The sequence below is a fragment of the Carettochelys insculpta genome, chromosome 30 (assembly GCF_033958435.1).
Source record: "Carettochelys insculpta isolate YL-2023 chromosome 30, ASM3395843v1, whole genome shotgun sequence".
NCBI lineage: Eukaryota > Metazoa > Chordata > Testudines > Carettochelyidae > Carettochelys > Carettochelys insculpta.
In genome coordinates, this window is record NC_134166.1 from 8,489,311 (window position 1) to 8,592,104 (window position 102,794).

The 102,794-nt window shown below is 47.2% G+C and overlaps 2 protein-coding genes and 1 long non-coding RNA gene across 6 annotated transcripts; all 3 read left to right on the top strand.

The window, feature by feature from the left end:
• Window positions 1-18,224: 18,224 nt before the first annotated feature.
• On the top strand, window positions 18,225-50,477 carry SELENBP1 (selenium binding protein 1). Of its 2 annotated transcripts, XM_074980770.1 has the most exons (12): window positions 18,231-18,333; window positions 28,822-28,875; window positions 30,799-30,911; window positions 32,438-32,623; window positions 34,536-34,656; window positions 37,339-37,521; window positions 41,405-41,583; window positions 44,320-44,398; window positions 46,758-46,879; window positions 47,435-47,527; window positions 48,351-48,469; window positions 49,351-50,477. In XM_074980770.1, the coding sequence occupies exons 1-12, from the start codon at window positions 18,318-18,320 to the stop codon at window positions 49,511-49,513; spliced, it is 1,428 nt and encodes a 475-aa protein (XP_074836871.1). In that variant the 5' UTR covers window positions 18,231-18,317; the 3' UTR covers window positions 49,514-50,477. The 2 variants fall into 2 exon arrangements, with proteins under 2 accessions (XP_074836872.1, XP_074836871.1); XM_074980771.1 differs by lacking the exon at window positions 30,799-30,911 and having other exon boundaries at window positions 18,225-18,333.
• Window positions 50,478-65,183: 14,706 nt separating this feature from the next.
• On the top strand, window positions 65,184-86,509 carry RFX5 (regulatory factor X5). Its single transcript, XM_074980818.1, has 10 exons — window positions 65,184-65,458; window positions 67,577-67,711; window positions 71,010-71,043; window positions 71,548-71,630; window positions 73,089-73,211; window positions 74,328-74,444; window positions 76,002-76,083; window positions 76,957-77,155; window positions 84,501-84,598; window positions 85,016-86,509. The coding sequence occupies exons 2-10, from the start codon at window positions 67,593-67,595 to the stop codon at window positions 86,300-86,302; spliced, it is 2,142 nt and encodes a 713-aa protein (XP_074836919.1). The 5' UTR covers window positions 65,184-65,458; window positions 67,577-67,592; the 3' UTR covers window positions 86,303-86,509.
• A 5,533-nt stretch (window positions 86,510-92,042) lies between these two features.
• Window positions 92,043-102,354, top strand: LOC142003899 (uncharacterized). 3 transcript variants are annotated; one of them, XR_012642895.1, is made up of 4 exons: window positions 92,043-92,087; window positions 94,400-94,570; window positions 99,865-100,009; window positions 100,505-100,704. It is a non-coding gene; the product is annotated as an uncharacterized LOC142003899 (long non-coding RNA). The 3 variants fall into 3 exon arrangements; XR_012642894.1 differs by lacking the exons at window positions 92,043-92,087; window positions 100,505-100,704 and adding an exon at window positions 102,326-102,354 and having other exon boundaries at window positions 93,922-94,570; XR_012642893.1 differs by lacking the exon at window positions 92,043-92,087 and having other exon boundaries at window positions 93,922-94,570.
• Window positions 102,355-102,794: the final 440 nt, after the last annotated feature.

The window sequence follows — 102,794 nt, forward strand, 5'->3', positions numbered from 1 at the left end:
ACATTTATCACACAACCAGATTTGATTGGTCTATTGTATTTACAGTATTTCTTGAATAGAAAACAGCAGAATTCATTCTGACCTCTGTCTTTATAAAATGTAAGCAATTAAGATATCAAATTCAAGAAGAGCCTAATAATCTGGACAGAAAGAAATGGGGTATTTAACTGTATTAAATCATCTCAGTACTGGCAAGTTGCTTAAAAGTGTGTGATGGCTATATGTGAAACAAAAGGAAGCCAATGCCACCTTAAACAATACATCAAACCTAGGATTTCCTGTTTGCCACTGTACTGCACATTAGGCTGCTCAGAAACTCACAGTGATAGTAGGGTTAGGATTCAGATCTTCATGCTCCAAAAACTCAGACATCTGTCACTTAGAATGAGGGAAAATTTTTGTTAGCTGTTAGGTGTGTAGGGTTTATGACACACAACTGACAAGTCCTGATTCTACCCAGCAAAGAACAAATTGCACATAAATAACAGTAAGTTAGTTAGGCATAGTGTATACTTTTTGATTTATGACTTACTATTAAATAAAATAAAAAGGCCCTATAGGTTTACTAATAACTGCATCAAACTCTTAAGAAAAATCAACTTCTCTTAGAGCTATTTTTCATGGAAAAATGTGGGGAAGCCAAGTCCAAGTGTGATATAACCTTGACCTAACTGACATTCCTGGCATGGATGCATTGTAATGCCTTTTAATATAATCAAGAAGGTTGAGATGCACACCCCAGCCTAACCTTGGCATATTTGTCTACTTGTACTCAAGCCCTTAAATTATGGGTTAGCAAAAGTATGAGTGACAGACCAAAGATTAATTGATAGATCATACTAGCTGTTCCAAAGATAGTAAATTGGAGCATTGTGTTTAGCTTCTGCAGTCTGCCAGTTTTCTTGGATGCCTGCCATGTAGGGTTTTTGCCACGAATCTAAAATTGGAACCACCTGCAGTTTGGTTGGTGTCGAAGCAAGAACTTAAAAGGTTTCAACATGTGGTTTCCTGACCACTGAGAAAGTCATTGTATGGATGTAGCTGTATAGCTCAGAAATGGAACAACAGAAATCTTTGCTGCATCAATTCACAAAAAGTTTTGAACAACATATAGTCTGGAGCTGACAGGGAGAATCAGCAAAAAGGTCCACAGGGCAGAAATTGCACTTGGGATTATGATTTTGCTGTAGTTTGGATTAAACACATTTATTGAACACATCAGGATTTCCTGGTTTAGAACTTTAAAGAAGCACAAGCAATTTAAACATACTTCTGACTAAAATGTTTTTCCTACTGTGGTCTCTGTTGAGCAAGTACTTAAGTATGTGCGTAACTTTAAGCATCTGAGTCCCACCACCAATCTAAAATGACCAATATTACTAATAATTGACAGATTAGAGGGGAATTTTTCTCTTTTTTATGCATTTGTCAGCACTTTGAATACAGTAAGATTCACTATTTCCTTTTTATTCTTGAGCTGCTACCTCTCTCTTCAGGTAGTTGAAGTTATACTTGGGATCCAGAATACTTTTATTTGTGATAAATTATTATGTATTTGAGATTGAATGTTTCACACTTCTTCATGTTTTAGAACTGCACATAATTTAGAAGGGTTAAACAGAAGAACAGCCATACTGGGTCAGACCAAAGTCCATCTAGTCCAGTATCATGTCTTCTGAGACTGGCCAATGTCAGGAGCCACAGAGGAAATGCACAGAACAGGAAATCATCAAGTGATCCATTCCCTGTCACCCATTCCCAACTGCTGGCAAGCAGAGGCTAAGAACACAATCACTGCCTGTTTTGGGCTAATAATCATTGATGGACCTATCCTCCGTGAATTTAAGTTTAAAAACTTCATCTTTCTTTCCTTCTAAATAAACATTGAAACAAATGCCTTCATCTTTCTAAAATAGAAATCCCTTGGCTCCACAGGGAACATCCAAAAGAGATGAACATCTAACATTCATCTCTTGGGAAAAAAATCAGCTGCATTACTTTAACCCCACAAAATTTAGATTTCCACCTGTCAGAATCTACCTTAATATTTTGCATCATCAGATCCTAATAATACCAAGACATATGAATTTGTTTACCTTAATCCTGAAATAATTAATGATTAATTTAAATTTACAAAGTATAAAAATGGCTGAATTGCTAATTCTTGGTAAGAGTAAAACTTTGATTAAGAATTGTTTAGTTCATATCCCTAGATTCCCTCCCCACCTGATACTGCCCCCAACCCAGACCACCATGATTTTTAAAATTGCAGAATAATACTTGTTGGGTTACTTGCTTATTGCTTAATTATTACTGTTATTTAGTATGTCTGCATAACAATATAATGGTAAGAAAAGAAAAAATACAGTCTGCCACCCATTCTAGCACCACACATACTTTCTGTACGTGACAGTGACCTCAAGAGTTCCAAAGCAGTGGCAAGCAGGTAATCCTATCTTGTATACCTGCAAAGTAAGAAAGGAGCTCTTAAACCACATATTCTGTAATAGGATGTGAATAAATTTAATGAAATGTGAACTTTGACACACTGTAGCTCAGGACATAGTCTAGACACAATTATTCCGCTATCAGTGGCCTAATGTCTAATGATATCATTGCCAGTTGTTTTCAATTATTTTTACACTCCAATACAACACAGAAGCCAATAGTTTGTTAGGATTATCTCTTGCTTCTTTTTGTTGAATAAACCACTCCTGACCTCTTTTCCTATAATTTAAAACTATTAGCCAAGATTTTAGTGGGTAGTTTGTAGCGAATGTTTCACCATAGTGCCCTCCTGTAATTACTGTGTGACTTTTGCTCTTTTTAATGTTTATAAATGATAAAGACTGTAGCTTCTTTCTTGGTTTCTGAGAAAGGTGTTCTTTCATTAAACATATCCACCAGATAATAATTCCAAAAAGTTCTCTATTTGGTGTACAAAAATCCTTTAGTAAGATATCTTCTACAGCAAAGTTCTACATTTTCATCCTCTTGATAATTTCCGGTAACAAATGGCCAAGAAAATTAGCATATTGCAAACTGGGAATATAATTTTAAAGACAACTGGAAATTATATACTACAATGAAAAGTTTGTACTTTATTTTCAAAACAGCAATCAACATTCAGCCAGAATAAATTATATTTTAAGTGTTTTTAATGAAAATTGCAACTAAATACTGGATTGTCGTGAGCCCTATGTGCTGGCTTGTTGCCTTGTCCCAGTTGTCCCTATTGCTGCTCTTAGTGCTTTTAGGCTACCTCTATGCTACGAGATAAAATCAAATTTATTAAAATAAATTTTGTAATGCTGGGTTTTATACATTCAGATTTGAGTTTTATAAATTCAAATCCCCACAGATTCCCCACAAAACTGACTTATTGCTGCCACACTAAATCACCAAACATCAACTGTTGCAGCAAAGCATCCCACAGTTCCCTCAGCCCCACAGCATTCTGGGTATTTTCACTGGTGTAGTATGGGAAAAAATGGCCTGCAAGTGGATGTGGGTATGTGATGTCATCTTCCCCCATTACATTGCCCTCGTTCCCCTCTCATGGAAAGCAAATGGCCATTTTTCCAGAAGGAAAAATGGGGAATCACAATGATACACCCCACATACAGTGCTCTGGGATCACCCAGATGACTATGCCATGTCATCTGGTCCCTCAGCAACTTTTTTCCCTTGAAACCGCAGTATGGTATGACCTGTCTTCAGGAAGCCATTTGATAAGAAATTTGCCAAAAAAAATGAAGATTGGAAAGATTACCAAATTAACTGAAATATATTGTTTTTATAACTGGTTTATCAAATATTTTACAAAGATTAGCAGGTATCTATGTCTTCTCAACTGGCCCTTCATCCAGTGTCCCCCTCCTTTGATTCCAGAACCATCATCCTGAAACTATTGCAGGAACAGCACAACCCTTGAAGAAAGAGAAGGATAGAAAAGGTTGGGAAAAAGATTTTTGGCTTCCCAGTACACTACACAGAGTTGGGGCTCGCCAAATTTCAACATGCAGTGTTGCTCAGGCGGGGGAGGGGTCAGCCCCAATTGACTGTGAGGGGGACAACCACCCTCATCCCATTAGGAGAGTTTCAGGAGATTGATGGTTGAAGGGCCAGTTGAAATGGTTCCTTCAGTGTTGTTCAGGCAGGGGAGCCAGCCCCAACTGACTGTAAGGGGGCCAGCCCCCCTCATCCCATTAGGGAAGTTTCGGGGGATCAGTGGTTGAAGGGCCAGTTGACATGGTCCTTTTAGTGTTGCTCAGGTGAGGCGGGGTAGGCCCCCGAAATCTTTAGTACCAGCGTAGACTTCCCCCCAGTGGCAGCAAGCCCCTGAAAATCTTTCTCAGCTTTGGAGCCCTCACTGCACACAAGCCAGGACGTGATGCAGCCTGGCAGCGTGGTCTGCACTGAACAGCAGGCATGTCCTTTTATTGGGTCAGGGGCTAGCCATGTGATGTGGTTGGGCATGGGAAAAACACTTAACTGCATTGCACCTGTTGGGGAGGGAGGAGGTGCCCCTGTACAAATGTAAACTGCAGAAAAGAAGTTTCTTGGCCTCTCATACAAGCACATCTCCCACAGCATAGCTGCCACATGGTGCAGTAGGGCAGGGGCTGGCACCAACACTGAAAACAAAATCCAAGTGCCTAGTTTACAGAGGTAGAGACAGAACCATGAACTCCGTGTGGGGGCTATTTTTAACAGGTAGATTCACTCACTGCACTGATAGCAAAGAAAGAAGTTTCTCAGCCTCTCATACAAGCATGACCCTAAAGGATAGCCGCCATGGGCTTCCTGGTGCCAGATTCAAATTTGCAGGCTTCCTGTTACCTAATTCCTGCACATCTGGAGAGCAGTGGAAGTGGAGGTGGCCAGAGTGGACAACTGTGGGACATTGTGGGTTATGGGACACCTCTGGAGGTTAATAAAGTCTATTAAAAGGCCTGGCATTTCCACACTAGCCTTTTAAATTTGAACTTGATGCTACATTATGTCACTTCTCACAGTGTTATAATACCAATCTTAGCACTGCCTAAAATCAAGCTAATGGTGTTTACAGTGAAGACAGTAACATTGTAATATTGAGCTAACTGCCTTAAATTCAACTTTATCATGTAATGTAGACATGGCCTAAGGCATGGGTGTCCAACCTTTTGGCTTGCCTGGGCCGCATTGAGTGAAGAATTGTCTTGGGCCGCATATAAAATATATAATATAGTTAATGTATATAAATCACATAATGTTAAAAGTTTACGATCTTGTGGGGCCGCATTACTAGCTGTCCAGGGCCGCATGCGGCCCACAGGCCGCGGGTTGGACACGCCTGGCCTAAGGGAAACAGACTGCTCAGCTGTTCTGTTCCCACCTGTTTCTTTTTTTTCTCTGAGACTTTTTCCACTCAGGGTACATCTACACTTTTGGGAATATTGATGGGCTGGCAGTTGATCTTCTGGGGTTTCATTTAGCATGCCTAGTTCGTACATGCTAAATTGAACTTGCAATTGCAGGGAGCAAGGGACGTTGACAGGAGCTGGATTTGCATATTTAAAATCAGTTTTGCCTCCTCGTGTAGACATGGCTTCAGTTCCCAGGAAATTAGTTCAGATCCAGGTGGTTTTTGATGTTGTTATTGGTATACAGAAGCAACACTATAGTAAGATGATTAAACTGCAATGCAAGGGATGAGGTGTAGGAGTTTATTACAGCCCCAAAAGCTCATAATAATGATGATATACATTGAATAGCACATGCACATTGCATTTTGCCTTGTATCATACATAACCACTGGTGTTATAATTTTTATAACCAATCTTTGCAATTCCTGAAATGTTCTCCAACTACAAAATATGCTAGTAAACAAAGCTGCAGCTGCAAGCTTATTACATATAATTCTCCTTATTATTTTCTTTGTCTTTTTACAGCATGTTATTTGCAAATTCATGCTTTGTCCATTGCTAACTTCTGTTTCCTTTCTTCTATTCTCTTTCACTGTTTATGCAAGGCCTATACCACCTTAATTAAAAGGGTAGACAGGGTTCATCCCCAAGATGGCCGGCATAGGTATACCAATATGTTGGCCAGTGTATGGGGTACCAAGTATAGATCTAGCATAATTTACTTACTCCCTGGAACAGACAGGAAACTGGGAGAGGAGTTGTGACTTCCTCCTGGGCTGTTCCAAATTCAATTCTGCAGCTGTCTACCTATCCATTACTCTGGGCACACTGCTATCTTGCAGTCTAGCCTGAAAGAAATACAGAGGCAGAGTGTAATAGCCAAGCAGTCTTATTGAAATCAGTGAGATTTTTTGTGGAATAAAATACAACCAATCAATGATTCATCAGCATGAACGAGGGTGTCACAATCCATCCCACAATAATTAGCAATTATCATTCAGTGGAAATACTGCTTGAAATGTTGCATTTAGAATTCAGCAATTCCTTGTTGATGGCTTAACACAAGAGCAAGTTGCAAAGACAATAAAGCAAGAACTTGAATATGACTTGCAAAAGGGGAGAAAGAGGCCTTATGCCCTTGTTTGCTTTTTTTTTTTTTTTGATATATGAAAACTGTTTTCCCCCGCTGCTTTTACTTAATATAGAGCATTCAAGTCTTGTCCACCCTGTTTTTCTTGGAAGATTCTATGGATGGCTAAAGAACAAGCGGGCTTAGTACATCCTGGATGCCAAGGAAATTGAACTTCATTAATTGCCAAGGGAAGTGATTTTCTTTTGACTGTTCCTTTGTTTTTATTAACAGCTATTTAACCCTATTTAATCTTTTCTTAAAGATTTCAGACTCTTACACATTAAAGACTCAAAGGCCTTCAGTTTACTCTCAGTGCACATCTCTATGTGTTTCAGGGATGCACCACAGAAAAATTTGACATTCATGAGATTTCAAGAGCTTTTCGGGTCTTTTTTATGCATCATAAACCACCGAATAAGGATGCAAGTTTCATTTTATTTCCTCATTAGGGCATTTAAAATGTTTATTTGTTTTGGGTTGTTTTTATTAGTTAAATGAGATATTTCGGTATGAAGTCCTATGATACTTTATCTGAGCTAGCTGGAGGCATTCGTCAGAAGTTACATAGCAAAACTATTCCCATATGAGCATGCGGACAGGTTGGGTCCATTTATCAAGAAGTTACTTGACAATTTAATCTTGTATGGTTTAATAGAGTAAACAGTTATTTAAATTATTCAACAATCTGGGATGCGTTAACAGGTGTGTTGTGAACTAGACACGAGAAGTAGAGAGGTAGCCGTGTTAGTCTGTAGCTTCGAGAACAAGAGAAAGTCTTGTGGCACCTTATAAACGAACAGCTATTTTGGAGCATAAGCTTTCATGGGCAAAGACCTGCTTCATCAGATGCATCTGATGAAGCGGGTCTTAGACACGAGAAGTTCTCAGACACAAGAAGTCATTCTTCCACTCTACTCTGCGCTGGTTAGGCCTCAGTTGGAGTATTGTGTCCAGTTCTGGGTGCTGCATTTCAAGAAAGATGTGGAGAAATTGGAAAGGGTCCAGAAAAGAGCAACAAGAATGATCAAAGGTCTAGAGAACATGACCTATGAAGAAAGGCTGAAAGAATTGAGCTTGTTTAGTTTGGAAAAAAGAAGATTAAGGGGGGACATGATAGCAGTTTTCAGATATCTAAAAGGGTGTCATAAGGAGGGGGGAGAAAATTTGTTCTTCTTGGCCTCTGAGGATAGAACAAGAAGCAATCAGCTTAAACTGCAGTAAGGGAGGTTTAGGCTGGACATTAGGAAAAAGTTCCTAACTGTCAGGGTGGTCAAACGTGGAATAAATTGCCTAGGGAGGCTGTGGAATCTCCTTCTCTGGAGATATTTAAGAACAGGTTAGATAAATGCCTTTCAGGGATGTTCTAGACAATACTTGGTCCTGCCATGAGGGCAGGGGGATGGACTCGATGACCTCTCAAGGTCCTTTCCAATCCTAGCATTCTATGAATCTATGAAAACTGAATAATCGTGCAGAGCACATATGGAAACTAGAGAATATCAGGTTCCAGATCCTCAGCTGGTGTTATTCGGGAGAAATCCTTACTGGATCCCAGAAATATAAAGAGCTTGACTGCTTTCTGAGAAATCTGCTAATGCATGTGATTAATCTTTTCGTAAATGTTTTCAATTCTGATATTGGACAGTTGACAATATTAAGGACGAGAATGTGAGCTTCTTGCTTGAGCCAGCTTCTTGAGGCTAGACAGCAAAAAAAATTAGTTAAAGTTACATTAAAGATTATAAAGAGTATTTATAACCTAATGATCCAAAGAATCTTAATATTTGGCTTGAACCAGGATATTTCTCTGGAGGAAGCTGTTGTAGCTATGTAAGCTATGTTGTAGCTATGTATTTTTTTAAATCAGCAATTTTGTTTGTTTCCTTAATTCCAGCTGAGATTTCCCGTTGCAATTTCTGTAAACATCCATTTCTTATAATTTCAGCATTACAAACCACAACTATTTAAAAATCATGAATCAGCCTCTCAAACATAATGAAATTTGATTTGGAGTCCTTTTTATTTAGTCAATTTTGATTCCTGCTTTGGACATGTTTTTAAGCAGTTAGGTACAGAGCAAGATGAAACTTAAAATTTCTTATGCTGGGTGCCTGCCTTAGGATGAATCTTTTGAGAAAGTTTTAGGTAGAATTGTTCAGGTATTTCCAAGAATGAATTTAGAGAAAAAATAAGTTAAAAAAGTCTTTTAACGGTTTCATTGAGAAGCTTTATGCCTTCATGGTTTTCAGCATTGGGGATTTGAAATTTGCAGCTTTCCCTAGTGTCAGGGATGTGTCATTTTCTGTCCCTGTAAAAATTTACCCAAATATGGCCAAGTTATGATTGAGCCTCTGGAAATCACAGTTTACACAGCTTCAGCAGATGGATACTTGTTAGAGTTTGGCAGATAAAAAGTTCCAAGAGTCCATAGTCACTGAGCATGCACCATTCTCCATAGCTCCTGCATGCTATCAATCTAGGCATTTACCAACCTCACACATCAACTGAGCATGCTCCCTCCAGGAGCGGCAGGAGCTGAGATTGCTCCTTCTGAGTGGTGGTGCTTGAGCTGCTGTGACACCAGACACAGGAACTGAGAGTAGGCAGACTGTCTCTCCTGTTCTCAGTGCTCCTCCATGCAGCACACAAGGAGGAGGAAGAAGCTGCCTGATCCAAATGAATGGGGCAATGGTGGTGGGGGCTAGAGGAAGAAGAAGCTATTAGAGCCAGAGGCTGCAGAAGAGCAGGGAGGGAGAAAGGCAGAAGCCGAGCATCGGCAGGAGAAGGTAGGAGCAAACCAGGATGAAGACAATTTATGGGGACGAGGATAGGTGCATTCTCTGCAGAACCTGGAATTTAATTCAGTCTTTGTTCCTATTTCACAGCAAATAATTGTGAAACCTACTTGCAAAGGATATAGCTTATTATCTCTCTAAAGATTGATCCACATGAAGGATAACAGCCTACTACTGCTACCAGTTATTCCACTAGTTGAAGTGGTAGAGGTTTGTTTTGTGGATCTTAAGCTCTACTGTGAACCAAATTTTGGAGTTAACATGATTCCATTGCTCTGTTTCCCTGGCCACATTGCTCCACTTCCCTGCCACTGCTGGTGAATGCAGGAGTGATGTGGGCAGGACAGCAGAGTGAGCCAGAGCTGTGTTTCTTTGCTTCCCTGGGGCGGGCTGGGGTAGACCTCTGCTGTGGGCACCAAAGTTCCCTTAGGTGCCTAAAGATTCTGGTCCCTCTGGCTGGTGGTCAGACCCTTGCCTCTCCAGACCATGATGTTTGGAGGCCATCTGTCCCCACATCACCTCACCCATCACCCCTGGTAGAGTAGACTATACCCAAGGAACCTATCCCTGCTTCTGCCACAGGGTTCCTATGTGATGCTGGACAAGTTGCTTAAAACAAAATTTTCACAGCTGGCCATTAACTGGGCATTCCTCATTTTGTGTCTGCTCAGTGTGAGACAGCTGAGGCCAGATTTGTGCAAGTGCTGAGTGCTTACAACTGCAACTGAAGTCAACTGGAGGTGTGCTTTGATCACTATGCAAAACACTAAGTAAGCTGAAAAAATCAGACCATAAGTATCTCAAAAGCTGTGTCTACACGTGCACGCTACTTCGAAGTAGCGGCACTAACTTCGAAATAGCGCCCGTCGCGGCTACACGCGTCGGGCGCTATTTCGAAGTTAACTTCGACGTTAGGCGGCGAGACGTCGAAGTCGCTAACCTCATGAGGGGATCGGAATAGCGCCCTACTTCGACGTTCAACGTTGAAGTAGGGACCGTGTAGACGATCCGCGTCCCACAACGTCGAAATTGCCGGGTCCTCCATGGCGGCCATCAGCTGGGGGGTTGAGAGATGCTCTCTCTCCAGCCCCTGCGGGGCTCTATGGTCACTGTGGGCAGCAGCCCTTAGCCCAGGGCTTCTGGCTGCTGTTGCGGCAGCTGGGGATCCATGCTGCAGGCACAGGGTCTGCAACCAGTTGTCGGCTCTGTGGATCTTGTGGTGTTTAGTGCAACTGTGTCTGGGAGGGGCCCTTTAAGGGAGCGGCTTGCTGTTGAGTCCGCCCTGTGACCCTGTCTGCAGCTGTGCCTGGCACCCTTATTTCGATGTGTGCTACTTTGGCGTGTAGACGTACCCTCGCAGCGCCTATTTCGATGTGGTGCCGCGCAACGTCGAAGTTGAACGTCGACGTTGCCAGCCCTGGAGGATGTGTACACGTTATTCATCGAAATAGCCTATTTTGATGTTGCTACATCGAAATAAGCTATTTCGATGTTGGCTTCACGTGTAGACGTAGCCAAACAGAGCATCCAAAATTAGTGGACACTTTTGGCCTTAATCTATCTGTGCCTCAATTCCCAAATTATAAAATGGGATAATAATGACACTCATCACACAGGGATGATATAAAAATAAATATGTTAATGTATTTGAGGAACCCAGATGGAAAGATACATCTTTGAGAATATTAATAACTATATATTCAGTTAAAGGTGCTGGATTTTATGTAAGGTCTGGGGTCACACATTGACTGTAGAGGGTAAAAAATAACTGTTGAATAACTCCTGATTCTTTGAGCCAGAAGTCCTGTGGAAAATATACTAGGGTGATCTTGTAATTCAAGACTGTCATAATGCACCAATCTGGTATCCTTATTCTTTATGATATCCTTAATTCTGGCATTTCCTAGATTTCAAATGTTAAGCTTGGAAAATCAAGTTATCTTTTCATGTAGATTTGCTAAAGGTAATTCAGTATCAGTTCTTAACCCACCCTGATCTCTGAAGAACTGCATTCCTTCCAGTCCTGCACTGAGCCTGTTGACTAACTTCTGTCACATGGGCTACGTCTACACTAGAGGGTTTTGTTGACAACACTGGTGTTTTGTCAACAAAGCCCACAGAGCATCCAGATTTCCAAGGCTTTCCGTCAACAGTAAAGCAACAGGATGCAGGACTTTTGTTGACAGCATTACCCTACTCTCCATGAGGAAGAATGCCTCTGTCAACAGAGATCCGGTGACAGAAAGCCAGTCTGGACATTCTGGGGGGCCTTCTGTTGATACAAAAAGCCTCCAGGGTGCTGCACAGGTGCCCCACAGGATGCACTGTCCACAGCAATCAGAGCTCTATGGTCCCTGCCTTTGGCCATTTTTAAAGCCGTAGGGACCCCAGGAATCTCTGTCGCAGGAAGCTGAGAGAGTGGAAGCTGCAGGGCTACAGGCTGCAGTCCCGCATGCCCTCAAAGCCACTCCTTGTGATAGAGCTGTCACAGATGGCAGACAGCCAGGTACCCCAAGACACCTCTGAGGCCTCAAGGGCCAGCCAGAGGGGTCCCGTGAGCCACCCTGGGGGACCAAGAGGCAGGCCCCATCCTGGACCGTGGCCAAAGTCCAGGCCCTTCTTGTCCTGTGGAGCGAGGAAGAGACCCTCCTTAACCCCAAGGCAAAGCAGTGTAATGCCCCTGCCTACATCCAGCAGGCCACCCTGGCAGCATGGGGCCACCTACCCCACACCATGGAGCAGGCATGGGCCAAGGCGAAAGAGCTCCAGCAGGGCTGTACCTGGGCCCACAACACTGGCCAGAGATCTGAGGCAGGACCTGTAACCTGCCCGTTTCCAGGAGCCGCACCAGCTCCTGGGGCCTGACAGCATGTCCCCACTGACCTCCCCTGTCTATACGGAACAGGGGGCTCCTTCTCCCCTCAGAAGGAGCCTGAGGAGGAAAAGGAGGAGCAGCACCCAGGGATCCAATCCTCGCTGGAGGCAGACACAGGGTCTGAGGCCCACAGCAGCATGCTGGTCATCACCCTGGAGTTAGTCTCGCCAGCCAGGCCACCTGCAGGTCATCTTCAGATCTGGGCAAGGGTCTCTCCAGTAAGTACCCTGTATGTCACACACCCCGGGCCGTGGGAGGCAGGTGCAGATGGGGTATGCTGTGAGCATTGCCTGGACGGCTTGGGTGGGACCTCGTGCTGCAGTCCTGGCATGTGGAACCATGTGCAAGATAGTGTTGGTGTCGGTTGCTGTACACAATGGGGGGCAGTGCATTAGGGGCTGTATTGTGGGGATGACTCACTGCCTCCTCTCCTTGTCTTCCTTACAGCTGGACCCACACTGAGTGAGGGCTGAACCACCTCCACTCTGGCACTGACATGAGGCAGCCCCAAACCAGCATCAAGGTGAGCTGGCAGCCCCCCACCAGGAGGGTGGGCCCACGGCCAGAGGGCAAGCAAACAAGGACCTCCAAAGGGCCCACACTGCTGCCCTCCGGAGGCTGACAGACCTCTTGGAGCAGTGGCTGCAGGATGACTGGGAGTAGTGGTCGTGGGCCTCGTATCAACTGATGTCCCGCTTTGACGCTGTCACCAGCATCTGGCAGAACCTGTGGATGCAGCGCCACTGCTGGTCTCCAGCCCTGCTCCTGCTGCCATGCCCCAGCAGGCCATCCCACAGGGCTTCCTGGAATTCTGGCAGTGGCTGAGTGCCATGCCTGCCCCCCTGGCATGTTCCCCCACTTCCCAGCTCCCCGACTCAGACCCAACAGCAGTCACACCACCTCCATACCTCCCAAAGGAGACCCTGTACCCGTGGCAGGAGGTGGTCCTGAGGCCGACACCACTCAGGGTCCTGCTCTCCCATGGGGGTCGCAGTCTCCCACCCCCTCCATGGACTGAGGCCCTCCCTATCCCCTGTCTCAAGCCCCCCATCCAAGTTCTGATGCCCCCCACCCTCTGTGCCAGTTCCCTGCCCCCACTGTAGGTAGATAGCTGGTTTTACACATTGTAAATAGTTTTTTATTACAACATTTATGTCCCATGTGTTTATCTTGTTCAATAAACAAGATTTTTGATAACCACCCCCATGTCTGGGGTTATTGGGCAGGGGTCAGGGCATGGGTGAGGCGGCGAAGGGTGGGGTCACGTTGGGAATGGTGTGGGGATGCGGGCCTGTGGAGGGTAGGGGCGAGCCAGGCGCAGATCTCTGGGAAGGTGTCCTTCCTCATTCAGAAGTTCTGGAGCCACTGCTGGTCATCCCAGTGCCCCAGGACCAGTCGGAACTGGTGTGGCACCTCCAGATCCACCTGTGCACAAAGGGCGGATGAGCACAGGTGGACCCGTGCAGCAGCAACAGCATGCTCCTCAAAACTGGTGCCAGGCTTGCCCTCTCAAAGGGAGAGGAGGATGGCCATGATGAGGTGCAGTAGGTACTGTAGTACTTTGGGGTGGGCTCAGTGCAAGCCCAGGGGCTGCTCTGGCACCATGGCTAGCTGGAAAGCGCTGTGTCTTACAGCAAGCATCAAAGCCCTGCTGTAGCAGCTGTGCTGTCCTTGGTGGAGGTAGGCAAACCTCAGCATGGGCAGGGAATGGGGATTGGGGGGGGGCGCCGTTTAAGGGTGCGTCTCGCCACGTCTCCCAGAAGGGATCGCCAGCCAGGCGACCCTGTCTGATGGTGTTCCAGGGGCTCTCCCGTCGAGAGAGCCGCCAGACTGCCCAACTGCTCTCTGTTGACAGAGTGGATCACTTTTTGATACGCTTTGCTGTCTGGTTGCAATATGTCGACAGATGATTTGTAGGAAGATATCTTCTGAGAGTTCTGTCAACAGATCACTCTAGTCTACACATAGCCATGTAGTTCTTTCTCCTCTCTCTCATCCTCACTACAATAAGAGAATTCTGTGGGTGGTATGATGTGTTATTTTGGTAGGGGTTTTACTTTTTCTCCTTTATTTTCGTACTTACTAGACAATCAGAAGAGGAAAAAAATTAACATTACCATGCCTGGTCCTGCTCAGACAAAATTCTCAAAGCCATTATTCCTAAAGACAAAATGATTTATGCTCTTGTTTTGTAGACATCCAGTTAAACATACACAGTGCTTTAGAAACACTGAAAGGACAAGATTCCAGTCCCAAACTGCCTGCAAAGACAAATACGAGATGAAGGATTATTGTTTATAATTGGATGATGATGTTTATTCTTCTTGCATGCTTATCCTGACTTTGCAGGCCAACATATTTTGTTTGGATTAATGATATGTGACAACTATAAAAGCTGAGGAGAAAAAAAGGTCAGCTCCATTTTTCATAAGGAAAGTTTGCAGATGGTGTAATGATGGCACAAGAGATAAAACCAAAGAGTTGCATAATTTTTAGTTTCTTAGTGTGTTAAAGAATTGAGTGCAGGGAGTGGTCAGGGATGAATGGCCAGTTTCAGACTTGTCCAGGGCAGATTTGAGCAAAAGTAATTACCAGCTCAGATTGTAATTGCTGACTTGCAGCATGTGAAATATGTTTCAGTCCAGTTCCTAGCATAACAATTGTTGTTTTTATCATGGTAACATCTAAGGACTTCACTGTACTAGGCTGTCTGCGAACAAATAACAGAGACAGTTGTTTCCTTAGAGAACTCACAATCTAGTACCCACCCTACACATTTAACTGCTGTAAGTGGAGGTGGTTGTAGCACTGAGGCCAAAAATTAAAAGAACCCAGGGCAACTGAATGGATGTGGTGTCAGCATCTGAAGAATTAGAGATCATAACATGCGGACATGCAGATCATCTTGTGTTGTTTGAGAGTGGACTTATAGACTTTTGCAAAGAGCCATAAATAAAAATAATGGTGTGTAAAGTTATTTGCTTAATACATACCTTCATTTCACATTCTGTACAGCGCAATCAAGTTGTCATCTACTATTGCACAAGTGGCTAGGGCAGCCAGTATTGTTAAATACCATGCTTCAAGGCATAAGATGATTGATTCAGGTATGAAACAAAACTCAGTCATTGCACAACTGGCCATGCAGGAGAAGAATTTGCCTTTCTGTGAATATGAGAGATGTGAGACACCAGAAGAAATGGGCTAAATATCTCATTTTCTAGAAAAATTCCAGGGTTCTCATCAGGCATGTGGCATAGCTTACACTGTGGGCTAAATTTGAAGGGCATACAATTTTTATATTGTTAGAAATTTACTGATTTAGAAACTGATATAGTTTATCTAGTACAAAGCCCTGCTGTGGTCATAGGTATGTTAGAAAGATACTTTATAACAATATAGCTTATAAACCCCTAGTTCTATCACTTTAACTAGATCAGTTTCTAAACCATCGTAATTATAACAGTACAAAGACTGTGTTGGGCAGCCCAAAGAGATGTATAAATGATTCTGAGGGTATGGAAGTTGGTCAGCAACACTTAGGCTGCTTCTACACTCTCACTCTCCCGTTGGAGGTGGCATTGTAATGAGGCAATTCAAAGCAGGCGAATGAGGTGCTAACAAGCATATTCAATACCTCATTAGCATAATGGTGGCTGCGTGAATTTTGAAGTGCAGACTTCGAATTGCAGATTGACAGTGAAGATGGGGGCAGCTTCAAAATAAGCCCCCCACTTTGACATTCCCTTACTCCCACAAAACTAGATTGGAGTAAGGGAATGTCAAAGTGGGGGGCTTATTTTGAAGCTGCTCCCATCTGCACTGTCAATCTGCAATTTGAAGTCTGCATTTTGAAATTCATGCAACTGCCATTATGCTAATTAGGTGCTGAATATGCACATTAATGCATCATTAGCCTGCTTCAAATTGCCTCATTACAAAGCCACCTCTGATAGAAGAGTGAGAGTGTAGAAGGAGCCTGAGAGTGTAGAAGCAGCCTTAGATGCAATGGTAATAGGTCCTATACAGAAACCTTGAACAACTGAACAGGTAGAACTTACACTTCAAAGGCCCAAATGAAGTTGTATGTTACTCAAGGGTGCTTTTTCTTTAAAGTTTTTCATCTGCTGTGAGTATTACAGTTTTGACCTCAAGGACTTGATGAATATGCTTACCTGACTTTACCATCTTGCAATGTACCTGAGCATTGGGCCTGCCAGCTCCACTCTCTGGGCTCCCCAGTTCAAGGCAGAGCCCCATTTCTTCTCCGAGACCTCTACGTGTGCAACATAATCAAGGCTTTACTACAGTTCTATGCTCATGATCACAAATGGCAACTCTCTGGGTGCACCAAGGCTGGAGCACACACTAGCTACGTCTACACGTGAAGCCTACATCGAAGTAGCTTATTTCGATGTAGCGACATCGAAATAGGCTATTTTGATGAATAACGTCTACACGTCCTCCAGGGCTGGCAACATCGACGTTCAACATCGACGTTGCGCAGCACCACATCGAAATAGGCGCTGCGAGGGAACGTCTACACGCCAAAGTAGCACACATTGAAATAAGGGTGCCAGGCACAGCTGCAGACAGGGTCACAGGGCGGACTCAACAGCAAGCCGCTCCCTTAAAGGGATGGACACTCCACTACTACTCCCAGCAAATTGTTCCAATGAGTAATTACATTAACATTCACTTTAAAACCAAAATATACTTTGCTACAAAATGAAATTGGAAATTGGATTGACACGATTGACAGAGGGCAGAATATCCAATTAGGAAAAATGAACAATACCATGTGACTTAGATGGCCCATCACATAGCTGGAATAGTTAATTGTAACTATAAACTATGTGGAGGAATCGACAGCACATAATTTTCAAGCAACCATTAATCTGGAATTTGTTTGCACGAAATGTTTGGCAATTGGTTTGAAATGGCAAACAAATTAGTTAAAAAATCCAAACTGCTCGTGTACAATTTGCATACAGGAAAAAGAGCTAAACTCATCAAATAAATTATTAGCTGTAGTTGGTTCATCTGTTTCTACCTTACAGTCCTTTGTCTCTAGGATTTTCAAGAGTGGTCTCAATGGTGGATTTTGAAAAGGGGTTAGGTTTTCAGTTGAGTAATTTGCAGAGTGAGTTTGTGGGGGAAAGGATAGAAGTGGAGATAGACGATACTACATCTTCCCTTGGGAACATTTTTGAAAATGGTCAGGGTAAGTTCACTGCATTCTAGCACAAAAAAAACAAAACAAAACAAAACAAAACCTCTTTAGAATACCAGAGGAAAAATAATTGCATTCATTCCTGAACAGAGATAGTTTAACAGTATCCAAAGTGGAGGATGATTTTTTTCCTGGGAGCAGAGAAATCCTTCCCTTTAAATCAGTTATTGAGCAGGATGGGAGATGGATTTGTGGAAGATGACCCCCTCTGAAAAATATTAAGTCAGAATTTTCATGGGAAAAATGGGTCTAACTGACCAGCAGGAAGAGCTCTTGCAGCTAGCTGTTGTGCCTAGAGGATTGAAATACTATATGAATGAGGAAAAAACAAAACAAAACAAAACAAAAAGAAAAAAACACAGGCTTGCCAAGCAAGAGACAATTGGGAGCTGTAACTAGGTCATGCATTTCACTGCCTTCTGAAGAACTTGAAATAGTGCCCAGAAGCAAGAGTTTTATGAACAGAATGGCTTCCTCTCCCTTTCACTGTTAAAAGCCTGTCATCTCTCTGTGTAAGAAAGCTATTGGCATGCAGCAAACATACACATGTCCCCAGCATATGAGGAAAAGCAAGTGGGAGCTACACCAGAACCAGTTGCATTACCCAGCCTTTGGGGAAGGGAGCAGTAGAGTCCTTCAGAGCCTTAACAGCTTCCCCATATTAGTAGGGAAAGAAGGAGGTGGTGTGCTGCTTTGGCACCTCCCACATGTTTTCCATCCTTAGCCTTTCCCTTGGCAGCTGTTCCAAACCCTCCTCCTGCCCACCCACTAACCTGCTATATAACCCTTTAACACCAGCCTGTGCTCTGTGGAATCTTCTCCTGTCGCACTCCTTTTTCTTCCAGGTCATAAGCAGCTGGGAAGAACTGACCAGATGGCATTCAACATGGGTAAGAAACTATCTCCGCTCTGCACATAGCATTAGGCATGAAGACCCAGAGTTTTGGCTGCAGGTTCCAAACTGCATCTTGCTGTTATTGGTATTTGCAGGCTGCAGCATTTATCCTTTGAAATGTCTTAATCTTTCCCTAAGCAAGGACTAGTGGATTTGCTACTGATTAACAAATGCAGAGTAAATGTAAGGAGCAGTGTGGGGCTAAATTTTCTTTTGGTAAACTATTTAATGGAAAATGTTGCTATGTTTTTAAATCTTTAATTGCATCTCTTGTGAGCAATAGCTATATTTGTTTGTTTCAGAATGTGAAAGCCGTGAAAAGCCTAGTAACAGTCATCTTGCTGAGTGAGTGTAATTTTGACTCTCCACTCCTTAAAGGGAGACTGTCATGTAGCTCAGGACCAGCTTCTAATATTGTATTTACTTGCTTTCTACAAGTCCTATTATTAATATAAATGCTTTTTATAGAAACATTTTTTGGGAAACGTAACAAACATAAGTAGGGGATGTTTTCCTTAGGTGTAAATATTGCACTATATTATTTACAGTCTCATCTAGTGTATTGTTGTGGTACATACAAAGGCGGTTAAAGCCCATGGTAGAAAACACTTAAATAGGCTACGTCTACACATGAAGCCAACATCGAAATAGCTTATTTCGATGTAGCAACATCGAAATAGGCTATTTCGATGAATAACGTCTACACGTCCTCCAGGGCTGGCAACGTCGATGTTCAACTTCGACGTTGCGCGGCACCACATTGAAATAGGCGCTGCGAGGGTACGTCTACACGCCAAAGTAGCACACATCGAAATAAGGGTGCCAGGCACAGCTGCAGACAGGGTCACAGGGCGGACTCAACAGCAAGCCGCTCCCTTAAAGGGCCCCTCCCAGACACAGTTGCACTAAACAACACAAGATACACAGAGCCTACAACTGGTTGCAGACCCTGTGCCTGCAGCATGGATCCCCAGCTGCTGCAGCAGCAGCCAGAAGCCCTGGGCTAAGGGCTGCTGCCCACGGTGACCATAGAGCCCCGCAGGGGCTGGAGAGAGAGCATCTCTCAACCCCCCAGCTGATGGCCGCCATGGAGGACCCGGCAATTTCGACGTTGTGGGACGCGGATCGTCTACACGGTCCCTACTTCGACGTTGAACGTCGAAGTAGGGCGCTATTCCGATCCCCTCATGAGGTTAGCGACTTCGACGTCTCGCCGCCTAATGTCGAAGTTAACTTCGAAATAGCGCCCGACGCGTGTAGCCGCGACGGGCGCTATTTCGAAGTTAGTGCCGCTACTTCGAAGTAGCGTGCACGTGTAGACACAGCTATAGAGACAGATACTGACTAGACTGGTTTAACTATTCAAACTGAGTATTAATTTTTTGCAGTTCTGACAGAGTAAATGATGAAAAGTAAACTAGAATTTGGGATCTGGCTGTTTATTAGTCAGGGTTGATCAGTACCACAGATAAGGCTCCGACCAAAATGACTGCAAAGTACAAGAGTAATGTGAACGCCATACATAGACGCTACGTCTACACTACAGTGATCTTTCAAAAGAAGTCCTTCTGGAAGATCTCTTCTGAAAAACTTCTTTTGCAAGAGCATGTCCTCACACAAAAAAGTGGATTGAAAAAGCAATCTGCTCTTTCAGCAAAGAGCAACCACACAACCCTGGCTCTTTTGAAAGAATGGGCCAGGGATTGAAAAATTTGGTGCCATGAGGACTGCTGCTCTGAAGAAAGTGCCCGTGGAGTGTCTACAAATGCTTTCTTCCTGATCCAGGAGCGGAAGAGGGCTTCCAGAAGAAGAGCAACATTCTTTCAATTTCAGATCTAAAGAAGGTCTTTTTTGTGTAGATGTGCCATGTGTTCTTTCGAAAAAGCGCCAGATTTTCTGAAGAACTTGCTAGTGTAGATGCAGCCATACAGAAAACTGCCTCTGTGCCAATGCAAAGTTGAGATGATTCATGGATTTCTGATGAGCCCTAAAGCAATCATGGGTGGGAATGGGGGTGTAGAGTGAAGCCCTCTTGTTCAGGCTTTCAGAGTTGAGATAGTATCATCTGTGATGGTGTGCAGTCACAGAAGACCCCCTGGGGATGTTCCCTGATGTGCTGATCAGGCCAGTGACACCCATCTTCTTGCTCTCTGGGGCTTCCCACCACCCTGTCCTGCTAAGCCAGGTCCTCTTGTCTTCCCCAAACAAAGCAGAGAGTTGGGGACACTGGGGAACATCCCAAGGGGTCTTCTATGGCCGCATGCTGTCACGTATTCAATCTCCATGTGCTATTTATTGCTTGAGTGAGTTGGGGTCTTGTCTTGCTTTTTCACACAAGTGCTACCCTTGTCCCTCTCATACTGTTAAAATTTACATTGTGACAATTGAACAATGTCAGAATTACTGCTCTTGTCCTCTATGCCTGATGTATAATCTCATCAGTTTAAAATAAACAAAGTTATGTCATAAATCTAATTTATTTGGCTACCTCCTTTTAAATATGTCACTAGATTAATTAAACAAAATCTTGTAGCTTGATAAATACTGCTTGTTTGTTCAAACTTTGTAACAGTGTGGAAAAGTGATTCTGTCCATCTAATGTTTCCTGTATGAAGAAGAAAACTAAATACTTAATCTCATTTGTTCTTCTGTAAATGGGATTCCCTATCTCAAATAGTGTTGCACAGACATGCATACTATAATAACGATGGGTTGTGTTGATCAATGTGAAAAGCCTGTTAGACTTGTTATACACGGGTTGGGTTTTTTTTTAGGGGAGACAGTTGTAACTGTAAGAATTTATTGTTGCTGAATTACAGTAGGCAGAACCTACCTCAAAAATTTCACACTCATATACGTAGAAGGGTAGCTGTTCAGTGGTTCAGTTACAAATACTGGAATCTTTTGTAGTCTTTTAACCTTAAACATACTGCTTGAAACTAAATTATATAGAAAGATATCATTTGATTGTGCAAATGGCTGTCACATTGAACTAATTAGTATGCGATACTCTTTATCCATACGTTAAAACAGTTTTATGATCCTATTGCATGTTGTTGTAAATGTGTAATCTCTTTAGGCAGACTTCCAACAACTTCTATTTTATCTGAACAGTCTGCAACTTTACTGTAGCTGCCTCAATAGACTTTATAACTCCCCTGTAAAATGTAACTGCCAGGTTGCATAAGCATAAAGGGAATGACTTTTTTATTTTTAAAGGATTGTTGTTTTTGGAAAATATTCTGAAAATAAGCTCCCATGTCCCATTTTAAACACTTGCATGGAACCCAGTGTCTGTGAGCTTCTTTATATTTCTGTGGTATCTTTGCCCCAAAGATCTGAATGCACTTTAGTGCTGTTTATTAAAACTCTACAGCCCTCTGGGAATAACATGATCCAGTGGTTGTAAGTGGAAACTAGACAAATTCAAACTAGAAATCAGGCATATTTTTAACTGAGAAAGTAATTAACCTTTGGAACAAAACAAAACAGCAGAAATGTAGCACTTAAAGACTAACAAAATGATTTACTTGCTTATGAGCTTTCATGAGACAGACCCATTTCATCAGATCAGACCTTTGAAACAGTTTACCAAGGGACATGGTGAATTCTACATCACTGACAATTTTTAAGATTTAAGACAGACGATATTTTTCTGAAATATTTGCTTTAGGAGTTGCTTTGGGCGTGTTGCACGTCCTATATATATGGAAGGTCATGCTAGATGATCACAATGGTCCTTTCTGGGCTTAGAAGTTATGCAAGTATTATTACTCTCAAACAAAGGCACAGAAAAATGAAGTGACTTGCCATAAGATCATACAGTACAGTGGGTCAGCAAAAGCCAGGGAGGCTGACAGATTTGCTCGACCTCTGGGCAAGCTGATGGGGTGAGACCTTGGCTGGGAGGAGCATGGCTGGGGACGCTGATGTGCCCCTTCTTCCCCAGGAACTGCTGAGAGCTGCTCAGAGCATGCAGCATGGCATTTTGGTGGTGATTTAAAGGGCCTGGGTCTCTGGCCACCACTACAGCTGTGGTAGTGGCAGCCAGGAATCTTGGGCCCTTTTAAATCGCCAGGCCTTGAGGCAGTTGCCCCCTTTGCACCTTGTTGGTGGGCCTGGCAAGAGCTATAAATAGAACCTAGGTACCTTGATATTAGGCCTGTGTTCTGACCACTAGACCAGAGGAGTGGTTCTCAACCGTTTTCTCTCTAAGGCCCCCCTCAACATGCTATAGTATGTTCTTTCTGAGGCCCACATGCACAGCAACAACTGTATTTTTGCATATCCTCTAGCTCATAAGCCAGGGCTGGAGCTAGGGTAGTAACCAGAACAATTGCCCAGGGCTCCACAAAGCTCAGTTGCTTGGCCTTCAATGTCTACTCTGAGTGGCAATGCTCAGGCTTCAGCCTCAGCCCCTGGTGTATGGGTGTAATGCTGTCCCTGCTCTCTGGTTTACTTTGGCAGACTCCTTGAAACCTGCTTGGAGAACCGCTGGACTAGAGGATACAGGCTTCACTCTCTGACATTGTACAGAATATTATATCATTTTAGCACAACAGCAGAACTTGGTGTGGTTAAAAAACCAGGCTGCAGATAAACCGTCATTCTCAGGGCTGACTTTTGGTGGTATGCCAGTCCTTGGAATCATCCAAAGTACAGCCCTTTACTATGTCCATGAGGGTGTGAAAACTACCTTTCCCAACTTGAAATCCTGTGGGGGCAAGAGGAGGAGCAGTGCAGGCCCCTGAGGAGTGTTCTTTCACCGTTCTGTTGGGAATTCTGACTCATAGCTTTAAAATAATCATAAATGCTGCAGTAGCCCATCTATGCACTCTCTTGTTAACTAGAACAGAGGTTGCTATGTGGTGGCACCAGGAACACCTGCTGGTGGTGGTTTATGAGCTAGCTGCTCTGCTCACATGGAGTGACTCTACTCTGGTTTCACTGAGGGAAATAGGATAGAAGAGTGACAGTGGGACCTCCCCACTTCCCTGCACCTAGCACAGGTATAAATGACTGCAGAAAGAGGATGCAAAATACTACCAGCGTGGCAGCGTCATACACTCAGTTTTCACCAAGACAAATGACTGCACAAGAAACAAAGAATCGGGCCTAGAGTGACCTCTTTGTTGAAAAGGATGAAATATTCTACATTGAAAGTACAGCTTTCCTATGAGAAATTGCTGCAATTGCCACATGGCTGTTATCTTTATGGTGAATGGGAGGGGAAGTAGACTGCATAGCAGAGCAACCTTGTCAATATAGATATCCTGCACATTTTGGAGGGTGAGAACCTCAGCAGCTCCTGATCCAGCAGTAAACTGAACTATCTGCTGTAAAGTAGCAGTAAACCGAACACCCAGTGATATAAATGAGCAGTTTGCAAAGCAAGTTGGCCTTTCACTAGACTTCTGTTATAAATACAGTCCAACTTCAAGGTATTCTAAGCATCCAGTCAGACACAAAGATAGCTGGGAAGCAACAATGCAATGACAACTGGTATGTGTAACTATAACCCACATACCTATGTGTGGTTAACTGTCACCTGTAGTGGTATCTAAACCATGTCACAGAGAAAGCCTGTGTCTTCTACAGCCTAAGCTGAGAGCCAGCTGGCCTTTAACTCATGCTGTTGCAGTGCCTGCCCTGAGGTCCCAGGTGTGAGTCTGCCTGTGGGCAGTTACATAACACCATGTTACTATTTCTAATACCACCATTTTTATCATCATCTGGTACAAAATGGTACAAACAGCAGATTCATGACATGTGTTCGTGAAGAGTCTGACACAAAACACAGTGAGTGTTATATGTCAATTTCAAACAGATGCTTCACTGGTTACAATATTTGAACAAATATGGAAGGAAGCAGTGGGAGGGAAGGAAAAAGAGTAAAATGCCCTTATCTGTAGCATACATTCCAGTTGAAGTGGTCTCTTGTTTTGTTTATCAGCAAAAGAGCAATATACTTGTGCAATACTAATCTAATACATGCTTTGTCCCTGCTAATTTAGGTGATTTGGGAAAACAGGCTGGAGTTGAGTTTGATCAAGTATCTATTGTTAATAAAGTTTAAACTTTGTCTTGGTGCTTAGACGTGCAATGGTGTGGAATACATCATATTCTCCTTCCTTTGCTTATTTTCAGGCAGCCTTATACGGTCTGTTCAGTACTATAGCAACCTCTGTTTCTGAGGAATGCATGCTTTTAAACTAAAACATTTTAGAACAAAGTGAGTGGATTTTCCAAAGTCAAAATTTAGGAATTTGTCTATGTTTAGGAATAGCAATCTGATGAAGTGGGGAAATGCAGCTGTCACATCCTATCAAGTTGAAGGTATCAGATTCTGTAGAGTTTTGGGGGTTTTTTGGAAGAACTTGTTAGTCACAATGTAAGATTATAAGACAGTGGAGAAAACAAGCAAAATGGCAAGTCATTTATCATACACATACTTTAAGCACTGGAGTCAACTGCAAAACGGGCATCACATTCTTTGTTCCTTCTCAGAATATCTCAATTTATCACATAGTAGCTGGCCACTCGTTATTCGTATGATATGGGGGAGGAGGGAGGCAGCAGCTGAGCTCTCCCTCCACGTTGGAATGGTTTCAGCAGGACTGGAGTATTAAGACTGTGTAGCCGTGCAGGGTTTTATACTCTGATAAGGTGTATAAACTTGGAAATGGTGTTTAATGTGCTTTTAAAACAATGTCTCATGATAATGTCTCTTGATCCTAGATAGCTATTTGTTAATGTAAACCTGAAACATGAATCCTGTGACAGTCTGGAATATTAACTGTTACAGTAACAACTACTATATAGTAGGCTTTTATTATTATTTAACTCTCAACCCTAGTGCTCTTAAGTGATTAAAACAAACACTCCTACACTGATACAAGCATGGCTAGTAACTGGTAACTGTCCATCCAGAATCCAAGTTTGCTGAAGAATTCATCTGTGCAGTTGAACCTCTCTAATTTGGCACTCTCTTGTCCAGCATGATTTTACTTAGCTGGACAACCACTTACAATGGGTGTGACCAAGTTTCCCATGGTCCCATAAAATTTGTTTGCCATCATCAGTCCTGGTTTTCAGTGTTCTATGCTGGTGTTTAACAAGAGCTTAGAAAACTTTGGAAGTGTTGGTAATGCTGCTGGACAATATTGACCTCCTGTGGGCTGGCAAATTTTCTTGTTCAGTACCAGTCAGGTCCTGAGGGTGCTGGACTGGAGAGATTCAACCTATATGACTCATATTAGATGTCCCATATGTATGGGATTGTCTCGCTCTTGTTTTGGAAATGATCCATAGCTCCAAACTGTGAGGCTCTGTGCCAAGGGAACATGTGTAGCCCATTGAGTTAGCTTTAGCATTTATTTCATTAATCAGTAAAGTAAGCAAGGAACCCACAGGCCTATGTTTGGTAAGACATTGGTTTCAGTGGTTAGAGTAAATCTTGAGGCTTATGAAATTGGTACAGATAAATGGTCTAGCGGAAGACCAAGAATAGAGTAGTTAAGGAGGAAATTTGTCCATGACACCAGCCAACCACAGGCCCATGAATCAATGCCAGCTTTTGGCTATTTTAGGATGGGAACATCTGCAGATATTGACCACAACACAAGAGTGTCATGGCAATGAATTGACATATATGAGACTCAGTTGTACAGTTAATATACTCACTTACAGGAGAAGAGTACCCTAATACTAATACTAACAGAGAGTAAGCCGTGCTAGTCTATACACTATCAAAACAAAAAGCAGTCAAGTAGCACTTTAAAGACTAGCAAAATAGTTTATTAGGTGAGCTTTCGTGGGACAGACCCACTTCTGGCTATGGTGTGAAGAAGTGGGTCTGTCCCATGAAAGCTCACCTAATAAACTATTTTGCTAGTCTTTAAAGTGCTACTTAACTGCTTTTTGTTCTAATACTAATACGGTGAGGAAATACAAATAAGGAGCAAGGGAGAAACCCCTCCTGTATGTCCACAAGACATAGCGGTGTCAGCGTACCATATAATAAAAGTTGTACCCCAGCTCGTGGGCAGGAGGAGGGAGAGATGGTTCATTGGATGGTGCCAGAATGAGGGCTATTCGGGAAGATGATGAGGAAGATAATGGCAAGGGATGGTGTGAGTACATGGATGTTGCTGAAGCAAAACTGCTGCTTCAATGATTGTAGGAAACTACTGAAGAAAGTTAACAGGTTTTATTTCCCAGCAACGTGCAAAGAAAGAGAAGTCACATGCACAGACAGGCCTAACAGTGGGTTCTGCCAGGTTGTGCAGTGAGTTCTGCCCACCAACAGAATGCATCAGTGCTTATATAGTTCATGCATGAGAGCTACAAAATGACCAATTAGGTGGCTCCACGCTTGTACCCTGCACAGTTACATGCACTTGATAGAGGCAAGCCAACGGGCTACCATATATGGAGTTGTTCTGCACCTTAACACTAATAGACTACGTGCTTTGGTCTTAACACAAAATGGCAGTGACATAAAGTGGTGGTCTCTGCTTCAACAATGTTCAGACAGAGAGAATACAGAATGCACATCTCTCTGACTGGGTTAGAGTGTTTGTGACTTTGCTAAATATATTAATAAATGATTGTAAATACAGCACGATTCCTAAAGCATGCGTGTTGCAACGGTGCACACTGGGGTTCCCATCTAAACAGTCATTTTAGTAGAACCAGTCCTGATTTTGGGACAAGAACTTGCCAAATCTCAGAATGATAACTGGGAATTCTTAAGTGTTCAATATAATCAGTATGGCCATGTCTACACTAGCCCAAAACTTCGAAATGGTCATGCAAATTCTGCTGTTAGGAATAAGGGGATTTTGAAGTTGCCGGGGTCCTTTCGAAAAGGAGCCCTGTCTGGACGAGCTGTGCGACGGCGAGCCGCAGCAATTTCAAAGTGCTGTGGCTGCCGGCACTCTAATGAGGCGCTGAATATGTACTTCAGGGCTTCATTAGTAAACTTTGAAATGGCCATTTGCATGGCCATTTCAAAGTTTTGGGCTAGTGTAGATGTAGCCTATATGATGTATATGTGGGGCTACACATGGAATGCACCTTGAATCCACTAAATTCGTTAGTGTTTTAAGGGTTATATCAGGAACATGGTTTTCTCTTCTTCTGCTACTTGAAAGTACTTTGATCTTAGCCTAATTAAGGAACAAGCCCCAAGACTCCAGCCAGCAGTGGGGCCAACAGGCACTGTGGGTTCTGGGGCAAGGTGGGAGGGGAGCCTAGCTCTGTACCCCCACAGGGGTAGAGCCAAGGGCAAAATGGACAGGATCTCAGTCAGTCACCCTTAGTGGCACCAGGATCATGTCACTGTCCCTACCCCTGAAGTTGTACAAAACTTCAACACTTCAAAGGGGCCTGGAGCTCTGTTGGCCACTGCTGCCAAAACACCAGGCCCTGGGGCAGCTGCTCTCTTTTCCCCCAGTTGGTGGGCTTGCCAGCCAGATAGGTACTTCCCCGGCTGCCTGCCAGATTATCATCCACTGTAACTCACTGGATTCCATTCCAGTCTTCGGGAACATGGACTTGCAGCGGAGCTGCCCTCTTCTGCTGGTTCCTGATTTAGTGGCTAGGTTGCCTTGTTAGTTGGGGAGTACAGATAGAGAACAGTGTTTCCTCTAATATTTTCCCATCCGGGGTGAAATAAATTTTGTTATGTGCACTGAGGCATGTGTAGATATGCACCACCCATAAAAACATAGGCTGTTAGCTGTGGGCACTCAGCTAATCAGCTGGACGGCACCTGAATCTCTCCTAGGCAGATGCCCAAGTACTCGGCTTACAGGGAACACTGCTAGATATCAATGAAGGTTGCAGTCAGCAGGAAGGCAGAATGATGGAGTGCAGGGGAACAGGTGGAACTGAGTTTTCAGCAGTGAGACAATGGTACAGGTGAGGAATCCCACTAGGCAAAAGCTCTGCTAGGAATCCTTTCTAGTCTTCTGCATTACTGGCCCTCAACCAGTTTCTAAATCCTTAGAAATTACCACTCCAAGGGTTAATACACAGAAAATGGTGCAGACCTCTTCTTATAATAATAAAGTGGGCTGGTCAAATTGAGCAATCTTTCTAGCTGAACTCTTTAATGCTGCTTCCCTACTAATCTCTAAAACCTTTCACAAATCAAGTCTTTCTAAAGCCTAGATGTTTATCTGGCTGCTTATGATTCAGTCGTTTGGTGTTACATTGCAGGGTGGGACGTCTTGAAAACTAAGATCCAAACTTCCTTCATATTTGGAATCCCAGCTTGCCATGCTGGGCGAGCCGCCTTTTCAGATGTCTTACGTGTACTTAGCTGTTTATTGATCTGTGGCTGGTTGGCTCTTCTGAAAACTATCTCAATGGTCTCTTTAAGCCTAGCACCCAATGTCAGTAACCCCTTTGAGAAATGCGCAGGTAAATAACTCGGAGGTATGTAACTTTTCTTTTTTTTTACCCCTTCTCTCATCAGCAAAATGTGGAGCGTGTGGACCTGGATACAAGACTCCATTAGATGCCATGAAAGGCAAGTCCTGTCCTCTATGTTCTGAAATGGAAATTATCAAAACAAGAGCTTTATTGAACTCCATTTGGATTCAGTGCAGATTATATGGGTGACTTTTGGACGCAGCTTTTACTACTTCTGTTCTGCAGCTTCTCCAGCAAGAGTGAGGAGATTGTAGCTATTAAAATAACCTAGTTTCATTTTGGCCTATCTCTGGGCAAAGCATCCAGACCAGGCTCTACTGCCTGAATGGCCTCCTGGTACCAAGCCAAATAGTAATGGTGTCCATGTGACTGGTTTGGTGAGTTTGCTGACCTACAGCTTCCTGTGTTGTTTGCCCACTGCCAAGCAGAAGTATGGCTTTGGGGCTGCAACTGAGGCTTTGTCCATACTTTAATATGCTACAGTGGAATAGCGTCAGCTCCACGTCTCTAGTGCTTCATGATAGTCACTCACTTCAAAGACAGGAGGGGTTCTCCCCTCGCTGTAACTAACCCTCCACCTCTCCAACAGGGGATAGCTAGCTCAGTGGAAAAATTCTTCCATCAACCCGGGGGTTAGATTGGCATAGTTACATCTCTAAGGGGTGTGGATGTTCATACCTGAGCTAGAGTTGCCAACTTTCTAATGGCACACAACTAAACACCCCTACTGTCCTATGCCCACCCCCTTTCTGAGATCCTCTCCCCTACTCAATACATCCCTCCTCCCTTTGTCACTTGCTTTTCCCTACCCTCACTTGCTTTCACTGGGCTGGGGTTGGGCTGCAGGGGGAGGTTAGGGCTCCAGCTAGGGGTGCAGCTGGGGATGACTGGTTTGGAGTACAGGAGGGAGCATCAGGCTGAAGCAGGGGCTTGGGGTGCAGGGAGGATGAGGCTCAAGTTGGGGGTGTATGCCATGGAGTAGGGCCAGGGATGAAGGGTTTGAGGTGCAAAAGAGGACTCTGGGCTGAGGTTGAAGGGTTCAGAGTGTGTGTGGTGGGGTGGGCTCTGGCTGGGGTAGGGCCAGGGATGAGAGGTTTGGGGTGCAAGAAGGGGCTTGGAACTAGGACGCAGGGATTCAGAGTACAGGAAGAGGTGTGGTCTTGGGGTGGGGACAGAGATAAGAAGTTTGGGGTGTAGGAGGGAGCTCTAGGCTAAAACAGGGGTTTCTAGATGTGGAGTCCTGGTGGAACTTATTCGGGCTCCAAGGAAGCAGCCACCAGGTCCCTGCATCTTCTAGGTGCATGGTCAGCTAGGTAGGCTCCATGCACTGTCTTAGCATCCACAGGCACTACTCCCCATAACTCCCATTCTTCGTGGTTCCTGACCAATAGGAGCTACAGAGCAGGCACTCAGAGCAGGGCTGACATGCAGAGCCTCCCAGTCCATGGCTGCCCCAGCAGCTAGGGACTGTAGAGACCTGGTGGTTGCTTCCAGAAGCAGTGCGGAGCCAGGGCAGGTAGGAGACCTACCTTTGCCCCAGCACCACCAACCAGAGCCACCAAGGTCCCTTTTTGACCAGTTGTTCCAGTCAAAAACCAGGTTCTTAGCAACCCTGTCCTAAGAAATAGTTGTCACAATGGAAGTTTTCAGTGTACACCACCCTTAAGTCCAATAATGTTGCACCTGTAATGTGGATGAGGTCCTCTGTGGTAAACTAGAGCTACATGAGACAGTATTGCCAATCCCAAATGTTCCAAAGTCCTGAGTCAGGATCAACAAAAATCGTAAGATTGGCTTTAAAATAATGAAATTGTGTACAAATTGCAGATTTTGGGCTCTTTTTATTTGCTGTATGTCAGACTGAGCCCTGTTTTGAATGCTTCCCCTTATAAGGAAGACACTGAGATTCCCAACCTCCAATTGGGCAAATCCAACCCAGTGAGAGATACCTCCAAGGCTTGCTTTGGCGATAGCATTACACTGATTGTTGTTGATCTAAATGAGCTCTCTGCTTTGCAAGGTCCCAGAGAGGAGATTGTGTACCTGCCCTGTATCTACAGGAACACGGGGATAGACAAGCCTGACTATCTGGCCACTGTGGATGTTGACCCCAAATCTCCACACTACTGTCAGGTACCTTCCTGTCAAGATTCTGGTTCTAATCCTCTGCATTTAGCCTGGCTTGAACCCAGGCAGCTTTACTGAGATTTAGTAACACTCTCTAGCTTCAGATCCTTTAACCCCTTCTTCATAGGGAAAATATCTGTCCTTTCCAATGCCCTGGACCTAAATGGGGACCCGATGCACCAAAATTTGGAGGACCCTGAACAGTCTGTGTCTCTCTCCCTCCTCCTGGATGGATTCTTGTCCTGGGCCCTCTCCTACGGCATTGATTTTCCTGCCAAATGTGGCAGGTCAGTCCAATGTTAGTTGTTCCAACTCTGTGTTGCAATCTCTCCTTGTGCTCTACTTCTTGCTATCCTATCTGGGGCCTCTTACAGTTAAACAGTTTGGATCCCAAGGATCCTGCCTCAATAATTCTTTGTCTGCTGTCTCCCTGGTATTTGACTCTGACAGAGGTTTCTTCATCACCACTTTCAAATACACATCTCAGTGTTAACTGTCAATCTAACTTCATGCTACATTTCTTAGGAATGTGCAGCAAGTTCAAAATAAAAACCCCAGACCATGGGTAACTCAACTAGCTTCCTTTTACTTTAGAAACACTAAACTCAGCCCTCCTCAGAAAGGTTTCACTTGGATTTGTCTGGCTTATGAATTCACACAAAAGCTATCTGAAACCCCATGTTTTAGTAGTGTGTCTGCTTTGCATTTTCTAAACTTGAGTTTGGGAATCTTCCAGGGATTGCTGAAAGCTAATATTTACCGGCCGTTCCCAGGTCTCTTCAAAGACTTTCTCTGCTTTGTAAGCATTTGAGTACCTCCCTCTGAAACCGCATTGTCAATGGATATTAAGCAAGATTACTAATCACTGCAAGATCAGATTTGTTTGGGTGTCCAAAAGGTTTGACAGTTACTGTTTTTTTAAGGAAGTCTATGAAACTAATCCATTCTTTCATAAGACAGGAAAGCACAGTGTACCTGGCCAAGAGTATAGCTTCCAGTTATCTGGCAGAACGTATTTTGAGGACCATTTGCTACAAACGTAATCTAAACTGCATTTTAAAACGCTAGATATTTGTATGTCTCAAATTGCTTAATGCATTCTAGCCTCCGCTCTCTCGCATTAAAATGCACCCGAAGGAGAGTATATCAGTGTTGACAAGACATCTTGTCATAGTTTTTCTTTTGCTTAATTATTGCTATGAATTTTACTGGAGGAATGTGGTTTCTTAAAGGGACAATAGACTTATGCACTGATATCTTGTTTCTTAATGCACACAATATGCTACTAAGGGCCAGTAGAAATAGTGTAAAGTACTATGAACTGCAGTCAATTTGCCACAGTTGTAATCAATTAAACTTTGTAAAGTCAGAATGTTGCTGCCTAGACGCAAGTTATTTTTCTCTCTCTATCACTGTTCAGTGTCTCTTGCAAGTGCTGGCGAGTCTTTCTGTGTCACTGGGCAATGGTGAGATCATGATTAGCAGCTGCCTGTTTTATGGACTGAATCTGAACCATGCCTTTGGCTCCATAGGTGATCCATCGTCTGCCCATGCCCAACCTCCGAGATGAGCTCCATCACTCTGGGTGGAACACCTGCAGCAGCAGCTTTGGTGATGTCACAAAAAAACGGAACCGGCTTATTCTTCCTTCTCTGATTTCTTCCCGCATTTATGTGGTGGATGTGGGCACAGACATGCGGGCTCCCAGGATGCACAAAGTAAGTAGGAGATGACTGACTCCAAGATACCTATCCTGCCCAGGAGCTGGGAACCAAAACTTATGAAACCAGATGAACAATCCAGAACAGGTTTGTAGGACTTTTGGGGAACTTTAAGAACTGGTCAGTCTCAAAAGTCTTCACATTTCTAAGAAAATAGCTCATTTTCCACAGACAAAGAGGATTCTGACTTCTCAAATCTGAGTTCTACATATAAGGGAAATACTGCCCTCCCACAACGTGATGTAAATTGGTGCCCTTGGCGTGCAACTTGTAGTTAAGGGTTACAGTGCTTCTCTTCATAGTCTTGGGTAACAAGCCTGACTATACGGTACGTACAAGGGGATGAAAGACAAAACCTTGGTCTAGAGAGCAATGGTGTCTGCTTTGAACTTGCTCACTTGATAAGCCAAAATGCCTCCTTTTTCTAGCTGTCAGTAGTGCCAACTTAAACTGGAACCTGAAAATCAGGCAGTGTTCTCTCTGCCTTTACTACAATCCCCAATAATAAAGATTTTGCAATCACAGTTGAACTGACTGGTATCATCTTATTGATTCATGGCTTGGCTGGATAACATCTAATTCTCCTGTAGATGTATTGAGGGAAGAGACAACACCAGTGTGTCACAGGCAGTAGTTCTGACTTTCAGACTTAGACCTTGTGTCTGCTATGCTGGGGATACACACTGTGGTGATTGATCCATCGGCCATTGATTTATTATGTCTGCTTAGCTGCAATAAATCAGTCTCCCAGTGCTCTCCCATCAATGCCAGTACTTCACCAAAATGAGAAGAGTAGCTGATGTTGATGGTAGAGCAGTTCCCGTTAACCTTATTGCATGCAACATTCAGCTTTAACTACATTGACTTCAGCTATGATAGTTAGGTAACTGAAGTGACATAGATTTGGTCAATGGAGGTGGTTGAAGTAGACTAGGTCTTACTGGGTAACTCTGGGCCATTGTGTTTGCATAAAATGTCTTTTAACTAGAGCCACCCTTGCTTTGAATGTAACACTGGGGACACGTTTTTCAGGAGAATCACTTAGTGATAGTGGAATTGAGTAAATATACACAAACTTGCACCTTTGGTCTATGGTTTTGTTTATTCTCTCTTATACCTGAAGCTGAGCAAACAATAGATTTTTCAGTGCATTTGCGGTTCAGAAAAAGAAGGGAAATCAGTTTTGGCCTGAACAAAACATTTTGTTAAGCCCAAAATGGTACATTTGTGTTTCATTCAAGCATATTTATTTAGTTTTTCGGTTGAAAAGTTTTGCCCAGCTTTGCTCATAGTTTCATTCTCTCTGACTACGTCTATACTACAACGATCTTTCAAAAGAAGTTCTTCCGGAAGATCCCTTCTGGAAAAAACTTCTTTTGAAAGAGCATGACCACACACAAAAAAAGCAGATTGAAGGATCAATCTGCTCTGTCAGTAGAGAGCATCCACATAGCCCCTGATCTTTCGCAAGAACAGGCCAGGGATCAAAAAATCTGGTGCCACAAGGACTCCTCTTTCAAAAGAAGGGCCCGTGGAGCATCTGCACATGCTTTTTTTCAGAAGACTCTTTCTGAAAAAGGCGCTCTTCCTCATCTGGGAGAGGAAGAGGGCCTCCAGAAAAAGTGCTGCATTCTTCTGATTTCAGATCAAAAGAGTGCATTTTGTGTGTAGATGCTCAATGGGTAAATTTTTTTCAGCAGAACTTGCTAGTGTAGATGCAGCCTCTGTCTGGACAAGTGCAGAACACGTAGGGTTGAGTTCTCAAGTGGAAAATGTCCAAAAGCCTATAACTTTAATGAGTTTTTTGGTGGCAGGAAAATTTCCTTGTTGGGGTTTGATTAACACTGTGATTTTGACTGGGGATGGGCTGATCGAGGAAGAATTGACCATGCATATCAATTCTCCTTAGATGATTGAGCCAGTTGATGTATTCTGGAAGTGCAACTTAGCCAACCCCCACACAACTCACTGCTTGGGCAATGGTGAGGTCATGATCAGCAGCATGGGAGACCCATCTGGCAATGGCAAAGGTATTTATCCCTCTTAGTCATTCAAGAGAGAAAAGGTGACAGTAAGGAAGTGTGCCCCAATGTGCCACTCCAGTGAGAAGGAGCCAGCCAACACTGGGGTCCTCTGCTGCAGGTGGAGGAGGTGCAGTGCACATGTATTTCCAGGGAGACTCCAGGGGCTCTCTCTCCAACAGACTGACATTGCTGGAGGTCATGCACACAGCAGCAGGCAGCTAAGAAGGTTAAAGGGGTCAGCTGGAGACAGCTGTAGGAGGCATGTGTGCTCCCTGACAAGCTTCTGGTGGGGTGTCTGCATTGGAACCTGTGCTACGTCCCCTCTCTTGTCACTCTGACTGAATGCTGGGCAGTGCAGGAAGAGGAGCGATGTGGGGCAGGGACTTGTCTGCCAACCCAGTGGCTTGGTCATGACAGGGACTGCTCAAGGCAAGCTCCAAGCTCCCTGCAACAGTCTAGGATTGCCCTAACCCAAGCCCCCACCATGCTCCCCCTACACACACACCAACCCCCTGCCTGAGACCCCACAGCCCTCTGCCCTGACTCCGAAGTTCCTCCACACACACCCCAATTCTCTGCCCTGACCTCCTCCTCATGCCCCCAACCCTGATTCCTGTACCCTCCCACCCTCAGATCCGTGCTTCAAACCCCTCCACTCGTCCAATCCTGCCCTGAAAGCCTGAGCCCTGACCCCCGAACTCCACTGCACACTTAAATTTCTTACAGGTACTGTTGTATTGCAACCCCCAAGTCCCTTCTCTGGCCACCCACTTATCGGAGGCGGGGAGGGTGACAGCATGACAGTTCATGTAAGAAATTTAAGTTACTTTCTCCCTAGAAGAGCGTGAATATTTACTTCAGAACTGGAAGCCTTATTGAGAACTTGCAGTCCATCTGTACTGCTGGTCAGTTAGCAGTCCTGGAGCCCGAAGTTCTCTATTTAACCACAGAACAGGTACTTCAAGAGGAGTGGCAGGGCAGATTTCTCACAGTCCCCATCCATGTCATTCAATCCCAACTGGGAGGAATCCCCTCAGGTGTTACAGGAGAGCTCCTTAACCTGGGCACCTGCTGTCCTTGAGAGCCATGAGCCTAAGACGGTAACAGTTGTGTTTGTGGTATGGGCACAAACACACAACTGTCACCTTCATAGGCTCACAGCTGGGCCCTGAGCCCTGAGGGTTCTAGGCTGAAACTAGTATGGTTTTCATATTGCAGTGCTGCCATCAGTTGTTAACCATAGGGCCAACTCCACAGAAGCACTGGCACTAGAACATAAGAACAGCCATACTGGGTCCAAGCAAAGGTCCTGTCTAGCCCAGTATACTGTCTTCCAACAGTGGCCAAAGCCAGGTGTTTTTCAGAATAAAATGAACTGAAATATTTTGGTTTGGAAGGGAATAATACATGTCAGGAGATCTGTGGCCCTGTCTCCTTTCCCTTCCTCCTCCTGTGCCTCCCATCTAGATCCCTGCTTCCCTCATCACCACTATTGTCCCCCAGTCCTCCTGGGCCCAGCTTCCCAACTGTACCCGTTTGAACCCTCCTTGAAAAGCTCTGATTTTTGCTAGTCCAGTCTATGGACAGCTTCCTCATGGGTCAAGTTAAGCAGCTGCCTCTAATACACACAGACAGAAGAGAAATTCCTCTGCCTGCAGTACCAGACAGTTTGACACCCCAGATTTGCTGCTGAATCAGGCTTTTTTAGTTTTCTGATTTGCACCTGAATCAATAGTCTTGTGCCAATAGATGCCTAGACTGTTCCGTGAAAATTTGGAATTGATCAGATGCTGCATTCTATAGTTATCTCATATAGGCCAACAGCAATGCTATTGAGCTGTGCTGGGCCTTTCTTTGTTTGGCCAGTCAGCATACATGCCTGGTTAGGAGGACATTTGTATTTAGCAAATTCCCTGTTGAATCCTTGGTAGGAAATTCTCTTTGAGTATTTTGATACCTGGTGGAAATACTAATGAAATCCCTTCCAATGGAAAGCCCAGGGGGGAAAAAATCTCTTTTCAGGAGGTTTTCTCCATCCTCCTCAAAGTACAGGTAATAAGCTGGAGGCCAAGGAAGAGTTCACTATTATGAGCCTTAAGCTATGTCTACACTAGGAAAAGCAACAAAGTGTCCTGTGGCACCTTATAGACTAACAGAAAAGTTTTGAGCATGAGCTTTCTTGAGCACAGACTCACTTCATCAGATTCATCAGTGAGTCTGTGCTCACAAAAGCTCATGCTCAAAACTTTTCTGTTAGTCTATAAGGTGCCACAGGACCCTTCGTTGCTATTCCAGATCCAGACTAACACGGCTACCCCTCCGATACTTTACACTAGGAAAAGTAAGTTGGCTGGAGATATGCAATTCAAGCTACGGCAGTTGCATAGCTAAAGTTGACATAGCTGTACTCGGCTTACTTGGCCGTCCCCACTGAAAAAGGTGGATAGGAGGGTTTCTCCCCTCAACCTCCCTTACTCCTGGTGTCTTGCAAGGAGCACAGGGGTCAACTGTGATCCCTGAGAGGTTGATTTCTCATGTCCCTACCAAACATGTGAAATGGAACTCCAGAAGATCAACCCTGAGCGGGTTGATCTTCTGGGCTCATGTGGATTTAGCTTCAACCTGCTTAAGCTCTTATAACTAGGTGGTTGAAATCTAACAAGGTTCACTGTTTTGTTTTGGTATCAGGTGGCTTTATCTTGCTTGATGGAGAGACTTTTGAGGTAAAGGGGAACTGGGAGAAAGGATCCAACATCCCTGCTCTCGGCTATGACTTCTGGTACCAGCCACGGCATAACGTCCTCATGAGCACGGAATGGGGAATCCCTAAAGTCTTGGCATATGGATTAGACCCAGCAGACCTGAAGACTGGTGAGAGCATGTTCATTTAAAATTCTGGTCTGGATGCAATAAAGTGAGAACTGTGTACTGCAACTGTTCTGCACCAGTGAGTGATTTCAGAGTGCATAAGCAAAACTATCATGTAAAGATGTCTGCAGAGCTGCTTTAAAGCAGTTGTTAATGCACAACATATATGGCTCAAAACAAGGCAAGTAAACCTACTCTAAAGCTGCGTCTACACGTGCACGCTACTTCGAAGTAGCGGCACTAACTTCGAAATAGCGCCCGTCACGTCTACACGCGTCGGGCGCTATTTCGAAGTTGAAATCGACGTTAGGTGGCGAGACGTCGAAGTCGCTAACCCCATGAGGGGATGGGAATAGCGCCCTACTTCGACGTTCAACATCGAAGTAGGGACGTGTAGACGATCCGCGTCCCGCAACATCGAAATAGCGGGGTCCTCCATGGCGGCCATCAGCTGGGGGGTTGAGAGATACTCTCTCTCCAGCCCTTGCGGGGCTCTGTGGTCACCGTGGGCAGCAGCCCTTAGCCCAGGGCTTCTGGCTGCTGCTGCTGCAGCTGGGGGTCCGTGCTGCATATACAGGGTCTGCAACTAGTTGTTGGCTCTGTGTATCTTGCACTGTTTAATGAAAGTGTGTCTGGGAGGGGCCCTTTAAGGGAGCGACTTGCTGTTGAGTCCGCCCCGTGACCCTGTCTGCAGCTGTGCCTGGCTCCCTTATTTCGATGTGTGCTACTTTGGCGTGTAGACGTTCCCTCGCTGTGCCTATTTCGATGTTGGGCTGAGCAACGTCGAAGTTGAACATCGACGTTGCCAGCCCTGGAGGACGTGTAGACGTTATTCATCGAAATATCCTATTTCGATGTCGCAACATCGAAATAAGCTATTTCGAAGTTGGGTGCACGTGTAGACGTAGCCTTAGGGTTAGGGTTATTTAACAGTGTTATTTAAATGGATCAAGCTGTTAACATCAGAAGTTCAACAAAACCTGAGACAGTTAAGAGCTAAGGCTGCTATAGTGTCAGAATTCAGCTATGAGGAGGAAGGGGCACATCAGTGTAGTTTGACTTCCTCTCTAAAGGCCATCTTGTTCTTCCCTCTCACCTCTACGGGAGACAGTTGCATACCCAGTTGTGGGGACCACTCATACGGCTTTTGAAAATACCTGCCTATAACTAACCTGCAGTATGCAAGCATGAAAGCTGAGTGGATGGAGCCCCTCTGCTCTCTGGTCTCCCACTGAACATGATCTACCTCTGATTTCTACCAGACACAGGTCACAAAGGGTAGTGGTGTGACAAGAATCCCACAATCTGATGCCTGACCTCTCACCCATGACAATTTTGAAATGGATGAAGATTTTTGGCATACGTATATAGTTAAGAGTAAAGTCCCATGTGCTCTGCTACTAAATACTTGTAACTCTTAATATAATTGTGAGACTGAAAGGAGCTCAAAAGGTCTTTAGTGCAGTACCCTGTGCTCTAGCTAGACCTAAGTATTATTAACTAGATACCTGAGAAGTGTTTGTCTAACCTGCACTTAAAAATCTATGACTACATAGGTATTATAACCTCCCTAGGCAATTTATACCAGTACCTGGGCACCAGATCACACCCCAGCCTTCCCTCAGCATAACGATGCTACAGGCTAATGCATCTGGATAACCATTGCTCAACCAGCCCATCACTCAAGTCTCCTGTGCACCTTGAGATGTTCTAGCAGGCAGAATTAGCAAGGACCCTCCTTAAATAGAACCGCTTAGGACTATTACTTCTTGTAACAATGTTTCATGTAATGTTATCATGTTCCCCTAGTCTTTTCTTTTCCAGAGTAAACAAACCCCTTTTTAAAAATCTTTCCTCACAGATGAAGTTTTCTGGATCTTTAATCATTTTTGTTGCATTTCTCTGAATGTTATCCAATTTATTCACATCTTTCCTGAAATGTGGCACCCAGAACTGGACACAATACTTTAGCTGAGACTTAATCAGCACAGAGTAGAGCAGATGATTACTCCTTGTGTTTTGCTTACAAGCGTCCTGCTAATGCAGCTGAGAATGATGTTTGCTTTTTTGCAACAGTGTTATACTGTTCACTCACACAATATTTATGTTGTGATCCACTATAACACCCAGATCCCTTTCTGCATTATCTTTCCTAGGCAGTCATTGCCTATTTCGTATGTGTGAAAGTGATTGTTTCCCTCCTCAGTGAAATACTTTGCATTTGTCCTTCTTGAATTTCATATTTACTTCAGACCATTTCTCCAGTTTGTTCAGATCATTTTAAATTTTAATCTGATCCTCCAACATACCTGCAACCAGTGTTCCCTCTAATCTTTTCCATCAAAGTGCAGATTTTTTCCATGCATATGTGGAATACATTTTTATGTGCTTGAGGCATTTGCAGATGTGCAGCATCGGTAGAAACAGAAAACCTAACTAGGCACTCTGCTAATCAGCTAGGTGGCATTTTAATCTCCCATGAGTGGCTGCACAAACAAACAATTTACAGTACTGCTTGTAAACTCCTCGCATCTTAGTATATTCTGTGTGCCAACGTCTAAACTGGGGTCAGCAACCTTTCCAAGGCGGAGTGCTGAAGTTTGACCTTTTGGCCTTTATGTATGGTCCAAGTGCCAGTGATACTTTTTAAAGTCACTAACAGTCCTATTACAACAGCTTCATTAATAAATGAATTAAGATGCAGAGCTTTACCCTTAGGTGGTGGTTGGTAGCATTAGCTGGTCTTCTGTTAATCCCCAGGCAGCAAGCCCCTTGCTGCCTGGGGAAGGAGGTGCAGGCTGAGCTCCCACGTCATGTGCTGATGAAAATTGGCTTGTGTGCCATTCTTGGGGACCACTCATACTGCTTTTGAAAAGACTGGGGGTTGCTGACCCCTGATCTAAATAATTGAGGAAGATATGGAACAGAACCACTCTCAGACCTGATTCTTGTGGGACCCCACTTGATATGCCCTCCAATTTTAACTGAAAATTATTTACTGGGAATGGTTTTCCAAACAGTTATGCACTCACTTTACTACCGCTCCATCTAGGTTGTATTCCCTACTTTGTTTAGGAGACAGTCATGCAATACCACATCAAAAGCTTTCCCAAAGTCAAGATACACCATATCTACCACTTCCTCTCCTCATACACCAGGTTTGTTACCCTATCAAAGAAAACTGCTAGGGTGCTTTGTCATGATTTGTTGACAAATCAGTGTTGACTGTTACTTATCGCCTTATTATCATTTAAATGTTTGCAAATTGATTGCTTAGTTATTTGCTCCGCTATCTTTCCAGTACTGAAGTCAAGCTGATTGGGTTGTAACTCTCCAGGTTGTGTTTATTCCCCTTTTTATAAATTAAGACTACATTTGCCCTTTTCCAGTCCTCTGGATCTCTCCCATCTCCCATGACATTTTAAAGATAATTGCTAACAACTCATTTATCTCTTCTCTCAGCTCCTTGAGTATTCTATGATGTATTTCACCAGGCCGTGATGACTTGAAGATATGTAATTCACCTAAGTAATTTTTAACTTGTTCTTTCCCTATTAGAGTCTCTGGTTTTATCTCATTTTCATTAGCATTCAGCATGGTATGTAAGACATCCAATCACTACTAAACTTTTTGGTGAAAATTGAAATAAAAAACGTTATTTCCACATTTTCTGTTATTGAGTCCCCTCATTGAGTAATGGGCCTATCTTGTTCTCAGTCTTCCTCTTGCTTCTAATATATTCTTTTAATATAGGCCAGAGCTGCAATAACTCTCCTTGCCAGAGGTATTTAATTGCTTAACTGTCTGTCTACACTCTTGGAATTGGCTTTTCTCCAAGGCTAAAATCAACTCTCCTGACTTTATTTTGTTTGACTTGGTGTCTCAGGGCGCTATGGTCGTCATATTAACGTGTGGGACTGGACGACTCATGTCCTCACCCAATCAATTGACCTGGGGGAAGACTCCATCCCTCTGGAAATCAGATTCCTCCACAACCCCGATGCAGCAGAGGGTTATGTTGGCTGTGCTCTGAGCAGTGCAATCCATCGCTTTTACAAGACAGGGGTAAGCACTCTAGGAGCATGAGACAGAAGGCAAAGTTTAAACAGCAGCATGTCTCAGAAAACCACAAGGCTACTTAGGCTACAGCTACACTACAGAGTTATTTCAAAATAAAGTTTGTTAGCATCTAGATTATGCACATGCTGTTTTGAAATAAAATCAAAATAGCGAGTGCATTATTTCAAAATTGGTAAACCTCAATGCAGGTGAATAATGCCTATTTCAAAATAGATGCTATTAAGACACGGAATAGCGCTGTTCCTAAGTAAGCCATAATGGGCTCCAATGCCACTATTTCGAAATAGTGCAATGTGTCCAGAAATGCTATTTCAAAATAGCTGGGTACTAGTTCGAAAGACATTTTAGCTGTGTCTACACTAGCAATTTCTTTTGAAAGATTTTTCAAAAAAGGGGCTCTTTTGAAAGATCCCATGGAGCGGCTACACACAAAAAGCGTTCTTTCGAAAGTAAATCAAAAGAATGTGGTACTTTTCTTCAAATCACTCCTCCTTTCCTGTTCCAGGAAGAGTGCTCTTTTTTGAAAGCTTCTTTTGAAAGAAAATGTGCATAGACACTCCACAGGGCCCTTCTTTCGAAAGAGCAGTTCTCATGAGGCCTGATTTTTTGATCCCTGGCCCATTCTTTTGAAAAAATGGGGGCTGTGTGGACACTCTCTTTTGAAAGAGCAGATCACTCTTTTGATGTGCTTTTTTGTGTGTGGACGCACTCTTTCAAAAGAAGTTCTTCCAGAAGAGCTTCTTTTGAAAGATCTCTGTAGTGTAGATGGAGCCCAAGTGCGTGGTTGTTATTAGTTATTGTGAAATAGCTGTTTTTAAATATCTTATTTCAAAATAGGGCTGCAGTGTTGCCATAGCCTTAGACAGTGAAAATTAGTTAGGATAGATTTGGGCAGCATCTGTTTTTGTATTGCACCCAAAGTGACCAAAGCTGTGTGGCTCTATGAAGCAGCACATCTCCCAGACAGGCCATGAAGAGGAGCCAAATCTGTGGGCCAGAAGGCCCAAGAAAATTCTGCTTGTTCCCAGAGGAAATCAACAGATCAGTGCCAATTATTAGATTGGGAACTCTCACAAACTGCAGGAATTCTCAATGTCCACTGAGCCTGGACAATGCCTTTACAAGACAGCCAAGCACTGAGATAGTTAATAAATCCAGTGCAAAGTTCCCTCTTCTTTTTAACATTCCTGGGCAGAATACATTTTGTTATGTGCACCGCCAGTAGAAACTGACTGTTGGCTGTGAGCGCTCTGCCAATCAGCTGGACAGCACCTGAATCTCTCCTGGGTGACCGCCCAAGTGCTCAGCTGACAGGGAACACTGTTGGTAACCCAGGAAAGGATAATATCCCCAATTATGCTCCCAATCTCTAACTACTTTTAAGTGAACTGTTTAGCTCTTGAGAACTGGGTGGCTTGAGAGGTCACACCAAACGCCGTGTTCTTACAATATGGTTCTTGTTCTCACTGGAGAAGATTTCAGAGGAGAAGTTGAGTGAGGTAATATCTAGTACTGAAACAACCTCTGTTGGAAGAGACAAGCTTTCATGCTTACTTACAAGCTCTTCTCCAGGTCTGGGGAAAGTACTGTGCCACAGCTAAATACAAGGTGGAGTTCCTGTAAAGGACATTCATTTTGAATCTTAAGGCGGTCTAGAGAACTGCTTAAGTGGCATTAAATTGGGTTATAATTATCTAGACTCTTTATAGTGAACTAAGTGGCCCAGTTGCTACTGTCTGGCCCTCACATGTTCTTTGTGGTCTGTGCTAAAGGCTTCTGCAGGATGGTTGTGTTGGGAAGATACAGCCTGTAGATAGTTCTAGTACAGTTCCACAGTCTACAGTTATACATACAGTTCTATAGACTGTACCAAGCCTCTGAACCCCCCTCTCCTTGGCCTATACCTAAAAGCAAGGTTGATCCAGGGCAGCTAACAGACATCACCAGACTCTGGGCAAAGTGTGGTGTGGTGGCTGCAGGCACCCAGAATGTGCAGGGACTCTGACAGAAATGGAGGGCCTGGGACATAGCTTCCCTCTGCCAGCCTGTCAGTGTCATCCAGCACACACCACTCAGGGCTCCAGCAGGGATTTAAAGCTCCTGGGGTCTGCCCACCGCTGTTGCCTTGGTAGTGGCAGTGGCAGCCAGGAGCCCTGAGGCCTTTTAAATTGCTGGGCTCCAGGGCAGGTGCCCCTTTGCTTCCTTCCGCCACTCCAGTCAGCAGGTCTGCATTGATTTAGCTGCATCACACAGGGTGTGAAACACTGACGCCTCAGAGACTTAGGTAAGTTGACCAAAGCCCTGGTGTAGACACTGCTAGATCAATAAATTCTGCCACCGACCTAACTACTACTTCTCAGGGGGTGAACTGATTAACTCAGATCACCTTCTGTGGCTGTCGCCAGCGTCTACAATGCCATAGCAGTGCCACTGTAGCATCGGTAGTGCAGACACAGCTCCTTGTCTGTGCTCCAAAACCTGAGCTATTGTTGAGGTCCCATGAACAATGCTTCTATTTTTAGTACTGACAGGTAGTGTAATCATTAACTCTGCGGTTCCAACTTGTAGCTTATTTACTATTCCCCTCAATTATGAACATGTATTTGCAGTACCTTTGTATATGCTAGGTACACACTATCACATGCTTATTCCACATCTGCCCTGCGTAAATGGGTTCTTGTTGACTTACCATAAGGGAATATTATGTTTACTCTCATACAGAATGGAAAATGGGAAGCAGAGAAGGTGGTCCAAGTGCCCAGCAAGAAGGTGGAGGGTTGGCTGTTTCCTGACATGCCAGGTTAGTGTAAGTGCATTTTGGGATGTTCCTCCAGAACCCTCATGTTCTGCAACTAGCTCGAGCATCTCATCAATGAATAGCAAATGCTTTTTTCAGGAAATTAGTAGAAGAGCTTATCAGTTAAACAACCTCCAATTGCCTACCCATTTGTACTAATAACTGCCAATGTGTATTCAGAGTAGGAGTATGGTTTCCCTTAACTGAAACACTAAGGAGGGAACCAAAGTCTTGTCCAATGGAATATTCTTCTGCTGTGTCCTTTGGACCTCTTACCATCACTAATAGTTGTTACATTCTCCCTCAGGTTGTCCTGTAGCAGATTTATGGGGTGTCAAATTCCAACTGGTCCCTGTGTTTGGGACACCCCTTCCACATCTAAAGGATTGGTTAGGGAGAGCCCATTTCCCAGTTGGATCCTTTCTATTCAGTCCAGGCCTCTGGTTCCTTCCCATCTGCAGTCTAATGACCATAACATCACTTCCTGCCATTTTCTCCCCAGTCCCCAGTGGTGGAAATGGTGGCTGTAAAGTATCACTGGGAGCTGTTTGCTCCCAACGTGTCTCCCCTGGCCATGAAGGACTCACTACTACATTTAGGCTACGTCTACACGTGCAGCCAACATCGAAATAGCTTATTTCGATGTTGCGACATCGAAATAGTCTATTTCGATGAATAACGTCTACACGTCCTCCAGGGCCGGCAACGTCGATGTTCAACTTCGACGTTGCTCAGCCCAACATCGAAATAGGTGCAGCGAGGGAACGTCTACACGTCAAAGTAGCACACATCGAAATAGGGATGCCAGGCACAGCTGCAGACAGGGTCACAGGGCGGACTCAACAGCCAGCCGCTCCCTTAAAGGGCCCCTCCCAGACACAGTTGCACTAAACAACACAAGATACACAGAGCTGACAACTGGTTGCAGACCCTGTGCCTGCAGCATAGATCCCCAGCTGCCGCAGAAGCAGCCAGAAGCCCTGGGCTAAGGGCTGCTGCCCACGGTGACCATAGAGCCCCGCAGGGGCTGGAGAGAGAGCATCTCCGCCATGGAGGACCCAGCAATTTCGACGTTGCGGGACGCGGATCGTCTACACGGTCCCTACTTCGACGTTGAACGTCGAAGTAGGGCGCTATTCCTATCTCCTCATGAGGTTAGCGACTTCGACGTCTCGCCGCCTAACGTTGAAGTTAACTTCGAAATAGCGTCTGACGCGTGTAGACGCGACGGGCGCTATTTTGAAGTTGGTGCCGCTACTTCGAAGTAGCGTGCACATGTAGACGCAGCTTTAGTTTTTTTCTGAGAACAATTTTATTCCCCTTTACACAAAATGCAAGCAAAATCTGAGAACAAAACCATTCCTCAGCCTGTCCTGGGTTACAGCTCCCAGGGCCTTTCCCACTTTTATTCTCTGTCCCTCCTGTTTATGGGCCTACTACCAGGCACCATCTCCCCCTTCTCCTTCCTCAACCCTACTCCAGGCCATTTGCCTGGAAGTGGCCTCTCTCTCCATCACGTCCCAGAGAAGCTAAGAACCCACCTGCAGCTTTTCTTGCTAGCAGAGCTCTCATCCTTTGTAGCCATCTCAGGCCCCTTCCCAGCTAGGCCCAATAATTACACATCCACAAAGTCTCTATCTAACCAGGATCAGATGGAAAGGTAGCCAGTCAGTCACAAATGAGGCTGGGTTTGACTCCCACAGGTGGCCAAGCCAGCCTCTGACAGAAACTAGCTGCATCATTTTTGTCTTAGCCTGAAAGTTTGAGTCATAGTAGCATGGGATGTCCTGTTCCTTCCAAGAGCAACTTAAACACAATGATCCTGGAGCAGGGTTCAATTTGGATTCTCCAGCATTGTACCTCTGGGTAAGGCCCATGTACAGCATGCTAATATTCTGTCACCAGTTACTACTTGAGAACGCTGTAGTTAGAGGAGTGGTGGCTTCTGCTCAGCTGAGCTTGTGAACTACCATGCAGGAGATTGGGTTTGACCTCACCTCCAAGGTGGCTGCTTGGAGTTTGACAGACAGTGATCTCTGGAAAAAATGTGAACATCTCTGGGGGAACTCACAATAGTTGTGTTCTCTTGGGAGTGGGTTGAACCTGAATGGAACCCTGATAATTAATGAGGGTTGAAGAGAGACCTGGAGAGGAGACAGAGGAAATACAAGAATATGGCTGAGACATCCCTTTGCTTGGGGCCTGGCTTTCATATCTGAGCTAGGTTTGTCTGCTCTGGGTCTGTGCTGATGTTCTATTACTGGGGACCTAAGAAAGGCATATATGTGGCCGTGTGAGCCTTGTTATCTTTCTGCTTCTCTCTGTGTGTCTTCTGACTCCACCTTTGTCCACTTTCTCCAAGGTCTCATTACTGATATACTGATCTCACTGGATGATAGGTTCCTGTATTTCAGCAACTGGCTCCATGGAGACATTCGCCAATATGACATCTCCAACACTCAGAAGCCCAGACTGGTGGGGCAGGTAAACCAGAGTCATAAAGGCAACCTGGAAAACCCCATCTCTTTCAGAGGGAAAAGGATAGTTTTTATTTTGCATAAGGGTTAGATGGTTAATTCAGTACCGTTGTGGGCCATGTTTCTTTCATACACGCAGACCCTGATATCTGTGTGCCTGTAAAGGGGTTCAGGGGTCCCCAAGCACTGCATCCCATCCGCAGGCAGGAGTGACTCTTGCTCATCAGGTAGAATGGGAAGTTTATTAGTTGACAGAGGTGCAGGTCAGTAGAGGTGTCAGTACAGGAGGCAGAGACAGTCATTCCAATCCATCTTGGAGAGAGGAGCTAGCTTCCCCTCAGTACAGGCTAGCTGCCTTCCCACTCTCTCCCCAGCTTCTAACTGCTGCCTCCCATTCAAATCCCAGCTCAGCTCCTCCCTGCGCTTTGTTGAGGTCAGAGGTGTTACCTGCCAGCTTTGGTTACAGTCCAGGGGGTCCTCCTTAGCCTCTGTGCGCTGCTCTGCCTGTCACACACCCACCCACCCTCCACTCCATCACAGTGCCACGTCCCTTGGCTTACAGGTGTTTGTGGGAGGCAAAATTCCAAGAGACGGGCCAATAGTGGTGGTGGAAGACCAAGAACTGGAGTGTCAGCCAGAGCCTTTTGTGATCCAGGTGAGCCATGCTGCCTGTTTCCCCACTGCTTCATAAATTTCTCATCTCTACCAGCAGCTGTCTCTTGGCGTGTGCCAGCTCACACTTCCTACATGAGTGCCAGATTCTGCACTCCTTACCGAAGCAACACCCAGTTGTGTGCAATAGGATTTTAGCCTCTGACGATGCTATGGAACAAGCAGTGGAGCTGAGAGCCTGCCTGGGCCCCTGGGCAACATGTTTGGGTGTGGGGAGGAGCAGCTCTGTGTTCCTGGAAAGGGTGGGGCTGAGGGCAGCAGGACCTCCTTGCTGCCTGGAGTGTGGTGTCCCTCCCCTCAGCCCTTACTCCTGCCTGGAGTACGTGATGTGGTTCTCCAACTGTGATTCCAAGGGCCTGGTACTCTGGCCACCACCACTGCTACTGTGGCAGTGGTGGCAACTGGAGCCCGGGGCCTCCTTAAATTGCCAGGCCCCAGGACAACTGCCCCCTTGTCCCCACCCCTCCATCAGCTTGCCTGGGAATGAGGCCCTTTCTGGCATAGCCCAGTCTGTGTATGCAGCTGGCACACATCCCAGGAACCAGAGGCTTGGGTTTAAAGGAAAAGGTCCAGTTGAAAAATGGGTTCTACCATGACCAACCAATGATTTCAGGCAAGCAATCAGCCTCTGTTAGAACTGCTCCATGCCAAAATACAAGGGCTCCCTGCCCCAGGCATCCAGGAACGCTGTCTGTTGTTCTGCCAGGAGCAGAACCTGCCTTGCTGCTGTGCTCCCTGCTGTTGCAGTTTTTTTGTGATTCCCCCAGCAGCTTATAAACCCACATCTTGTTTTCCCTTAACATCAGGGGAAGAGGGTGCAAGGCGGGCCTCAGATGATCCAGCTGAGCTTGGATGGCAAGAGACTGTATGTTACCACGTCCCTCTACAGCGCGTGGGACAAGCAGTTTTACCCTGACCTTGTCAAGTAAGAAACCTTTCTCAGATGGGGAATCCCATGGCTAGCCATAGGCAGCTGCATCTGCAGCAGAAGCCCCTCAGTGGAAGTGGGTGATGTTTGCACCATCTCCACAGCCCCACAGTTGTGGGCAGGAAGTCTGCCTTTATTAGCTCCTTGCACACTGCTTACCCACCTAAGGGTTTCACACATCAGTAAAAATCACACTTAACAGGTATCACACTCTGTGTGCTCTGTCCACTTTAACAGTGTTTAATGTGAAAATCATTCCTTTAATCTTGCAGTAGGGGCTCGGGGCAGTGGTGGTGATTCATTAGATACCAGTAGTTTGCAGATAGCGTAGCTGACAAGAAACCTGTGTTGCTTCAATACATTAAATGCTCAAATTGTTCAGTACTTAACTGCTCAGATACCTTATTTTTATTCTGTAAAGCAGATGCTTTTCTCCATGATCACATGAGGGTGTGGCACAGCTCACCTATCACTTGCAGTTAATCCATAACTGCACATCTAGTTCTAGTCCCTGCTCATTCATTGCCTGCTCTAGGTCAGAGTTTTCAGTGGAGCAATATAACTCCTGAGGAAACATCTGAGTGTGATCCCCAGTCTTCTGCTGAGTGGTTCAATGTAGTTCAGAGAACCTGCATTGTAATGATGCTGAAGCCTTTGCTATCACAATGGGCACTACCATCTGGATTGCAGATAACCTCCAGTTCCAAACACCGCTGTGGTGTGCAAACATTGAAGTCAGGGGCTTGTCTGCACTCAGTCTAAAAGACCTCTTCTTTAACTTGAAAATCATGAAGAGAAGAGCAAAGTCTAGGAGGCTCTTAAACTAGGACACTGCCTCTTTCCCCATCCCAAAGTGTGCTTTCTTTTCCCTTGCTCAGGGAAGGCTCTGTCATGCTGCAGATTGATGTGGACACTGAGAAAGGTGGACTGACGGTGAACAAAAATTTCCTGGTGGACTTTGGGAAAGAACCTGACGGACCCGTCCTTGCTCATGAGCTCCGCTACCCTGGTGGAGATTGCAGCTCTGATATCTGGGTCTAATTGTTGCATATGGGTGCCTGTGTGTGTGTGTCCCTCTCTGATCCTACACAGAGGTGTGAAAAAGGCATCAGTGGGTCTGATCAGGTGGGGTTCTATTTACTATGGATTTGTGGATTTTCCTGGGTGCTGAGCCACACAAGCCCTGCACCTGTCTGCATGCTCCAGGCTGAGGCAGCCAAAGGAATGTCTCTCGCCACAGAACATGATGTCTTGCTTACTTCTCTTCCCCCTCCTTATGCTTGATAGCCTGTCTGTTCACGGATGGCCATAAATGTTGTACCTGTGTTGTAGGACTCTGACTCCTGGGGATCATCTGCGAAGAGGGATTCTGCCAGCTTCTTCATGTCAAGTGGTACAGACATTAATATCTTGCTAGACTTCCTAAACTGGCAGTTAACCGATGGGGCAGATCTACAATTTTGAGCACATACAGTTAGCCTTGGAGTTCAATTCTTCTCCACCCAGTCTTTGGGTTTAATAACAAAGAATCTGTGATCTGTGTGTCCAGGGCTATTGCCAAGACCCAATGCAACGAGCCCCTGTGCCAGCACATCGCTCCACCAGCCCTTTCAGATGACTAGACTTACCCATTTTAATTCCATACAGGAGAGTCATGGAAACATTGATTTTTCTCTTTACTGTAAAATTATAATCATTCAAGCTTTAGGCCTTTTCTGTGCTCAAACATTTAATGGATTAAGGTTCAGTACAAATTTAAAGCACAATAACCGAATAACTGCATGCAGGGACACATTTATTCCAGAAGAGAGAATTTATTTCTGTTTAGCGTAATGCACATATGACTTAGTCAGTGCCCTGTTGCACAGCGCTGTGTAAACAGGATTTGGTTGTAGTCTGAAAATGGTGTCTGTTTCCTGAAGCTGGACTGTATTTTTTTCCTGTGCGGCAATGGAGCACTTAAACTGCTTCAATAAACAAATAATAAAATTGTCCTTTGCACCCAGTTAAATCTTTATGTCCCAATTTTATCTCTTCTGCATCTTGCAGGCAGCAGACAATGTAAGATGGTGATTCCTGAATCGTGTCTCTGAAAATCAAAGCTATTCATGTCCCTAAAATCTCTTCAGGGTAGTGCCCTACTAAATTCACAGTCCATGCTGGTCAATGTCACGGTCATGACATTTTAAAAATGGTAAATGTTGTGATTTCAGTGATTGAAATCTGAAATTTCTTTGTGGTGTAATTGTAGGGGTCATGGCTTAAAGAGGAGTTGTTGGGGGAGGGGTTATGAGATTATTGGGGGGTTGCTGTACTGGTACCTGTACTTCTGCACTGCTGCTGGCAATGGTGCTGGGCAGCTGGAGAGCAGCAGCTGCTGGCTGGGAGCCCTGCTATGCCAACAGCAAAGCAAAAGTAAGCCTAGCATGGTATGGTACTGCTGGCAGCATACCAGCTTCAGAGCTGGGTGCCCAGTGAATAGTCACTGGTCTCCAGCCACTCAGCTCTGAAGGCAGCACAGAAATAATACTGGCAATACCATGGTCCCAGCCCGCTAAAATAATCATGTAATGCACCCGCCCTCTGCATGTTCCTTTTGCATCAGGACCCCCTGTTTGCAAAAAACTGGTCTCCCCTCCTGGAATCTGCGCACCAAAGACCAGATTTCACAGAGGGAAACCAGATTTCATGGTTCAGGATGCATTTTTCATGGCCTTGAATTTGGTTACTTAGAGGAAAGACTTTCCAAATGCTTTAAAAAAATTCCAGAAACCAGCAGGTACAAGGTTTTCCTGTTCACAAAGACAGGAAAGATATTTATGTTATTGCTGTCAAAATCCCTAAACCATAGTACTCACTCTATTCAGTTCCTGATCCATAATATGAAGATGTTGGTACTTTGCCACACCACTGCAAGTGTAAGGAAACAGGGCATCAACAGTCTTGCCTAGTAGTCACAGCTGGGCTCAGGTATGCCTATCAGGGATGGGAGTGGCCAATCTGGAGCTAGAGGACTCACAAAGCCTGGTCCCATAAACAAGAGACAAGATGAAGGGCTGGGGTCAGAGATCAGATGCAATGTTCCCTCGAATCTTTTCCATCCTTGTGCAGAATAATTTTTATGTGCACTGAGGCATGTGCAAATGTGCACCATCAAGAGAAACAAAATCCTAGATGTGGGCACTCTGCTAATGAGCAGGGCAGCATTTGACTCTTTCCAGAGTCTCCTAACAACCACATGGCTTACAGGGCACACTGAGATTCAGAAGTAGCACCAGGTTAGAATCGAGAGGCAGGAATCAGGGTCCAAGTCAGGCTGGAGTCAGATCAGAGGACAAGGAAAAGTCCGGCATTTCAGCAAACCAAGGTTTGCCTATATGTCCAGACAACTTTTGGAGGGCAATCCCTGTGGTTTTGCAATGGTACTTGGCCAATCAGAGGGCCAGAAGATACTGTCACTTTGGATCTCAAGAAGGTACTTCCTGCAGAACCTACTCTCCACAGCTCCCTGGCTGTACCACTGCCTGGCCTCTTAGGGGCAGTGTGGGTTTATCAACCATTCCAAGGTTCTCACACCAAGGCCTGGACAATACATACACTAATGATTGTAAAGTGCTCGTGTGCTACAGCCACATAAGGGCTTGTCCACACAGAACTGGAGATTGACACTCCAGAGATCTATCTCCCAGGGTTGATTTACCACATGTAGTAGAGACACACTAAATCAACTGCTCGTCACTCTCCTCTCAACCCCAGTAGTCCATCCATACACCTCCCGCTGTGGGAAGCCTGCAGAAATTTGGCTAAAGATACTTCGACTCCTGCTGCATTATTCACATAGCTGGAGCTGTCTGTCTAAAGTCAATTTTCTCCCTAGGTGTAGACCTCCCCTAAGTCCCAAAGACAGATGATCAAGCACAGGAATGGGTAATACTTTTTGCTGGGGTTGGGGGGGCACTCCAAGATTTTGGGTAAGGGGTCAAGAGCCATGTTCTTCTACGGAGGGAGTGCAGGGTTTGGGATGGAATTGGGTGCAGAAGGGAGCCTGGGATGCAGGACTGGGGTGCAGGAGAGAGAGTGGGGTCTGAGAAGAGGAAGTGGAAGAGGGAGTTATGACTTGGGGCAGGGGATTTGGGTGCAGAGTCCAGGAGGGTGTATGGGTGCAGGAGAGGATTCTGGCCTGGGGTAGGCTGCAGGGTGGAGGGAGTTGGGGTGCAGGAAGGCAGGGTGCCAGAGGTACGCTCTGTCCGAGAGCCGCTTACCTAAGTAGCTCCCAGTCAGCAGCACTCTCAGGCAGGCTTCCAGGCTTGCCAGCAGTCCTAGACCACTCCATGTGGCTCTGGCCAAGCCTTGGCCTGCTGCCCCGCCCCCAGCAAAAGTTGGCCAGAAACAGGCCAATGGGAGCTGAGAAGTTTTGTGGAGGGTGAGGACAGTGCACAAGGCTTCTGGCCCCTCCCTTCCACAGCTCAGAGATCCACAGGGAGCAGCCAGCTGTGTTGAGTGGCACAGCTCTGTGCAAAGGGGCAGACCCCATACCAGAGTAAAAGGCTTGGTGGATCAGACCTGGCCCATAGTCTCTATCTTGCCCACACCTAATCTAGCACAACCTAGTTGTAATTGTTACCTACTTGATCCTTTCCATCCTCCTAGGGTAGGTCTTGACTGGGGCAAAAAGTGTGTAGAACTCCCTGTGTCACTCTAGCCTGGGTGTAACATTGGTTAGCTGCTCGAGTTGATGCTAGGCAGGCATTTGGATTTCACCTTGATGAACCAGTGCATCACGCTAGCTCAACCAGGTCAGTGTAGTGCAGTTACCTTCCAAGTAGATCTTTTAAGTCCTGGTCAAGGTGATTTCAGTCCCCATAAAGTATTTAATAGGCTCTCTGTAGTTACTCTCATTTTACAATGGTATAAATTAAATTCACCCTCCACCTAAATCGAATGGAGCTCCTGGTCCTCTAACCCCTTGACAGGGGCTGAGAAGACAGTTATATTGAACTCTCTACAAACTCTTCTAGCGTACCCACATGGAGAGCAGCCACATACACTCTTTGCAACAATGCTTTCTGTGTTTCGTGGGTTCTCAACTTTGGTTCCAGTTGCTCCACAGCTGTTGATGGTGTGATGACTTCCACCTGAGAAGGATGGTTCTTCAGTAAGATCAACTTTGAATTAACCCCTAGAGACAAACTTCAGTTCTGGACAGTCTTCTTCCTTGGGCTTCTGGATGTGATTTTCCTCCTGGCGCCATGATGGATCTAGCGCCAGAAGGAAAACGCTTCAAAGAACAAAAGCTAAGGCATCCTTCTGTCACGGAGTGTGGGGATCACCAAGCCCTGCACCCCATCTGCAATCAGATGTGACTCTCATTCAGCTGGTAGAACAGAGGTTTATTTGGCAACAGGGACACAGCGGAGAACAGACTTGTCAACACAGAAACCAAAAGTAGTCAGTACAATCCATCTTAGGGAGAGGAGGCCTAGAGGGGGTCTCCAAGCCAGGGCCCTGGACTTTCTTCCTTTCTCTTCAGCCAGAGGAGACTCCCTACTCAACTGCCCAGGTCCAATTTAAATGAGCCAGGCTCCTCCTCTCTCCTTTGTCCCATTTCCTGGGGAAGAAAAGTGTCACCTGGTTGCCCAGATTACAAAGAGAAGGGAGGGCCATTGCCTACATGTGAGAAGTCACCACACTGAACTCCCATCTCCAACTATGCATTGATGCCATGCCTAGAGAGACTGTGGCACCCACGTGAAGGTACTACCGGACAATAGGAACACATGCACCCTAACAAGGGGAATAAAATCTCGAACTCCACTTCGTCACAGCTTCTAGCGTAGCAAGCTGCCAATGTGAAACCTACAACTGCAGTCACTACAAAGCCAACGGTTCTCATCTGGGGATTGCTTAGGGATTTGGAGGAGCAGTGAACAGAGCCCTTCACGTTGATTTTAACTGGGGGTAGATAACTCATCTGCCATTTAAAACATCAGCCTTCGCCACTGATTTCCACAGCAGTCTGCCCCAGCAGTAAGGGAGCATGTCGAGTATCAATGGCCCAGTGGTAGCTATTGCCAGGCCAGGCTATGTCAGCGAGGTCTGGGAAGCCTCTGCCGTAGCCAGGCAGGGGTGAGAACCCCTTGGAGGTGGATGCTTTCCTTTTCCAAAAGCAAACCTTCTGAACGCTGGCACTCCCACGGCCGATGGCTCTGCTTGTCTTCCAGAGATGTGGTGGTTACACTCCATTACCGCCTTTCAGTTCCCCAAATCACTGTTGCTTTAACTTTGCTGGTGCTCTGCCAGCTGCTTCTTTACTGTCAATTAAGCTAGCTGCACACACTGAAATTTCCACTTCCCCCAGGGGCCTGGCATGAGTTCAGCTCCTTCTCCCCAACCATCACTCGCAAGAGGGAACCACTTCCCTGTTGCCCTTGAGTGAAATGGAGGCAGCTAATTATGATCTGTGTTCTGATGGTGCTCAGGGAGCCTTGTTGCAGAGCACGGCTCCCTGGCATCAAGTGCTGCGTAGACATGTAACTGTCATGGTCTCTGCTCTGCACACCTTACAGCCTAAGTACAAGGAGCAACAGCTGGTGCATGGAGTGGACAGGGACAGCGGATTTCTCCCAGCATACCATTACCACACGTTCTGTAGGCATCACGAGAGAGGAGAGGTTTTAAGGAGGCTGTGGAGGTGGCCTTGTAGATTTCCTTTTGATAGGGAGCTCCTATCACAAGGGGCTGCGTGGATGACAGCAGGACAGAGCTGGTTCCAAAGTTGAGCAGTGAATGCTGCCATCCCGGGCAGAGCTCTTGACCCATCCCTAATAGAGGAGAGGAGCAGATGGGAGAGTTGAGCCAGGAAAGAAAAAAAGAAGTCACTTGTGTTTGATGTGTGGAGAAGGGGAGGCAGTGCAGGGATGCAGCGAGAGGGGTGACTCACTCCAGGGGGAGTGGGGAGCAGGATAGGATGCATCCAGGCCAAGAAGAAGAGTCAGCCCCTAAGAAGGAGGATGAAGTGGGTCTGCCCAGGAGCTCTGGTGGGGTGGATGACAAGAAAACGCCACGCTTGAAAGATGTGATGCAGGAACAAATGGCAAGATTCAGATGAGTCCAGGATATGAGGATGGATAGAGAGGGCCAGGCTGACTGTAGAATGCCCCAAGTTATGTGTCAGAGTGAGAGACTGGACAGGAGAGAAAAGCTCTGTGTTGCCGATACTGAGCTTAATCTGCCTGCTTGGTGGCCACCATGAGCAGTGGGAGAAAGGGCAGGGCTGTAATTTGGGTAGAACAAGTGTGATGCTTCATTGGGTACCCAGGGTTGTGGGGCCTTTAGCTGCTTCTGGACCTACAGTGACTCCACCAGCCTCTGTCAATCCAAACACTGCCTCACCAGTGTGCTCCCACCCCCCTGGTTTCCTTCGCTCTGTACAGGTCAACAATAGGCCATGCCAGCCTAGAGTCCTCCCCCAGACCCTCTGCTCCCAAGGAAACAGCACATACCCTGATTCAATTCACGCTGCTTAACATGCAGCACTCACCTGTATTTGTAGTGAAAATAAGAACACGTTGGAAACAAATCACATCATGCTTTTTAGCAGAGCCCAAACGTAACTCACAAGCGTTCCACTGTCCCCTCCAAGGTAGCTTATCTCAAGAGCTTGCCAACCAGTTTGGTCGAGCCCTTGTAACTGCCTACAGACAGGCTTGGACGTGGACCTCTGGAGCATAGTGCAGGAGCTGCTACAGGTTGAGCTAAAAGTCAGCTGCTTCTCAGCTAAGGTGGTAGAGAAGACTCATTTTTTTTATGAGTAAGTGGTCTAGGTGCTTCTACATGGGCCAGTGAACCACATCTAGGTGTGTCGTTTGCACCCACTTCACATAAGAGAAAGCCTTCTGGCAGCTTGGCCTCTCCAGTGGAAGGACTACATGGAGAATTCACCTACACTGGTTATTGTTTCAGTTATGCAGTCTTACTCCTACCTAGCATCACCCCAGTTTGCTCTTTCCTGTAGCCCCCTCACAGAATCACAGAATCACAGGGCTGGAAGGGACCTCAGGAGGTCATCTAGTCCAGCCCCCAGCTTCAAGCAGAATCAAACCCCACTAAATCATCCCAGCCAGGACCTTGTCCAGCCAGGACTTAAAAACCTCAAGGGATGGAGAATCCACCACCTCTCTAGGCAACACATTCCAGTGCTTCACCACCACCCTCCTGGCGAAGTAGTTTTTCCTAATATCTAACCTACACCTCTTCCTCTTCAACTTAAGACCATTACTCCTTGTTCTGCCATCTGACACCACTGAGAACAGTTTCTCACCCTCCCTTTTAGAGCTCCCCTTCAGGAAGTTGAAGGCTGCTATTAAATCACCTCTAAGTCTTCTCTTCTGTAAACTAAACAAGCCCACATCCCTCAGCCTCTCCTCATAGGTCTTGTGCTCCAGCCCCTTAATCATTTTTGTTGCCCTTTGCTGAACCTGCTCCAGCAAATCCACATCCTTTTTATACTGGGGGGCCCAAAACTGGACACAATATTCCAGATGTGGCCTCACCAGTGCCGAATAAAGAGGAATAACTACTTCTCTAGATCTGCTCGAAATGCTTCTCCTAATGCACCCTAGTATGCTGTTAGCCTTCTTGGCTACAAGGGCACGCTGTTTACTCATATCCAGCCTTTCATCCACCATAACCCCTAGGTCCCTTTCCATCATACTCTGCTGAGCCAGTCGGTCCCCAGCCTGTAACAATACTTGGGATTCTTCCACCCCAGGTGCAGGACTCTACACTTCTCCTTATTGAACAGCATCAGATTTCTTTTGGCCCAGTCCTCCAATTTATCCAGGCCCGCAATCTACTGATCAACATTAACAGCCCTCATGAACCATTCAATATTCAGTTTGCATGTGACCAGCCAGAAGGACGTAAGTGCCATGTCCACCCCTGCCTGGGAAGAGTGTGTGTGCAGCACCTTTTTGTGACCTGCCTAAAGTCAGAGACCTGTAGAACATAAGCTGTTGCCTGTAGACATAGAATAATAAAATGGAAGGAACCTTGAGAGGTCATCAAGTCCAGATCCTGTTCCAAAGATGGGACAGGGAGATATGGGGGGGAGGGGTGGATCCTCCAAGCCCCGGGGAGCCGGGAAGGAGGCGGCCGCTGCCGGCGCTCCCCAGCAGCCCTGGGGAAGGGCAGCCGCCAGTGAACCCTGTAAGCCCTGGGGAGGACACACCTGCCAGCCTCCCTGCTTCCCTGAGGCTGGGGGCAGGGGAGGCAAATATGGGACAATAAGTCCCTTTTAAAAAAAAAGAAGCTGGGACACCTTTTTGGCATCCCAAATATGGGACCGTCCTGCCCAGTATGGGACGGATGGTCACTGAGCTCATTAATGACTGTAACATAGTTGAAACAAAATGTCTGGGGGGAACCAAAAACATTAGCAGGCATAATATACTACTTGAGAGCTTATCTCGTGCCCACAAATTTTTCTTAAACAAATAGGCCTTCTCTGACTTGTGCAGATTACTGCAATTAACAAAGGGCCGTTACTTTTTTGCTATATCCCATATTTTTTTCAAGTTGGCTTCAATTATTTGATGATCATCATGCGATTCAAGCAGGGCCTCAGCCGTGACTCTTCAGCGACTTGCTGTACACACATCTCACAGGGATTCCGTTGACTGGTGTGACACATGCTTTTGTCAGGGACTTTGCAAGATGTTCTTTGACACACTAATAGGTAACTAGCAGCCCGAGGGGATCCCTGAAACCCCTATGCCCTCTGCCGGTTGGCAGCAAGAGGTCTTTGGGGCACAAAGAGCAGCCCAGAGTGGCTAGGCAGATCTGGGAGTTATCAGTTTCAGGTGGTAGATGAAGTGTAGCAGAAGAAGAAGAGGTAACTGAGGTCAGAGCCCTGAAGAAACCCCACAGGAAACAAAGAAGTCCCTCTGGTTGAACCTGCTCTTGTAACTGCTCTTCTAGTAATGAGCACAGGCATGGCACACAGTAAAATTACAAAGACATAAGGTGGAAAGGAGATTAGAACAGAAAAAATATGCTGCCAGCGTGTTGGAGGGAGAAGTGGCCTTAAGGGTTATGTAGAAGAAAGCGAGATCCTGGAGATCAAAGCCTGAGACCTAAACCAAGGTTGGCAAAAGCCAGGCTTTAAAGTTATACATCCACTGTCCAGTACGTGAACTTGGCAAAACCTGCCTGGCATTGCTAAAAACACAGGCACTCTAAGCAGTATTAGGCACTACATCTGCAGGTAAACATATACCCCCAGGATGCGTTGCACTCAGATAAACACCTTGGTAGTTGGATGAAGACCCCTCAGCTCTGCAAAATAAGTATCTAGAAGTAAGCTGCCCATTTTTGACAGAGAGGGCCATTAACCTTTGGAGCATCTTACCTAGGCACCTGGGGAATTCACTTCAAACGTAGGTGCCGTTTCTGTGGGTGCTCTAGGGCTGGAAAAAATTATTGGCTGTTTAGCCCCCAAAGGCAGCCAGTTCCCCCGCCCAACACCTTCCACCTGTCAGCAGCTCCACAAATCAGCTTCTACCCGTCTTTCCTAGCACCTCCTGCCCGCTGAAGTCAGCTGTTCCCAGAGTGGGGCAGGGCTGGAAAAGACAGGCCTGGTGTATAGTGGGGGTAAGATGCGGGGTTGGGAGAAAAGGGGGGTGGACCCGGGGCAGGGCAGGCGTGCAACACCCTCAGGGGAAATAGGAAGCTGGCACCTTTGTCTTTAAATCAAGCCTGTATGTCTTCCTAAGAGATACGAAATAGCCCATCCAGAAGTTATGGGCTGGAAGCAGAAATTGGCTGAGGTTCTTTGGCTTGTGTTGCGCAGAAGGTCATATCAGATGGTCATAATTATCTGACCCGAAAATCTATCAAAACTGGGCTTTGGAGAGCAAAACTAGGCTCCATTCTCAGGGGGTTTCTGATGCTCATGCTGAAGTGAAAGAAAACCCGCTGGACTGTTCAAACTTTTCCAGCAAGTTTCAGCGAGATGGTTGGGGAAGATTCTGATGTTATCCAGACAGTGTTCACCCTAGTGACTTGGGGCTATAAATTTACTATGAATAATTGGCCAGGGTCAAGGTTGGTATCCACACCCCACACAGATTTTGGAACCCATGTTACTCATTCAGATAAATTATCGGTCACTTTTCCTTCAAAACTAGCAGTGTCCCGCTCTGGCCACCAGTTATGGGAGGACTACAAGGCAGCTGGGTGGACCACAAGGTGGGCCATAAGGTTGTCTTTTTGATCTAGTCTAGGTCCAGCAGCCTGATGTCCAGGAAGACAAAGCCAAACTGCCCAGATTTCCAATTTTACACATTTTATTCGTATGAAACAACGACGTAAAATAAAGTCCCTATAAACAAACCTGATGAAAAGAAAGTAAGATCAAACTATTCTAATTTTCAGGTTATTGGAAGAAACTGCTTGTTGGAAGCTCTGTGTAATAATTGAGTGAGGTAGAATTTTCTTCAGCCATGATCCTCAAAAAAAAAAAAGGTATTGTCATTTTCAATGCCACTTAATAGATTTAAGTTTCAGACAAGTCGTGAATACAAGATGGGTCAAATTGCTCTCAACTTGAAGGTAATGTAGAGACCACATCTCTGGCAAATTTGAATAAAGCACACCCCATTTGAAATCAAGGGCATCACCCCAGGGGTATTTGATGAGGTCATTATGACATAAACCTCCCTGTTCCAGTAATTTTGTGCCCTAAAATTCTACATGTCTGGAAGTGTATCTAGTCGGTCTGTATGTAATCTGAGCCATGTGAGGTCACATGACAGCACATAGACATCATCTCTACCATTTTACCACACCCGCACTCTAAAGTGATCTAAAAATTGCAACACTAGCAAAAAATTGGAACTGAAATTGTAGACCAACCACTAATCAGACATTCATTCCACCATGCATGGACAGTTCCTGTTTCACAGAAGATGCAAATAATTTTCTCTTGCATAAACAACAAGAAATCCTGTAGCGCCTTAGAAACACAGGCCGCGTCTACACTAGCCCCCTCCTTTTGGAAGGGGCATGGTAATGACGGATTTTGGCAGATGCTAATGAGGCACTACCATCAATATGCAGCTCCTCATTAGCATAAGTGCGGCTGCACATGATTCGAAAGTTCCGCCTTCAAAATTCACACCGCCCGAATAGCCGGGGGCCTTTCAAAGGACCCCTGATTTCGAAAGCCCTGTCTTCCCATTTGGTTTTGGGAAGAAGGGACTTTCGAAGTCCAGGGGTCCTTTCGAAAGGCCCCTGGCTACACAGGCGGCATGAGTTTCGAAAGTGGCACTTTCGAATTGCACGTGGACACCATTATGCTGAGACACTGCAAATTCATGGCAGCACCTCATTAGCATCTGCCAAAATCTCTCATTACCATGCCCCTTCCAAAAGGAGGGGGCTACTGTAGAAACGGCCTAATGGATTTATTAAGACATAAGCTTTCGTGGGTATCATCTGCTTCATCAGATGGACTGGCATGGAAATAGCAAGGCAGGTGTATTAGACAATTAGAGCAAAAGAGAGAAGTCACTATCCATTGTACATTAGGGTGATCAGACAAGGTGCTTGTGGCCATTCAGTGTAGCTGATGGGGAGATGTGGTGATCCCCGGGGAGAAGTTAGAGTGTAAACCAATTAAGATCCATATAGACACCTAATTTTGAATTTGCAAATGATCTCCAGTTCAGCTGTTTCCCTTCGTAATTGAGTTAAGCTTTTCGTGAGAGTACAGCTCCTTTGAAATCCTTCCCTGAATGACCAAGGAGGTTAAAGTGTTTCCCTGCAACTTTATGTATGTTCTCTTTCTTAGTACCTCATTCATGCCTCTTTATCCCTCAGCTGTCCCTTTGAGCCTTTTCTCTGCATATTCGAGTACATCTTAGCTCAACTCTGAACAGCATTTTTGACACATGCAATGTGGGTGAAACATCAGACTTTTGCTTGGTCAGAGTCAAAAGACTAAAATCACGAATATTGAAGTTTGTTTTTTATATATACACACACAGGCCAGTCTGCCTCACCATCAACACTAACCAGTGTCCTAAGAACCCTCACTCTGGAGTTGGATTTGGTGTCTCCTCCCATTTATTTTGATAGTGAAAATACAGAATCACAGAACACTAGACCTGGGAGGGACCCCAAGAGAGCATCAAGTCCAGTCCCTGCCTTCATGGCAGGACCAAGCACTGCCTCGACCATGGCTTCCCAAAGCTGTAGGCGTGAAGGAATTCCAGGAGGTGCACGAGGTGACCCACCCCCCTGTCATTCTCTCACCCCAAGAAAGAGCCGGCCTTTGCTTCCAGCTCTCGGCCCTTGCCATGTTAAGTGGGTGACCCAGCACAGCCACTATAAAAAGCAGGCAGCTGGCAAAGACCCAAGTGGAGCGAGCTGCCTCCTGCAAAGGTGAGTGAGTGTGGGTTGGGGGGGAGGAGAAGGAGGATGGGGTTAGATGCGGGGATGGGGGTGCCTGGCTCAGGAGAGGGGGATGGGGTAAGAGCAGGGGGCTAGTGGTGCCTTGCTCTGGGGAAGAGAGGGGCTCAGGTGGGCAGCTCATGGGGCTCAGGCAGGCAGCTTGCATGGCTCAGGCTGGCTGCTGGCCCTGGCAGCTTGGGTCTCAGGTGGTTGGCAGGCAGCTGGCCCCAGCAGCACAGGGCTCACTCAGCTTGGACAGGCGGCTCTGGCAACACAGGGCTCGCGCATGTGGGCAACTGGTGCGGACAGCTCTGGCAGCTGGTACAGGGCTCAGGCAGGTGGCCATCTGGGGCTGCACCAGGCACCCGCAAGGTGCCTAGAAAAATGATTTGTGCTTATTTTTAATTTAAAACAACATTTTTATATCAAGTGTTTGAGTTTATTTTACATTATTAACTGCATTTTTTGTGAAAAGGGCGGTTGGATGATGGTAAAGAAGGGGTGGGGGGTGAGGGTTTCTCAGAAATCAAAAGGTGGGGTGCATGATGCCAAAAAGTTTGGGAACCACTGACCTAGACCATCCCTATTAGCTGTTTATTTTAACCATGCTGAAATATCTCCAGTGATGGAGATTCTACAACCACCCAGGCCATTCATTCCAGTGCTTAACCACCCTGACAGGTAGGAAGTTTTTCCTAATGTCCTATGTAAACATCCCTTGCTGCAATTTAAGCCTATTGCTTCTTATCCTATCCTCAGAGGCCAAGGAGAATAATTTTTCTCCCTCCTCCTTGTAACACCCTTTTAGGCATATGAAAGCTGCGATTAGGTACCCTCTCAGGAGTCTCCTTTGCAAACTAAACAAACCCAATTCTTTTAGTCTTCTCTCATAATTCCTGTTTTCTGAGCTTTAATCATTTTAGTTGCTCTTCTTTGGACCCTTTCCAATTTCTTCCCATCTTTCCTAAAATGTGGGGCCTGGAACTGGACTCAATACTCCAGCTGAGGCCTAAGCAGTGCAGCGTACAGCAGAAGAATGACTTCTTGTGTCTTGCTCACAACACTCTACAGAATTTCATATTTCTGGCATGACACAAGCCCCTTGGGACTTTGTCACATCTCCATCCTGGGTTAGGCCCCAGGCAGGCCGCAGCTCCTTAGGCTTCCTGGCCTCTGATTTTAGCTGAACTAACCTGTGAAAAGCACCTAAGTGTTACTCTTATGCTTCTCTGGCTCTTGTGCCCATGTGATATCCTCCACTGGGTTGTGGACATGCAGGCAGCTGACAGCCCGAGACAACTCAGGAGTTCTAAACTAGGAGCATCGTGACCACCTGATTCAGGTTCTGTGGATCTGATCTTGCCAAAGCAGTGGGCACCGGGAACACTATGGTAGGGATTTGGATTGGGACCACCTGGCCTGCCAGCCCCACACTGACTAAGCCGGCAGGGGCCTTTTAAACCCTTCTCCAACCCCAGCATGCTTGGGATGGATGGAAGGGTGAGGCCTCCTTAGCTCAGAGTTAACCCCCTCCTGTCCACATCCCACAGACAAGGGGCTGACAGAATTACTGGGCCCCTGGCCTAAGCGGGGGGGCACAGCTTCACACTCCCCTAAGGGGCAGGGCCTCAGGCAGAAGGGGCGGGGCAAGCACCAGCACCTCCCAGCACCAGCCCTTCAGCACCACCTGGGGCTCCAGGGGTGATAACCCCTTTAACCCCTTCCCTCCAGCAGCAGCACTGGGACTTTTTGAATTGCTGGGTCCTAGGGCAATTGCCCCCTTTCCTCCTGCCCCCCCCTTGCTGCCAGATGGAGGGGACAATGAGGTCAGCTTGGAGAATGACTGATGAACCAGGAGTTTGGCTGTGGGCAAATGGGTTCTTCCCTGCTTGGTACCCTCTGCAGAGGATGTGGAAGTGTTTCAGAGTGTGGCTATCCCAGCTGATAGAAGGGAGCGGAGATTGGGGCCGGGGTATAAATCGGTGTAAAAATTACAAGCGGACAGTTAAAGTCCTAAGGAATTTTTGAGGCACTGCAGGGAAGTGTATGAACAGAGTCAGTCCTGCAGACAGACAAGTGAGGAGAGGTATTTTAAGGATCAGCCTGCTTGGCCTCTTTCTGGTTTTGATTCTTGTCTGTCAGGATTCTAGATGCCAAGAAATAAGCTGTGTTTCAATTCAACCTTCCAGCGAGAGTACTTTTATCTAATCTCCCTATTCATATTCTGGGACCATCACTGGCCTGTCTTGGGCCTCCTGCCCTGCCCCTTTGGACTGCCATTCACCCTAGCACGACGCAGATGTCAAGCCCTGCTCCTCGCAGCCCAGCAGTGCTTGCTTTGCACAGGTGCCAGTGCAGTGTTACCAACACTTGTGCTCTCTGTTGTTTTTCCTGACACGCGCCCTCCCAGGGCCACATGACCTTGCAAGAATGGCTGCTTCCACTTGGGAAAGAACGCACAGCCTCTGCATTTGCTGAGAAACATTTGCTCTCTAAAGGCCAGCAACAGCCAGCAGAGTCAGCCCACCCCTGCTTTGTCTTAAAAATCACCCTTTTGGGGGGCAGGCTTCTGAAGTGGGTTTTTCTGTCCCATCCCCCTCTTCCAAGCCTTCAAGAGCCCCCCCCCCAAAAAAATTTTGCTTTAAATCTTTAATTTGGCCCTTGCTTTGTGTGCTGCTTTTTGGGTGCATGTGGCTCATGTTTGCACACCCTCCTCTGCAAGCAGGAGACCTAGGCCTGGAAGGACAGCCGGGTCACTCCCCTAATCACATGCCTCCAGGCACTGGGGCTTTAAAACCAACTCCAGAGAGTACCAGGTGTGACTGCTTGGCACTGCCCACGGTGGCTGCATCTGAGGGGGGTTTTATAGTGACGGATGGGGTGATACCAGTGCATTGCTTTGCAAACAGGCTCAGACTCCGACAGCGAGGGCAAGGAGCCGACTTTGCAGCCATGCCCTCCAGCAACCGCCCTGCCAGCCAGGCCTTGCAATTTTCCCTCTCAGCCCCCTCCCCCTCGAGCTGCCCCTCCCTTTACCATTCCGCAGCTTGTTACTAGGCAGACTTGAAATCTGTCTGGCCAATCAACCGACGCATCGGGCTTGTATCCGGGTAGAAAAGCCAGCCGCAGCCAATCATATTAATGACAGCCCAAAGTATCCGGGCAGATCAAAGGTGTGTAAGCCAATCAGAAAAACAAAGCAGCAATCAGGGGATTCGGGTTTTTTTTCCCCCTCTCCTGGAAGACTAGTTGGTGCTTAGGTACTTTCTTTTTCTGTTTTGCAGCTGGGGTGGCACATGCATGTCCTGTGTGTGTAGCAGGAGGGGACCAGCCACCCAGAGGGACCGGCAAGAAGAGGAAAGCAGCGAGGGACTGAAACATGTTGCAAGGGAGACCTTGCAAAACTGGCCAGCAAATCTGGTACTAACAGGAGAGGTTTGCAGTGGCCCAAGCGGCCGGGGTGTGTTCCGCCTCCTTCTCGTTCCTTGCAGACTCGCCTGGGGGGTTTGCTTTGCGCCTGAGGTCGGAGAGAAGGTGAGTTGCTCGTGGTTTTGTTCCCAACCTTTTTCTTCCTTTGCAACCTGGGGAGGGGAAGGAGGGGGAGGTTGCAAAGTGGCGCTCGCTTGCGGGGAGAGGAAATCGAGCCTGTGGAAGAATAATTAAGGAAGGGGCAAAAATCTGCTTTTTTATTTATTTCCGTATTTATTTATTTTTCAAACTGAGCATGATGGATTTAGTTTGGCCAGGCGGCTGCACGTGGCACCTGCTGTCAGGCTTTGGGGCAAAGGGCGGGCGTAAGACTTTTCAAACCCCCTTCTGGAAAATAAATGAGATCTGGAAACAGGTTGGAAAATAAAAACTGAGACGCTTGGAAAGCCAGGAGGAAGAGAAGCCTCCAGCCTGGGAGAACCCAGATTTGGAAGTCTGGATGCATGTAAACTGAGGCTCCAACTTCCCCTGCAGATATTCAAATCTCCCTCTTCCTGGGACTTTTTCCCCGCTTCCTCCCCCCACCCCCGGGACATTCCAGCCATTGATTGATTTCCTCTCATTGGTAGCACCTCTGCCTGAAGAGGGAAGTATAGGTACAAATAGGACCTATCACTGAACAGGCTGCTCTGGCTCTGGCGAGGAGGTTTGTAGAACTGTAGCATTGCATGTCAACTGTTTCTTCTTATATCAAATCATAATTAAATTAGCTCCAGCCTTTTGTGGGTGGTTGGGTTATTAATGGAGTGAAGCGCTCTCCTGACCTGTGCTGAAACTGCCCTTTTGCAGTTGAACAGAAGAAAAAACTCAACAAAAAGTTTATTGTCTTGCCACTTGCATTTGATTTTTTCAAAGGAAAATAGGATGAAAAAGAAGCAGAAGGCTGGGGGGAGATGGAGCATCAGGACACCTGGCTCTAGGAGGGAGTGTGATCTAGTGGTCAGAGTAAGGGTATTACACAGTGGAACTCCTGGGTTCTTTTTCCAGCCCTGACACTGCATGTGCTGGGTGACCTTTGGAGGGGGGGTAATTTATAATAAGAGAGTTCTTTAGTGCACTCAGTTTGAGTTCTGTAGCACTAGCCTTTACTTTTCTTTTTTTTCCTGGTGATGATTTTATACATACATGTGTACGGACATACGTCCATGGAGACTATACATATCTCATAGAGCAGGAGGGACCTTCCGAAGTCATCAAGCCCAGATCCCTACACTCACACCAGGATCAGTCATTGGCCTTTTTTTTAAATCTAACCTGACTCAGGCCCTTGAAAGGCCTCCTCACAGCCTGAGCTCACAATCCTGGATTTACAAAGCCAATGCTCTAACCACTGAGCTGTCTCTGCCCTAGTGGCCAGTGACCTCAGTCAGTACTGGTGTGAGGTGCTGTACTAACGCATGGGAGTGGTTTACAATCCAACGGTAGGTCCTGCAATGACCTCTAAGCCCAGACAGGCCCCTCACTTGTGGGACTGAGGCGTGTGTGAGATCCTCACTGCTTGGGGTCTTTAATGATGCATTTTGCAAAAATCTGGGCTTGGGTGTCAAATTCCAGCAGGCAGAGCTGTCCCATCCATAGGAGGGTTCGGGGTGGCTGCTCCAGCCTGGCATTTTGGGGGACCCCTGGTGGCTGCCACATCCATCCTATGGACACAGCCCAGGGTTATTGTATTCAACTTAAGGAAGGCTGAGGAGCTCTTTCCAGGCAGAGCTCTGTCTCTGCACAGACGCCCTCTGCCTGTGCTACTCTCCTTTAGGCAATAGGACCCCAAATTCCATTTCATGCGCTCAGTGGGATTCTCCTTCCCTTCTTTCCCTGGCACATCCTCTTGTGGACCCCGATCCCACCATAAGACTTGCACAGCTGTGCTGAAGTGGATGGGACTTGGCAGTGCTGAACACCAGTGAAAATCAGCTCACTTACTTGGGTGCCTGAATGTAGACGTGAGGGGTCTTAGAGTTAGGCTGCCTCAGCCTTTGCTCCCAGTTCTCCTAGTCAGCCGTACAAGCCTGAGTTGTATTGCTGTGCATTTATTTAGTTGTAAACGGATTGGCTGCATTGTGACAGCATCTGCAAGCCCCGGTCGGAAACGAGGCATGAGGTGCTGCACAAACACAAGACAGTCCCACTCTCAGCTGCTTTTTCACTGCTCTTGTCTTTTAGGCAGTCGCCGAATGTCATGGCTGATGATGAAGCTGGTCCCAAGGTCTCTAAAAAGGGGAGCTCGCAGTCGGGGAACTCCCGAGGGGACGCTCCAGAGCCCAGCACCTTGCTGCAGAAACTGAAAAGCACCATCTCGTAAGGGCAGCAGCTCCCTCTCATGTTTCTGTGGTTGGCTTCTCAGGTGTTTTTCTTACTGTTAGTGAAAGGGGCTGGCTGCCCAGCCTTGGGGACGTTGTGTTGTGCTGTGCTGTGCTAGGGGAGTGAGTAAAATCACTCCAGGGGTCTGACCGGCCAAGCATTTCTCTCTGTCTGGTGCAGCTGATGAGCAGAGTGTGCATGTGTTTAGCTGCCCTCCTCCCACCCATCTGAGCAGCTCAGAGGATTCTCCTGCTAGGTGTGCAGAGGGGGAGAGTGGAGGAGGAAGAAGGTAGTGCTGAAGTCAAGGCTTTCTCTGCCCCTGTGCCCCATCTCTGCAGAGCAGGAGCTGAGGAGAGGGAGACACGCAGCAGAGCTGCTCCAGTCTGAGGCATGGATAGTAAGTGACTCAGGAGTGCAGAGGAGGGGAGGGGGAGACAATAGGGCAGGACTGATTTCCCTTAGCCAGACAGAGGATGGCTTCTCCCTGAAACTTCCCCACCAGCAGCCAGAAAAACACTCTGTGTTACTGTCACACACACCCAGTCTGTGCCAGGTGCACGTAGTCGCTGTTATACACACTGCAGTACACAGTCCGTGCCACAAAGTGGTTCTCTCTCACATTCACACTCTTTGCCTTTGTCTTTAACTCCTAGCCCCACCCCTTCTGGTGTTGAAGCGAGGCAGAGCTGGCCGCAGCCAGTACCAAAGTTTGTGGAGGGGACCGTCTGCAAAAAATCATTTGGTGCCTCTGCACTTCGCCATGGTGGTGGTGTTTGAAGTGTGATGGGTCCCAGGTTCCGGGCGCTGTCATTGATGGGTACAGGCGAACTCCAGCTCCCTCGTGCTAAACCCAGCTGCCAAAACGAGACCCATGTGTCACGGCCTGTGGGAGACTGGACTGCGTCACTGGCTGTGGGCAGAGAAGAGAAGGGACCGAGAAATACGAGGTTGTGAGGCATGTGCAATGGCAGGGAAATATTAACCAGCAAAGCGATTTGCTGTGAAGCAACTAGGGTTGATATCCACGTACCTGTTGCAGACCCATAGGAGCCAGGAAACAAAAAAGTTAAGCTCCCTGGCCCTTCTTACCACTCTGCTTCACCCACCCACCCACGGTTGTGTCTTACTGCTACCCCACCCCATGCACAATAACCTTAACTTGGCGCTTACGCAGCCTCTTCTCTTTCACTCTGACCTCCTTCGTAAAGTGCTTGGAGACCTATGGGTGAGACGTGTTCTATAAAAGCTAGGGAGTGTTGTTATTTACTAGTTGACAGCCCTGCGCTGTCATGCGGCTGTCTTTCCTGAACAGTTTTAAAAAAACTCTAAAAACAACCTTTCGGGTGGCTGAGAACTTAAACATTGGAAGGTAGCAGGTTGTGAAGCCCAGCGCTGATTGACACTGGTGATAGGCTGAACATATCCAAGCCGTCAGCTGTACTTGTAGCTGTACCCGTCACCCCACAGGGTCCTCTCTAGACCCTGTGCTTGTGGTGATTTGGTGGCACTGACTCGACTAATATTTTAGGCTTCTGATTGACACCCAGACCATGCTGATCCTTGGTGCTTACTGCAGATGTTTCCACATTGTCCTCTCCTATGGTCATGTGTTGTGAGCATTTGGTGTGGAGGTGTGAGAAAGTAGGTAGCTTCTGAAGTATTGTTATGACTCCTAGGCATGCCCTAACCCCAGAAGGTGCAGAAGGGGTTAATCTTGCTCCTGGAACAGGGCAGGCCCCTTGCTGCCTGGGAGGAGTGAATAGAAACAGTAAAGAATTGGCTCAGGTGACCAGAAGAAGGGCAGCCTTTTGGAGATAAAGGGAGACCATGGGGAGAGAGGTGGGGACGTGGTTCATCACAGCTCAGCTGGCTCATTAGGGCACTGCTTTCACCTGGGTGAGCTATGGCATAACTTCTGCTTCTCCATGCAGCCTCCAGGGTGTTTGGATTCTGTAGCCAGGCAGTCCTTGTTCTGGAAGAGGCTTCCTCGGTCACTGTAAATGCCCCCTAAGAGCATGGTGCCCCGCAGCCTCCCACAGGAGCCTGACTTGGCCACGTTCACTCCAGGGAACCACAGAGAGACTGGGAACACATAGCCCCAAGCCTCAGTTTGAATCCCACAGACCTCTGTGGGGATCCTGGGGCCCAGCACAGAAAAGGGGTCACTTGCAGGCAGGGTTCCCTCTACGTTTTTCCCATCCATGTGCAGAATAAATTTTCTTGTGCACCAAGACGTGTGGATGTGCACCACCAGTAGAAACTCACGCTGCTGGCTGTGGGCGCTCTGCTAGTCTGCTGGGCAGCACCTGACTCTCACCTGGGTGGCTGCCCAAGTGCTCGGCCTACAGGGAGCCCTGCTCCCAGAGGGCTGTTTACAGGCTGGTGCAGAGCTTTGCCTTCGTGAGAGGTGGTGCGCTGGGGGAGAGCAGTTCAGTAGCATGTCGGGCCCGCTCCAGGACTGTGAAGGCCCCTGGGAACAGGGTAGGGGTGTGGGGGTTGTTACCAAGTTAGAGCAGAGAGGAAATAGTCATTCTTGCCTTAATTTTACTGGGAACTAAACATCTACATTGTGTGAACAGACCAACCTGTTACTCTGCTAATTTAAAATACATCCGCAGGCAGCAAAGTCGCAACTGAGCTTTGAGAATCCATTGTCCTCGACCACACTGGACACCAAGATTCATCAGAGACTTGGTTAAAAATGCTTTGTTACACGTCACTTTCTATTGAGGGCCCTGGGCACCACGCCTCCTTCTCCCAGGCATTCCGCTGTCCCGGCTGGTACGGGGGGGCAGAATTAAGGGGTGAGTGGGGGATTTATTCCTCCATCCACATGCAAAGTGAGGGTGGATACTAGTTGCAACAATGGTAAGAAGTATGTCAGGAATAAATAATGGCCCAGACTTTCACTTGGGCCTGTGGGTTGGCTGTGTATGTGTAGCACGCTTAGACCTTTCACAACAAAGGTTTTTGCCTGTTAATTTCCTTGTTTTATGATCCTTACGGTCATGCAGCTTTGAGAAAGCTGATCTGTGGGACGGACACAAAGGCAGCTGCTGACTGAGAAGACATTATGTTACAGCCGCTGCTGTGCGTGAAAGCTTTCTCTGTTACACACAGAAGTGGTGCTGTGACTCCAGTTTACTGGAGGCCGTGGTGGGATTTGGCTAGGCACCCAGGAGGTGTTTTCTGCCTCTGTGGTTCTGCTTAGCACAGGCACTTCTGTCCAGGCCAAACATTGTGACTTCATAATGATGACTGGTGCTTTGTTTTTTTTTTCTCCTGCTTTTAACAGCAAATCTGTGCAGAACAAAGTGGACAGCATTCTGGTGAGTGTCATGAGCAGCCGGTAAGTTGTAGAGACCTGCACAAGTGAGTGTCAGCCTTGGATCTCTCTCACTGGCCACATCCCATGCTGTTCAGCCTCTTCCCAGACTGGCTCAACCCCCCAGTTCTGGAACACCCTGTAATCCTGCCATAACGGATCCACTCGGTGGTTCGGGCAGTCCTGGATCCGATCCCTAGGAGGAGCAGTGAGCAATGCTCGATCTTTTAGAACAAGGCAAACCATGCTCTGCTGCCCTGGACCAGTGACGTATTGCTATATAGAGGGGTGGGAGAAAGGATGTTTCCTTCCTGACCCCTTTATTGGTCAAGTGATGCCCTGATGCATGCTGTTATTTTTACCTTGCCTTGCACAGCAGCAAACACACATACCTGCAAAAGGTGGCTTTGAAATCATTGCAGTTAACAAATCAGTTGAACATCTTGCTGCCTCCTTTTGAACCTCTAACAATTTTGTCCTTTCTGTCTTGTGCCCTTAACAATAATAGCAAGATGTGCAGAAATTTTCAGACAACGATAAACTCTACCTGTACCTGCAGCTGCCCTCCGGGCCAAGTTCTGGGGATAAAAGGTAATGGAGCGAGATGCTGTTGTGCCTTGTCTTTCACTTTGGCATGATTCAGTGGTTAGCACAGGGGGAGATTGGGGAGTGGGGGTGAGGATTCCTGGGAGCACTTGCCAGTTCTGGGAAGGGAATGCAGATGTCTGGGCATTTGGACCCTTGGGTTCTGCTGCCAGTATTGGGAGGGAGGAGGCCTGCTCACATGGGGTGGGGGCAGGAGGCAAAGGATGAAACTGGGACAGGTGATTCACAAGGGCCTGGGGCTCTGCAACCTGTGACTCCAGACGGGGTTCTTTAAGGACTGTTTTGTGGCTCCCGCTGCTGTATTTGCAAAGTAAAGAAAAGTCCTCCCAATTATCTTCAGTAAACGGCAAACGTCTAAAAGCCCAACAATGAACAACTCTTCTGTAAATATCCAATGATACGTGATCTAGCAATGCTGGATAACTGCCCCTTTAATATGTGCAGTGCATTGTTGGATGTGATACTGTACCTGTGCTTTGATTGTGTTGCTAAGAAAGCAAAGGAAAAGGAAGCTTACGACATTCCTACTGGGAAAGGCAACATGCACTGTAAGAACAAAACGGAAATTAAATGTGAAGTAACGTTGGCATCGTTAAAATAGGTTGGGGAGTGAAAGTCGGGGAGGCAGAGGTACAAACACACACACGTGAAGCGTGAGGAAGCAGAACATGTAAAGAGTTTGTGAACGTCCTGCAGTACGTGTCGCGTTGCAAATCCTGGTGTGCACGGCTCTTAAATGAGAGGTTACAAAAAGTCTAGTTTGACATTATTGATTAGGGACCATCTCGTATTCACCTGCATTGCGGCTCTTGAATTATTTGAGAGTTTTTTTGTTTTTTTTTTTTTTAACCAAATTCGGAAAACATGGCTCTTCTTGCTATTTTGGTTGCTGACTCCTGCCCCAGCCCCTTTAAATCGCTTCCAGAGCCCTGTGTGGGGTGCTCCAGCTGGCTTTCAGGTCTGGTGGAGGTGGGGGCAAATGGTAGCCAGCCCCCAGTGCTGCACCATTAGCCTCACCCCTTCTGCCTGAGGCTCTGCCCATTGTGTGAGTGCAGAGCTGCCCCCAACCTCATCTGGGGGCCTGGCAAGTCTGTCAGCCCCCCCAGGAGGGAGCACAGGCTGGTGTTTAAAGCATCCTGATTGGGTATCAGGGCTCCTGGGTTCTATGCAAGCTGATGCCACTGGTTCAATGTTTTCCCGCGTATTTACTGCCTACCACCTCAGGTTGTGTTACTTCCCAGCCTGCTGGGCATGGGACGAGTGGGCAGAGTCTCCAAATTTATGCTTGTGATCCTCTGAAAGTTACTACAGAGAGTAACATAAGCCAGGCCTGGCAACTTGATACCTCTGTCATCTGCCCCCGCTGATGCTGTCTCTGTGCTGATGGATGTTGTCCCTAACTTTATCCCATTTCCTTTTTCCAACCCACCTCTGTGGGAGCAGCAGTCTGGACCTGAGCTCCCTGAGCAGTGCCGAGCACATGCACGCCTGCAGCTGGATCCGGAACCACCTGGAGGAACACACGGACACCTGCCTGCCCAAGCAGGATGTTTATGACACGTACAAGTGAGCACATGGGCTGGGCCCAGCTTGCAGCTGCAGAACCAGCAGCTTTGCCTTGGGAGCCCTCTGGGTCTTGCAGGCTAAGCAGAGACTGGGCGAATTAGTGCTCGACTCAGAGGCCTCCAAGGAAGGGCTTTGATTTCCAGCTTTCAGTTCATTCCTGGTCAATTTACCTGCACCCATAATGCCTGGGATCGCCAGCTCCCTGGGGCAGGGACTGTCTCTTGGTTCGTTGAATGGCTTTCTGTGAATGTACAACGTCTACTGCTGGTCCATGATTGGAATTCCTAAGTCCTACCATAATATATCTCATAGATACTGTACAGCACCTGGTGCAATGGGGCCTTCCTGCTCCTTGACTGAGAGGCCTAGGCGCTACCGTAATACACCTGAATAAAGAATCCTGAACAAATTCCAAATCTGCTAGTGATTCTCAGCCTTACTAAATTAAATTCCCATGCTGTTTCGGATAGTATCATCCACATTGTTATGGGATCACAACCTGGTGTTCTTACTTGGGCAAAAGATCATTGCCTGAGTCAGAATTGTAGCACTGGGCACAGCTGGGAAAAGGGTTTACCCAGGCTACATCTACGCTAGCCCAAAACTTTGAAATGGCCATGCAAATAGGATAGGAGATAACAGCAGATGGGAATAAGGGGATTTCGAAGTTGCTGGGGTCCTTTCGAAAAGGACCCCCGTCTGGATGAGCCGCGGCAATTTCGAAGTGCCACGACTGCCGGCATTCTAATGAGGCGCTGAATATGTATTTCAGCGCTTCATTAGTAAACTTTGAAACGGCCATTTCAAAGTTTTGGGCTGGTGTAGACGGGGCCCCAGAGGTGTCTGCACTCCATTGGTGGGGACTGGTTTTTCTCTGTGCAGGGAGTAGATCAGGTTGAGTTTGCAGAGGCTGAGTTTACAGCGTCCTTCTGTGATAAGCGTAATACGACCGAATAGTGGGAGCCGGCAGCTTTTCTAGTTCATTATTTCACTGGGCCTGCTGGTAGTAATCCACGTGGAAGGCGGGGAAGAAATTTAATGGGACATTTAATGCAACGCAAAGACAATAGAATCAAGTGTTGGACCCTCTGACTCCTTTTTCTGTCTCCCTGGCAGGCGATACTGTGACAACCTCTGTTGCCGCCCTCTGAGTGCAGCTAACTTTGGGAAGATCATCCGGGAGATCTTCCCAAACATCAAAGCCAGAAGACTGGGAGGTCGAGGACAATCGAAATATCCTTGTAGGCTAAATAACTGCTGTTTACTGCCCATAGGATTAGCCCAACCAGGGAACAGTGGTGGCTTAGTTTTATACGGAAAGAGTTGGGTTTTTTTAAAGTTCAGAGACCAGATTGAAGGGAAATGATTTGTTTTGAATTGACTAGTTGTTACATTTTGCTGCACCACAGGGGAATTGAATTATTGGAACAGGGAACTGGGAGCTGGACTTGTGGATTCTGTTCCTAGCTCTGTCTGAGGAAGGGTGTCTAGTGGTTAGAACAGGGGGGCTGAGTGTTAGGATTTGTGGGTGCCGCCCCCAGCTCTGAAAGGGGGTGATCTCGAGTGAGACAAGACTTGAGTTCAGTTCTCGGCTCTTCTTAACAAGTGCTTTGGGATCCTGTAGCAAAAGCAGTGTTGCCAGTTCTCATGATATTGGCACTTTCCTTAAATTCACAGCTCTTGAAATCGTGTGAGTCCATGAGAAATCTAGTTTTCATGTAACAACCCCAATCTCAAACTGCTGAGTGTTATGGTTGCAAAGAAACGCTTGTAAAAGGCTCAAAAACCAGAAGACAAATAAAAAAGAACCCAAGTTTATTATTTTTGAAAATCTTATGATATTTTTTTCCCGAGTTGCCTAATTGATAATTACTGATCATGTGAGGTTCACAATACTGTTAAGTCTGGAACACACTTTGGTCTGCGCTAATGAAAGCTGCTACACCAGGAAATGCCTTACAATTGAACCCTGAAAATACTATTGTGATTTTAAACCCAGAAAATACTGTTGTGATCATTCTGTACAACACAGAGCCTAGAGTGTCCCCAAAATAATCTTATTTGAACAAGAGCAGATCTTTTACAAGAACAGCCAGTCTTAAACTGAAAATTTCCCAGCAATAGAGTATCCAGACAGCCCTTGATAATTGTTTCAGTAGCAAATTACCCTCATGGTTAAACACTGATGCCTCATTTCCAGTCTGGCTTGTTGACCCACTAACCCGGCTTTGGGCCTAAGTAGCTTCTTCTGTAAATCCCGAGAGAATATTCCCTTAGTTTGAGCTTATTCTACTAGTTCAGTGACTAGTTGCATCAAAGGTGGATTTGGGAGCTGAAAGAGCAAGAAAGTTGATTTTCCTCTTCCAGTCCTGGTGGATGTAAAAGGTGCTACAGGACTGCTCAGGACAGATGAAGTGGGTCTTACCCATGAAAGCTTATTAGCTAATAAAGTTGTTGGTCTTTAAGGTGCTACAGGACAGCAAGAGGACATGATTCCTCGTCTCCAGTCAGAGCTGGAAGGGACCTTGAGAAGTCATCAAGCCCCATCCCCTGCATACACAGCAGGACCTATCACCATGCCTGACAGATTTTTTTGTTTTAACTCTAACCTGCTGTAGGGCCTCAAGGGGCCCCCTCAAGGATTGAGCTCACAGCCCTGGGTTTGCAAGGCTAATACGCTAACCATGGAGCTATCCCACCCCAGCATTGCTCCAAGTTTTCACGTTTCATTTTTGCAGCTTTCGTTAGTTCCTTCCAACTTCTCACCAAAATCCCTTAACTTTGCCAAACGTATTGCTACAGTGGGATCAGGAGGAAGACAGTGGTCAGCATGCCACCCCTTCCCAGCCTGGACCTTAAAGTTACCGAGACTGTAAGTTCCCCAGAAGCGCTACCTCCAAGTGGAACGACTGCCTGGGCTTCAGTGGGTCATCCTGGGCTCTAAACTTCTCCAGGACTGGGGGTGTCTCAGCAGGTCTGTGCAGTGTAACTACCTAAGACACCTGCTCTGACTTATAGATCTAGTGATGGGTCTGTTTCTGGTACCATGGGCGGTCATAGCTCAGCCCCATGGGCCAGAGGAGGGTCATGGGGAGGTTGTATATTTCCCCCTGCTGGGGGCACTGGGAATCATGGGGTATTTGTCCCCTTCCCCTCTCTGGAGCTGGCAGGGGTGTTGAGAGGTGTGTACATAAGCCTGGGAGAAACTCTTCACGCAAAATACTTGGTTTTGGAAAAATAACAACAAAAAAGCAGAGTTGGTTCCATCAAACCATTGTACGGATTCAGCTCAGTCTGGCCAAAGTGTTACGACTGGGAGGGGGGGAAAAACGAAAAAAAGGTTTAAAAAGTTAAAATATTAAACATTTGACCTGTTGTCTTAACATTTTGCTTTTTTAACCATTAAAAAGGGTCAAAAGTGAAACCTTTTGTTTGCCCCATAATGAATCGGTTCTGACTTTTCGGAAACGCCAGGCATCCGTTGCCCTGAGTATTGGCTCCCCCCTCCTTCTGCTCTTGTGTGTTACTGTGTATTGTGACCCCTGCCTGTGAGCTGTCCCCCTGCCCCCGCCCTGGGTATTCGGGTAGGAGTGCTGGGCATGTGTCGGGCACCTTGAGAATGTCGGGTGCTTGGTGACTGAACGCGGGGTGACCACTGGGCGCACCCTCAGACTTTCGGGAGCAGAGCAGAAGCAGTACAGAGTCTCCTGCCAGTTGCTGACCCTCCCTCCCCTCCCCGGCGCAGTCGGAGCTGACAGACCTGGTGCAGTCCTACCACGACGAGCTGGTGGATGCGGCTTGTGCTCTGACCTGCCACTGGGCGGAGAAGATCCTTAAGCGCTCCTTCAACAACATCGTGGAGGTGGCTCAGTTCCTCATCCAGCAGCACATAATCAGCTCACGCTCCGCTCGCGCTGACCTGGTCATGGCCATGGTGGTCTCAGGTGGGTCAGATTCCTCCTGCTCTTGGGGGGCCGGGGAGGGAAGGTGGGACCCTGTTGTCTAGCCTGGGGCTTGGTGGAGTACTAGGATCTCTCAGTGCAGTGCTTGTTGCAGCGTTGGCGCTGTTGAGGGTGCCACAGGACTTCCTATGTGGGCTGGCTTCAGGCTAGCGTCTGCCTTTGTTTCCCCTTCTTGCGCTCCCCAGCAAGAGGCGTAGGGCTCCGTGTTTGCCACGCACCTGCTTGGGTCAGGGCTTATTCGGGTTCACAAGAGCTTCCAGCTGGCTCCCACCCCAGCACTCTCGGGTACAGAGATCAGCCAGCCAGACCACCTGTGTCTCACAGGCTGCCAATCCCACCCAGCACCTGCCACCCCCAACAGCCGCCTGCCTGAGAGCAAAGTATCCCAGCCTGTGGGAGACTAGGCTATTACGTGCCGCAGGCAGAGAACAGGAGGGACCCCGGTGCGCTCGTGTCCGAGGATTCCACAATGGCAGGGAATGCAGGGAGAGGGTCCTGGCAAATAACCTGCACCCCGTGCTGTAGAGGGAGGTAGAACTCCCAGGATAAAAACTTCTCATTCTGATCTGGGGGAAGGTCTTTCCCGACCTCCTGTAAGGGGGTGATGGCTTAGACCGGAGGTGGGGAGGCTGTTTTGGGTCAGGGCCACTAATTGACAGATGAATCAGTCCGGGGCCGCATAAGTGAGAGACAGCTTCCTCCTCCCTCCAAAATTAAAACAACCCTCACTGCTGTGGCCCCCTAATGAGATACCTCACTCCCCTGGTGCTCCAGCCCCATGGCAGGACGGGAGAGGAGGCAGCGAGGTCCAAACTTCCTGGCTTGCCACAGGGGCTAGATTAACTCTTTTGTGGGTTCCAGGCTTAACAGATTTTGTGAGCCCCCTGCCAAGCTCTGGGGTGAGGTAAAATGAGGGGCTCAGTTTGCAGGAAGGGGGCTGGGGGGGTGGGATGGGGGTGAGGGTGGGAGGTCGGGTGCTGGAGCAGGCTGAGGGTGGGGCGTCTGGAAAGACAGTAGGGTGCAGGAGTTGGCTGGCGGTGGGATGGCTGGCCAGGAGAGGACTGAGATGGGGAGGTCTGGAAGGATGGCAAAGTGCAGCCGTAGGCTGTGGCTGGGGTGTCTGGCCAGGAGAGAGGGTGCAGGAGTAGGCTTGGAGAGTGGGGGGGCTCTAAGGGAGAAGGGAATGCTGGAGTGGACAGGGTTGGGGGGGGTCTGAGGGGGGGTACAGGAGCAGATGGGGTTAGAGAGCTGGGTGGGAGGGGGATGTGGGGGAGAAATAGGGGGTGGGAGGGGGATGTGGGGGAAGAATGGGGTGTTGGGCAGAGCGCCTTCCTGGCTCACTGCTCTCAGGTACCTCCCTCCTCTGCTCCCGTTGGCCGAAATCGTGGGAGCAGCAGGGAAACCCTCCCACGAGCCCTTTCTGGCACCACATCCCCCCCAGGTGGAGGGTGGGGGAGCAACAGCAGTGCAACGCAGAGCTGCTTCCTGCCTCCGCCTACCAGAGCCCACCATCCCGATCCAGCCTGCGAGGCTCAGGGCTCCCAGCCTCACACCAGTTATGAAGGGGTGGAGCCCCAAGCCATGGGGTCCATATCCAGACAACCTGTGGTCCAGACTGTGGGCTGGGGGTTCCCCACGCCAGGCTTAGACCCTGAGCACGGGAGCCAGAATCTGCCCAACACCTGGTGGGGGAATGCATGGCCTTACCTCAGACCACGGCCTCGCCTCAGACCACAGCCCGCCCATCCAGGAAGAGGCCCAGAGCCGGGTCTGCTTCACTGCATCGCTTCACCGCGTGGCTTTGGCCAACAAAACGTTAACACACATGGGGCCCGTGACAGCCAAGCTCTGGCCAGCAGAAATAATCTGAGAACCAAAGTATAGCTTTGAATAGATCACCATTTTCCTGGTGCTCTTACTGGGTGTTGCAGTTACAAGTTGGATGCTTAAAGGTACTTAACATTCTCCATATATTCCCGTTCAGCGGCACATGCTGTAGTCCCAAAGGAATTGGTCAGCTCTTTCCTGCTCCTTTCCAGTCTTGTCTTTGTTTATTGATTAGGAACAAATGACTGTTTAAGCCCCAGTGCCCAGAGCCACTTCACTTGTTATCCCAGGTCCTTGGGGCATGTGAGTATTTCCATTTCTTGGGCCCTGTCACAGGGCAGCACTCGCTTCTCAGGAGTGCCCCCTCTCTGGCCAAGAGTGTGTGCCTGCGCTCTCTCTTGCTGGAAGCTTCTTCAGCGTCTCAGCCCTGTAGTCGAGTCACATACACAGGGTGTGCGACGTACACAAACTGCTTCCAGCGTATGTATCTAACGGGCCTGTCATGGTGACCTCTGTAGTGTCCCTATGACTCATTTCCCCCCTCCAGGGAAAAAAGCGGCACCCCAGGGCTTCCCCTCCTGGAGATAGCATCTTTGCCCTCGCTTTGTCTCCAAGTCCCAGCATAGTCCACCCATCTGAGATAGGCTCTTCACGGGGAGTGGTATTGCTTTGCTTTGCTGCTCCTTTAATAGGACCTTCCTTGGCCCCTGATTGGCCACCTCCCTTGCAGCCACTCTAGCCTGTCTGGAGGACCTTTCTACAGCCTTTTCCTGGGACATGGTATGGCAAGGTCCCGAGCCTCCAACCAGGTTCTCTGGGGCCCAGACCACCCCACCACAGGCATGTTTCACAGCCTCTTTTTTCCTTTGTTTCTTTGGGCCCATATTTCCTGCCAGTCCTCCCATAACTCATTGTTAACAAGAGTTTTAAACTCCACTTTTTTTACCGGAGTGTCTCAATCAGACTGCTCATGCTTAGCGGCTTTTTTGGCCACTTTGTCATGGCCCTCACCCCCTCCATGCTATCGCTGTGATTATAACCAGTTGCCCCACTTCAGTTGTTAATAGCACCATTTGTCATTTTCACTCTCTGAAGAAACGTTTCTGATCGCTGGGAGTTGTGATAAGGAGTCAGATGGGAAGACGACAGTGGCCGGCCAAACATCTATGACACAATTAAACCCAGCCTTGCCACTGCCAGTTCAGTTGTTGAAATGGCCCCGAAATTTGATAGCTGTGCAGCTTTCTTGATTGCACAGATAGGAAGTCAGAGTGCTGTTCCGCTTTTCCTATTCTCGGATCTTTGGAGCCATTGGTGTATGTTTGGCAGTACTGCTCTCACTTACACCTGGAGGGCTGTGTCCAATTCTGGGCCCCCCATCACAGAAAGGATGTGGATGTGTTGGAGAGAGACCAATGGAGAACAAAAAAAAAAAATGATTTGGTAGCTGGAGCGTGACTTACGAGGAGAGGCTGAGGGATTTGGGTTTATTTAATCAACAGAAGAGAAGTGTGAGAGGGATTTGCTGTAGCAGCTTTTCAGCTGCCTGTAGGGTTGTTGAAAGGGTTCCAAAGAGGATGGAGAGAGGCTGTTCTCAGTGGTGACAGGTGACAGAATGAAGAGCAATGGTCTCAAGTTGCAGTGGGGGAGGTGTATGCTGGATATTAGGACAAACTGTTTCACTAGGCGGGCAGTGAAGCACTGGAATGTATTATCTGGAGAGGTGGTGGGATCTCCATCCCTATACGTTTTTAAGTCCTGCATTGGCAAAGCTCTGGCTGAGATGATTTAGTTAGGGTTGGTTCTGCTTTTAGCAGATGGGTTGGACTCGATCTGCTAGCTCTCAGATTCTATCACAGATGTATTGACTTCTTTGTCTTATGTATTTAACGTTTCCTTTCCTTTTTCAATTTCATTGAACAATTCTGTATCTAACTCAGAATGTAATTTTCCAGTGTTAACGCATTTTCCCAAAGCTATAGATTTTAATCTCTTCTAGGTCTTTCTTTACACTAAGATCCTTTGTCCATGGTTTAATCCTTCTTACATGAGGCATTTTGAGTTTTTGCTCTACCTGTTGACCATTTAATTCCCAGCATTTATCATATATTAGCTTCGGGTCTCTATCTTCACTGTTCCAGTGATGTTGGCTCAAAAGGTTACATCTAAAAGATCCATTCTTAAAGTAATAGGCATTTTACCCACAGCTATCTGCAGTGCACACACAGTGCCATGCGATGAAGGTGCCACATGTATTATGCTACAGTCTGCTGAGATGGGATTGAGTCTCACTTTCTGAAATTACTATTTTTGGTTCTCTGTGCCTTAAATATTGAGTCTGTCCTGGTATGGCCATGGTGTGAAGAAGTGGGTCTCTCCCACAAAAGCTCACCTAATAAATTATTCGGTTAGTCTTTAAAGCGCTATTTTATTGCTTTTTTGTTTTGATAGTATATAGACTAGCACGTCTTTCTCTCTGTTACTTTCTGAAATGGGTTTTTGATGCTGGACTGAAATCTGGCACTGTACAAGTAATTGGTCTAATTAGGGTTTTCTGCAGCATTACTGCTGCCTTCTGCTCTGGCCCCCAGGGAGCTCCAGAAATGCATTGAAGCAGGCTGAGCTGGCCTTTACGCTTGTGTATAATATTTTCAGGGTGGTCCTTCTGTGTGTGAGCTTGCTGTTAAATATCACACCTAAAAATGTGACACTTTAACTGTGCTTCTTCGCAGCCCATAGAGGTACAATTTACAGTGTTTGCTGCTGTTCCCTTAGTTTCGTCAGTTGAGAATTTAAGCCCCAGGTTTCCCCATTCTGCCCTCTCCCCTCATCTTGGCCTGGAAGCCTGATTGAACCACATGACCTGCCCGTCAGGTGACTTTGCTTATTCTCCCCATCTCGGGAGGTGAGCTAATGATGTGGCCAGTAGGGGCTGGATCCATCTTCCTTAAAGGGGCCAGGCGCCCTGTGGCGGAGGACTGGGTCCTGCCGCTGGGGAAATTGCAGGCAAAGTTCTTGCTCTTAACCAGGGGTTGGTCATCACCTGAGATTAACCTTTTCAGCTCCTGACTCCCTACAGAACCAAGCAGGACATTTCCTTAGGAAGAGAATTCGAAGGGCAGAAAGGGCAGTCAGGTGCCCAGTTTCCATTAGTGCCTCTGGAAAGTGATTACACCGCATCCTCACTGGGAGGAGCTGCACTGTTCTAACTGGGCCAGACTGGCTAAAATGGCATGGCTGTGTGCAAACAAAGCTCACCTTGATTAGACTAAGCAATAACGGACCACACCTGCTTTGTTAAAGCAGCACAAAGCCCTCGTGTTAATGCAGTAATACTGCTGTGTCGCTACAGTAAACTCGTTCATGTCCGGCATTCTATCATCCAGAATTCTCATTTAAGCAACATTTTAACCATAACATTTTAGTTAAGTTTTCCATAGCTACAGAAGTGTGAAAGTAAAGAGAAATAAATACAGTATAAGTGTACAGAGTACAATGCTGCTGCTGTTAGAAAATAAAGTACTCCGCATACATTTCGTTTGTTTCTTAATTTCTAATCTTATTTTTCTTTAGTGTTATGCATTGCGGGGTGTATCTTTCTATGGCTACATCTACTCTGGAGGTGTCTGTTGACAAGAGTGCATCTACGCACCACAACAGATCGACAGAGCAAAACGGCTGACCAGAAGCGCGGCAAACAGGGCTGTCTGGTGAACTGGAAGCCCTCTCTGTCGACAGAAGTGTCTACACTGCACTTTGTTGACAGAACTCTGTCAACAGAGTGTTATTCCTCAGATTTTTAAGGGATAACACTGTTCAGACAAATGCAGAGTTCTGTCGAGACTCTGTCCATAGAATGCTCTGTGTGTGTGCGCGTGTGTGCGCGCTTCCTGAGTTATGTCAACACAAGGCCACTTCTGTTGACAACACTCTCTGGTGTAGACACAGCCTATTTTCCAGAACATTTGACTTTCTGGCAACCTCCCTGTCCTGGGACTGCTGGATATGAAAGAATTTACTGTATTTATTAACTCTATTGTATAATCTATATTTAGACTGTAAGGCAGCGATGGGCAGCCTAGGCTAGTGACTGGACCACGAGTGGCCCTCCTTCATCTCTCTGGGCTACAAGATTGTTGTAACCAAGACGGTCTCCTGGGATAGGTTAGTTTTGCTAACTGTACTGGCAACCCTGGCGTTTGTGGGGTGTGATGATTGGCTGCAGATGGAGTCCATGGCTCTCACAGTTAGTGGTGTGTGGAGGCAGCCTGCATCTCACTTCATGCGTGTGGCACTTTAATAATACCGGTAAGAAAAAAAATCCCTACGTGGCTGGAAAGCAGCAGAATCTGGCCACCCCATGTGTGGGCAACGGGTAACAAAATGTCTCGCAGGCCCCCCATAGAACCCTGCTGGGCTGCAGGCAGCTCACAGGTTGCCCACCGCAACTGTGAGGCCTTTGAGGCAGCAACCGTCAAGGATCGTGTATTAGGTGTATTATTGTAGTCCCTGGGAGCCTCAGTCTTGGGCCAGGGCCCCATTCTGCTTGGTGTTGTGTGTACACAGAAGAAGGAGTCTGTGCGCCCTGTTTACTCTGGGACTAGGACAGCAAGTCACTCCCCGGGATGCTGGAGTGGGGAGCAGGGCCGGATGTGGGGTATATAGTGGGGAAGGGGCTGGACATGGGTTAGCATTACAGTTTTGGTGCCAAACCAGCAACTGTAATAAATATGGCCAACAACTTTCTTACATAGCCTTGTATGAAGCTTCTTGGTGGCTAAAGGTCCATTTAAAGACCAGTTAAAGTTAGGCTGTTGCAACACTGGCATGGAGACAAGCCCTCAGAGACTGGATGTATCAGAACCAGAGTAAACTCACTCTGAAACTGAAGCAGGGGGTTGCACCAGCTGAAGGAAGCTCGTGTCTATACTGAAAAAGCTGCAGCTGCTCTTCTGTAGCTCTTTGGTGCAGACACATTACCCCAGCAATGGCTCTCCATCACCGGCAGAAGAATTCTTCAGTCCACTTACCTACCACCTCTTGGGGAGGTGAGTTATCTACCACAATGGGAGAACCACTCCTGTTGATGTCGGGAGTGTTTGTGTAACCCACATGCTAAGGTGTTGGTCACCGTTCCATGGAGTGGCACCTCGACCACTTACAGAGAGAGAAAGAACAAGTCCCCTCTACAGCCTTAGCTGAGAGCCAGCTGGCTTTTAGCTCAAACTGTAGAGGCTGATGCATTAAATTCCAGAGGTCCCAGGTTCCGGTCTGCCTGTGGGCTCTGAAGCACTTCTGCTGCATTTCAAGTGCAGACACAGCTCAGATTAAACAGTGTGGCTCTCTTGCATAGACATCTCAAAGCACGAATAATTTAAGGGGAAAGACTTCTTTGAAAATGGAAAATCTGTTGCAAGGCGGGTGGTTCGTCTTTTAAGAACGGACAAGCGCGTGTGTTTTTTTTTTTTTTCTCATGTTTGCTTGGTTGGTTTGTTTATAGAAAGTTCAGAAAATATCCACCAAGACGTTCGACCACCACAAACTGCCAAGAAAAATGGAGTGGAAACACCAGACAGCACAGTCAAAACCCAGCCCCAGGTGAGAGTGAGGTTGGGTGCTGCGGGAAAATGCTTCCCATAATAACTAGATCCCTCTGCCTCTAAGAGCTGAAAGGCAGAGCTGGTCTGACCTGGCTTGAAATTCAGCTTACTATTAAATTAAAGAAGTGGGGCGGGGGTTAGGATCCAGGTCTGAAAAGGGAGCAGGGTCTAATGGCGAGAGCTGGAGGCCAGGACTTCTGAGTTCCAGTCCCACCTCCTGCCACTGAATTCGTGAGGTTGACAAGTCACTTCACTTCTCTGTGCCTTGGTCTCCCCCTTGGAAATGGGGGAGGCCGTAGCCGGGGGGGTGGAGCTGTGAGCTGGTCCGTAGCTGTGTGTGGGCCCGTGGAGAGGGGCACTATATGGGTGTGTGGTGCTGCACCGCTGTTACTGTCTTCCTGTCTTTGCTTGTCAGATCAAAAAGGAGAATAACTCGAAGGCCCCTGTCCCTCCCCGAGCCGAGAGGAAAAAACCCCCTGAGACTCCCAAGCCGGTGAACAGCCCCCAAGTTAACGCCCTGGTGGCTCGCCTGCCGTTCCTCCTGCCTCGCCTCCAGCCCAGAGAGAGATTGGTGCCGTTGGGTGCCCAGGCTGTGCACTCCTCCCCTCCCGTCCTGGGGCCCAACATCACGGCCACGCCCATCGGGGGCACAGTCAAGATGGCTGCACTGCCTCTGCCAGCGGGCACCACTGCATCCCTGCCCATCAACCTGGCGCCGGGTGTGAATCGGGCAACGGGGCTGGTCAGCCAGCAAGCGGGAGTGCCAGTCATCAACATGATCCTGCCCAACGTGCCAGCTGCCCTGGGCGTCCCCGTGGCCGAAGTCCCAGCCAACCCCAAGAGTGCTGTGGGGGGTGGCAGCAAAGGGCATTGCCCCACCAAGAGCAGCGAGGGGCCGGCTGGCAGCCAGCAGGAGGCACAGCGAGTCAAAGGGGCTAAACGCCCCCTGGCGTTGCCTGGTGAGACAGCCACCATCAAGAGGAGGCGGGGTCGGCCGCGGAAGAGGCTGGATGAGGTGGAGGCTCATTCGCCAGGTAAAAGCGGCAGTGTGGAGGAGGAGGCCACTTCTGAGACCGGAGGAGGGAGTGACGCCAGCCAAGAGGGCTCATTCATCTCAGGTGGGAACCGAGGGTCACCTAGCCCGTGTCCTGGGGAGGTCGGTGGGCTCTGCATGAGAGCCCCAGGCAGCTGGGCTAAGGGAGCACCACCTGCTGCAGACAACAAAGGCAGCTCACCGGAGGCCAACCAGGCCATGGGCACCTCCCAGGTGAGCGTCATCCAGGATGGCCGGTTCAGTGGTCAGACCCAGGCGAACGCTGGGGCCCAGGAGCAAGAGATGGAGGATGATTTGCAGGTGCAGATGAGCCCAGGCGAGAGTGGGCCAGCAGCGGGGGGACCCCCAGGCTCCCGGGAGGGGAGACCTCACTCCTGCTACCCCGTGGGAGACAGCAAACCCGGGAACTCGGGGAAAAGCCCGGCTTTGCTGCTGCTCTCAGCGATGTCAGCCCCTGATGGCGGCACTCAGCTGTCCGACTCCAGCTCTCCTCGCTCGTCCTCCGACACGTCAGACTCAGAGGGGGAGTTGCCGGCATCAGCAGGCTTGCGCACTGCTGCTGCTAATGTGGACAATGCCACTCCATGCCAGAGGAGCTCTGTTTCCCCGAGGCTCCAAAGCCCCCGGCCCGGAGCGGCTTCGCCCTGAATGCGCCCACGCCTCTGCAAACCACACTCGCCATCTGCTCACAGCCAGGTTCGCTGGTGCTCTGCTGCCACCGCACACTGCCCGGGGAAGCTTTTAAAGTGATCTTTATTCGCAAGCTGCATTCCTTACTTCCCAGGGTTGCAGCATATCACCCCTGCTCCCCATCCCACTGCTGTCATGCAATTAAATAAAGCCAATCAGTGCCACGCCCGGTTTGTTTTTGATCAGCAGCTGTTGCCTTTCCTGTGGCCCAGTGGTTTAGTTTTGCGGGGTCAGGAGACCAGACCACTGCCCTGTTGCTCCTGTCCCCTCCCAGAAGGAAGGGCTGCTCCCACAGGTGGAAGAGATCCAGGCAGAGAGTAAGAAGCCTTCAGGTCAGGAAGTGACTTGGGTCAGATCTTCCTGCTTCAACCACCAAAAGACTGTTGCCATTGCTCTCTGAACTCAGGCTCTGACTGGGTGTGAGCATTACCCCCCTTTCTGTCCCTGCTGAATCAGTGACTGGGCTCAGCTCAGGTCTGTGCCGGGGCATGTGTCAGAGTCAGTTCTGCTGCACATCAGGTACAGGTCCCATCCTTTTGCAGTGGGGCTGCAGTTCTGGTCGCAGATCCGAGTCGGTGAAGTTAGTGTGAACACTACAGCCCGAATCTACCAGCCCAGGTGCCATAGGGGGAAGTGTCCAGTGGAGAGTCCCCCCAAGAGATCCCATCCCTGGTGCTCTCTGCAGACTATGCTTCTCTTGGACAGCAGACTTGGGGACTGCTTTCAGGCCAGGGTTGTAACTACCCCCAGGGAAACCCCCTGGAATCCACACCATCCTCCCCCGTAGCATCGCCTGGATGGTTGCTGTTGCATGAGGGCTGAACTCAGAGCCTCCTGAGGCCTCTGGGGTGCATGCCAGAGTTCCCTCTAATTTTTTCCATCCATGGGTGGAATAAATTTTGTTATATGCACCAACTTGTTTGGGGATGTGCACCAGCAGAACGCATGCTGTGGGAGGTGCTCAACACTGATGCACTCCCAGCTCTGCACGTAGAAGGGAGTTTCTTACAGCTGTCCTGTGACAGGCGCCCAGGAGAGATTCAGGTGCTGCCCAGCTGATTAGCAGAGCACAGCTCATGGTTGAAGTCAGCGATGTTTGTGAGCACCTCAAAACACAGACCAAAGGGAGAGATTACAGGAGACAGATGCCGCAAAATAAAGGTCACCAAAAGCTTTAGCTTTAAGATCAAAGCTGGGATCAGTGGGAACACCAGCTTCCATCCTGCAGCGTGCTTAAGCCCAAGTGTTCATCTTACTGGTGACACTGAGGCACTCCCTGCTCTGCCCGTGGAGGGAGTTTCTAGCTGCTGTCCTGAGACAGGCTGAATGCCCTGGGCTGGACAGGTGCTTAAGCACCCTCTCGTCCCTTTGGTTTGTGTTTTGAGGTGCCCACAAGCCTTGCTAACTTCAGTCATGAGCTGGATGCGTGAGTTTCTTTAGCCTGAGCAATGCTGGAGATCAGGCTAGGTGGTCATACCAGCCCTTTCCAGCCCTCGACTCTTGATCTCAGGCACACTGTTACCAGCAAGCAAAGATCTCTGCTCAAACGGGCATAAAGGGAGGTAGCCTTTACCAAACTGGGCTCTTCTGCTACTGTCCAGGGCATGAAGAGTTCCCAAGGTCCAGATAGACTCAATGTGACCATCTAGGCTGACCACCTGGATAACACAGACCCCAAAATAATTCCCAGGGCAGACCTGCTAGACAAACAACCAGGCTTGATTTATCAAATGTTGGTGATAGAGAATCCCCCACCCGATTGGTTCTGCAGAGCAAGTGCAGCTAGAAAGTGGTTCCTGTTTTTCAATCTTAGGGAACGTCCAGTCCAGTCTGCCTCGGTTTTGCTGAGCGTCTTGGAGGAGATAGCCTTAGCTGAAGAATCTGGGATTATGGCTCTTTAACAAAGATGCCCATTCTCCACATTGTTGATTAGTCGTTGGAGTTAAATAGGCATTACCCCTGACAAAGCTGATTACATCCCAGTTCTCTCTAGCTCATTGTTCACTCTCTTGCTGTCACAGTTTCACAAACGTGTGCCTGCCTAGGCTTTTTAGCATTTTATCTGTCTTCTAGCTTTGCACTAGCACTGATGCAGATGCCCCAGCTAGAGAGAGGGGGAGGTGCTCGTACAGATGCCCAACTGGCGTTTCCACCACAGCCATCTCAGCCTGTTAGCTGAATTTAAATCGAATGTGGAGCAGTGCCCCTCTGCCATGTGTATTGCATAAACTAGAAAGTCTCTGCGGCTCAACGGGCACAAATTGGACACCAAGAAAGGGAATGTAGGTTAAGCTGTAGGGGAACACTTCAACCTCCCTGGACATATAGTAAAGGCTTTTTTAGCCATTTTTCAATCAGAAAAAACAAAACCCTTCAGTGCATGATTACAAAGGGAAATGGCTAAATTGAAGCTCATTTGCAAATTCGTAATTATACAGGTAAGTCATAGTTAAGGACTTTAATTGGTTAACTCTTTACAGAGGCCACTTTCCCTCTATGGAGAGCCACATCTCCCCATCAGCTATGCTAAATGACCATAATCACCCTGACTGATCACCCTAATTTACAAGGGATAGTAACTTCTTTCTTTTGCAGTGATTTTCTTACACGTATCCCTCCATCTGATGAAGTGGGTTTTACCCACTAAAACTTATCCCCTAATAAATCCATTAGTCTCTAAGGTGTTATAGGACTCATTTTTCCTCTGGACACAAGCAAGTTAATACAGTTAGTTACCATAGTGAGTCATCATCATAACCTACTATTGTCTCGGGGCCTGGCTACGCCTGGAAGTTAATTAGTGTGAAAGGAGGCTGTGATTTCAGACAGATTATTGTTCTGTGTGAATACTCTTATTCTGGAATAACTCCCCATGCAGACAAAACCGTGCTGCGTTTGATCAGCAGATAGTAAAAGCCACAGCAGTGCAGGTTGAAGCTGTCTAATCTGGCACTCTCTCGTCCGGCAACATCTGTAATCCAGCATGATTTTAGTTTGCTGGACAACCACTTATCACGGTTTTGGCCAAGTTTCCCATGGTTCCAGAAAGTTGGTTTCCAATCACGAGTCCTGGATGTCCATGTTCCGTGCTTTTATTTAGCTGTAATTTATCTCTAAATGTCTTCTAAAAGCCCTGTAAGAAGGGTTGGTAATGCTGCTAGACAATATTGACCTCCCGTAGTCTGGGAAATTCTCTTGACCGACGCTGGCTAGGTCTCGAACCTGCCGGATTAGAGAGAGTCAACCTGTCATATGATTTATTAGGTGTATTACAGGAGCACCTAGGCTGTTTGGTCACAGACCAGGACCCCCGGTGCTAGCTGTACAAACATTAAGAAAAAACCCTGCACCAAAGAGTTTGCAATCTTTTGCCCTTTGTAATCTCTTTTCCCTAAAATGGACATAGGAGAACTGATAAAACAAACCAGCAGTCATGTACTACTTTAGATACCTAACAAAATAATTTATTAGGTGATGAGCTTTCATGCGGCAGATCTGGGGATAGAACATTTCCAGTCCAGATCTGACCATTTTATAATACAGAGAGCCAAAAACATTGAAATAAAACTGACAAATCAAAAACAGAACTGAAGGGGAGAAGGGAGAGGTGCGAAATACTGAGTGTCCTGCCTGAGATCATTACGAATATCAAAGGTAGGGAGAGTGTTTTTGTGATGTGAGGTAGTCACTATCTCTATTAAGGTCAAGAATCAATGTATCAAATTTGAGCATGAACTCCAGTTCACGTATCTCCCTTTGTAATCTGCTGTTAAAGTCTCTGTTGTAGGATGCATATTTTCAGGTCTTTAACAGAATGGCCCACTCCACTGAAATGCTCACTGACAGGTTTATGTGTATTCAGATTCCCAATATCCACTCTGTGCCCATTCGTTCTTTGGCAAAATGTTTTTCCACTTTGTCCGATACGCATAGCAGAGGGGCATTGCTGGCACATGATGGCATAGATAACGTTTGAGGTACAGGAGAGTGAGCCCCTGATCTTGTAATTAACATGATTAGGTCCAGTGATGGTATCTCCAGAATAAATATATGGACAAAGTTGGCACTGGGGTTTATTGCAAGGAAAAGTTCCAGGATTAGTATTAATGTGGTATGGCTGGTGGCTGCAAGTGAGAATTTTCCTGAGGTTACATGATGGTCTATAGGAGAGAACAGGCCACTCGCCTAGGACCTCTCAGAGTGTAGCATCATGCTCCAGTAGCGGTTGTAGATGGTTTGATGATGCACTGTGAGGGTTTGAGCTGGGGACTATAGGTAATGACAAGTGGTGTTTGGTTATTAACCTTGGGCCTATCTTGAAGTAGTTGGTTTCTGGGTATTTGTCTGGGCTGTCAATCTTTTTTTTTTTGTTTTTTTTTTTTTAAATTCTTCTGGCAGGTATTTGTTTTACGAATGCTTGGTAGAGATCTTGCAGTTTTTGGTCAGTAGGATCGGAGCAGATGCGATTGTATCTAAGGGCTTGACTCTAAAGGATGGATCATGTGGTGTGTGCTGGCTGGAAGCTGGAGGCATGTAGGTAAGTGTAGCAGTCAGTGGGTTGCCGGCAGGGAGTGGTGTTGATTTGGCCATCAGTGAATTATACTGTGGTGTCCAGGATATGTGTCTCTCGTGTGGAATGGTCAAAGCTGAGATTGCTGGTGGGGTGCAGGTTGTTAAGATCTGGAAAACTTTCCGCACCCAGGGCAGACCCTGGCTCAGTATATTTCTTTTTTAAAAAATTGCAAATAAAACTATTTTAAAGTAATAGAACTTAGATGTTCATTTCCTGTGGGTCAGAGAACTCTTACAGCAGGGCCAGGACCATCTGGCATTGTGTGTTCTGTGGCCCATTGGACCGTGGCTGCAGCATATCAACTTTGATTTCAAAGAGAAAGGGTGGGAGGGCATGTTGATAACCAGGGGAACTGGTTCCCCCAGTGTCTGCCTCAAGCAGCAGTCAGAGTGAGCTGGGAGAGGCGGGAATATCCCCCACCTGCCTGAAACCTCCCAAGGGCTGTTGACGCAACAGCCTCTGGACCTTTTAATGTCAGCGTTAATTATTTCTTTGCCTTTTGTTTTGTCGCAGTATTACAAGGAAGGAAGTGGGTGTGAATCCCACAAGCTGGGGCTCAGGATCTGATTGTAGGGAAGGTGTGGGCGGGTCTATTAGAGAAGTGTGTTTTCCAACCATAATGACTGTTACAATTATCAGAGAGGGAGCCGTGTTAGTTTGCAGCTTCGAGAGCAACAAGAAGTCCTGTGGCACCTTATAGACTAACAGATATTTTGGAGCATAAGCTTTTGTGGGCAAAGACCCACTTCGTCAGATGCATGAGTGGGGGGTGGTGGTTTCAGAGGGGTATTTAAAGAATGGGGTCCCAGAAAAAGGGAGGGCCAGAGCTGACAAGGTCTATTCAGCATGGTGGAAATGGCCCATTATCAATAGTAGGTATCAAAGGGGTTAAAAACAAGTCAGATCAGACGGGGGGGATATGAGCCATTGTCAGAGTCTAATGGAGAGATCTTAACACCCAGGGCAGAGAAGCTGCCTTTGTAAGCTACGAGCCACTCCCAGTCTCTGTTTAATCCTTGGTTAATGGAGTCAAATTTGCAAATAAATTGCAGCTCAGAGATTTCTATTGCAGCTCAGAGATTTCTCTCTCCATCTGATTTTTTTAAATTTCTTTGTTTCAGGACTGCCACCCTTAAATCTGCCACCGAGTGTCCAGGGAGCCACCCCAAGGTCTGTTCCACTATGATAGTCAGGTTCCCGCCTCGTTCTTAGGCCTGAGAGATCAGCTGTTGGCTGAGGAGAGCACGTTGTTCCTGAAGTTATACCCTCCTCTGGCTAGGGTTGCCTCTCTAATTATTTTCCATCCATGGGTGGGATAAATTTTATGTCCACTACAGCATGCGTGGATGTGCACCACCAGTAGAGGCACATGCTGCTGCTTCTGGTGCTCTGTTAATCAGCCGGGCAGCACTTGAATCTCTCCTAGGCAGCCATTGAGTGCTCAGCTTACAGGGAACGCTGTGTCTGGCCCACAAGCTTCATTGTGTGGTTTGTCTCTTGGTGGAATGAGCTTGGCAGTGGAGCTGAGTCACAGGGCTCAGTACTGCCAATGCCCAGCAGTGGGCACCTGCGTCTTCCTGGCTGTGGCACGGGCTCCAGCATGGGGATCAGAGCCCTGCACTCTGGCCTCTTAAGCACTGGAGAGACCAAAGTGTTACCTTTGCCAGCTGGGCTGGGGAGAGGCCACAGATTCAAGCAGCTGCTCTGGCAAACTGGCGCTGCTTCCCTGGTGACGCCTGTGAGCACCTGAGTGTGTGACAAGCGGGGAGGGGTGAATTGGGCTGATAGCGCAGGCTAGAGCCAGCTTTGGTGGGTTTGGGTGTGGTGCAAGCTCCCCCCATCTCCTGCTCTCCCAGCCCCTCCTGCAAAGCTTGGGTAACGCAGCTCGGTCGTGACTGCCAAATCCTTGGCACTCCCAGGCCAGTTCTCCCCACACAGCTTTGCAGGCGTCCCTCATTCAGCATTCCCTGTGAGCTGAACACTTGGGCGGCCGCTCAGGAGAGATGCAAACGCTGCCCAGCGGATTTGCAGAGTGCCCACCGCTCGGTGTTTGTTTCTACCGGTGGTGCACGTTTTCCCAGGCCGTGGTGTGCGTAAACATTCTGCACGTGGATGGAGAAGACTAGCAGGAACATTGCCCTCCATCCCACCCTGCAGCCCCCTGCCATCCCAGGCCTGAGCCCCCACCCACCCACACTCTCTCTCTCCCTTCCCCCCCGTTCCGACCTTTGCCTCTCCTCCCCTCACATCAGCAGCCCTGGCAGTCACCCTCCATCCTGAATTGATTCCCTGGCTAATCTGACCCTGTGCTACACTCATACACACACCCCTACCAGTGCCACTCACTTCTGATTCACACCTCCTCCCTCCATGAGGTGGGTCTAGGGGTTAGAACTGGTGTCTGGGAATCAGGTTTCCTTGGCCCAGGTCCTTGACCTGCTTCGTGACCTTGGCTACAGTCACTCGGCCACCTTGTGCCTCAGTTTCCTCAAATTGGGATGATCTTTCCTTGGGCTTTGCAAGCACTAATTACTCTTGAGGAGGGACAGGAGCCTCATGGCTGAGCCGGGTAAAGGGGGCACTGGGCCATCCTGGCCAATGCTGGCCCACGCTGGTAACATCTGGGAACCGGTGTCCACAGGTGGGCTGAGTGATGTGGGGAGTCCACTTGACTCTTCCACAGCCAGGGTGCCTATGCAGCTTGAGCACCTGCTTTTCGGTTTCTTCCTGTTGGAAGCAGGGTTGAGTCCAGGGCGTTTGCTCGGCCTGGGTGCTGGGAGAGCTCGCAGAGGCTCAGAACAGTGATGTTGGTCATTGACTGGAGATGGCCCCGGATCGGCTCTTGGGTGGGTCAGTCGCCACAGCCCTTGTGTGCTGCCGTGGGGTTAGAACGGCAGATCGGCAGATCGGAACAGGTGGCTGGGTGCAATGCAGTGGGCTCCTCTGACCCTCATGCAAGGAACTTGTGATAGTGCCTGTATATGCACACATCCATGTGCATGCACGCACACCACTCATGCTCACAGACAGAAGACTGCACAGTGAACACATGCACACAGGCATATACATACCTATGCATGCACACGCTTCCTTGATGAGTACTCACCCTTCACTCACACCCTCTCTTGCCCACTTCCTCATGCTCACTCATATCCACCTACACAGCTGTGTCATGCCCACACAGCCTCACACACCCTTCCACACCAAGAACCGAACCTCAACTGTGCTCCTGGCTCCTGTCCCTTTAAAATCCCAAATGCCGCCCCTTTTCCCCTTCCCCATGGATAAAAACCCAGGGGAGTGGGGTGGGGGGGGTGTTAGGTGCGCTGTCCTCTCTTCCCCAGTCTCTCCTAGCACAATGGGGGAGCCTGGAGATCTAAATATCTGTTCCCCACCTCACTTTTCTCATGCTCCAGTCTCCTGAGCCATGGTGAAGGTCTGAAAACACCCTCCCCCGGCCTCCTCACTTTCTATTTCAACAGCTCTTGGCTGCAGGGTGCTGGCTGTGCCGCGAACTCCCTGCTGTGAACGGGAATGGATGGCATCTATTTTATCGATTGTAGCTGCGTGGTACTGAATGGGTCGGAGGCTTCAAAAGTTCCCCCAGTCTTCCATGCCCACATCCAGGCCTGGAGGTTCAGTCCCAGTGGAAGGTGAGTGAAAGATGACCTCCCCCCAACACCTTGGTCACTGGAATCTTCCTGGGGTCACAGGCCCCTCCTGTAATAAGTAATCACATGAGCCATCATCTGTTATAGCTGGATCACTGTCAATTCCTGCCCACCCTAGCAAATCAGAGGCGCTTTTCTTGAGGGGTTCATCTATATATGGCTTTCTCCCTGATGGGAAGAGATCAGCCCAGACTCTAGCTGCAGCCTAGGCCAGATTCTGCTCTGATTTACACTGGTTTAAATCTCTAGTGGCTCCCACTGAACTGACCCCAAACAAACAAATTAGGGTGAATCACAAGCCCCGGGGCCCCAGTCATGGCTGGGAAGCCAGGGGTGGGCATGGCTAGGAACAGAGAAACAGTTCCAGATATTCCAACAATAGAGTGTAGCATGCAGTGGCATGATTAGTGCAGTGGGGACGATTACATGGAGTCTTGTGCGGCTGCGCCCCATCACAGACCCCACCTGTGGTGCTGCTGGACAATCCAGGTACATTCTGATAGAACTTCCTTGTTAATCTGCTGGATGGTCTGGTACATCCAGGTGAAACTCACTTGCTGGGCGATCCAGAGGTGTCTGGGTGGAACACACCTTCTATATGGCTGAATGTTATAGGTAAGTTCAGATAGAACATGAAGCAGGGCAGCAGGTGTGTTCTAGGTACGTTCAAGTACAACCCAAACCCACCTGTCATGTTAGCGAATGGTCTATGGAGGGGGGGCTCAAGAGGGTGGAGAGAGGCTGTTCTCAGTAGTAAGGGATGGCAGAACAAGGAGCAGTGGTTTCAAGTTACAGTGGGGGGTGTCTAGTTTGGATATTAGGAAAAACTATTTCAGTAGGAGGGTGGTGAAGCACTGGAATGCACCTAGAGGGCTGGTGGAATCTCCATCCCTAGAAACATTGAAAAGTCATCTAGCACCTTAAAGACTAACAGATTTTTGTGGAGCATAAGCTTTCATGGGCAAAGACCCACTTTGTTAGATGCATGACGAAGTGGGTCTTTGCCCATGAAAGTTTATGCTGCAGAAAATCTGTTGGTCTATGAAGGGCTACAGGACTTGTTTTTGTGGATACAGACTAACACAGCGACCCCTCTGAAACTTTCCATCCCGAGAAGATTTTAAATCCCAGCTTGGCAATTTAGTTAGGGTTGATCCGGCTTTCAGCAGGGCCCTGGACTCAATGGCCTCCTGAGGTCTCTTCCAGCCCTAGAATTCTATGATTCTTTGCTCTGAAGTACAACCCACCTATTGTGCTGAAATATGTCCTAGGTATGTCAAAACTAGCTATGTTGTTTAGCACCAAGCACTTCATGGCTAGGAGCCCTGAACCTCAGTCACTTCTTTGGGAGAAAGTGAGGCCTAGTAGTTAGAACAGGGGTTTGGAACCTAGGACATAGCAGCTCAGATCCTGGCCTAGTCATTGACATGCTGTGGAAACTTAAGAAGGTCATTGTCCACATCTGTGTCCCAGCGTATCCTTTGTCTCTTCACACTGTGACTGCTTCCATGCCAGGGCCGTCTCTCATTCTGTGTCTGTGCAGCATCTGGCGCTGGTCCTTAATTTGTAGTAGAAGAGGTGCTGAGGCTCAAGCATTCCAGTGATTTTTTTTTTTAAACTTTCATAGCCGATGGAGCAAACCCAATGGGGCCCGATCTTTGAATGGTCAGGTCCAGAGGTGCCGGGTCTCAGAAGCACCAAGCCCTGGAGATGCCAGTGTTCAGAATTGCAAAGCCTAGAGGAGTCAGGGCTATCAACTGCGAGGCTTGGAGGTGCTGGGGGGTCAGAACTGCCAAGCCTGCAGGTGCTGGAGCTCAGCTCCAGCACCAGTTAAAAACTACAAGGCCCTGTGGAACTCTGCCATGAAGCCTCTAGGGGGTTCTGTGCCAGTCCCAAGCCTGGATAAAGGAGATGGGTTGGTCAGATGAGCATCAATGTGCTGACCATGAAACTACAATGTGAATGAAATCTGATGCCAGTACAACTGATAACAAACACGGCTCAGATATCACCTGGATATAAAGGTCCGTGGCACCAGTCGAGCGATCAGGATTGGGTTGATAAGTTGGCTACCAGGACAGGGAAAGATGGAAGGAAATAGTGAGGGAGGCATCGGACACCAACAGGCGCTGAGTCCATAGTTGTTGGTGATGAGGCTCTGTGGGCCCCAATCTCATTGGGGGCATCTGGATGCTACTGTACTACACTTAACACACCAAATGATTATTAACAGTACGGCCAGCCTGAGCTCAGCAGCGGCGGTACTGTCTGCAGGGATTCATAGATGGGCCAGAGAGCAGTCTAGGATGAGCTCCCTCAGATATTCGCTCCACGGGAATCCTGCCTGTATCCTTATGGGGAGCTGCGCTCCTGTGGGAAACCTAGGAGGTTTCCCCGTGTATAACCCATAGTGCAGATCTCCTGCGGCAGTTGGGATCCCTCTCTGCCCTCCCATCCCAGCAGGAGAGTTCTGGGCGGGCAGACCTGACGGGGGCAGGTTTATTGCTCCCTTGTTACTCAGACTCCTGAGTGGAAGGCCGGGCTTGCCCATTAAAGCACAGGCTAGGACACAATGCCAGGACTCCTGGGTTCCCTTCCAAACTTCGGGAGGGAAGTGGGGCTAGTGGTTCGAGCAGCAGTTAGCCTATGGGAGCTGATTCTTAGGAGTGGGGAGGTCTGCCCCCAGCTCTGGGAAGGAAGTAAAGTCTAGTGGTTAGAGCCAGGTATTTGGATGTCTGGTTTCCACCCCCACATCTAGGAGGTCATGCAGGCACTAGCATGCATAGGTTCTAATTTTCACTGTCACTGATGTGCAGGACGACATGGGCCAAATCGCTTCCCCTCTCTGCTCCTCTGTTAGGCAGGGACCCTGCTTCTCACCTCACACAGGTTTTTCCTGCAAGGAGCCGCCTCTACCATGCTGTGTGATGAGGCAGCAGCTTCGGACCCAAATTAGAACAGCTTCCAAGTGACTATGAATAGACTTGCTGAAGCCATTCATAAACATTAGCTAATAAGTCCTGGCGGCTGTGTGTGCCAAGGAGGGTACTCCACGGCAAGGCCAGCTGCTCCCGTTCTGCTGGGGGGCGGGGTAGGTGGCTTGTGATGGTATGTATGTAAGGTGGCATGACCGTTGCCGGAAAGCATTGTGCTGGCTGGCAGCTGCTCCTCCTATTTGTGCCACCTCCACCGCCCCTCCTGGAGGGGGTGAGTCCCCATTCATCAATTTCACTTATGGTGGGAAACCAGAAATAGCAGGACTGGTGTTAACCCCTGAGGTGCTGGACCAATTTAGGCCCAGACATCATGATTTGTGATCATGCCAAGGTCCAAGGGCTGCACTCAAGGGGCCTGGCGGGTTGGAGTGGGGCAGTCCAGTTGCAATCTCAGAATCTCATTTCTAAGGCCCTACCCTGAGGGGGGGTTGATTTCCCAGAGCTCAGCTCCTGTTCAGACATCCCAGAAGGGCCAGGTTTTCAAAGGGTTCAGCAGTCCCCAGCATGGCTGCTAGTCTGGAGGCACTCAGCTTGTTCCCTAGTTCAGCCGATGGAACTGCATTGGCCCTGCTGGCTGATTGCAGGCCTGGGAGGTGCAGTCAGCCAGTGGGAGTGTCTGCTTCCTCTTGTTCCCAGCTCCCCCAGGAGTAACTCCTCAGGCAGAGAGGAAAGTTTGGCTCCCATTGCAATTCTTGGAACTCCCTGCAGACCCCTCAGGCAGCCGGGACCACTCGTCACTAAGAACTGGGCTGAGACCCAGGCAACTCATCTCACCCACAGGCCAAATGGACACAGATTCAAATCCTGTCTGGGTTGAAAGCAATTACAATCTTCTCCGTCCCGATCATGAGTATTAAGGACATGCTGTCCACTCCCCCCACTCGCTGGCCACCTCAGCAGTGCAGCTGAGGACTGACTGAGCTCCCATCTCCCAGGATGGGAATTACCCCCACAGATACAGAGCCATGTAGCTGTGCACTCTGTGGCAGGGGAGAGAGAGACAGTTCATTCTGTCAGCTGGAATACTGGCCTGGTACTCAGACATCCTTGGGTCTAGTGACTTTGGGCAAGTGGCCACACCAGGCCTCAGTTTTCACATCTGTAACAAAAGGTTGGGGATAATGACAGTGACCTCCCTTAGAGCACTGTGAGATCTAATGATGACAAGCACTTAGATGGAAATTAAGTGTTTTAGAAAACGTTATGGTTGTTACCAGGCTCTTGATTCATGTGTCAGAGAGTTCACAGCCATCCGCGAGTGCTTTAGACTTGTGACCCAATTCTATTGGGTCTGCCCATACCTTTTATAACTAAGGGTGAAAGGTGTGCATCCAGTTTCCCTTCCCTGCTCCGGAAGTTAAGCAATCATGCTGTTCTCTACCCCAGAGATGCCTGCAGTTTCACGGCACTGCACCTATAGGAACTGGGCGGTGCTATGGGATTTTTCAGGCTGGAATGCCCTAGCTATGGTAAGAGATTGCCATCCTAACAACACACACACGGGTCAGTGAGAGATGTTACAAAGGAGCCGTGGTTTGGTGTGCTCATAGGCTACAAGGCAGAAGACTGAGTCCCCATGTTATCTAAGCACATATTTAAATCTATTCCTATTCAGCAAAGCATTTTGAACATGTGCTTAAGCCCATTGGGACTAGACTCAGCCCTAAAAGTCAGGCCTGTGCTTAAGTCTGTGCAGAATCAATGTCTTAGGCTAGGTCTACACTAGACATTAAAATTGATTGTAGCTAAGTCAGTTCCAGTTACAGCAACTGCATAGGTGAAATTGACTTCTCTATCGTTAACTTGGTTGTCCTCACGGAGGGAGGTCAATGAGAGAAACTACCCCCTCAACTTTCCTTACTCCTCATGAGATTGAGGAGTACAGGGGTTGACTGTCGACCCTGATAGTTCGATTTCATGCATCCCTGTTAGGTACGAAATCAAATCATGACTGGGTCGATCTTCTGGATGGTGAAGACATACCCTTAGCGCTGTATCCTTCACCTTTAACAGATATACTGAAATATCATCCAATAAAGCAGGGGTGAGAAAAGTTTGTAACATCAGGCCCCACCTTTTGTCCGTGCAGTTAGCAGGCCCCTCCCCTCAACTTGTTTAATATAATCCAAATCCATGGAAATTTCTGTTATATTCATTTGAAAAACACCATTTCGGCGCATGTAAGAAAATTAGTCTGTAGAATGTAAAAACTTTATTGATCGGTATATTAACGTGACTGCACAGACGTAGCAGTAACATATAGTTCAACATTTTTAACAGGACAGATGAGCCTGAGACCCAGCACAAGGACATCGGTCGTGGGGGGTGTTTCAGAGGTTGCTACTCTGAGCACTGGTTCCACATCTAGACAGGAACGAAGATTGCTTTTTAAAGTAGCTAACTTGGAGAATGTAGTTTCACAAAGGTAAGTGGAAGCAAAACACAGGAGCCCTTCAACAGCCTTCGCAGAAAGTTCAAGATAGTTCAAGATGGTCTGTCTTCATGGGAAACCCAAAAGCTTGCAAGGCTTTTTGCTTTAAATTCCATTTTCAGTGGGGAGTTGATTGATAAATCGATCAACTGTTCTTGCTCGGTAGTCGATAAATGGGCATTACCTACATCTACATCAAAAGGATTCTGAATCCAGTCAAACTCTCCTGTTGGTAATTGCAGAACATCTGGGAGATATCGAGGTCGTGATTTTCAAGATGTTATAACAGCATCAATCTGATTGTGATCAATATCAGAGGCTTCAATGAATTCACTGAGACATTGAAACATTTTGCAAGGTCCTGTTCTGTATTTATGTTTCCAGAGAGCAAGCTTTTTCAAAAATGCTGAAATACTATCACCCATTTTCAAAATATTACTACTTTTTTCCTTGTAGCAATGAAGTTAGGTAACTTATTTTTTTTTTCAGAAATATCACTGAGGTAACACAAAATTAGAAGCCACCTTTAATGCCAAAGTTCTCAGGCAAAACCTGGTTATAATCCAAAAGTTAAAGTTGGAGCTTATCCGTGAGCCCAACGATGCGGTGAAGAATCTTTCCCTGTGATAACCATCCAACTTCTGTATGCAAAAGCAGGTTATCAAATTGCGAGCCCATTTCATTACAGAAAATGGAAAATAATCTGGTTTGTAAGGATGGAGCTTTAATAAAATTCACTTTTTTTATTGCATCCTTCAGAGGTGCATTGGCTTTGGACTCAAGGCTCTTCTCAGCTAGAGTTTCACGATGAATCATGCAATGAGTAAATTTCATGAGGCGCGAGGTTTAGAACTTTCGCCCTGAAACCCCTTTGTATGTCCCATCATTGCAGTGGCACCCTCTGTATACACACTGACACGATTACCCCACAGCAGATCCTTGGCTTTAAAAAATTCATCCACAATATTGAAAGTCTCTTCTCCTGTAGTGTGTCCTTCATGTAGTTTGCAAAACAACATTTCTTCTAGGATTTCACCTCTGTAACAAATATTGGAGGGGTAGCCATGTTAACCTGTATCTGCAAAAGCAACACGAAGTCCTGTGGCATCTTATAGACTAACACAGTGGGGCGCAACCTTTTTTCAACCACAACCCCCATATTTTATTGCATTTATGTCACAACCCCCAAGTTAAGCCCCCTAAGCCCTATCAGCCCCAAACCCACCTCCCACATCCCCAGGCTTAACCCTTATTAGCCCCAAACCCACCCCCACAATCTCCAGATTTAACCTGCCTCAGAGCATGAGCATAGCTCCCCTTCATGGCTGCCACTGCCTCCTCTGCATGGCTGGGGAAGGCTTAGCTGCCCCTCCACCCAGCTGTTCAGCAGGCTTCCACCACTTGCAGGGTGGCCAGCTCCTTGCTCTGTTGTTTTTCTCTGGGGCCCTTTGCCCTGCTAGTTGATTTCTGCAGAGCTCCCTGCTGCAGCTGACTGCTAAGAGGCTCTGGAGGCTGCTACCACTTAAACAAAAACACTAAATTCCCTTTAAGTAGCAGCACTACTCTCTGGAGCTTGATGTGGCTCTTTAAAGAGCCACATGCAGCTCTGGAGTTGTGACCCCCCCAGCAAGACATCCACAACCCCCAAGTGGGGTTGCAACCCATAGGTTGCACACCGCTGGACTCACAGATTGTTTTGGGGCATAAGCTCTTGTGGACAAAGACCACTTTGTCAGATGCATGTCTTCCTTTCCTAACAGTATCTTAACAACTACCATCAGCTGTGCCATGTTAACAATATCAGTATTTTTCATCCAGTTAAATTGCAAACTTAATACTTTGGAGAATTTGCATCAACAGTTGTGTTTCAATGGCCTTAGAAAGATCAATGCTGCACATCTTTTATGTGTCGTGAGACAAAGGTATAGTTTTTATGACCTCAGTATATTTGCTACTGTACATAATGTCATTTATCTTATTTGTAGCGGGAAGTACTAATATCTCACCTGTTATATGACTTCTTTGTCTTTGCAATCAGATGAGCTGCTTTGAAAGATGCTCCCTGAGCCTTTGATGACATGGTGACATGGTTACATGTTTATTCATGACATTTTTGTGTTCAGGATGCCTGGTAATTAAGTGGTGCAGAAGTTTTGTTGGTTTCATAGTGTGAATGGCAAAGTACACAATGAGGTTGTTGCTCATGATTCACCCTTGTCCATGAAAATCCAAGTTTGAGATACTCTTTATATATTTTTATTTTGCTGTTGGAGGACTCTGTTTTTACATTTGTATGTTCTGTTGTTTCAGAATTTTCAATGCTTTCATGTAACTTTGGCATTTTTGGAGGAGGATCATCACTTGACAAAGAAGTAGAAGTTGTAGCATTTTCACCAGCCATTGAAAGCCACTTTTCCATATTCTGGGTAAATTAAAAAAAAACAAACCCATAATGGCTACCTCTACACTAGCTCCTCCCTTTTGAAAGTGGCAGGCAAATGCACTGGGTCAAAATGGAAATAAGGTGCTGATTTGCATAGTCAGCACTTCATTTGCATAATGACAGCCACTTGCATTCTGAAAGTGCTGCTTTCGAAATGCAAAATAGCCATGTAGATAAGGTTCCTTCGAAGGGAAGCCCCACTTTCGAAAGCACCCTTCTTCCTGAAAAAAATTAGAATCCATACAGGAATGAAAGGGGGAAATATACAGTTTAATTTGCTTCGGATGTCTTGTATTTTAGACCGTAAGTTTTTTGGGGGGGTATAGGCTGTCATTT

Excerpts from the sequence above, each read along its gene's own strand:
- SELENBP1 (XM_074980770.1), top strand. Across the intron at positions 28,876-30,798 it reads TCCATTAGATGCCATGAAAG|GTCCCAGAGAGGAGATTGTG; the intron begins GCAAGTCCTGTC and ends CTGCTTTGCAAG. Across the intron at positions 32,624-34,535 it reads GGGCTCCCAGGATGCACAAA|ATGATTGAGCCAGTTGATGT; the intron begins GTAAGTAGGAGA and ends AATTCTCCTTAG.
- RFX5 (XM_074980818.1), top strand. The coding sequence starts at position 67,593 with ATGGCTGATGATGAAGCTGGTCCCAAGGTCTCTAAAAAGGGGAGCTCG. Across the intron at positions 71,044-71,547 it reads ACAAAGTGGACAGCATTCTG|CAAGATGTGCAGAAATTTTC; the intron begins GTGAGTGTCATG and ends TAACAATAATAG. Across the intron at positions 77,156-84,500 it reads CATGGCCATGGTGGTCTCAG|AAAGTTCAGAAAATATCCAC; the intron begins GTGGGTCAGATT and ends GTTTGTTTATAG.